This window comes from Apium graveolens, chromosome 2 (assembly GCF_009905375.1).
Source record: "Apium graveolens cultivar Ventura chromosome 2, ASM990537v1, whole genome shotgun sequence".
Lineage (NCBI taxonomy): Eukaryota > Viridiplantae > Streptophyta > Magnoliopsida > Apiales > Apiaceae > Apium > Apium graveolens.
In genome coordinates this window covers 209,343,412-209,487,590 of record NC_133648.1, presented here as the reverse complement: position 1 = coordinate 209,487,590, position 144,179 = coordinate 209,343,412, and the positions used below count along the sequence as shown (strand labels likewise).

Here is a 144,179-nt window from a genome sequence, read left to right as displayed (position 1 = left end):
AGGAATTAAAAAGGAATATACACTATAATACTGAAGACAAGAATAACACCATTGATCACCATCCACATTTCACTTGTATTCATTCATTCATTTTTTTTTCGAGCTTGTCCGATCATATTCCTATTGTTCCATATAACAACTTTAGAAAATACGTTGAAATGCCTTCGCAAATTAAGTTTATGGTAAATCCTTACTTGTCACGTCTTGCGTCTTTAATATCACACCTATCCATGTAATACTTTAGCAATTCAATCATGATGACGTCCCTACCAAATAACCTCGAGTTTCCTTTTCCCAATTTAGAATAATCACAAATCATTCAACATAACGATCCTTTTATTAATAATATTCTTCTTTTAGAAAAGTCTGGAAATCTTTCTAATCTTCTTCGATCATACCCAGGCTTCTGTTAATCAATGAATTCATTAAACTTTAATAGTCTCTGCAACTGGATGAATGATTACTCCATATGCAGATTATGCTATTACTCTTGTCAAACCATATTTGCACCTTACCGTTAGTAATAATCAGCTTCTTCATAATCACGGGTTACTTGGTTCTCTGAATTAACAATACTAAGTCTGAAATAAGTATCTTTCCGGGTAATCCGGGTCTTTTAACAAATGAGAAACTCAAGTAGTAACTTGACAACCAATGTTTAAAAATCATTTTATTCGAAAAGGCTTTTAGAAATTTGTAAAGAAAAATCATTTTCGAAAACTTGTTTAAAAAGTTTGGAAAATCACAAACCTGGTTGTCTTTACTATATGAGTTAGTTATTATCCTTCCGACCTATAACAAGGTACCAAATTAATGGAACGATCATATAAAGGTCCATTCCCTTCAATCTACCTTTTCTCCTTCATCATGTCCACTTACCTTCCTTAATCGACGAAACTTCAACTATTGTCGCACATTATCTTATTCGTAGCTTCACATCAAGGCTCCCATACTGGTAATACTCCCAAAATTATCGTTGCAGTAGTTAAGTAAAATAGGTTGTCCAATAGTCAACAAGTCTATTTCATAGAACAAAGTTTGCTCATATCACATCACATTACTACTTTACATATCGCATTTATCATAGCACCATCATTTAATTCTATAAATATTCCAGATTCATACTTTTCTCTCTAACCTTTTCAAAATTCATCTAATCCATCCCACAACTAATCATGGGTGGCCTATTTACTAGTAGCTCCATTTAATCTGGTAACAGCTATCCTCCGAGACACGTGAATCTTATTTCTAAACTCCTTCTCACTTTTACTTATATTTCATGTACTTACCATTTACTGTAGCTATCGAATCCATCCTCGTAAATACTGTTGTTTCATAAGACAGGCTTTAAACTGAAGTTATAGAACATGGTATATGGTAAACTGAAGAGAGACACTCACAGCCGAATGTCCAGTAAAACAGGAATAAACAAATGGAGGTTCTTAGATAGGTAGTCTCGTATCAAGAGGTGGTAGAATAACGTAGAATGGTTTGAAGAGGTGCAACTGCCATAACATAAGGTAGTACCATTAATATTGATGGAAGAACAAGGTGCAAATCAAATCTGATAGAAGATGACGATCCTCGAACGGAAAACTCCAAACGATCAGATGATAAAGGGAAGTCAGGATCTACCATTGCAATTGTCCGGAGATCACGTCGCAAGTTAAGAATCCCGAGTCGCAATACGAACTGTGCCGGAGACCTATTATACAATCGCACTCAACCTCACAATGTCTCATTTTTCTATTTCTTTTTCCTAATCCTAACCCTCTACCCAATCCCGACAATCTAGGCTTATTTCAGTGACTTATAACCTGTAGCTCTGATACCAACCTGTGGCGCCCTCTAAACCCGGGTCAGAAGTTTGGGGTCCACAACACAATATATCAACCTGTGTATGAAATATTAATTGCAATGACCCTGCTCTATGAAACCATGGATCGCAACAGGTTTAAGTATGAAAACAAGCCATGCACGACCTTAACTTTTATTACAACGTACCAAATCCCAACTAATTTAACTTACAACTCATAATAAAATTATTCTTACAATCTTACTATCTCACTACCGCCATAAACTCCTGCTAGCTCGATCCAACTCAATCTGGAGTCTTAGCTCGTACATTGAACTGGGAAAGCTCGCTATCAACCGTACCCCTTTTTAACTGTAGAATACATAAAAAGATTTGCAAGAGTGAGCTAACTAGCTCAGCAAGTCTTAATATCGATAACTGAGGTTAAACAATGATCAAGTGAGATGATTCAAATGAATCAAGTTTATTGCTAAACAATCATTAGAATTGGACATTCATTTTAAGTTCATAAAACCAAGGTTAGGTTGCTGATCAGTCACGCACTAACCCCGAGCAAAGCACACAACACTGCTCTAACTACTGGATCCAAGGCACACATTGGCCTAAATTGACCATAGATATGGTCTGACCACAAATCTGGTCAACATATAAAAAAAACTATCCAATTCTAAAGCAGTTCAATATGATAAACAATATAATTCGATAAACAAGATCATAATCAATGATGGTTAAACACTTGCATAAAAATATAAAGAAACTCATGCGTATCTCAAGGGTATATCAAGGTATGTATAAGAAACGGTTTTCAGTCTGTAAAATGATCAGGTATTGGATGAATACTGATTTTTCAAGGTATAGTTCTTTGATTTTATAAGGAATGGCTGGAGTATAAAAGTTTATCTGTTTTCAAACAAATTCTCTTCCAGTGTTTGGTGTTTGGTAGTTATACATTTGGGGAGTAGTATCATATTTGTATGGTTTGGTGTCTGAGGATCAACAAAGGACGGTTTATAAAGAATAAGGCTTATGGCTCAAGATCAAGAAAATCAGGGTTCAAGGTTAAATAGTTAAAGCACTTGCAATATAAAACAGGAGTTATTTTGAATAATAGCGACATGTTATGAAACAGTTCGAAAACATTGGTAATATATCTTGAAGAAAAGTTCAAAAATACTTTCCTTACAGGGCTTTACAACTATTACTGATCAATTCTGAGCCGACTCTGTCGCTCAGGCTTTAACGTCCGATCACTAGATCCCGTTGGATTCGACTTTGATACTCAAGTTTTTCTGTTGAAACTCTATTGAGCTCGTCGACTGACTACTAGGTCATCTCTAGTCCATCGTCCACTTTCAGGTTTCCGATTATAACCTACAGGTATGCTTGACATATCCTCGATACTAATTCTTACCCAACGATTTTTAAACCCGACTCGTAATTATGTATATTGTAATAACACACATAACAAGTAGGGTTCACAATCTCTAAAATTGGTTCGATGTTCATTTTTGAAAAATACATAAACTCTTTATTTTACGAAATTAGGGTTATCGATTTGGCAAAATATTTTATCATATAGTACAATCAAGTTTCGTACACACACATATATATATAGTCACTCGATGTCCCGATAATCACCGGATACGTTCCCATATTTACGTAGTTCAGTTTCCCAGAAATCGGGCAGTACCTCTTTTATTTATCGGACTAACCCGTCGAACAATTCGACGTCACTTCACCACAACAATTCACAACAACCAACATTCACAATCTCCCAAACGCCAATTCAATACTGTTATTATTTATTATTCGCATTTTACATTTATTTATTAAATTAGGACTCAGAATATAATCATCACGATCCACCGTCGGCTCACCGAGGCTCATCGCCGATGGCAATAAGATTTATTGGTGCCCGAAAATATTCGGGTGTCCTAATAAATTTCATCGATTAAATTAATCTCGTGATTAATTTATATGAGTTATGTAATAACCCCAATTTTTTGGAATCTTTGAAACACTGATGAATAGTGATTTTACTGATTATGCTGATTAAGAAAACTTTTCATGCCACACTATGTAGGAGTTCTTTTATTGATATTCTGAGATCTTATTAGTACTCCATATGGTATATAAGTGTATGTAAAGATCGTCAGAATCCAAATTCGAACACTTTGATTTTTCCCGAAAATCCACCAGATACCGAAAGAATTGAGTATAAGGTAACATGATTAAAAGGATTTAAATTCAAGGATTATAAGAGAGGACCATAAAAGGAATATGAAATATTGAGAAAGGTTTAGGGGAACCCAAGTAATGAGATCCCGGATATGATCCCTCAAACGATCAACGAGAATGAACAATAAACGAGTCGTAAAATAATTAAACGACTAAGTAATGCAAGAGGCAAGGAGGAGGGTCAATTAGTGCAAGATTAATGCACTTAGTTAACATCTTAATATAAGGATTAAGCTTAAAAAGATGCTTCCACCATAAGGATGAGACAAGTGGCAAGGATTATGTAAGCTTGATGACATCACCATGCTTATGTCACTTTCCACTAATTTAAACAAAACAACTAGTCAAGTAAATATCCTAAAATCATTTCATTTCCACCAGAAGTTCAAGTCAAGACAAGCTCTCATCTTCCTCCCCCATTTCCATTGCTCTCGGCCAAAAGAGAACCAGCACATTAAAACTGATGTATCTCCTTCATTTCTCACTCAAATGTTGTGTTCTATAGCTCGTTGGAAAGGGATTGAGATGGCCTACAACTCTTGTTCACAAGTCTCATCCAAATAATCATGTTAAGACCCTCATTTTTACAGTTCTTTCAATCGGACTTTTAGAAACTTCAAAGCCTAACTTTGTGTTCTTGATTTCTTTGGAAAGATCAAGCTTGTAGTAGGCTCCCTAAGGCTTCCTAGCAACTTAACACCTCCCAAGGAAGGTATAAACTTCAAACCCTATCATTTACTTTGATTATTAGTGATTTTGATGGTTGGTTTTCTAAATGAGAAGCATGACCTTTGATTATTAGTAGTTTGATATGGATTTGGAGTGATTTGGTGAATGAATCTTGTTATAGTTAATAAAACTTGATTGTGGTTGGTTGAGATGAAGAATATTAATAATAAGGACTGGTATAGTATTATTTAGTTGTGGTTTTGATGTGTTAATGGTTGTGGGTTGTTTGGTGAGATTTTGGTGTAGTGAGAAACTTGGAAAACTCGTAAATATAGCCGTCCTAATGCCCATTTTTATTCAAATGCTTTTTCTTAGTGTTTAGGACAGAAAACTCAATAAAAAATCTGTAAAATTTCCATGTTTAGCTATAGCGTGTCGTAAGCTTCGTTTTGATATGTGGATCACTTGGTTCCGATGTACGGTTTAGGAGAAACTACTGTTTTAAGTAACGTCATTTCGCGAACGAACCATTACCCCTCGCCTTACTTTGAAACCTTGATTAAGGCCCTTAAATGACTAATTGGAGTATGAAAGAATTATGTAAAGTGGATTAGGCAGTTGGTAGGGTACTCGCGAAAGAATCGCCTTAAAATTCTTAATGGTTAATTTATTAAAAATGGTGGAGCCAAGGGTACTCGAACGACTTATGTGATTCGTTAAGCGTAGAAGTGACCATAAGCAAACGTTAGGGTTCAATTGGTTAAAGTCTAGTTTCTTAAGAGACCGTGGTTTAATTCCGACTTATGTTGTTGTTCATAGGTTATCGGACCCACTCTAAGCTTAAGTCTAACCGGGAACACTCAGGCAAGTTTTCTACCCGTTATACTATTGTTGTGATGTATATATGTATATGCATTATCTTGTGATAAGTGCATGATTATTATTAGCAAAGTCTTGCGATATATTGGAGCATGTGATATGATATTTATATGCATGCCTGTTTTGTAATCTTGATATCTAATTGTTGATTCAAAAGCTTATAAGTTGCATAATACCTATGCTAGAGATAAGCAGTAGTTGCGTATACCCTTAGTATAGGGGACCCAAAGGTGAACATTTTCTAAACCGGGAGTCGATGTTCCCGAGTATATTATATATATATATATATATTTATATATATATATATATAGATATAGTTTTGAAAACTATTAATCGAATAAGGTTTATTCGATAACTTTATTTTAAATAATGAATATTAGTTGAATATCCATTCGAGGACTTATGACTCTGTTTATTTTATTTAATGAATATTATTGGTTGAATATTCATTCGAGGACTTATGACTCCGTTTATTTTATTTAATGAATATTAGTTGAATATTCATTCGAGGACTTATGACTCCATTTATTTTATTTAATGAATATTATTAGTTGAATATTCATTCGAGGACTTATGACTCCGTTTATTTTATTTAATGAATAATATTTTGAATATTCATTTATGGACTTATGAATCCGCTTATTTATTAAATAATATTCTTTATTTTATTAAAGAATAATGTTTCAATAATCAAACTTATTTTCGATTATTCAAATAAAGATCGTACTTTCGCATAAGTATATCTTTGGTTATTTATTATTCATTTCAAGTATGAGTTTTAAAACTTCTACTTCAATTATTTTTTTTATAAAGATTATCCTTATGGGAATATTATTTAAATAATAATATTCAGATATTTTCTAATATATCGGGACTGATTTATTTCATTAAATCAGCATTACACCAAACATTCTTAAAAATGTTTTCGAGTCTTCAAAATGATTTTTAAAAGTTAGGGCGGATCCCAAAACTCATTTTTATATTTAACATCCTCCTTTCGAAGGGGATTTAAATACTCGCTCAAAATCTGAGGGACCCGGCTCTGTGGTGTATTTTACATTCGCAACGAGGTTGATGTTTTGAGAAAACAATTTGATTACTTGCCCAATGTTCGGGAAGTAAGCCCATCTAATTGAGTCGGCATAAGCGACAGGCCGGGGTATGGTCTATCAAAGTGTAAGTGGCTGGGTGGCAGTCCATCAACGCGTAAGAGGCCGGGTGGCGGTCCAGCACAAGGTCCTAATGCGGACAGGGTGATGACCAGTGGGGGATTCATCCATCTACTAGTAGAAAAGGTTACTTATTGGTATCTTTGCCTGATCAGCAAGATATCGGGTTTATGCCAAAATTCTTTTCTTTCCAAATTCATTGGATATTGCAACTCTGTTCATACTTTACATGACAGAGGTTTTCAGGAAATGTATGAGAGATATATATGGATATATATACATATATATATATATATATATATCGGGACTTAATGAAGTATCTCGTAACTTCATTTCATTCAATAATATTTCAAAGATTGAATCTATTCAAGTATTATCTTGTAGTCTCATCTGTGTGATGAACTTTTGAAACTAATTATAACTTGAACGGTGGTAGTTCAAGTAGTATTCGGAAAAGATATAAGTATATGGGAGTATCTTATAACTTCATCTTTTCAACTTATATCTAGTAAATGATTATCTTGTGCATGACAAAGATTTTCAGAAAAATGTTGAGACAAGATTAGATATATGAGATCACCTTGTAACGATATTTTATACAGTTATAAACTGGAACTCTGTGTATATTATACATGTCAGAGGATTTCAAAGATTTGAGAAGTATATATGTATACTGAATATTTTGCGACTTCATCGCATTAAAATAACAAACTTGGTTCATTTCTTCTTGACCAAGAGTTTCATGAGTACTATGAGAATGCTCATAAATTGTTAATTATAATACATATTATTTCGGTGGGCTTGTTGCTCACCCTTGCTTTCTTCTTTTATCACACAACAACAGATAGACAAGATGAACAGGATCAAGCTCCCAATTCGCGAGCGAATAGGAAACAATCCGCAGTTTCTTGTAGGCGTTGATGTCGTTGTAGCTGAGGTAGGGTCTACCAATAGGCTAGGCTTTCAACTTTTGTTGTACCAGACTTATGTATATTTATGAATTGTAATAATGGCAAAGAATGTGTATATTTATTCAGAAACCCTTTTGAGGTGTAATGACTTATAATTGTGGAATAAAATGACTTGTGTTATAATTGGTATTCATCTCTGAGACTATAACTTGTGGTGTGTGTGTATATTGTGGGGTCACAGTACGCAGTAGTTGGTTGATTATTAAGATTAAGTATTATTAAGGGAAATGGAACTCGTGACAACCCGGATCCCCGACCCCGGATTTGGGGGTGTTACAGAAATGGTATCAGAGCTAAGCGTTATAAACCTCAGAGATGATGTGACATTAAAATAATAAGTTCACTAAGATAATAAGAACTCTTGCCAAGTTCATAATCGGACTACCTAACGTAGTACTGACAGTTAAAACCTTTATGGGAACCCTTATAAATATCATGATAGAATCGTAGTTCATTATCGTATATGGTAGCGGGACTCTGAACCCTGAGGTTGAGGAGCAACAACGTGATGATGTTTTATTAATTATTGGAGATCAGATTGTGGATTCGATAGAGCGTCCTAATACGAGACCGGATGATGTTCATATTGAGGATGTAGCGGTTAAGGATGTTATCCTAGAAGGGATTATTGCTGAGAAGGATCCCGTGGAGGATCCTGACAAGAATGAATAAAGGACCAGTGAGGAATTAATAACCATGGTTAGGGCGACTACCAGAGGTAGGATTAGCCGGTCACTACCAGAGGTTCGTTCAAGTTTGTAAAGATAGTAGCCCCTTTAACGCGGCTTACTCATAAGACTGAGAAGTTCGAATGGACAGAAAAATACGAGATCAGCTTTTAAGAACTAAAGCAAAGATTGGTGACGACCCCTATTTTGGCGTTGCCGGATGGAAAAGGAGATTTTGTGATGTGTAGTGACGCTTCAAACAAGGAATTAGGGTGCTTCTTATACAGCACAGCAAGGTAATCGCGTACGCATCGAGAAAATTAAGGGAATATAAAATTCGATGTCCCCACCCATGAGCTTGGGCTCGTGGCAATAGTTTTTCCTTAAAGATTGGAGGCACTACTTGTATGGAGAGAAGTGCGAGATTTACATAAGCCATAAGTGCTCTAGTGCATTTTCACGCAGAAAGAGCTCAACATGCGCCAGAAGAGGTGGTTAGAGCTAATCAAGGATTACGATTATGAGATTCTTTATCATCCAGGGAAAGCCAAAATGGTGGCTAAATGCCCTTAGTATAAAAGAGAGACTCAATATGAAAATGTCTTTGGGAGAGTTGATAAGAGATTTTGAGAAAATGGAAATAGAAGTGAAGGTAACCGGAGCTGGTACCGAAAAGCTGTTTGAGATTGTAATACAACCCGAATTATTGGAAAAGATCATATTGTGCCAAGAAAAAGTGATGAATGAAGGCAGAGAGCTAACAAATAGAGAAGAGATTAATACCGAGAAAGATGATAAAGGAATAATGAGGTATTCCTACAGAATTTGGGTTCCAAACGTTCAAGAGCTTAAGGACGAGATCTTAGATGAAAGCCATAGTTCGAGGAATAAGATTTAAGGCAAACCCTGAATGTGATAGTCAGGGAGGTCGCCATCAAGAAAGAAAGAACCCATAACATAATGAAATGGAAAACAAGGATTTCAACGTATAAGATAACCATGATTATGGGAGAAAGATGAAACATTTCATACTAAGAAAATAGAAGTTGAGCAAGATAGGGAAAACCGGGATGGTACTCCTATGGGGAAATTCATGGACCTGCCTAAACAAAAATTATACTTTTATTCCCAAACACCATCCTTAGGAAACAATGTGGTGGGAAATTCTTTCAGGACCTTTATGTAACGCCCCCCAGACCCGGGGTATAAGTTTGGAAGTTACTAGCTAATCACCAAACCTGTACAATCTGATTAATAATTAATAAAGAAATGAAATTAAACCTCTTTAACACTAACCGGGATCTTTTTAGGTTGAAGTATGAAAACAAGAACCACTAATTACTTTTATTACAAACCAACATTCAAAATCTCACAAACTCTCTTTACTACAAACCATTGTCTAATTCATTTTAAACTAAGTTCAACTTTTATTCAAACACACACACTATATATCAACACTCCACCTGCTCGGGCAACTCAAAGCTTTCTTCCTGGATTGGGATCAATACCTTGGGTATGAGAGGATCCCGAGGCTTGACCCGCTTCTTTACCACTCGAGTCCTGATGGGTTTCATATTCCTTCTTAACTGAAAATAATAAGGTGAATAACAACGAAAGGGGTGAGCCAAAAATTGGTCAACAAGTCCACAAAATATAAACAGAGTTAAAGTATTTTAAATGAATCCGTCATCCCAGGTATATCTGCAAAGATATAACCCCACGAGAAAAGAAAGAAGGCCATTACTGGCGAGTACAAATGAGCTAAACTGGACACAAGTTCGCATCTATATTCTGCTGATCAGTCAGAATATAATGCAGATCCATATCTCAATATATAGATCCAGTCGGGTACCCAGGCACTACGACCCATGTCGAGGCACCAGTCATCCCGGTCCTCAAGATTAAGACACACTCAATCCCAAAATATCATTATCCAGTCCATCGCTTAGCAACTGGAATAATCGGTATGCTTTGACATATTCTAATCACCAGAATATATCAATCTCAATGTATCATCAATGGAATATGAACCAAGTATCCAAAGAAATGGAGAAATCAAGAATCAAAATGAAATATGAACAAAGGAATAGCAAGTGTGTATCAGTGATTAAGAACAATAATCAAAAGAGTGCAAATGTGATAAGCATTGGAATCAATATCAATATTCCGAAAGTAGAATAGGGAAAAAACTTTCCTTCTGCGCGACTCACGGCAATTAGATCACTTTCGTCTATCACCTTGGACTAATACCGACTCAACTTGCCTGGCTGGCTTAGCTTCTATTGGCAAAACAGACTGGTTAAGTCACGTCGTACTTCATTTGTATGTTGAATCGACTTCACACCGTTCCTAACATTTACACATGCGCTTATGACTGACTCATCTATTACTTACTTGCAATTAAGACTTAATTAAACACGTAATACACATAAGCACATAGGCACATAATCATTTTTATAGTTAAAATAATTTTTGGAACCAAAATCGACTCGCTGATCGCTCAACTGATCGTTATCTGACTCATTTCCCATTTTTCTGGAATTTTTCAGACTCGTCTCGACACGCATTACGACTGATAATCAAACAAGTAACAAAATCAACTAATTTTTAGAAGAAATTAAGCTTTGATATTATTTTTAATGAAGAGAATTCATTTTTCTGAGTCAACAGGCTTTCGTTTCACTCGAATCGGACTAACGGTTGAATTATTATCAATTAAACACTGATAATTCCAATTATTATTCACTATAAATAATTATTACTAATTTTTAAAACTCAAAAATACTTTTTAAATAATTATTTAAGAAAAAAAGAATTTAAAATGATTTTTCCATAATTTTTGGAATTAAAAAGAATTTATTATGATTTATTGAAAATTATTTGATTAATTATCAAAATAATTAATCATTTTTAAATAATTAATAATTAATAAATAATTAAGAAAATAATGTAATCTGATTTTTAGAAAATAATTCAGAATTATTTATAATATAAATCAATTAATTAAACAACTAATTAATTAATTTATAAAATAAATAAAACTGATTTTATAATTAAAATAAAAATAAAAATAAAATAAATTACAGAAACATTTGTCAGAAACCAAAATCTGTCAGAAACGGATCAAAGGCGGGTTGAAATTGGGTCAGAAACCTGGTTGCCAAGAACAATCCGGGTCGGGATGAACACACCGGAAATTTTCCAGATTCCGGTGGGTTCCCCGGACTCCGGCAACCACGATTCAGGCCAAAATCAGTACTGTTTGTACTGATTTTTACAGGGTTTCAACTCAAAACAACTTCCCCAATCTGACTCAAGCCAAAACAAACCACAAACATCACGGAATCACCATCTCCGGTCAAAACCGACTTCAACTCCGGCCAAAATATGAAATCATTCATTTGTACATGAAACTTAACGTTTAATAATGCAAATTAAAGCTATGAATACATACAATCAAAGCCCTAAACTTTCAGGAACCAAAGATTCACAAAAATCATCGAGCTGTGTTTTGAAAATTCGGTATAAACCCTAGAAATCGTACTTTGCTATCTGAGTATCGTCTGATCAATTAAATACCATGAATCGACTGTAAATCATCTAACAAAGCTATATCAATCATCAAAACATCATAATAACCCCAAAATCAAAAAGTCCTAATTCGAGCATAAACCCTAGAAATCAAAAATAAAAAACGATGCATTAAAACATGAAATTGATGCTAAAAACAGAAAGAACATATCAAAACCTTCAATTTGGATACTCGAATCACACGATTTGATGCAGAAATCAGTTGGAAATCACAGTTTCATTCTTCGACCTGACTTGGTTCTTCCCGACCCGATTTCAGAGAATTTGGTAATTTTGCAGATTTTAATGATTAATTATAATTAATTAAATAAAAATTAGGCTATTTATAGTAGTAAAAATAATACTCCTAATTAAAAATAAGGGCATAATTCTACACTTTTTAAAATTAATAGGCCCCTAATTTTATAATTTTTTGAGTATTAAAATTTAATTTATAAATATTTTATACATACAATATATATGCCAAAATTTCCCAAAAATTGTGAATAATGCAAAAATGCAACGAAATAATATAAATGAAAGTCCTATAATTTTATAAAAATAAAAATGTGATTTTTGTGGGGTTTTTGACACCCAATGGGGCCCGGAAAAGTCATTTTTCGTAAAACGAGAAAATTTATAAAATATCTAGATGTTCAGAATAATGCGATTGTAAAAGCCATTTGATGAAAAATAAGGCCCATTATTTTATTTGAAATACTGGCTTTAAAATCATTGTTTGGGTCGTAAAATGTTTGAAATGAAAACGATGAATGCATAAGAAAATATCTGAAAAATACCTTAAAAATACAGAAATGACACGAAATACACGTAACACATAAGAAACAGGGTTTAACAGATAATCACACATAAATGACACATTAACACACCTTATTTATTATGATTCTGATATAATATAAACATAAATTTCCCAATCGTTACATCTTTCCCCCCTTAATAGGATTCTGTCCTCAGAATCTTCTATGAAAACAAATGAGGGTATTTTTCTAACATCTCGCTCTCAAGTTCATAGGTTGATTCTTCAACCATAGGATTTCTCCACAACACTCGCACTAAATATACAGACTTATTTCTCAACACTTTTTCTCGCCGATCTAAAATTCTTACCGGCTGCTCTACAAAAGACAAATCAGGTTGGATTTCTATCGGCTCATACTCTATTACATGCCTAGAATCAGGATTATATCACTTAAGCATTGACACGTGAAACACCTTATGAATATGTTGCATATGAGGCGGTAAAGCTAATTCGTACATAACTTTTCCCACTTTCTTCAAAATTTCAAATGGTCCGACGTATCGTGGTTTCAATTTACCCTTATTGCCAAATCTGGTCAATCCTTTCCATGGCGATATTTTAAGTAGTACATTTTCTCCTTCCTGATAGTCCATATCTTTCCTGGCTTGATCTGCATATTTGCGCTGCCTGTCTTGTGCTGCATTGAGTCGTTTCCGAATGAGTTCAATCTTTTCTTTCGTCTGTTGAATTAATTCTGGACCCAAAATTTTGCGTTCTCCAACTTCATCCCAATGTACTGGTGATCTGCATTTTCTCCCGTATAGTGCTTCATACGGTGGCATTCCAATACTGGCGTGATAGCTGTTATTATAAGAAAATTCCACCAGAGGTAGATGTTCATCCTAACTGCCTTCAAAATCGATCGCACAAACTCGTAGCATGTCTTCAATCATTTGGATAGTTCTTTCACTTTGCCCATCGGTTTGCGGCTGATAAGCGGTACTCATGTTCAATTTAGTTCCAAGACATTCTTGAAATTGTCTCCAAAATCTTGAGTTGAAACGAGGATCTCGATCAGATACGATAGATATTGGAACTCTATGTCGCATCACAATTTCCTTGAGATATAGATGCACTAGTTTGTCGAGTGAAAATATTTCGTTAATTGGTAGAAAATGTGCTGACTTTGTGAGTCTGTCAATGATTACCCATATCGCATCATGATTTGCCCTAGTCCTCGGTAGTCCTACTACAAAATCCATTGCTAGATGTTCCCATTTCCATTCTGAAATGTCTAATGGTTGTAATAATCCGCTCGGATGTTGATGTTCCGCTTTAACTCGCTGGCATGTGTAGCATTTACTCACCCATTCTGCTATTTCCTTCTTCATGTTCGGCCACCAGAAGTTTTCCTTCAGACCGCGATACATTTTTGTTCTTCCTGGATGAATGGAATACTTTGAACTGTGCGCATCTGGCATTATTTCTTCTTTTAATTCTGCCACATTAGGGATCCAGATTCTCGACGCAAAGCAAAAAATTCCTTCATTATCTTTCTGAGTGGTGATCTCTTCTCCCGTTTGGTCATCATCTTGACTCATTACTTCTTCCTGATAGCGGCGAATCTTCTCGAGCAACTCTGGTTGGAAAGTCATAGCGTAGATAGCTTTTACAGATTCATTAGGAATACGAATCTCGATTTCCAATTTGTCGAATTCCTTGGTTAAATCTTCACATGAAGTTAACCGATTCAATTTCTCTTTCCTGCTCAGCGCATCTGCTACAATATTTGCTTTCCCTGGATGATAACTGATCGTGACATCGTAATCCTTTATCAATTCCAGCAATCGACGTTGTCGCATGTTCAGCTCCTTTTGCGTAAAGATATACTTCAGACTTTTATGATCTATGTAGATTTCACATTTTTCACCGTAGAGATAATGTCTCCAAAGTTTCAACGCAAATACGACCGCTACTAATTCCAGGTCATGGGTAGGATATTTCTGTTCATTAGGTTTAAGTTATCTCGAAGCATATGCGATGACGTTACCGTGTTGCATCAATACACATCCTAACCCGCGATATGAAGCGTCGCTGTAAATGATGAAATTTCTATATTCGTCTAATAATACAAGTACCGGTGCGATTACTAACCGATTCTTCAGCTCTTGAAAACTTTCCTCACATTTATCATTCCATTCAAACTTTTCACTTTTTTGAGTTAACTTGGTCAGCGGCGTTGCTATTTTCGCAAAATCTTTGACAAACCTTCGATAGTATCCTGCCAATCCCAAGAAACTTCGAACTTCTGTCGGCGTCCTTGGTCTTTCCCAATTTAACACAGCCTCAATCTTTGCTGGATCAACTTGGATGCCTTCTCTACTGATGATATGCCCTAGAAATTGTACTTCCCTGAACCAGAATTCACATTTCAAAAATTTTGCGTATAGTTGCTCTTTCCTCAGAATTTCCAAAGCTAGCCTCAAGTGTTCCGCATGCTCTTCTTCCGTCTTGGAATAAATCAAGATGTCATCAATGAATACAATTACGAATTTGTCCAAGTATCTCTTGAATACTCTGTTCATTAGATCCATGAATGCTGCTGGCGCATTTTTCAAACCGAATGCCATTACCAAAAACTCGTAATGTCCATATCGCGTGCGAAACGTAGTCTTGGGAATATCTTCAGCTTTAATCTTCAATTGATGATAGCCTGATCACAAATCTATCTTAGAAAACCATGCTCCTCCCTTTAGCTGATCGAACAAATCGTCGATTCTCGGTAAAGGATACTTGTTCTTAATAGTGAGTTTATTCAATTCCCGATAGTCGATGTACAATCGCATGCTGCCATCCTTCTTCTTTACAAATAACACCGGTGCACCCCATGGGGATACAGTAGGTCGTATGATGCCTCATTCTAGAAGATCTTGCAATTGCGTTGACAATTCCTTCATTTCGACTGGAGCCATTCGATATGGAGGTTTCGAAACTAGTTCTGTGCCTGGTGCTAGATCAATCATGAACTCGATTTCTCGATCTAGCGGTAACCCTGGAAGCTCGTCTGGAAACTCGCATACCACTGGAATGTCTTATATTCTAGGACTTCCTTTTTCAGTATCTAACATGTAAGTTATGTATGCCTCACATCCTTGTCGAAGCAATCGTTTAGTCTACATCACAGTGAGAAATTTCTTCCGCTGTTTTTCACCTTTGAATATTACCGTTGCTTTTTCCGCAGTTCCCAATTTGACTTTCTTATTCGTGCAATCTATCTGAGCATTATGACAAGCTAACCAATCCATTCCCAAAATGACATCAAATTCTCCTAACTTGAAAGGAATTAAATCTACCGAAAAATGGTGTCCGGCTATTTCTATATCACACGCAGGACATACTCGATCCACTGGAACTTGGTCATCATTCGCTAATTTTATAATTAACGTCTCGCCCAACCATTCGATTCCACAATGTAACTTATCAAGAAATTCTTCAGAAATAAATGAACAAGTAGCTCCAGAATCAATTAATACTTTTGAACTTACGGAATTCACCAAAAGCGTACCTGCAATCACACTTGGACTCTGCACTGCTTCTTTCATTGTCATGTTAAAAGTCCTTGCTTTGGGTTGATTAGGCGGCGGTGGAGGTAATGCCAACTCTTGGAATACTGGATGCCATAGCTGGTCCTTTGCAATTTCTGGCGATGTGTCCTTTCTTTCCACACTGGAAACAAGTTATTTTCGCTGTTCTACCGGTTGAACATTCGTTAGAATAATGCCCTTTCTGTTTACACCGATAACACGTTACATCCCTTTTTATACATACACCAGTATGCTTTTGATTACATGTCTTGCAGTACGGCACTGGAATTCTGACCATTCTTTGCTGACTGGGGGTTTGGAAACGATTACCTGCTTTCTGTGGACCTTGTCCTATCCTTTTAAAATTCAAATTTTCCCGGGCTTGGAATCCCGGCTTTCTGCTGGAGCGATCTTGGAAACTTCCATGTCCTTTGTCTTGCTGAGATCTTTCACTTTCTCCTTCTATAATCAGAGCTTTCTGAACTACGGTGGTATATGTTGTCAATTCGAAAACTGCAACTTGGCCACGAATCCATGGTCGTAACCCTTCTTGAAACCTTTGAACTAGCTTCTCTTCAGTGTCAACCTGATCTGGAACAAACCTAGACAACTCAGTAAATTTGGCTTCATATTCTGCCACGGACATATTTCCCTACTTCAGTTCTAGAAACTTAATCTGCATTTGGTTCTTCACATAGCGAGGAAAATGCTTTTCTAAAAATAACTCTTTAAACCTATCCCACGCAATAACATCTTCACCCTCTAAAGCCTTTTTAGATTCCCACCAATAATCCGCCTCTCCTTTCAACAAGTAACTAGCAAAATCCGTCTTCTGGTCCTCACCTATCTTCACTAGTGCAAACGCTTTCTCTATCTCTTTTAACCAGGTGGTAGCTTTAATAGGATCAGTAGACCCTTCAAATTCTGGAGGTTTAACTGACTGAAACTGCTTAAAAGTAACAACAGGTAATGTTGGTGGTAATTGAGGCTCAGGACGAGGTGACTGCTGTAACATTTGTTGTTGTATTTGTTGTTGTTGATGCTGCATCTGCTGCTGCATCATGACCATCTGTTGTTGCATCAGATGGAACATTTGGTTCATGGTTTCATTAGTCTGACCTTTAGAATTGTTGTTAGAGGTCTCAGTCCTAGTCTTTCTTTTTGGTGCCATCTTCTTCTGATAATAAAACAGGTGATATTTCTTTAACAGTTTAATAAACAATTGACAGTAGGTAAGAAAACAATTTATCTTGTATTAATAACATGATAAAAAAAATAGTTGCTGAATATAAAAACTGGAAATGTAAGCAGTTATATAAAATGGTTGTTCTTTTTTTTTTAACAGGAATTATAATATGAGGAGTTGTAAAACAATAAAGTGAAAGTAAATGCTGTAAAACTCTAAAGACTGAAATTTAAATAAAAGAAATTTGAAAAAGTTCATCTTATATATATGTGACACCAACCTCAGGTGTAAATGCTTGATACAAAAAGTCTTGTGCTACTGGTAATCACTCCGGCTACAAGTTATACTACCAATACAGGTCAACTACTACTACAGGTTAAACTACTAGCACACACATACACACTACTCACTAGGTTATACTATGTTGCCTCTATATACATCTGTACTTTGAAGTCACTGTCTCAAACTATCACTGCATCAAAACCCAGGCGGAATACGCCTAAGCTCCTTTCTAAGTGCCTGGACCAAAGTCTGTGCCAATCGGAGTATCCTGTAAAACTCTGCGAAAGAAGGTGGTCCATCATGGGTCAAATCATCAAGCTCCCAAGTAGCGCTCATCAATACTGACTATAATCGCTGTCTCATATAGTAATCCGGCTGTAGGGCCGCTAACGGTCCTCTGTCCCTCTGATCAAACAGATGCATGATCTCTCGATACTGTGCCCGCCAATACTCCACATCATCCCTCATAACTGTATACTCATGGTATGGTACCATATACGGCTGAGCAACCTGACCTACTGACTCCTGTGAAGGAACCCTCAGTATACCTGCACCCTGCTGTGGTAAACCTAACTGTAGATTCACATTATGCTCTCCCATCCCCTCGACTGGAATCATCTGAACTATGTTTGGCTCTGAGGCATGCACTGGTATAGGAGGTAACAATGGTGGTGGTGGTAACTCCTGCTCAATACCCGGTATAAACTGATGCTCAACTGGTAAAGGAACCATCGGCTTAAGGAACTTAAATGGATCAAACATCTCTATGGGGTCATGAACTATCCCCTGTACTGGTGGTACCGGATCCTGTGGCAATGGTGGTGGAGGTGATAGAGGAGGAAACATATACTCAGATACTGGAGGTATAATTGGTGTTGTTGGCCCAGTGACTTTCCTCTCGGAAGACGCAGAATAACCAGAAGATGCCATCTGATAATGTACCAAAGAAAAGAAAAGGCCACTAACAATCCTAAGATTTTATACTTCCCTATTCTAATCTGACCTAAATCCTAACACTATTCTTCCTAATTTAACCATCCCTATCTTATGTGATCTCCCTATCCTATCTTAATCCTAATGTTCTTGTTTTCAGGGACCAAACCTACAGCTCTGATGCCAAACCTGTAACGCCCTCCAGACTCGGGTTATAAGTCTGGGGGTTACTAGCTAATCACCAAACCTGTACAATCTGATTAATAATTAATAAAGAAATGAAATTAAACTCCTTTAACACTAACCAGGATCTTTTTAGGTTGAAGTATGAAAACAAGAACCACTAACTATTTTTATTACAAACCAACATTTAAAATCTCACAAACTCTCTTTATTACAAACCATTGTCTAATTCATTTTAAACTAAGTTCAACTTTTATTCAAACACACACACTATCTATCAACACTCCACCTGCTCGGGCAACTCAAAGCTTTCTTCCTGGATTGGGATCAACACCTTGGGTATGAGAGGATCTCGAGGCTTGACCCGCTTCTTTACCACTCGAGTCCTGATGGATTTCATATTCCTTCTTAACTGAAAATAATAAGGTGAATAACAACAAAAGGGGTGAGCCAAAAATTGCTCAACAAGTCCACAAAATATAAACAGTGTTAAAGCATTTTAAATGAATCTGTCATCCCAGGTATATCTGCAAAGATATAACCCCACGAGAACAGAAAGAAGGCCATTACTGGCGAGTACAAATGAGCTAAACTGGACACAAGTTTGCATCTATAATCTGCTGATCAGTCAGAATATAATGCAGATCCATATCTCAATATATAGATCCAGTCGGGTACCCAGGCACTACGGCCCACGTCGAGGCACCAGTCATCCCGGTCCTCAGGATTAAGACACACTCAATCCCAAAATATCATTATCCAGTCCATCGCTTAGCAACCGGAACAATCGGTAAGCTTTGACATATTCTAATCACCAGAATATATCAATCTCAATGTATCATCAATGGAATATGAACCAAGTATCCAATGAAATGGAGAAATCAAGAATCGAAATGAAATATGAACAAAGGAATAGCAAGTGTGTATCAGTGATTAAGAACAATAATCAAAAGAGTGCAAATGTGATAAGCATTGGAATCAATATCACTATTCTGAAAGTAGAATAGGGGAAAAACTTGCCTTCTGCGTGACTCACGGCAATTAGATCACTTTCGTCTATCACCTTGGACTAATACCGACTCAACTTGCCTGGTTGCCTTAGCTTCTGTTGGCAAAACAGACTGGTTAAGTCACGTCGTACTTCATTTGTATCTTGAATTGACTTCACACCGTTCCTAACATCTACCCATGCGCTGATGACTGGCTCATATATTACTTACTAGCAATTAAGACTCAATTAACCACGTAATACACATAAGCACATAGGCACATAATCATTTTTATAGTTAAAATAATTTTTGGAACCAAAATCGACTCGCTGATTGCTCAACTGATCGTTATCTGACTCATTTCCCCTTTTTCCGGAATTTTTCGGACTCGTCTCGGCACGCATTACAACTGATAATCAAACAAGTAACGAAATCAACTAATTTTTAGAATAAATTAAGCTTTGATATTATTTTTAATGAAGAGAATTCATTTTTCTGAGTCAACAGGCTTTCGTTTCACTCGAATCGGACTAACGGTTGAATTATTATCAATTAAACATTGATAATTCCAATTATTATTCACTATAAATAATTATTACTAATTTTTAAAACTCAAAAATAATTTTTAAATAATTATTTAAGAAAATAAGAATTTAAAATAATTTTTCCATAATTTTTGGAATTAAAAAGAATTTATTATGATTTATTGAAAATTATTTGATTAATTATCAAAATAATTAATCATTTTTAAATAATTAATAAATAATAAATAAATAATAAATAATTAAGAAAATAATGTAATCTGATTTTTAGAAAATAATTCAAAATTATTTATAATATAAATCAATTAATTAAACAATTAATTAATTAATTTATAAAATAAATAAAACTGATTTTATAATTAAAATAAAAATAAAAATAAAATAAATTACAGAAACATTTGTCAGAAACCAGAATCTGTCAGAAACGGATCAAATGCGGGTTGAAATTTGGTCAGAAACCGGGTTGCCAAGAACAATCTGGGTCGGGATGAACACACCGGAAATTTTCCAGATTCCGGTGGGTTCCCCAGACTCCAGCAACCACGATTCAGGCCAAAATCAGTACTGTTTGTACTGATTTTTACAGGGTTTCAACTCAAAACAACTTCCCCAATCTGACTCAGGCCAAAACAAACCACAAACATCACGGAATCACCATCTCCGGTCAAAACCGACTTCAAGTCCGACCAAAATATGAAATCATTCATTTGTACATGAAACTTAACATTTAATAGTGCAAATTAAAGCTATGAATCAATACATACAATCAAAGCCCTAAACTTTCAGGAACCAAAGATTCACAAAAATCATGGAGTTGTATTTTGAAACTTCGGTATAAACCCTAGAAATCGTACTTTGCTATATGAGTATCGTCTGATCAATTAAATACCATGAATCGACTGTAAATCATCTAACAAAGCTATATCAATCATCAAAACATCATAATAACCCCATAATCAAAAAGTCCTAATTCGAGCATAAACCCTAGAAATCGAAAATCAAAAACGATGCATTAAAACATGAAATTGATGCTAAAAACAGAAAGAACAGATCAAAACCTTCAATTTGGATACTCGAATCACACGATTTGATGCAGAAATCAGCTGGAAATCATGGTTTGATTCTTCGACCCGACTTGGTTCTTCCCGACCAGATTTCAGAGAATTTTGTTAATTTTACAGATTTTAATGATTAATTATAATTAATTAAATAAAAATTAGGCTGTTTATAGTAGTAAAAATAATACTCCTAATTAAAATTAAGGCCCTAATTCTACACTTTTTAAAATTAATAGGCCCCTAATTTTATAATTTTTTGAGAATTAAAATTTAATTTATAAATATTTTATACATACAATATATATGCCAAAATTCCCCAAAAATTGTGAATAATGCAAAAATGCAAAGAAATAATATAAATGAAAGTCCTATAATTTTATAAAAATAAAAATGTGATTTTTGTGGGGTTTTTGACACCCAATGGGGCCCGGAAAAGTCATTTTTCGTAAAATGAGAAAATTTATAAAATATCTAGATGTTCAGAATAATGCGATTGTAAAAGCCATTTGATGAAAAATAAGGCCCATTATTTTATTTGAAATACTCGCTTTAAAATCATTGTTTGGGTCGTAAAACGTTTGAAATGAAAACGATGAATGCATAAGAAAATATCTGAAAAATACCTTAAAAATACAGAAATGACACGAAATGCACGTAACACATAACAAACAGGGTTTAACAGATAATCACACATAAATGACACATTAACACACCTTATTTATTATGATTCTGATATAATATAAACCTAAATTTACCAGTCATTACACTTTAAGTCACTAAGCTCTCAGAGTTCCAAGGAACAAGCTGACCTAGCTGATGCAAGAGCCTGGCCAAAGGAAATAGAGGACTGATTTTATATTCTAAATAATTGATGAAGCGCAAAAGACTGTTTTTGTCACTTACCTTCCTAAGAGAGAGGCCACCCGCTGGTGAAAGACCAAGAAAGGAACAGAGCCAGAGGTTAGAATTTACTGATTAAAGTTCAGTCAATTGTCTTCGGGAAAGTAATTCCCAAGGTTATGGAGATAGTGTAAAAGCTTTAGAGCCAGAACAAAGGCGGACGAGTATGATGAATTATGAAGCTAAGTTGTAAAAGTTGTCAAGATTCGTTCTGATGACAAGAATCCCAGAATGACGTGATATTTGAAGTCAATGATTAGTGGGTGCGTGAAATGATTATAATAGAAAAGAAAATAAAAAGAAACTGAAGTGGAAAGGAAAATAAAGACAATAGAGTATGAGGAATGATAAGGGAGTTGGGTATGAGGAAACCCTAAAGAATCGTAGCAATAGAAATAGAAAAGTATGTAATCGTCAGGATGAGGGTGATTCACCATGAGTTAAAGTTGATGGTTGAAGGCATAAGAGATACATATATTTTATCCCCTGTAAGTTGGGAGGATTCGAGGAAACCTTGAGATAGTTCGAAGGACAAATAATGAGACGCGGATAGACTGAGGAGAAGAGAAAGTAAAAAATTAGGAAAATTGGATGAAGGAAGTGACCTTCAAGAATGTGAAATGTAAGACCGGTGGCATGATACCCAGAAAGGGAGACGCCAGGTATGAAAGATATCCCAACATTGAGATGACTGTTAAGATAAACAACAAAAGTAAATGAGGAATTATTAAGAAGAAGTTCATGTTGAACACGACCAATATCTTCCAGAACATCCCTGTTGTCATTACCAAATTAGGAAAGAAAAGCGTGTAACCATTGTTATCTTTTGAAGGCCATATGGTTTGACCTCAGTTTGAATAAGGATGCTATTGTGAAATTGGTATAGACTATCGAGGTGGGAATGATTGAATAAGATAATCTATCAAGGATATATGACTTGATTTATCCATGGAAGGATGCAAGTACCTTTTTAAAGGTGGAATTAAGGATATAAATTTGATAACTTGAGATGAACCCTAGGGGAATGCATAAAGGTTGGCATTTCGCCCTTAATAGGGACATTATGAGTTTTGACAGTATGAATTGGAAAGGATTAAGGTAACAACAACCTTTAAGGATCAGTGGAGAAATTTTTCAGAAGTATATAAACAATGGTTCTAGTATTAGTAAATGGTATTTTGATATGCCCTCTATCTAGGGAATACAGGAGGAACGATTCAAGGATAACCTTAGAGGTCTTACAAGGAGAACGGTAATATTCAAAGTTCTCAAGAATAGAAATTTTGATAAAGGAAATATGACATAATTATAATAATGCCAGGTGGGCACGTGTTGAACCATAAGAAAGTATAGATCGACCCAATGAAGGTCGAGATTGGTGAAAACAAGTAGGACCCAAGATAAGAGACGTCTTAAGTATGATCGAGAGTCAGTCGTGACAATGTTAACCTCTAAAAGACAGAGGCAAGTAAAAAATGGTGATATATATATTTTTTTTCTCACCAAAGCTTAAGGAAGAGCATTTTCACACAAGCATTGATTTGAAATGAGGTAAAAAAATTATTTGGAGGTGGTTAAAATGACACTGATTGTAAGGAAATTTTACTATCAGGAAAGGCCAAAGAGGTGGCCAACACTTTAAGTGTAAGAGGACAATTATAGGCGCTCGTGCCAAAGGAATACAGTGATGATGGTTAAAGCCGTGAAGGTTATATTGCGGTATGGAAGATTGACATTCCTTCTGATGGTTGTGTGATACTTAACCATAATAGTAGTTTGGAAAAAAAATTTGAATTCATGTTAATCGCCGTGAGCGGGCTATCTATCTTAGAAGGTCCTACCTTGAGAATAGGCCAGGATCATGTTTTAAAAAGGAGTAAACAAACCTTTGAGTTGTCTTCTATTGAAGGCATATGATTAAGAATGGTATTAACCTGCTATCGTTGCTTTCATTGAAACTCTTCTGCAATTTTATCTGCTTCATGTCATATGTATGTCAAGTTCAGGAGTGTTCTCCATGAATCATGAACGGTGTTCATGTTACCTCCTTAGAAGAATTCGATATGATATGTACGGACTCCGTATGGTTAGCTATTAAGACTTCATGGAAAATGAATGACTACAGTAGGTCAACGGTGGACCATAGTAATGCAGGAATGATTCTACGAGTAATGAGCCGATTACTTACAACCGTGAGAGTTATATTGGAATGGATGTTGAGATTTACCACTAATCGGGTCGTGGTGGTGTATAAGTTATCATTGATAGACTAATTAAGTAGATTATCTACCTATTGAATACTTATTCCTTCTTATCAATAGAGAGTCGTATTACTATACGAGGAAGGTTGCGGTGCAAGCATAGAATTCTAGTAACGATGATGTCTAGAATGAAATCCCTTATTCGAGTTTCGATGTTGAGGGAGTTTCAAAAGTGATTGTTTATGAGCTCGAGCAAGAGCATGGATCCATGGAATGATGGACGGAATAGTAAATATTCTGGCACGTGAAATGCGATGCTATAATACTTGATGTTGTTATATATACAAATATGTTTTGTTCTCCTATGACAAACCTCTATAGTTCAGAGGTAGATTCCAAGCCAGATATTTGTGGCAGTATTTTTTTCATATACAATTCTCTTCAATTCGTTCTTTTCTCTCCTTTTTATTTTGTATAAGCTGAGAAGAACAACCCTTCCAGAAGGGGAGGTATTGCCGAATGACTATCTATCTGTGTGATAGAAGCCTAGTAGGATACCATATGTTGTTTAATTGCTTGTCAAGTACTAAAGGCTGGCCACCTTCTGTACTAACTATGCAATAGAACAAGTGTTCATGATCATAGTGATCTCTCAATAAAATCTTTTACTTCTATACGATAGATCAAGCTTTCGAAGATGGAAGCAGCTAAAGGAAGTAGTATCAGTGCGGTGGTATTCCGAATCTAACGCGTTCATGATATTAAGGTTGACGCGGTTATTAAAAGGTTATAGAATACTAACGAGCAAAGATGTAACCAGTATAGTAACGATTACGAACTGGAAAAGAATGAGTATTGAGAAACAAAAGATATAATGCTAGAAGCTATGATAAGAGTCTGTGCAATAGACTTGAAAGAATTTGGAATGGTCACTTAGCACGGATTGAGTTTTCTTATGATAATAGATCGTATGTCAGTATCGAGATATCATCTTATGAGATCCTTGAGGGAAGACAATGTCGATCTCCCTTATGTTAGGATGAAGTTGTAGAGCGCAAGATGCTCGGACCCGTAGTAGTCCAAAGGACCAAGGATATAATAGATCTAATCAGAGGACGGCCGGTAGTAGCCCAAGATGGACATAAGAAGTATGTTGATTTGACTCGAAAGGACAAAGAGTACTATGAAATAGGGGACCTAGTGATGTTAAAGGTATCCCTTGGAAAGGATTGATGAGGTTCGGAAAGAAAGGAAAGCTAAGTCTACAATTTGTTGGACCCTTGGATATATTAAGACGTATTGGAAAGTTAGCATATGAGCTAGCCCTACCCCCGAACATGTAGCAAGTTCATAACGTGTTCCACGTATCAATGTTAAGGAAGTGTAATTCGGATGCCAGACAAATAGGGGCGTATGAGCGCATAGACATGCAACCAGACATAACCTATATGGAGCAACCAGGAAGGGTTATAGATTGAAAAGGAACAAGTGCTTAGGAGAAGGGTTATCAAACTAGTCAGAGTTGGTGGTAGAACCACAATATGGGAAAATTGACTTGAGAGTTAGAAAGTGTAATGCTAAGAAAGTATCCTTATTCATTTTCTATCTGATTCCGGGATGGAATCCTTTTATGGAGGGGAGACTGTAATAACCCCAATTTTTTGGAATCTTTGAAACACTGATGAATAGTGATTTTGCTGATTATGCTGATTAAGAAAACTTTTCATGCCACACTATGTAGGAGTTCTTTTATTGATATTCTGAGATCTTATTAGTACTCCATATGGTATATAAGTTTATGTAAAGATCGTCAGAATCCAAATTCGAACACTTTAATTTTTCCCGAAAATCCACCAGATACCGAAAGAATTGAGTATAAGGTAACATGATTAAAAGGACTTAAATTCAAGGATTATAATAGAGGACCATAAAAGGAATATGAAATATTGAGAAAGGTTTAGGGGAACCCAAGTAATGAGATCCCGGATATGATCCCTCAAACGATCAACGAGAATGAACAATAAACGAGTCGTAAAATAATTAAACGACCAAGTAATGCAAGAGGCAAGGATGAGGGTCAATTAGTACAAGATTAATGCACTTAGTTAACATCTTAATATAAGAATTAAGCTTAAAAAGATGCTTCCACCATAAGGATGAGACAAGTGGCAAGGATTATGTAAGCTTGATGATATCACCATGCTTATGTCACTTTCCACTAATTCAAACAAAACAACTAGTCAAGTAAATATCCTAAAATCATTTCATTTCCACCACAAGTTCAAGTCAACAAAAGCTCTCATCTTCCTCCCCCATTTCCATTGCTCTCGGCCAAAACAGAACCATCACATTAAAACTACTGTATCTCCTTCATTTCTCACTCAAATGTTGTGTTCTATAGCTCGTTGGAAAGGTAATGAGATGGCCTACAACTCTTGTTTACAAGTCTCATACAAATAAGCATGTTATGACCCTCATTTTTACAGTTCTTTCAATCGGACTTTTAGAAACTTCAAAGCCTAACTTTGTGTTCTTGATTTCTTTGGAAAGATCAAGCTTGTAGGAGGCTCCCTAAGGCTTCCTAGCAACTTAACACCTCCCAAGGAAGGTATAAACTTCAAACCCTATCCTTTACTTTGATTATTAGTGATTTTGATGGTTGGTTTTCTAAATGAGAAGCATGACCTTTGATTATTAGTAGTTTTATTTGGATTTGGAGTGATTTGGTGAATGAATCTTGTTATATTTAATAAAACTTGATTGTGGTTGGTTGAGATGAAGAATCTGAAGAATAAGGACTGGTATAGTATTATTTAGTTGAGGTTTTGATGTGTTAATGATTGTGGGTTGTTTTGTGAGGTTTTGGTGTAGTGAGAAACTTGGAAAACTCGTAAATATAGCCGTCATAATGCCCATTTTTATTCAACTGCTTTTTCTTAGTGTTCAGGACAGAAAACTCAATAAACAATCTGTAACATTTCCATTTTTAGCTAGAGCGTATCGTAAGCTTCGTTTTGATATATGGATCACTTGGTTCCGATGTACGGTTTAGGAGAAACGACTGTTTTAAGTAACGTCATTTCGCGAACGAACCATTACCCCTCGCCTTACTTTGAAACCTTGGTTAAGCCCCTTAAATGACTAATTGGAGTATGAAACGATTATGTAAAGTGGATTAGGCAGTTGGTAGGGTACTCGCGAAAGAATCGCCTTAAAATTCTTAATGGTTAATTTATTAAAAATGGTGGAGCCAAGGGTACTCGAACGACTTCTGTGATTCGTTAAGCGTAGAAGTGACCATACGCAAACGTTAGGGTTCAATTGGTTAAAGTCTAGTTTCTTAAGCGACCGGAGTTTAATTCCGACTTATGTTATTGTTCATAGGTTATCGGACCCACTCTAAGCTTAAGTCTAACCGGGAACACTCAGGCAAGTTTTCTACCCGTTATACTGTTGTGATGTATATATGTATATGCATTATTTTGTGATAAATGCATGATTATTATTAGCAAAGTCTTGCGATATATTGGAGCATGTGATATGATATTTATATATATGCCTGTTTTGTAATCTTGATATCTAATTGTTGATTCAAAAGCTTATAAGTTGCATAATACCTATGCTAGAGATAAGCAGTAGTTGCGTATACCCTTAGTATAGGGGACCCAAAGGTGAATATTTTCTAAACCGGGAGTCAATGTTCTCGAGTATATTATATATATATATTTATACATATATAGATATAGTTTTGAAAACTATTAATCGAATAAGGTTTATTCGATAACTTTATTTTAAATAATGAATATTAGTTGAATATTCATTCGAGGACTTATGATTCTGTTTATTTTATTTAATGAATATTATTAGTTGAATATTCATTCGAGGACTTATGACTCCGTTTATTTTATTTAATAAATATTAGTTGAATATTCATTCGAGGACTTATGACTCCATTTATTTTATTTAATGAATATTATTAGTTGAATATTCATTCAAGGACTTATGACTCCGTTTATTTTATTTAATGAATATTATTTTGAATATTCATTCGTGGACTTATGACTCCGCTTATTTATTAAATAATATTCTTTATTTTATTAAAGAATAATATTTCGATAATTAAACTTATTTTCGATTAATCAAATAAAGATTGTACTTTCGCATAAGTATATCTTTGGTTATTTATTATTCATTTCAAGTATGAGTTTTAAAACTTCTACTTCAATTATTTTTTTATAAAGGTTATCCTTATGGGAATATTATTTAAATAATAATATTTAGATATTTTCTAATATATCAGGACTGATTTATTTCATTAAATCAGCATTACTCCAAACATTCTTAAAAATGTTTTCGAGTCTTTAAAATAATTTTTAAAAGTTAGGGCGGATCCCAAAACTCATTTTTATATTTAAGATCCTCCTTTCGAAGGGGATTTAAATACTCGCTCAAAATCTGAGGGATCCGGCTCTGTGGTGTATTTTACATTCGCAACGAGGTTGCTCTTTTGAGAAAACAATTTGATTACTTGCCCAATGTTCGGGAAGTAAGCCCATCTAATTGAGTCGGCATAAGCGACAGGCCGGGGTACGGTCTATCAAAGTGTAAGTGGCTGGGTGGCAGTCCATCAACGCGTAAGAGGCTGGGTGGCGGTCCAGCACAAGGTCCTAATACGGCCAGGGTGATGACCGGTGGGGGATTCATCCATCTACTAGTAGAAAATGTTACTTATTGGTATCTTTGCCTGATCAGCAAGATATCGGGTTTATGCCAAAATTCTTTTCTTTCCAAATTCATTGGATATTGTAACTCTGTTCATACTTTATATGATAGAGGTTTTCAGGAAATGTATGAGAGATATATATGGATATATATATATATATATTGGGACTTAATGAAGTATCTCGTAACTTCATTTCATTCAATAATATTTCAAACATTGAATCTATTCAAGTATTATCTTGTAGTCTCATCTGCGTGATGAACTTTTGAAACTAATTATAACTTGAACGGTGGTAGTTCAAGTAGTATTCGGAAAAGATATAAGTATATGAGAGTATCTTATAACTTCATCTTTTCAACTTATATCTAGTAAATAATTATCTTATGCATGACAAAGATTTTCAGAAAAACGTTGAGACAAGGTTATATATATGAGATCACCTTGCAACGATATTTTATACAGTTATAAATTAGAACTCTGTGTATATTATACATGTCAGAGGATTTCAAAGATTTGAGAAGTATATATGTATACTGAATATTTTGCGACTTCGTCGCATTAAAATAACAAACTTGGTTCATTTCTTCTTGACCAAGACTTTCATGAGTACTATGAGAATGCTCATATATTGTTAATTATAATACATATTATTTCGGTGGGCTTGTTGCTCACCCTTGCTTTCTTCTTTCATCACACAACAACAGATGGACAAGATGAACAGGATCAAGCTCCCAATTCGCTAGCGGATAGGAAATGTTCCGCAGTTTCCTGTAGGCGTTGATGTCGTTGTAGCTGAGGTAGGGTCTACCAATAGGCTAGGCTTTCAACTTTTGTTGTACCAGACTTATGTATATTTATGAATTGTAATAATGGCAAAGAATGTGTAAATTTATTCAGAAACCCTTTTGAGGTGTAATGACTTATAATTGTGGAATAAAATGACTTGTGTTATTTTTCGTATTCATCTCTGAGAATATAACTTGTGGTGCGTGTGTATATTGTGGAGTCACAGTACGCAGTAGTTGGTTGATTATTAAGATTAAGTATTATTAAGGGAAATGGAATTCGTGACAACCCGGATCCCCGACCCCAGATTTGGGGGTGTTACAATTTATTCTGCACATATCATTTTTATCTCACAAAATTTTAGTCAAAGAATCTGCAAAATAAAAAGTTAACTCAGTAAATGAAATAAACGATCAACGCGCCACGCGCTACGCCCAGGACTTGCATCCCGCCACCAAGCCGGAAAATAAACCGGCGGCGACTGGACCACCACAGATCTGGCAACAAAACCACCAGTGTCACACACATATATATAATACCCCTAAGTGCATATACATATACGTTAAACAATAGATCGGAATTGCAACCATAGAACATGGTCGGAACAACACAGAAGACCAGAAAAAGAGAAAGAAACTGGCAGCTTACCAAGCTCGGCGAGCGGACAGAGGGAAAGAGTGGGGAGAAAAGAGAGATTGGCAGCAAGAAAGAAAAGGGGAGGAGGAATTAGGAGGATATAGAGAAATAAATTGAGAAGACTACAGATTGATGAAGGCCGTGGTTACACAAGGTTATGTGTATCAGTTTTATTTTGTTTTATTATTATTATTAACTAATCTGCAGCCAACACGTGGCTCTCACAATATTATTTGACTGCCACGTATCTCTCAATTTGGGACATGTATCACTAAACATACTGCAATCCTTTTTTTGGTTCGCTATCTCGTATTTTATCGAGCCAAGTTGCTCATAAAATAAATTTATAAAATTACGAAAACAATCTTAAAATTTTCTAAAAACCCCGAAACTAATAGAATAAAATTTTCATAATTTTTAAAGCATTTCCGAAATGCAACTTTTACCCGTATTTTACAATTACCGAGCCGAGCTGCAGTTAAAAGAAATTCAGAAAATCACAAAAACAGTCTTAAAATGTTAGAAATAACCCGAAGTTTATAAAAACATAAATTTTTAAATTTTTAAATAATTGCTAAAACGCAACTTGTACCCGCTTTTATCAATTAAACGAATCGATGTGCGGGTGAAACTAACTTCAAAAATTCCCAAAATAATTTTAAAATTCTCAAAATAATACGAACTTAATAAAATATATGTTTCATGATTTTTGAAGATTTCCATAATTAAATATGGATTTTACCACTAAACACACTCAGAAAATCATTTATAAATATATAATTAATGAAATATTGATTTCTCAATTTTATAAAGTCCTAAAAATAATTATTGAAATTATAGAACCATAAAAACAATTTTAGAGACATTCCAAATATTTATGCAAATAATTTTGCACTAAATCCACTTTTGAAAGTGAAAATAATTCAACACGGCTTCAGAATTAATCACACGGACAATCCGGTACACCATAAATCACACATAGCTACTAATCAAACAACATATAGTGGTCAAAACCAATACACATATTTTATTTAATAATTTCCATAATAGTCACATATTTAAATAATTCAAAAATACACGAGTCGTTATAGAGCTGGCCCAAGTATTACTTTTGGAGATGACATCAAGAGTTATACTTTGGGATATGGATTGATTTCAAAGGGCAATGTCATCATTGAGGAGGTTGCCTTAGTGGATGGTCTCAAACACAATATGTTGAGTATCAGCCAGCTTTGTGACAAAGGCAATTCAGTAACCTTCAACTCATAAGCCTGTGTTGTAACTAATAAAAGAAGCAACAAAGTGGTTCTCACTGGTGTGAGAAGAGAAAATGTGTACCTAGCTGATTTCAACTCAACTAAAGAAGAATCTGTAACTTGTCTTCTCAGTAAAGCAAGTCAGGATGAAAGTTGGCTATGGCACAAGAAGCTACCCCATTTAAACTTCAAGACCATGAACGAGCTGGTAAAGAAAGAACTGGTAAGAGGTAATCCTCTAGTGGAGTTTTCAAAGGATGGACTGTGTGATGCCTGCCAAAAAGGTAAGCAGATCAAAGCATCATTTAGGAAGAAACTTGATTCAACAATTGAAGAGCCTTGGTAACTGCTTCACATGGATTTATTTGGACCAGTCAATGTATTGTCCATCTCAAGGAAAAGATTTTGCCTAGTAATTGTAGATGATTTCTCAAAGTTCTCTTGGACATATTTCCTAAAGTCTAAAGATGTGGCTAGTGAAATCTTCATCAATCACATAAGGCAAGTTAACAATCATCCTGACTTCAAAGTTAGAAGAATCAGGAGTGACAATGGAACTGAGTTCAAGAATTCTGTCATGAGAGCTTTTTGTGAGGAAAATGGGATTCTGCATGAGTTTTCAGCAGCAAGGACTCCACAACAGAATGGAGTAGTGGAAAGAAAGAACAGATCACTTATTGAAGCTGCAAGGACAATGCTTGAAGAATCTAAACCACCAACATATTTCTGGGCTGAAGCAGTAAATACTGCATGCTACACTCAGAATATTTCTCTTGTTAATCAAGTAAGATGCATGACTCCCTGTCAATTGTTCAAGAACAAGAAGCCAACTCTAAACTTTCTTCATGTCTTTGGCTGCAAATGCTATATCCTGAGAAATCAAACTGATGAAAATGGGAAGTTTGATGCTAAAGCAGATGAAGGAATTTTTGTTGGATATGCTGTTGGTAAAGCATATATAGTCTACAATCTAAGAACCAACATTGTTGTGGAATCCATACATGTTGTGTTTGATGATAAAAAGATTGAAGGACTGAAAGATGGAGATTACCATGAGAGCCTCAAATTCGACAATGTGGAGATGGTTAGTGATGACAGTGATGATGAAAGTGATCAAGAAACAGTGTCTAAGGATAATGCAGACAAATCTACTACCAATGAAGCACAAAATTCATCATCGGTCGAGTTGCATAATGCTTCATCCATCGGAAGGCAATCTGCGTTATCCGTCGAGAGACAACCTGCCTCATCCGTCGGTACTCAAAATTCACCATCCGTCGGGTTATCAAAAGGAGCAGGAGGTCAAGATAGATCACCTATAGAAAATTCCCCTTTCTCAAATCAAAGATCCACAAACTCAGGGGCTGTTTCTAGCAATCAAAACTCAATCACACATCAAGACAACCATGAGGTCTTTTCATCTAGAGCTAATCTACCTCAATAAAGGAAATGGACAAAAGATCACCCCTTTGAGCTTATCATTGGTGATGTTTCTTCTAGAGTTCAAACAAGAAGAGCAACTCAGGAAGAATGTCTATACAGCAGCTTTCTGTCAAAGGAAGAACCAAAGAAGGTAGAAGAAGCTTTGTTGGATCCTGATTGGATTTTATCTATGCAGGAGGAGCTAAACCAATTTGAAAGGAATAATGTATGGAAGCTGGTACCCAAACCTAAAGGAAAGAATCCAATAGACACCAAGTGGGTATTCAGAAACAAGATGGATGAAAATGGCATAGTAGTCAGGAACAAAGCTAGATTGGTTGCTAAGGGCTATTGTCAGCAAGAAGGAATAGATTTTGATGAAACATTTGCTCCTGTTGCAAGACTAGAAGCCATCAGAATCTTCTTAGCCTATGCAGCCCATGCCAATTTCAAGGTTGGTAGATATATTTGATAATATCATGGCTAATATGATTTATGTTTAGTTTTCAGATCTTACTTAAACAGGATAAATCAGTACTTACTGGAAGTCAGGACTTAAGGATATCAGTACTTATATTATCAAGAGATAATCATCAGAAGATGGATATCAGAACTTAAGTGCTGGAGTATGTTCAGATAATGACAGTAGCTGATTAAAGGAAAGAAGATCAAGATAAACATAAGAAGAGATATGCATGAAGAAGGAGTTCCTGAAGAATGGAATACTTGGAAGAAAAGATATCTGATTGATATATTTTAGGAAGCAGAATTATATTCCATATCAATTAGCGATTATCTTGTAACTGTGTAGTATATAAACATAGACATAGGGTTTACACTATAAGTGTTATCATATTCGAAGAGATTATTCATTGTAACCCTAGCAGCTCTCGTGATATTTGTTCATCACTGGGAGGTAACAGTTCCATACTGTAACAGAGTTTATTGTTTCAATAAAGTTTGTTTTCTGTTACTCGAAACATTAAAAGTTCGATTTGATTGTATTTTACACTGTATTCACCCCCTCTACAGTGTGTGTGACCTGACAAGTGGTATCAGAGCCTATCTGTTAACACACATACAGTTAAAGATCCAAACACAATCATGTCTGACACAGAAACTCCAACTAAGCCTACCAAAACTGAAGAACCTCCAAAGACACAAATTCAAAGTCGGTATGAAACCATCAGAGTTCCCATATTGAGACCATCTGAATATGCCATATGGAAGGTGAGGATGACCATGCTGGAAGCTACAGATCCAGAATATCTTGATAGAATCAAGGAAGGGCCTCACAAACCAACCAAGCTCGCAGTTGCAGTTGCAGGTGAAGCAGCAAAGACCATACCAAAGGAGAAGAGTGATTATACTGCTGAAGATATCGCATCAATTGCTAAGGATGCTAAGGTACGACACTTACTGCATAGTGCCATTGATAATGTAATGTCAAACAGGGTAATTAACTGCAAGACTGCTAAAGAGATATGGGATGCTCTGGAAATAAGGTGTCAGGAAACTGATACAATTAAAAAGAACAGGAAGACAATACTCACTCAAGAGTATGAACACTTTGACTCAAAGGCTAATGAGTCATTGACTGATTTATATAATAGATTTGTCAAACTCTTGAATGATCTGTCACTGGTTAATAAGGAGTATGATCTTGAAGATTCAAACCTTAAATTCCTGTTAGCTCTTCCTGAATGTTGGGATTTGAAGGCAACAACAATAAGAGACAACTACAGTCTTGATGAAACAACTCTTGATGAAATTTATGGAATGCTCAAGACTCATGAACTTGAGATGGAACAAAGAAGCAAGAGGAAAGGAGGAAAGTCAAGGACAGTTGCTCTTAAGGCTGAAGAAGAATCCCCCAAGGCAGCTACCTCAAGAAAAGACAAGGGTAAAGCTCTTTTCACAAAGTCTGATACTGAGTCATCAAGTTCTGAAAGTGATGATGACTCAGATTCTGAAAGCTTGCCTGAGACTGATGCTGATGAGGAGATGATGAAGTTCTGTGCTCTTATGGTGAAAGGGATCACAAAGATTGCATACAGGAAGTTCAGGAAGGGAAAGAAGTTTTCCAGGAAAGGCACAAGTTCTGATAAGAAGAATTTCAGAAGATCTGAAGGCAGAGGAGGAAAGTCTGATAGAGGAGATTATACCAATGTCAAATGCTATAACTGTGGTGAGAAAGGCCACATATCTCCTGATTGCAAGAAAGTAAAGGGTGACAAAGGCAAGGCTCTTGTCACAAAGCAGAAAAGCTGGATAGACACCTCAGACTCTGAAAGTGAGGAGAACTATGCGTTGATGGCAAATGCTGATAAAGAAAGTGCTGAGAGCAGTTCTGAAGCTGCTGAAATAAAGGTACCTCAGACTACTTATACTTTTCATACTGATGATATTAATGAGTTGAGAAGATATCTTAAAACCATATTTGTTAGTTATAGAGATCAAACTTTAACATGTGAAAGATTAACTTCTGAAAATCTTGCTTTTAAGAAAAGAAATGATTTCTTAGAAAAAGAGTTAGTTATGTTCCATCAAACTCAGAAGGATAGAGATGATGCTTTTTATGTTAGGGATGAAGTGCTAAAATTGAATGAATCTCTAAAAACTGAGTTAGAAAAGGAAAGAGAGATTATCAGGACTTGGACTAACTCTGGCAGAACAACTCCAAATTTGCTAAGTAGTGAAAATTGGAAAGAGGGCTTAGGTTATGGAGAGGATAAGAATGATAAAGGAACTGTAGAAATTAAGCCTGTTGTTAAGCAAAAGCCAAAATTAAAACCTGTTAAGTTTGTAACTGTAAACCTGTTCCTGATGCTCCTAGGAAAACATGTCATAACTGTGGAAGTTCTAACCATCTGGCCTCTTTTTGCAGGAAGAATAAGAACATAAACTCCTTACCTTCAAAATCAGGAGTTAAGAGTCAGTCTATTAGATATAAACCACAAAATCCTTGTTTTCATTGTGGTTGTTTATGGCATTCCATTTATACTTGTAAGGAATATCATAGTTTGTACTATGATTATTATCAATTAAAACCTTCTTTGAAGAAAGTTTCCATTGTTCCTTCTAGTGTAAATTCTGATTCAAAGTCTGATAGTGTAAGTTCTGATAAGAAAAATGTTAACATAAACTCTGATGCTAAATCTGCTGCAAACGTTAACAAACTTGATAAGGCCAAAGGATCCAAGCAAGTCTGGGTCCTTAAAACTAATCATTAGTGGTCTTTGTGATTGCAGGGCAACAGGAAAAATATTCTAGTTCTGGACAGTGGATGTTCAGGACATATGACTGGAAATAAAGCCCTGCTATCAGACTTTGTGGAGAAAGCTGGCCCAAGTGTTTCTTATGGAGATGGCAACATTGGAAAAACATTGGGATATGGCAATATCAATCTTGGGAATATCATCACTAAAGATGTAGCTCTAGTCTCAGAACTTAAACACAATCTGCTGAGTATAAGTCAAATATGTGACAGAGGTTATCATGTTGATTTCTTTGAAGAACACTGTGAAGTTGTGAGTAAATCCAAAGGCAAAGTTGTTCTAAAAGGATATAGGTGTGGTAACATTTATAAAGCTAAGCTTTCAACAAGTACTGATGGTTTTGTAATCTGTCAGATGAGTAGAGCATCAATTGAAGAAAGCTGGAATTGGCACAAGAAACTCTCTCATTTAAATTTCAACAATATAAATGAACTAGTCAAGAAAGATCTTGTGAGAGGACTGCCAAAGTCAGTATTTGCTCCTGATGGCCTTTGTGATTCTTGTCAGAAGGCCAAACAAAGAAAATCTTCATTTAAGAGCAAGACTGAATCATCAATTCTTGAGCCTTATCATCTACTACATGTTGATCTATTTGGTCCAGTGAATGTCATGTCTATTGCAAAGAAAAAATATGCGTTGGTCATAGTGGATGAGTTCACCAGATACACATGGGTGTATTTCTTGCACACAAAAAGTGAAACTGCATCTATCTTGATTGATCATGTCAAACATCTGGATAAATTGGTCAAAGATTCTGTGAAAACCATAAGGAGTGATAATGGCACTGAGTTCAAGAATTTGATAATGGAAGAGTTCTGCAAAAATCATGGAATTAAGCAGGAAATTTCTGCTCCTGGATCTCCACAGCAAAATGAAGTTGTTGAAAGGAAGAATAGAACTCTCATTGAAGCTGCACGTACAATGCTTGAAGAAGCAAAGCTTCCAACCTATTTCTGGGCTGAAGCTGTGCAGACTGCTTATTTTACTCAAAATGCAACACTCATTAACAAGCAAGGAAAATCACCATATGAGATGGTGAAGAAAAAAAGCCAAATCTGAAGTACTTTCATCTATTTGGATGCAAGTGTTTTGTTCTCAAGACTCATCCTGAACAGCTATCTAAATTTGATCTAAAAGCTGATGAAGGAATCTTTGTTGGATATCCACTTTCCACAAAAGCCTTCAGAGTCTATAATTTGAGAACAAGAGTGGTCATGGAATCTATCAATGTCTCTTTTGATGACAAGAATATTACAGGTCTTGAAGATTTTATTGATCATGATCAGCTGAGATTTGAAAATGAAGACTCAAGTACTGATACTGAAAATCCTGACAGTCTAAGTCCTGATACTGTAAACTCTAATGGATTAAACTCTGATGTTATTGAAACTGTGGTGACTACGCCAAAGGAAGATGCACCTATGCAGGGGGAGCATACTCAAGAACATACCACATCTCAAGAAGCATCAGAACACACATCTGGCTCTTCAAGTTCTGATTCGTCAAGTTCTGACAAGCCAAGTTCTGATAGTTCTGAAAATCTAAATTCTGAAGAATCCAACTCAGAGAGCATAGTTTCAGGGGGAGCATCAGAAAATGAAAATGAAGACAGCATGGATCATGAGGGGGCATCCAGTTCTAGAGAAAACCTTCCATCTGCAAGGAAGTGGACTAAATCACATACACCTGATTTGATAATTAGAAATCCTGATGCAGGTGTCAGAACTAGAACAGGTACTTCAAACGAATGTCTTTATAATTCTTTTCTCTCTCAGACTGAGCCAAAGAAAGTGGAAGAAGCTCTTCAAGATGCTGATTGGGTGCAAGCAATGCAGGAAGAGTTAAATGAATTTGAAAGAAACAAAGTCTGGACTCTAGTGCCAAGACCAAAGAATAGATCTGTTGTTGGTACAAAGTGGGTGTTTAGAAACAAAACTGACAGTGATGGCATAATTACAAGGAATAAGGCAAGGCTGGTTGCAAAAGGATATTCTCAACAAGAGGGAATTGATTATGATGAAACATTTGCACCAGTTGCTAGGTTAGAAGCCATAAGGATATTTTTGGCTTATGCTGCTCACAAAAAGTTTACTGTCTTTCAAATGGATGTGAAAAGTGCTTTTCTCAATGGAGAATTGGAGGAGGAAGTATATGTTGAACAACCTCCAGGCTTTGTAGATTCCAAACATCCAGATTATGTCTAGAGGCTTGATAAAGCACTTTATGGACTTAAGCAAGCTCCTAGAGCATGGTATGAGACTTTAGCTCAGTTTCTTCTGGAAAGTGGATTCAACAGAGGAATAATAGACAAAACACTGTTCTACCTCAACCATGGAAAGGACTTACTTCTAGTCCAGATTTATGTTGATGATATCATTTTTGGGTCTACAAATGACAGACTTTGCAAGAAGTTTGCCAAACTGATGCAGTCAAGGTATCAGATGAGTATGATGGGGGAACTTAGCTATTTTTTGGGCCTTCAAGTCAAGAAAAATGAATAAGGCACTTTTATTTGTCAAACTAAGTACACCAGAAACTTGCTGAAGAAATTTGGAATGCAAGATTGTTCAAGTGCATCCACTCCCATGGCCACTGCAACAAAACTGGATAAGGATACAAGTAAATCAGTAGATATTACTGATTACAGAGGTATGATTGGCTCTCTACTCTATCTAACTACTAGTAGACCTGATATCATGTATGCTATCTGTCTTTGTGCAAGATTTCAAGCGGATCCAAGAGAACCTCACTAAACAGCTGTGAAAAGAATTTTTAAATATCTTAAGGGAACAGCTGATCTGGGATTATGGTATCCCAGAGAATCAGATTTTAAACTAATAGGTTACTCAGATGCAGATTTTGCAGGTTGCAAAATTGACAGGAAAAGCACAAGTGGAAGCTACCAATTTCTTGGAGGCAGATTAGTTTCTTGGTTTAGCAAGAAACAAAAGTCAATTTCCACATCAACTGCAGAAGTAGAATATATTGCTGCAGGAAGCTGTTGTGCACAGATTCTTTGGATGAAGAATCAGTTACTGGATTATGGGTTAACATATTTCAAAATCCCTATTTACTGTGATAATCAAAGTGCTATTGCTATGACAGGTAATCCAGTTCAACACTCTATGAACAAAGCACATCAGCATCAGGTATCACTTCATCAGGGAACATGTAGATGAAGGTACAGTGGAATTGCATTTTGTTCCAACAGATCAACAACTAGCAGATATCTTTATAAAACCATTGTGTGAAGCTACTTTTACAAGATTGGTAAATGAACTTGGAATGGTTTCAGGTTCTTTCTCTAAATCTGCTTAGTTTTGTTCTGTTACATCAGATTTTATGATCAGTATTTACAGAATTCAATCTCTTTGTGTATTCTGTGCTTAAATGAAAAATATGTTTAAGTACCGACTGTTGTCTGATCAATGTTTCTAAACTCTGATAGTGATATGTCTGTTTAGGTAACTATTCAATCCTATGAGGATAACTGTGCTAGATGCTGACCTAGTAGTCTTCAATAAACAAGGGATCCCATGTAAGAAGTAATTATTTCTGTGGAAATCTATTGACACAAGCAAATTCTGATAATTGAGCTTAGTTGAGTTTACTTTGTCTATCTTATTACTAAGTCACAAACTAGAATAATGCTACTCATCTGTTAAGTTCTGATGCTAGTAAACTTGTTGAATGAACTAAGTGCTAATAAACCTCACTTATCAAAAGAAAAAAAAATGAAATAAGAATTAAAAATCAGGTACTCCTTTGAGATCTAGAGTAAAAATGTGGAAGGGAAGACCCAAGTGCATTTCTGGTATTAAGTAATATGCATCAGAAAAGCAAATAAAATATTTTCTTGGTGACTTTTCACACTCTATGATTACTGGAGAAATACTCTGATAATAGCATAAATTATGATAAGCAGTCGTGACTCACTTACACTGAGAAGCCACTGTAAAAAGGAATTTAAAAAGATGCACGAAATTAGCACACAATAGTTGAGGTGGACTCAAGCATGAACTCATTCACCAGTAGGTTTCAGGATAATAACAGCTCTTTAGCAAAGTTTTAGTTATGCCTTATTTCTAAGATGTACTGAAGTGAATCAGACTTTACTCTTTGTCTGATATTTAGCTTAATGCACACACTAACCACTCCATATGAATGATGAAAATCACTGTGGTGATCTATATTGTTTTAGATGAACAGTCATTGTGTCACATTGCACAAATTCTGAGGACAAGTTTTGATTGCATGTTCTGATGATTATGTTCTGAAGAATATAAATCAAAATTTGTGTGAGGATTTACTAAGATAGGCATTCATTTTTCGAGTTAAGAGATTATGTTCTGATGACTGTTAAGTTCTGATATAAGTCTAAGTTCTGATATTCACGTCTGATTCTTTACTTGACTTATTTGTGGATAAAATTTGACCTAACAGTCTCAGTTTAAACCTGAATATGTTGAAGTGGTAGATTAATAGTCACTATGGTTAGGGATAGTGGTACTCGTACTTGAACAGTCAACTTTTACTTGCTTCTTGTGCGCATTAAACCATGTTTTCTCTTTCCAATGAATGTTTTTCTTTTTCCAAATCTGGGGAGACGAGGTAGAATTAATTCCACCTGTAAGCATTAAATTTCTTTACGTCTCCTGGCATTCTCTTGCCTATATAAGCAACCACTTCACATCAGCCTTCCCATCAAATCTCTTCTCACAAACTCACCTTCATACTTTTTATATCAAAAACACCATGGTCAGATACAATATGTTTTTGAACTACGAAACTTTCAACATGGAGCTGAGCTGTGCTGATTGGCAGCAGGAATGTCACGTCACTGCCATTCCTAATGAGATATGGGACTCTGTTCCCCAGGAGGTACTCACCCACCTCCTGTTCTTCTATATGGATTACCATCGCCATCTGGAGCGATTGGAGGAGGAAAGGCTGGAAGCTCTCCGCCAGCAAGAGCGAATCATTCGACTCACTATTCTGTTTGTCGAGAGTAGAAAGAAGAAATGATTTATTTTCTTCTTCCTGTTTTTCTTCATCATCAGCCTTGCCCTGCTTCTTGAGCTAGGACAAAGGCTGTTGACATTAGGTTTAGCAGCTTAGGGAAATCTTGTACAAGTTCTGATGTAATTTAAATTTCATGAATGTATTCTCTTGATATATGAATGAAATTTGTTTTTGTTTCAAGATCTTGTCTCTGAGATATTTTGTAATGCATTGATAAATCCTGATATATATTCATATTCTGATGACCATATAAATTCTGTTTTCACTTAAGTTCTGATTTTATTTTATTAGTACTTGCTCATCTGATTTATTATGGTCCTTTTCACTTGATTTTTTTTTCAGAATATTGATGTTGCAGTGATAAATAATTAAATAAGTGGGAACGGTTTCAATTTTGAATTAAAATTGTTTCACCTTGATTAATGGAATAACTGGGTAAGTGGAACATTTTTTTTCCTTGAAAAACTGCAAGTGGGTAAGTAATGATTACTGTTTTCTCGAGCCCAATAACTATCCGTTATTACTGCATGTCTGACAGGTGTCCAACGGTTACATTTTTTTTAAGGTATAAGTAAGACAGAGAGAGGATTTTTTTTTAATCTTTTATTTCCTTTCACACTTTTTCTCTCTAATTGCTTTTACCCTCTTACTTCTTCTAACGTTGTTTTTTCATATAGACATTCTATCAAACACCTAACAGGCACTTACACATCTTAATTAATTTCATGGCACCAAAGGATTTAATCATTGATGGAGCTAAATTTGTTCCAAACAATTATGCTGCTATTCTTGATAATGCTGAAGCTCCATCTGAATTGCATTTTATGCAAGATCTTCTTGCACATAGTGAAATTGGGTATGCGTTGACCCAACCTTCCGTCTTCTCTAGTCAACAAGTTCTGACACTTTGGAGGACTGGAAACTTTGATAATGGTGGTCCAAATGGCACTCCTAGTATTGTTTTCGAAGTGGGTGATTCTTCATATGCAGTCACTCTTGGTACAATACGTAAGGCTCTACATCTCCCAGAAGGATGTACTTTTTCAATTCCAGAGGAATCAGCTCTTCAGGAGTTAATGGCCAGTTTGGGATACGAACAGAGTTTGGCAAAGCTTGGGCAGTTGAAACGGGCCCATATCAGGAGGGAATGGATCACTAAAGCTTTTGGGAACAAGTGTTCGAATTTTGATGCCATCCCCATAATGAGTCAGCACATTGGGTATGCCATTATAAACCAAACTCATTTTGATTTTGCAACGGCTATAATTGGTTTTATTGGGGATAGGATGACAGAGGATAGGAATGTTGTCTACTTTGCTAGATTCTGTCAACTTATATATACTTTTTGTACAGATGAACCTCAACTAATTAGTACCTCAACTCCACCTTTTAAAGTTGCAAAACGATACTTTAATGACCTGGTAAATGCTGACACTAAGAAACCAGTGGTTAGACCTTTACAGATTCCTCAGTCTGTAAAACAGATCTTAGTAAATGCTGATCCTGATACTTATATATCTATTTATCCTGATATCCAATCAACAACAACCTCCCAAATACCACAACAACCATCAGCACCTACCACCTATACTACTCAACCTACACTAAGGCAATATATTAGATCATATCTCTCAACTTCACACAGTTCAACCCTCATCCCCAGAACCTCCTGTGAACCCTTCATCTTCCAAACCTAAGAGGACAAAGATTGTTCCTCAAACACCTCAAAAGAGAAGGAGGATTTCTTTGAGAGATGAATCTGATACTGAGGAACAGGTTCCTTCTTCAGAACCTATTGTTAAAGAAGCTGAGAAAGTGACTTCTCAGAAGGATTCTGGAATTGGCGGATCTAGGCTTCTCAAGAGGCTTAGAAGAATGACTGTTCCTGAAACTCCCAAGGAATCCATATCTACAAAGAGATACAAAAAATAGAGGGCAAAAAGGCCAGTTTCAGATGATGAAGAAGCAGCAGCTAAGGAAGGGGATCAAGAATCTCTGATCTCACAAGAAAAGGAATCTGCTCCAGTCCCTACTTCTCCATCAACTCCATCTCAGGAAGCTGTTACTGAAAAGGCCAACACACCATCTGTGTCTCCTGTTCAAAAGTCTGTATCTCCTGTTGTTCCAGGCACAAGTGCTGAAATCGATATCCAGACCTTGGTTGTGCCTGAAGTACTTTACTTAGAAGCTCCAACATCAACTAATCCATCAACAACACCTGTTACTGATGCTGCTCACACTCCAGAATTATCTACTACACCTTCTCTGCATCTAGATGCTGATGATCAGAATATAGGTGAGCATCAGGATATGGCTGTTGATCAGAACTTGGAACCAGATCAGCAATTAGAGGATGCTGAAGCCTCCATTGCTACTCACACTGTTGTTCTCTCAGAAGATACTGATTTTGTAAGTTCTGATGCTGCAAATGCTGGAGATACTGGTGATGCTGCTTTACAAGCAGATACTGATGAAGCAGGTCCTTCAGGACATGCCCCTCAACAAACAGTTCTTAAATCTGAACTTGTTAAGAAGTTTGTTACCAGAGAAGCACCAGTGCCTTAGAGTGAAACTCCTACTGGTCAGGAGTGGACTAAGTAATGGAACTCAGTCTCCTATGTTCCATCTGCAAAGAATCTTGCTGAGCACTTGACAAAAGCTGATGAAATGTTAATTTCTGATGATTTCAAAACTCAGCTTAGAGTCACTGCATTGAGTACTAAACATCTACAAGGTCTCCATTCAACCTACTCATGCAGAGCTACACAAGATTCAAGAAGAATTCATCAAACAGGACCAAACTCAGAAAATTGATAAGAAAAAGTTCTTCCAACCTACCTTTGACAGGATTGCTTATATTGAGAAGACTCAAGAGAATCAACAAGCTCAGATTGATGATGTTCTGAAAAATCAAGCTTCTCAGCAATCTCAACTTACTGAAATCCAAGCCTCAGTGGAATTGCTTGTCTCTCTTCTACTACCTGCTGATGCCAAAAAGGGGGAGAAAGTAATTAAGTCCAAATGCAAGACTGCCAAGACACTGAAAGGGAAGGATGATGAAAAGGATGATCAAGGAAACTCTGGAATGGGTAGAGGTCATAGTCAAGGTAGAGGTTTCTCATCAAGAAAAGCTGAAATCACAAGTTACAGGACAAGTTGTGATACTGGAAAAAGAATTAGTTCTGCTACTGGTAAAAGGATAAGTTCTGATGAACTTTTAGATCTTGATGAAGAAATGTCAAGACAGTTATTTCTTCGGGAAAATCCAGGAATGGACTTGGAGAGTTTAATGGAAGAAGAAGCCAGACTTAAATCAGAGAAAGTTACATCTAAATCTGAAGCTTCTAGTAAAAAGACACTTCCAAAACTCAAAGGCATTGTGATAAAAAAAAGGACAAATACTGAAGCAACATTGGCTAAATCACGACCGCAGATAGATCCAAGATCCAAGGGTAAAGAAAAGGTTGGTGAACCTATCAAGGCTTATGTGCCTCCTGAGAATGAAGAAATCACTAATGAAAAGGATGATCTTGCTCTGACTTCAAGAAAAGTTCTTAAAACAACCTCTGACATGGCTCAACTTGTTCAGAGTCAAGAGACAGTAAGTTCTGATATTCCAAAGAAGCAAGTAACCTCTGACATAGCTCAAGTTAACTTGATATCAGAAGATAGACCAAAGAAACTCCTACCAGGATTCACTAAAGCAAAACAGACTCAACCTTTAAAGACTACTGCAAGTGGTTTTGAAGCAAGAGTAGTTACTGGAAAGGAAGCAAGAGATAAAACTGGATTGGGAAGTGCTGATGAAAGAAGAATACAGAACACTACCAATGATCCAACTTCCTTAAGTGAACCAGGTATTGGAGCAACTCCTGAGAGATTGAATCAACTGGATTCTGTACAAATGGTTTACCATACCTACTTGAAAGAACACATCTTATTGTACTTCATGACAGATGGTAGGGTTTATCATATAAGGCAAAATGCCATTCCATTGAAGTATTTTGAAGAATTGGAGCATGTACTATTCTTACTTCAAGTGGATGACAGATTGACAGGAAGTGCTGCAAACTATTTGAAGGATTAGATTCAGAGACAGAAAAGACTTTATTCTGTTAAGTCTGACATCACAAATGTTCCAAAGTACAGAGATCACAAGGGTGATATAGTTGAAATGAAGCCCAACACTGCTAAAATTATAACTACCTTTCTGGGTTACAGGGCTGTGGAATTCAATCTTGAGTCTGATAAAGCTTACTTGATCAGACTGGATCAGGATATAAGAAAAGCAAAGATTAATGATCTCAGGGCTGCAATCTTTCAAATTGGTGAAGATAATGCAGAGCTTAAAGATGCTAAAAGGAGGATGATTGATGAACTTAGATATGTTGAGAGATGTTTGTTGAAGAACTATCTCAGAACAACTCCTGACATCAGAGAGATTTGAAGATGAAGCCAAGTCAAGATCTACAACTGATAAATTCTGATATTTGTACAGACTGAAGCTGTTATCAGAAGTTAAATGTCGGTAAAGCTTTAAGGATTGTAAGTTGTAGTTATCTAGTCTAATTCTCATGCATTTGTACTTAATGTTTTTGACATCATCAAATATCTGTTAAACTTGTATATTATGCTAATTTACAAGTTGGGGGAGATTGTTAGATATATTTGATAATGTCATGGCTAATATGATTTATGTTTAGTTTTCAGATCTTACTTAAACAGGATAAATCAGTACTTACAGGAAGTCAGGACTTAAGGATATCAGTACTTATATTATCAGGAGATAATCAATAGAAGATGGATATCAGAACTTAAGTGCTGGAGATAAGGACAGTAGCTGATTAAAGGAAAGAAGATCAAGATAAACATAAGAAGAGATATGCATGAATAAGGAGTTCCGTGAAGAATGGAATACTTGGAAGAAAAGATATCTGATTGATATATTTTAGGAAGAAAAATTATATTCCATATCAATTAGCGATTATCTTGTAACTGTGTAGTATATAAACACAGACATAGGGTTTACACTATAAGTGTTATCATATTCGAAGAGATTATTCATTGTAACCCTAGCAGCTCTCGTGATATTTGTTCATCACTGAGAGGTAACAGTTCCATACTGTAACAGAGTTTATTGTTTCAATAAAGTTTGTTTTCTGTTACTCGAAACATTAAAAGTTCGATTTGATTGTATTTTACACTGTATTTACCCCCTCTACAGTGTGTGTGACCTGACAAAGGTCTATCAAATGGATGTCAAAAGTGCCTTTCTGAATGGAGATTTGGAGGAAGAAGTATATGTCAGTCAACCTCCTGGTTTTGAAGATCCAAATTTTCCAGAATATGTCTATTATCTTCTGAAAGCACTTTATGGACTGAAGCAAGCACCTAGAGCCTGGTATGACACTTTATCAAAGTTCCTTTTGGAAAATCACTTCACAAGAGGTACTATAGATAAAACTTTATTTTTCAGAAATGTTAATGGCTCTAGTGTACTTGTTCAAATTTATGTAGATGATATTATTTTTGGATCTACCGATGAGAAACTTTGCAAAAAGTTTGCCAAATTGATACAAAGTAAGTATGAAATGAGTATGATGGGAGAACTAACTTACTTTCTTGGTTTACAAGTTAAGCAAGTTAGTGATGGAATATTCATTAGTCAAACTAAATATATTTTTGATCTTTTAAAGAAGTTTGATCTTATGGATTGCACATCTGCAAAAACTCCCATGGGCACTGCAACTAAGCTTGAATTAAACACTACTGAAAAGAGTGTGGATATTTCAAGTTATAGAGGCATGGTTGGCTCACTTCTGTACTTAACAGCTAGTAGACCAGATATAATGTTTGCTACATGTTTATGTGCTAGATTTCAGGCTGATCCTAGAGAATCTCACTTGATAGCTATTAAGAGAATTTTCAGATATCTCAAAGGAACACCAAACCTTGGCATTTGGTACCCTAGAGATTCTGGTTTTGATCTAACTGGTTATTCAGATGCAGATTATGCAGGTTGTAGAATTGATAGAAAGAGCACAACAGGAACCTGTCAATTTCTAGGAAACAAGCTTGTGTCTTGGTTCAGTAAAAAGCAAAATTCAGTTTCTACTTCTACAATTGAAGCTGAATATATTGCTGCTGGCAGTTGCTGTGCACAGATTTTATGGATGAAAAATCAATTGCTAGACTATGGTTTGCAAGTTGAGAGAATTCCTATTTTCTGTGATAACACAAGTGCAACTGCCATCACTGAAAATCCAGTGCAACATTCAAGGACAAAGCACATAGATATCAAGTACCATTTCATAAGGGAAGATGTGATGAATGGTACTGTGGAACTACATTTTGTTCCAAGTGAGAAGCAACTTGCAGATATCTTTACCAAGCCACTGGATGAATCCACCTTTTCAAGGTTGGTAAGTGAGTTAGGTATGCTTAATTACTCTTAAATTTATCTGAGTTATTTTGCAAGTTGTCATGTAGCCAGAAATTTAATTGCTTTTTCAGTCTTGGATGAAATTTTCGCTAAGTCAAAATTTACATCTCGACGGATGACCCTTATCCATTGAGTTTAGTCATCCATCGATATACTATTTGCTAATGAAAATCAATCACTTTTCTGGAATCTTTTAAAACTCGACGGATAACAGTTTATCCTCATCTGTCGAATTGTCTTAATCTCAGCCATTAATTCCCTGTACATTATCCATCGAGTATACTTACAGTTTGTAAGCATTACACGACGGATAATGGGTGGAATTTTTACAGTTTATTTTTAAACGGCTATTTTAGGAAATTTCTATTGGTTAATTTACTTTACTTTATTATTTTCATCAATTATTTTTGAGATAGTATAAAAGCTTATTTCATTGCAATTGTTTTCTTTTATCATTCTCAAATTCAACTGCTCTTATTTCATTCTCTCTCAAGCAATTATTCTCCTTCTCTTCAAGCTTTCATTCTCTAACAATGGCACATGTAGTAAAAATTATGTCTCAAACTAGGTTCATTTATGAGAAGAACAATTTCACTGCATTGGTCAATAAGGGTATTCAGCAATAAGAGGACTACCATAAGATGATGGACTTTGTGAAGAACTGCAAGCTCAATTACGCTATGCTGGAATCACCCACAATCTTCTGTGAAGTTGTTGAAGAGATGTGGACCACTGTTATCTACAACTCTACTGACAAGACCATCACTCTAACCATCAAAGGTAATGAATTATGTATCAACAGTGATGTGATAAAAGCATGTTTCAAAATTCCTGATAATAATGTGACTTCACCACACAATGACACTGATATTATCAATATGCTAAATTCCATGCATTATGCACTTCCTACTTCTAAACTGAGTGATATTAGGAGAATGGGTCTTAGGAAGGAGTGGAGTTTCATGTGTGATGTAGTTACTAAGGTTTTCTCTGGAAAAGTCAGTAATTTTGATTCAGTGAATATTTCCATGCTTAACATGCTATACATGCTAGTTATAGATAAATTTTATAATTTCAGTGACCTTGTCTTGTTGAGTTAGGTTTTAAATTAGGTGAGTTAGCTAAAAGAGGTAAGAATGTGTATTATGCTAGATTTTTCATGTTATTGGCTAACCACCTCTGTGAAGAGATTGTCCTTGAGAACCCAAACAACAAACTGGTTTGTTGGGTTCAAGAGAGAAGACTCATTGCAGATTTGAACAGGGCCAATCATCACAAGGATGTGCCAATGTTCTACTTTCCTGTAATGTAGGCACCTCAGGTAAGTGCGGTAAGTTCATCCATCCCTACAACTATTCCAACCTCCACTATTTCTTTGAATTCAGGAGTAGCTATGGCAACTGTGTCAACGACCAAACAGTTGCCTACCAAAGCCTCCAAACCTACTACTATTTCCAAATCTAAATCAAAGAAAACCCCCTCTGGTATCTCTCAAAAGATGCCAGTTGAAAAACCCACCAAAGCCAAAGAGGGGAGTGTGAAGGAGGGTAAGTTAGGTGAGGGAAGGGGTGAACATCAAAGAAACCCCAAGAATAAGGTTGGAGAGTTAAGTGAATCTCAGCCTAGCCACACTGCAGTTTCCCAACAAACTGCAGTGCTTAAAAAGGACAAAAGCTCATTTCTAGCCGCATCCTCCCAAAAGGATGCAGTTATTGAACAAAGCTCTCAGCCAAGAGCACATGCCAAAAGGGTTAGAGACACAAGCTCACCCCAAACTTATACAAGAAAGAAGAAATATAAAACCTCTGGGGATGCACAGGGCACACACACAGTGCAAACTGGTGCTAAAAACACAGTCCTTGCACTCTCTCAAACTCAGTTTGATGTGGCTCGAATAAATGTGGAATCACAGCCAAAATCTCTAGTTATAGAAGCATCTCATACACCATACTCACCAAAAAACTCTCTAGAAGTGGATATGATAAACACTTCAATTCCTGATTCCCCTTCTTTAACTCTGTTGGGGAAACCAAAATCTAGTACAAGTGATCATCATCTTTTAGATGATTTGTTGGCTCACTTGCCAATTCTTTCAGAAACTATTGTGACATCTGTGCCCCAAATATCTTCATTCAGCAAAGAGTCAACAATAGTTTCTCTTCCTACCTCATTCATTTCTACTCTCTCGACGGATATTGCTCATCCTTCGAGTAGTGACTTTATCCCGACGGATAAGCCTAACAGCAGTTATCCGTCGGATAGCATTACCACTCACTCGATGGATATCACTCATCCATCGAGTATCTCTGCACAACTTCAAACTTCAATTATTTCAAGTGCAGAAGATTTAGTGGTTGTACAGTCACTCTTAGGACTGAGAGAGGAGAGTGTCTTAAGTGAGAGCCTGGGTTGCTCCCAGGCAAAAGGAGAGGAAATGAGTGAGAATCAGCAATCCATTGATTCAGGATTGGAAAAAGGGAGTGAGAGGAGTCCCACCTTAGTAGGTGAAGGTGAGGGTGTGAGGGTGGGGAGCCAGGGTGAGACCCTGATGCAACAAAATAGAGAACATGAGAGAAAAGCAGGTATAGAGGGTATAAGGGTGGATCCAGCCATTGCTCATGAGTTAATGATTGTGGATGATGCTGAAAAGGAAAGACAATTTCAGCAACATTACAAAGCTGTAATTGATAACAATTCCTTGGATGCTGACACTTTTACTCATCCTGTGTCAGCCTATCAATTGTTGGCTGCTCAGGGCAATGAGGAGGCAGAAAAGACTTTAAATCTGGTGCATACTTCAGAATCTCTACCAAGAGATAAAGCTGCTGTCAATTTAATGCCTTCTACAGCTGGTGAGCCATCTGAGGAATTTGGAGTAAATTCTAATGATGATGACTCTATTTCATTTGATGGAATCATGAACTTAGAGGGAGATGAAGGCCCAAGTTCTATTCCAGATTTACCTGAATGGGCCTTGACAAAGGAGTCCACACCAGGACAATTTAATGTATCCTTGGTCAAACAAATCATGTCTATCCAACAGGCCATTCAGAAGAGCTCAAATGTTGGTACCAAGGCTATTCTTCAAGCTCATCTAGATTCTCTACATCTAATGAAGCTACAGCAATTAAGACAGAATATGAGTTTAGATGAACTCAAAAAGGATATAGCTGACTTGAAGACCTACAATTCTGAGAAGCTGGATTCAGTCATGCCATATGGTACCATGCAGGATCTATTACTGAGACTGAGAAGAGAATCAGATGCTGAAAAGAAGCTGGCCAAGTTAGAAGACAGAGTTCAAGTTATTGAAAATTCTGTGGCCACCATTCTTCAAAATCAACAGTCTCAGACCAATCTTCTAATGCAACTGGCTAAAGCACAAGGCCTGACTCCTCAACTTGATGATAACAAAGAGGGGGAGAAAGGACCAAGTGAGGGGAAGAAGCTTCAGATACAAATCACTAAGGTAATTGTGCCATCAATTAGTGTCTCAAAGCCTCCAGTTGCAGATGGTATAGATCTGATTCAAGCAGCAGCAGCAAACTTGAAAGTTGCCGAGAAAGAAAAGTTGAGTTTGATCAACTGGGAGAAGATTGATGAGGAGATACAGAAGAAGTTCCAACTTGTTAAGGAGCCAGTTAAGTCAGCCATCCATCACTCTCAAGTCAAGCAAATCAGTGTGAATGAGATGAGCATGAACTATCTGGAAAGAGGACAATCTTCCTACATCAAGTCTCCAAAGGCTGAAATGATTCTTAAACCAAGGGTAAACTATTCAAAATCATCCTTGAAGAACCCCTTGGATACTGTGTATGAGACACCCAAGCCTGATGAGAAAAAGCTTCTGTCAAGATCAATTGTTTTCTATAAAGATCCAACTGATTCAGCTTCTAAAAAGAGGATTGCTAAGATATTCAGAAATGGGAAGGAAATTTGTGTGGTAGCTGGACATCCTCAATTTGCTCAAGCAAAGAGAGAAGAAAAAGCCAGATTGAAGCAGGAAAAGAAGCAAACTATTCTAGATGCAAAGAAGGCTAAAAAAAAGAAAGAGCAGATTGCTATCTTGGCCAAGCTACAGGCTGTGAGTTCATCTCAACAAATTCCCTATCAACCATCTGAAGCTACTGAATCAAGGGAGTAAGTTGAAGAACAGAAGAAATCTCCAAGAAAGAAAGAATTGGCTAAAAGAACAAAAAGGAAACTGGATATTGTAGACAAGGAATTGGGATATCAATTTCCTAAGGAATCCACACCAACTACAACTCAAGCATCAAAGCCCTCTGTGGTATTTAAAGATATAAGGGTGGTGGATCCCTACAGGAATATTCATGGTGAACCTATTGTGCCCAAGGATGAGCCAATAGAATGGGATAACATACCAATTCCTGACTTCAGTCTACCAATTCTTAGCAAGACAAAAAGGACAAAGTCAAGGGCAGTCAAGAAAGTGAAGCTGTCACCCCTCAAATCGAAATCTGTAGTCAAAGCTCAACCCAAAGTCAATAAGGGAGACTACTTGTACTTGTATGACATCAAAGAATTTTCTGATCTAAACCTCTATCTGGATGAACTAGATGAAGTGAGGGGAATTGATGCTTACAGAAACCTACCTGAAAGGTTAGTGTTCAAGTACAAAGGAGGAAAGGAGATTCAGTGGCCACTTCACAGGATTCTTCAAGAGAGCCAAGCTGTACTGATTAAAGTTTATTCATCCTTCAAAAAGAACTTTGGGTTCAATATCACTGCAAGAAGACTAGTATTGAAGAAGATTGAAGAACTAAGGAGTGTTAGAGCTAAAGATGCACTCCCAAAGACTCTAATCATCCCATACACAGGGAGAAGAGTGCATCTAAGGCCCTACTGGCTGATGGAGTTCATAGAAGACAAAGGGGTGAGAAGATTCTTCAGATTAGAAGACCAATTGAGCATCTCCAGCAATGAGACTCTCTTGGAAATGCAAGAAAAGCTAAATCTCTCAGAATCTGATGAACTGGAATTCCACAGGTAGCTCCAAAATCAGATTGATAAAAACAACAGAAAGCTTGGAAGAAGATCCAGACCTTCAAGAAACTAGAAAAATCTGCTCAGTCTAGAGGAGCATCTTGAAATGACTGTGAGCCAAACTTTGTACATTTTGATTAATTGAAGCACTTTCAGTATTATCTACTTTCTTTTAAAGATGTATGTTTAGGGTGTTTTGTTATCATCAAGTATCTCTTAATTTATGGCTACAATTCCAGTAGACATAAATTGGGGGAGATTGTTGTGCATATGTTGTATACTTGATGATGACATAAACAAAACACCTAAGTAGATTTTACTTAGTGAAATAATGTAGCACTCGACGGATAAGAATTATAGTCCCGACGGATAACTCATTAATAGTCCCGACGGATAATGATTTATTATCCATCGAGTGAGTAGCTTATGTAATAATGAGTCTGTAGCACATTTCTGCATATACCTTTGTATAGAGTCTGTAGTAGCATATAAGTCATGTGGACTTTAACTAGATATGCAGAATAGGTTGATTAATTGTACATAGATGATGTCTTGTAATTCTGCATAAGTGAAATGAAGTCAAGTGCCTGATTGCTACCCGACGGATAAACTACAAAGCACACGACGGATGATCAACAATCCGACGGATGATCATGAACCCAACGGATAAAGAATTCAAACATCAGTTGACAGTGACAACTGGTCACATGCGTCGGGATGTATGCAAATGGAATAAGGAAGCCTATTAACTGGGTAATAGAGAACAAAGTAGCAAAGCATAAAAACTGATAGTTTTTATGATGATTCTATATTTTGACTTTGTAATCTTGGTAATATATAAACCAAGAAAGTAGAAAATAGAAACAGAGATCTGAGATACAAAAAGTGAGAAACATTTGTAAGAAGAATTATTAGCATTTCTCTGTATTCTCAGTAGTTCAAATTTGTAAGCAGTTGTGAGCATTCTTGCATACAGAGTTCTCTCGATATAATATATATATCTCTGGTGGAATTGTTTAAATCCACTAGAAAGTTTTTAAAGACTCTTGTTTTTAATTACTTATGATTTGATTCACTTAAATTTTTATTCCGCATTGTGCTAATCAAAACACTTATATTTGTATTCGAGTTTGAACATTTTTATTTTAAGAAAAAGGTTCAAGAATTCCATTCAACCCCCCTTCTGTAATTCTTGCTATATTGTTAAGGGACTAACAGATCTCATAGTTTTAGTAAGCAGCAATCACAAGAAAATTCCGAATTGATTTTAACAGGGCTACAGGCGAAAAAGTTTCATCAAAGTCAATCCCTTGCCTTTGTCTGAATCCTTTTGCCACGAGCCTGGCCTTATAGGTCTCCACCTGGCCATCTGCTCCAATATTTCTCTTGTATACCCATTTGTACTTAATAAGCTTCACACCCTCAGGTGCTTCAACCAAAGTCATTACTTGGTTGGTATACATAGATTCCATTTTGGATTTCATGGCACTTTGCCATTTCTCTGAGTCAACACTACTCATAGCCTCATTATAGGTCATAGGGTCGTCATCATCAATGATTGACAACTCATTGTCATTCTCAATGACAAGGCCATAATACCTCTCAGGTTGGCGAGGCACTCTCCCTGACCTACGAATGGGTTGTTCCACAGAAGGTTGTTCAGTCTGAACAGGTGTTTCCACTTGAACCGTAGTAGTTTGTGCTTTTTGAACTTCATCAAGTTCAGTTTTGCTCCCACTGTTTCCTTCAAGGATAAACTGCTTTTCCAAGAAGGTAGCATGTCTGGAGACAAACACCATATGATCGGTGTAAAAGTAATACCCTAAGGTCTCTTTAGGATATCCCACAAAAATACATTTTATGGATCGAGATTCCAGCTTATCAGGGTCAACTTTCTTGACATAAGCTGGACATCCTCAAATCTTAACGTGTTTAAGACTTGGTTTCCTTTATTTCCATATCTCATATGGAGTTTGAGGAACAGATTTGGAAGGCACCTTATTCAGTAAATATGCTGAGGTCTCCAATGCATAACCCCACAGGAATACTGGAAGATCCGCATAGCTCATTGTTAGGGCGAAAACACGCACTAATATTCACGCAAGTATACGCGTTCGCAAGTAATATAGAATACTTTCTAGTTCGTTCCCTCAGAGACTCAGACTAAATTATTGTCTAATTAAACTCACTCACCAATGTATGATTACTTCTCAATGTTAAGATAATAACACTTAAAATTGTTGATTAAATATTAACTATAATTAACTACTTAATTAACCACTTAACTAACACTTCAATTTATCAATAATAAAACACTCATGAGATCACAACTTCATTATTACTTCCTTCTATAGCCATTGTTATTACCTTTAGCATGTGACAGTGATGATATTAATCGAATAACACAAAACTGATAAAAGCCAACTTTCATTGTACTAATACCATTCTACCAAGCATCCACAATTAAGATAGAAGTTGAATAGTCATCAATTATGTTGAGTTCCTATATGTCTACAGAAATTGACAACACAACGATTTAAGCTCAAGTTATTCATTTTGATTACATAGGGCAAATAAAACTGTTAGAGTTACCCACTAATCATGCACAACGTACATGAACCTATGCTAGCATGGCAAGTTCTAAATCTCAAGATCCACCGTCGCTTCACAAGAGATTAACACCCTATCTTATATGTTCGCGACGCACATAAGATGAATACGCACAACCAATACTAGATATCATGCAATCATCACACACTAAAGTATTAAACAATTAACTAAAGAATTCCATAATAAATCCGTTGCAACCCCATGATCACGATTAGCCCATAATAGAACTTATCACCATCATGGGTTCATATGAAATCATGATAAACAAACACAAGAAAATAATAACTAAACTAATTATATTAAAATAGAGTACGTCACAAGAGTAAATAAGTCAAAGCAAGAAAACTAGCATACAACGTTACAACGAAACAAGAATCACAAGAAAATATGCTTCCTCTTCGTTGCAGTGTGCTAAATCGGTCTTCTTCCTTATCTCCTTCGCTTCTTGCGTAAAACACAATCTAAAACATAATCCCCTTAATACTCTCTGTGAAAACGTTTCAAATCTACCTATATAATAGTCCCATAAAACTCAGATTACATAGAAGTTGGAAGCCAAACAGAAGTAGAAGTCTAAAATAATATATCTTTTTCCCCGACCCTGCGCGGCCGCTCAGCATAGCTGCGCGGGCGCGCAGGTTGCTGCGCGGCCGCTCAGCATTGCTGCGCGGGCGCGCAGGCCTCTACTGGAAAAAATCCAGGCTTGCTCCGTTTCTTCGCCGTAATCTGCCCATTCCTTTTCTCTCGCAATGGTGAACACATGCCAAGGCTTATTCTTGATGATTCCTCCCCCGAAATGCAACTAATACCCTGAAATGCATAAACACTAGAAAAACGCATCAAATACACAAAATACTTGATTTCAAGACACCAATTTAAGCCATTTTAAGATGTTCTAAGTGGTATAAAATGCCACTTATCACACCCCCAAACTTAAATCGATGCTTGTCCTCAAGCGTCACAGACTCAAAAACAAATAAAAATATGCATGAATGCAATCTATATGAAAATGCAACGATCCCCCTTACTACAATTAACCAACCAAATTGTCACATCTCAACGAATGCAGTTAGACAACTAAAGATCAATAAACTCATGCAAACGGACATACAGCCAGAAACGTGGTGTGTGCAAATGCTTAACAGATATGCTTCGGAACTAGACCAATTACTATGACTAAACTATCCTCAAGACAATCCTACGATTATACAAAGAATAAAAATTCTAGGCACAAAGTGATATACAACACTACAAGAACTCTGGAGCTTACTACGGAATCGTGCTTTTTATTTACAACTCAAATACTTATTTGACCGTGAAATGAGTGAGGTCCACAAAAGACTTATACAATGGTATCCATGTAACGAGCGTTAGGTTAGCGGATTCCAGACTCTAAAAGCCTTAGGTCACTAGGCACAAAGTCCCCTAAGAATTTAATAACTCGAATACCAAAGAGCCCACTCTTGATCAATTATGCAAATTTTTTTTTTTTAATAACTTCTGAGCAAGTGCGTTTCGCTCCATCTTGCTCAACCCTAGACTACTCGCAACATATGCGAGCCGGCTACTAGCCATTTGACGCCTAGCCACAACTAGCAACAACTTACATATTTTTTTCTCCAAATTTTTTTCTTTTTTTCATGTCTTTATCACTAAGAACCTATAATCGAATTCTAAGCATAATAAGTAGATTGACCTTGAAAACAACCAAATCATAACAACAATCCAGCCCTTACGCATTCTTTAAGACTTAGTGGACTTACAATTGTTTCTAGCATGCATATCAACCTACACAACTTAATATCACTTTAATGCTATCACTACACTCGCATCAATATCACAATTCAGTCGACAAATCATTGCAAAAGGGATCATGGTAAATGCATGAGCTACATGACATTCATAAAAAAAAACTAAATGGCATAAATTATGCAACTATATGAACTAAACTATCATGAATATGCAACTAAATGACACACACACAATATTCCTTAACTACCACCCCCAAACTAAAAATCTTCACTGTCCTCAGTGAAAGTAGTAGAAAGGAACACAGGGTATACCTACTCGGAGTCATCATCATCATCACCCTCAGTGGGTGGAGTATCAGGCGGTGGGTATGCAGAGTCCTCACCAAAAACTGGCCACTGGATATCAGCTCCAAGGCCTCGAAAAGCAGTCCCTAACGCAAGGGTGAGCTCCTGAGCAAACCTGCTCTGCGTCTCATACATGGCATCCATCCACCGTGAAAGCCTCCTATACTGGGCATCACCCATCCCAGCACCCTCTTGAGCTCTCAAAGAACCAGCCTCACCACGCCCTGGCCTAGCCATAGTAGCACCTCGTGCTGGACGCCCTCCTGGAAGATGATAACCCAGCCAATGCTCCTCAGGCTCACCACCGGTCCACTCCTGCATCCCATTCAGAGTGCCAGAATCAATCGGAGCTGCTGGCAACTGCAACTGCTCATGAGCCGGCCAGTTCACTCCCACTGCTTGATATAGCTTCTTAACCGTGGATGCATAAGGGATGTTCATATGCTTTGCTCCCCTCAAAAACTTCAGAATTCCTTGGTAGATAAACTCACCAAGGTCCACATAGTACTCATCATGCAGCACAACAACTGTGCTCTCTCAACTGAGACCTCGTGTGCATGTGAAGAAGGCAAAATATTAGCACATATAAATGCATTCCATGCACGGGCATACCTGTTCATGGCGATCGCCGGAAAGTGACGATACTCATTATTGCCTGGACTGCGGGTCCAAACTGTGCCCGGTCGACAGAGAGTCGCACAAATCAAATCCAAGTCAAAATCCTCAGCAGTCTTTTCATTCCAGTTCTCCTCCTCGGGCTTCCTCTCTCGCTGTCCAATCACACGGTGAATCGCCGCAGGATGATAATCAACCGTTAGCCCACGGACTACAGAAAACCCATTCTTTTCAGCCTTCGCGTTCGCGTAGAACTCGCGAACAACGCTCATCGGTACTGCTTCGGGTGACTCACAAAAAGCTATCCACCCCTTCTCTGCAATCATGGGCAACAACTCACCATCCCTCCCTGATGGTAAAAACCCCCTCTCCTTCAGAATCGGCTTCCCCAACAGCCTAGTGTACTCCTCCTCCGCAGCTCTGTCAGTTAACCGAGGCCTTGCAGCAGTACCCCTCGATGAATCAGCAGTAGGAACTGTGCTGCTGCTGTCAATAGTGCGTGCTCTCTTGGGTGCCATTGATTCGTGAATAAAAGTGTGTAAGAACTGATTTTTGATGTTTGTGAGAGGGTTTAAGTGTAGGAAGTTTTGTGGGAGATATGTAGGATAGGTGTATGTATATATAGGGTGTGGATTAGATTAGGGTTTGGGAATTAAGGGATAAAATGATGGGGTAGTGGGAACAATTCGTGGGTTTATGGGCTAAAACTGTTTTTGTGTTTTTGTTTGTTTTTTTTTTCTTTTTTTTTTCTGAACTGTAAAAAATTTTCTGGAACTCGACCCCTGCGCGGCCGCTCAGCATAGCTGCGCGGGCGCGCAGAGGGTCTCTGGAAAAAAAATTTTCAGCCCCTGTTTTCTGATTTTTTTTGTGTTTTTGGATAGGCTATTAACTTCTAAGGGTTCCTGTAACAACAATTTATGGGTTGCCTCCCACGCAGCGCTTCTTTTTCATCATTAGCTTGACGTTCCGTACCTTTCTCAAGTAGTCAACAAAATGGCACTAACCACCTCTCGGTTTGCCATGTCCCCATAGTAGTGCTTCAACCGCTGACCGTTAACCTTGAATGCTTGGTCCGAATCATTCTCAAAAATTTCCACCGCTCCATGTGGAAACACAGTTTTGACAATAAAAGGTCCAGACCACCTTGATTTCAACTTCCCAGGAAAAAGTCGGAGCCGAGAGTTGAATAAAAGAACTTGTTGCCCTGGCACAAATAACTTAGGATGTAGCTTCCTATCGTGCCACCTCTTCACCTTTTCCTTATACATTTTGTTATTCTCATACGCTTGAAGTCGAAATTCATCAAGTTCATTAAGCTGAAGCATTCTTTTCTTACCAGCTGCATCTAAATCCAGGTTCAATTTCTTCAATGCCCAGTAGGCCTTATGCTCAAGCTCCGCCGGTAGATGACATCCCTTACCGTACACCAACTGAAACGATGACATCCCAAGTGGAGTTTTGTATGCTGTTCTGTAAGCCCAAACAGCTTCATCGAGCTTTAAAGACCAATCCTTCCTTGACGGACAAACAACCTTCTCTAGAATACGCTTTATCTCTCTGTTAGACACTTCCGCTTGACCATTTGTTTGCGGATGATAGGCAGTAGCTACTCGATGATTCACATTATAACGCTGCATCATAGAAGTGAACTTACGGTTGCAAAAATGCGATCCTTCATCACTTATGATTACCCGAGGTGTTCCAAACCTTGTGAAAATTTGCTTATGAAGAAAATTTAGTACTGCCTTTGCATCATTTGTCGGTAAAGCTTTAACTTCGACCCATTTTGAGACATAATCGACTGCCAGCAAGATGTACTGATTATTGCAAGACGAGATAAAAGGCCCCATGAAATCGATTCCCCATACATCAAAGACCTCGACTTCAAGCATCACATTTAATGGCATTTCATCCTTCCTTGACAAATTTCCCACTCTTTGGCAACGATCACACCTTAAAACAAACTGATGAGCATCCTTGAACAAAGTAGGCCAGAAAAAACCTGCTTGCAGAATACGAGCTACCGTCTTCTCACCTCCATAGTGTCCCCCATAAACCGTGGAATGGCAGTCTCGTAATATCCCCTCCGTCTCACAGAACGAGATACATCTCCTGATGATCTGGTCAGCTCCCTGTCTAAACAAATATGGTTCATCCCACATATACCACTTCACCTCATGCAGAAACTTCTTCTTTTGAGCGGATGTCAAATTAGGAGGCATTATATTGCTGACGAGATAGTTTACAATATCTGCAAACCATGGTTCTTCCTCCTGAATTGCAAACAACTGCTCATCCGGAAAAGATTCATTGATTAACGTCCTATCTTGTGAAGTGGAATCGGGATTCTCCAACCTAGAGAGATGGTCAGCTACTTGATTCTCGGTACCTTTTCTATCTTTGATCTCTAACTCAAATTCCTGAAGTAAAAGCACCCAACGAATGAGTCTCGGCTTCGAATCCTTCTTAGAAACCAGATAGCGAATAGCTGCATGATCAGTGAATACTGTTACTTTCGTACCAAGCAGATAAGATCGAAATTTCTCAAAGCCAAAGACTATAGCCAAAAGCTCCTTTTCAGTAGTGGTGTAGTTCAATTGGGCACCATTTAAAGTCTTACTCGCATAGTAGACCACATGGAAGAGATTTTTCTTGCGCTGTCCCAGAACTGCACCTACCACATAATCACTCGCATCACACATCATCTCAAATGGTTCTGTCCAATCTGGTGCTGTAATGACTGGTGCCGTGATCAAACTCTCCTTGAGAGTCTCGAATGCTGCCAAACATTCATCATCAAATTTGAAAGGCACATCTTTCTCAAGCAAATTGCACAACGGCTTAGATATCTTTGAAAAGTCCTTGATGAATCGCCGATAAAAACCCGCATGACTAAGAAAACTACGGATTCCTTTCAAAGAATTAGGTGGGGGAAGATTTTCAATGACTCCCACCTTGGCCTTGTCCACCTCCAGACCCTTGCTAGAGACCTTATGCCCAAGGATAATGCCTTCACGCACCATAAAATGACATTTCTCCCAATTAAGCACCAAATTAGTTTCCACACATCTTTTGAGTACGGCGCGCAGATTATTTAAACATTCATCATATGAGTGTCCAAAGACGGAGAAGTCATCCATGAATACTTCGACGTTATTTCCAATCATGTCAGAGAATATAGCCATCATACATCTCTGAAAGGTGGCCGGGGCGCCACATAACCCAAACAAAACTCTGTGAAAAGCAAATGTGCCAAATGGACAAGTGAAGGTAGTCTTTTCCTGATCCTCTGGTGCAATACAAATCTGATTATACCCGGAATAACCATCCAAAAGACAAAAATACTCATGACCCGCCAATCTGTCAAGCATTTGATCAATAAATGGAAGGGGGAAGTGATCCTTCCTTGTGGCTTTGTTCAATTTTCTATAATCCATGCATACTCTCCATCCTGTAACTGTTCGAGTAGGGATGAGCTCATTCTTTTCATTTGCGACCACAGTGATACCTCCCTTCTTAGGTACACATTGTACGGGGCTCACCCACGAGCTGTCAGAAATAGGATAAATGATGCCTGCATCTAGCCATTTCAGAATTTCTTTCTTCACCACCTCCTTCATGATGGGATTCAGTCTTCGCTGCTGTTCCACAGTTGGCTTACTACCTTCCTCTAGCAGAATTTTATGCATACAATATGAAGGACTTATCCCCTTGATGTCTGCTATGGTCCATCCTATAGCCGATTTGAATTCTCTCAAAATCCTTAAGAGCTTGTCTTCCTCACTACCTGAAAGGTCAGATGAAATAATAACAGGTAACGTAGATGAATCACCTAAAAAAGCATACCTCAAGTGTTCAGGTAATGGTTTGAGCTCCAAGGTAGGTGCTTCCTCTATTGATGGTTTGAGCTTCCCTTCAGCATTCTTAAGGTCAGAAGTACCAAGAGATTCAAATGGTATGTCCAGCTTTCGCTTCCATGGAGAAGCGTTCAGATATTGTAATTGCTCGTTGCTATCTTCATCATCGCTGTCAAAATCCCCCACTAAGGCCTTTTCCAATGCATCAGACATTAGCATGTGATCGAGTTCCGAAGTAACCGCAGTATCAATCACATCCACTTTTAAGCACTCCTCATCTTCTGTAGGGAATTTCATTGCCTTGAATACATTGAAGGTCACATCCTGATCTTGGACCCGTATAGTAAGTTCACCTTTTTGCACATCTATCAAGGTACGACCAGTAGCCAAGAAAGGCCTTCCCAAGATTATGGGAATCTTCTTATCTTCCTCAAAATCCAGAATAACAAAATCTGCTGGAAAGAAGAGCTTATCCACCTTGACGAGCACATCCTCAACTATGCCCCTTGGGTAAGTAATGGAACGGTCAGCCAATTGTAGCGACATGTATGTGGGTTTTGGATCAGGCAGATCCAGCTTTTTAAAGATCAACAACGACATCAGATTAATGCTTGCTCCCAAATCACAAAGGCACTTGTCAAAAGTTAGATTGCCAATGGTGCAAGGAATGGTGAAGCTTCCTGGATCTTTCAGTTTTGGTGGTAACTTTTGCTGCAGAACAGCGCTGCATTCTTCCGTGAGAGCAACGGTTTCAAGGTCATCCAGTTTCACCTTCCTTGCAAGAATAGTCTTCATAAACTTCGCATAACTAGGCATTTGTTCCAGAGCCTCAGTGAAAGGTATATTGATGTGAAGTTTCTTGAACACCTCCAGAAACTTCCCGAACTGTCTATCCAGCTTTTGTTGCTGCAATCTCTTAGGAAAAGGTGGTGGAGGATAGAGCTGTTTCTCCCCTGTATTAGCCTCAGGCAGAGTGTGTTCAACAGTAGTCTTCCTTGGTTCCGCCGCTTTCTCCTTTTGCTTAGATTCTTCACCTCTAATTTCAGCTTCTACTTCTTTTGCCTTTTCAGCATCAGCTACCTTTCCAGACCTTAAGGTAATAGCCTTGACTTGCTCTTTAGCTTCCTTCCTGCCTGGTACTTCCATGTCACTGGGAAGAGTGCCAGGTTGACGATTGAGCACTGCATTGGCTAATTGACCAATTTGATTTTCCAAGGTCTTGATAAAAACCGCCTGACTCTTGCACAACAGCTTAAGTTCCTTAAACTCAGCACTAGTAGGTGCAGCTGCACTTCCTTGTTGAGGATATGATTGCCTTGCAGCATACTGCTGTGGTTGCTGGAATCCAGGTGGGTTAAACTGTTTACTCACTCCTTGCTGATATGGTGGCTGAATAGCATTCTGATTATTCCCCCAGCTGAAATTTGGATGATTTCTGTTGTTAGGATGATAGGTCGCTGGCACAGGCTGCTGTTGTCACTGATAATTATTCACATACTGAACAGATTCGTTGACAAGAGAACACTGATCCGTAGCATGAGAACCTGCACAAAGCTCACAAACCATAGCTATTTGATTAACTCCATACGTAGCCAGAGAATCAACCTTCATTGATAGCGCTTGGAGTTGGGCTGCAATAGCGGTGGCTGCATCAACTTCCAGAATACCTGCTACCTTGCCCGTCGTCATCCTCTGAGTTGGGTTTTGATGCTCATTTGCAGCCATCGTCTCGATAAGATTATACGCCTCAGTATAGCTTTTAGCCCATAAGGCGCCTCCAGCTGCTGCATCGAGCATGGGCCGAGATTGGGCCCCCAAACCATTATTGAAACCTGTGATTACCATCCAATCCGGCATTCCATGATGTGGACATTTTCTCAACATTTCCTTGTAGCGTTCCCAAGCCTCGCACATAGATTCTGTAGGTTGCTGCGCAAACTGAGTAAGAGCACTCCTCATAGCAGCAGTCTTTGCCATTGGATAAAACTTCACCAGAAACTTTTGCGCAAGATCTTGCCACGTAGTGATGGACCCAGCTGGTTCAGAATGTAACCAGTCTTTAGCCTTATCCCTCAGTGAGAATGGGAAAAGCCTCAACTTGATAGCCTCATCAGTCATGCCATTATACTTAAAAGTGCTGCAGATCTCGACAAAATTCCTTATGTGCATGTTGGGGTCTTCAGTTGCCGCTCCTCCAAAAGAAACATAATTCTGCACCATCTGAATAGTGCCCGGCTTGATTTCAAAGGTGTTAGCTTGAATAGCCGGATGAAGGATGCTTGACTGAATGTCATCAATTTTAGGCCGAGAAAAATCCATAAGAGCTGGATCAGCTTGAACAATACGATCTCCCATGTTTACTGGTTCTTTCTGCTCAGTTCCTGAATCCGAATCCTCAAAATCTAACTTCTCCGGAATATCAAGAACTTCGTCTGTCTCCTCAGCTGTATCTAAAGTCCTCTTGCGAGCACGAGAACGAGTTTGCATAAACGCTTGCTAAAGTACCTGAAACACAACCGAAAAGAGTAAGTAACTACTACGTCCTAATCACTGAGTCCTAATGACCAATGATGGTAAGTACATAAACTAAACAAATACGCCGAGTCCCCGGCAGCGGCGCCAAAAACTTGTTAGGGCGAAAACACGCACTAATATTCACGCAAGTATACGCGTTCGCAAGTAATATAGAATACTTTCTAGTTCGTTCCCTCAGAGACTCAGACTAAATTATGGTCTAATTAAACTCACTCACCAATGTATGATTACTTCTCAATGTTAAGATAATAACACTTAAAATTGTTGATTAAATATTAACTATAATTAACTACTTAATTAACCACTTAACTAACACTTCAATTTATCAATAATAAAACACTCATGAGATCACAACTTCATTATTACTTCCTTCTATAGCCATTGTTATTACCTTTAGCATGTGACAGTGATGATATTAATCGAATAACACGAAACTGATAAAAGCCAACTTTCATTGTACTAATACCATTCTACCAAGCATCCACAATTAAGATAGAAGTTGAATAGTCATCAATTATGTTGAGTTCCTATATGTCTACAGAAATTGACAACACAACGATTTAAGCTCAAGTTATTCCTTTTGATTATATAGGGCAAATAAAACTGTTAGAGTTACCCACTAATCATGCACAACGTACATGAACCTATGCTAGCATGGCAAGTTCTAAATCTCAAGATCCACCGTCGCTTCACAAGAGATTAACACCCTATCTTATAGTTCGCGACGCACATAAGACGAATACGCACAACCAATACTAGATATCATGCAATCATCACACACTAAACTATTAAACAATTAACTAAAGAATTCCATAATAAATCCGTTGCAACCCCATGATCACGATTAGCCCATAATAGAACTTATAGCCATCATGGGTTCATATGAAATCATGATAAACAAACACAAGAAAATAATAACTAAACTAATTATATTAAAACAGAGTACGTCACAAGAGTAAATAAGTCAAAGCAAGAAAACTAGCATCCAACGTTACAACGAAACAAGAATCACAAGAAAATATGCTTTCTCTTCGTTGCAGTGTGCTAAATCGGTCTTCTTCCTTATCTCCTTCGCTTCTTGCGTAAAACACAATCTAAAACATAATCCCCTTAATACTCTCTGTGAAAACGTCTCAAATCTACCTATATAATAGTCCCATAAAACTCAGATTACATAGAAGTTGGAAGCCAAACAGAAGTAGAAGTCTAAAATAATTTATCTTTTTCCCCGACCCTGCAGGTTGCTGCGCGGCCGCTCAGCATTGCTGCGCGGCCGCTCAGCATTGCTGCGCGGGCGCGCAGGCCTCTACTGGAAAAAATCCAGGCTTGCTCCGTTTCTTTGCCGTAATCTGCCCATTCCTTTCCTCCCGCAATGGTGAACACATGCCAAGGCTTATTCTTGATGATTCCTCCCCCGAAATGCAACTAATACCCTGAAATGCATAAACACTAGAAAAACGCATCAAATACACAAAATACTTGATTTCAAGACACCAATTTAAGCCATTTTAAGACGTTCTAAGTGGTATAAAATGCTACTTATCACACATCATGGACCGAACCATGTCTAACAAAGTTCGATTTCTCCTTTCAGATACCCCCTTCAACTGTGGAGTATATGGAGGAATCCATTAGGAGACTATACCATTTTCTTTGAGATAATCTAGAAACTCTCCATTCAAGTATTCATCACCTCGATCTGATCGAAGAGTTATAATACTATGTTTGGTTTGTTTCTCCACTTCATGCTTATATTCTTTGAACTTTTTAAAGGCTTCAGACTTGTGTTTCATTAAATACACATATCCAAATCTAGATCGATCATCTATGAAAGTAATGAAGTATGAAAATCCACCCATGGCTTGCGTAGACATTGGTCCACATACATCTGTGTGTACCAATGCTAGCAAATCTGTAGCCCTCTCTCCATGTCCATTAAATGGAGATTTGGTCATTTTACCCAATAGACAAGAGTCGCATGTAGGATATGATTCAAAATCAAAGGGGTCAAGTAACCTTTCCTTATGTAATGTCTGCAGTCTATTTTTACTAATATGACCAAGTCTGCAGTGCCACGAAAAGGTGAGATTTTCATCATCCCTTTTCCTTTTATTAATATGTTTAATTTGTAGTAAATTATGCTCTACGTCACATACATATAGACCATTATTTAAAATACCACTTCCATAAAGAACGTTATCTCTAAAAATTGAACATTTATTATTCTGAATAACAAATGAAAATCCAGCCAGGACTAACATGGGAATAGAAATAATATTCCTCACAATTGAGGGAACAAAATAACAATTATTAAAAACAACAGTCTTGCCCGTAGGCATATGTAAATGAAATGATCCTACAGCTTCAGCAGCAACTCTTGCTCCATTTCCCATCCGTAGAATCATATCCTCTTCCTCATGAGTCCTACTTCTCCTTAGTCCCTGCAACAAATTGCAAATATGAGAACCACAGGCGGTATCTAATACCCAAGTAGAAATTTGATTTAATGACATATTCACTTCAATCATGAACATACCTGAAACAGAAGCGGTAGTCTCACTACCCTTCTTCTTCCTCTTCAATTCTGCAAAGTAAACCTTGCAGTTCCTCTTCCAGTGCCCCCATCTTATTACAGTGGAAGCAAACAGTCTTGTCTCAGCTCCCCATCCATGGCAAAACCAAGTTGTCCAAGACGTTCAATCAAATTGATCATCTTAAGTACATGGTCATTAACAGATGATCCCTCAGACATCCTACAACTGAACAGCTCCTTCGATATCTCATATCGAGCTGTCTTCCCTACCACATCATAAAACTCTTGTAGATGCATAAGGATAGTGTGAGCATCCATATGCTCATGCTTCTTCTGTAGCTCAATGTTCATGGAAGCTAGCATGATGTATTGAGCAACATTTGCATCATCTATCCACTTATGATACACAACATGTTCATCATTATGTGCATCGTTAGAATGTTCAGTAGCCTTAGGTGAGTCAAGCACATATTCCAGCTTCTCAACCCTGAGAACCATTCTCAAGTTTCGAAGCCGGTCAGCAAAATTAGGACTAGTCAACTTGTGAGCATCTAGTATACTCCGGAGTGATAGTGCAGAAGACATAACGTATATAGTAAATCTGTAAATGATGAACACATAATAACACTTAGAAAATATTCAATTTCATTTCAAAACACTATATGAATCGGTTCTTTATTCATAAGTGGTTCCCACTAGTTTATCTAATTTATACAACCCCCATAAGTGAAAAATTAAGCATTCATAATGCTAGTGGGAATAGGGATCCTACATTCCATCACACAACCTCGGCTGTAGCACGAAACGTCATGTGATGCTCAATAGGCAGACAACTCTTGTCAATTACATCTTATGTTATTTCTTATTTCGAAATCAAATCCCTCGGCTGTAGCACGAATCGATAATGATTGAAAAATAAGAACTTCTTTCTACCATGTTGGAAGGCTTTGACCGACACAAGCTCGTTGTGTCATTGGCCAATTACTACTTGATATTATTTAATTTTAGAGGGATTATATTATGTTACAATCATAATCATATTATAAAGAGATTCTTCCTTTTAAATTAAATATTTCAAATCAATAATCGATAATCAGATGATTCCCAGATCGGGGGGAGCATTGTCAAGAGGCATCACTTAATACCCCTTTCTTACAAATCAAAATCTGCTTTTGACAGACTCATCCTTTCTCTCAAAATTGAAAATTTATATTTAATTACGTGTTTCATAAACACAAGAATCTCATGATTGTATTCATAATATTATTGTTAAGGCAAGAAACGATTCATATTCTAGATTTTCTAGAGCACGCCTTATTTTGATTTAAGTTCACCTAAATCTATCATCGCATGGTAAACATAGGCATATATCGCATATATAAAAATAAATAAACAAGCATGCAAGTAATATCATGTCACACATTGATATAATGATGTATGGATTTATTATAGCATTTAAAAGCAATTAAAACAATTAAAACATGCTTTAAAACACTTTAGGGAATATAAACAGATCAAAACTTTTATATATTAAAATATTTGACCACTCCATTAGATCCGTCTCGGAAAAACGAATCCAACGATATATTGCACGCCCAAAACGGAGTTACGAAACTCCCAAAAAATCAAATTTAATGTGGACACACGGGCTGTAACGCATTGCAGGAACGCGTTACAAGGTCTGTAACGCATTCCCGTAATGCGTTACAACAATGTTGAGCCATTTACATGTGTAATGCATTCCGTAAATGCGCAATAGTGTGTAACGCATTCACGGAATGCGCAATACCCCCCCCCCCCCCCGTGTGCGCTACACGTGCCTGGCACCTGACCGTTGCAAAAAAAAAATTGTTTCTTCTTGCCGTTTGCTTTCCTGCTGTTACAAAAAAGAGGAGTAAGCTATTATTAATAAATTAATTAATAATTAATTAATAAATTAATAAAAATCAAAAGAATATAATTTCTTAAATCAGGCAGTAGCAGAAAATTAACAGATCAGCCAGGGGTCCTTGTGCAAATTTTAATCATAATTATTCACATGCATAATTATTTCATGAATTTTAATTAAAACAATTTTAAAAAATTCATAACAAATAATCTACATATCACAAAATTATGAAAAAAAATACCTAGATGATCTACAACCTAGAAAAAATTCTTTTACGGTGTGACCCTACAGGTTCAATATTATGCCGGTAGTAGAAATAAATAATAATAAACTTTTATTAATTATTTACATGAATACTAAAATTCACTAAATATAATTAACTGATTAATTATATTTAATCTACATCGTGAGTGATGCTTCTCAACATATCGCGACTATCCGGATAATATGAATTCACTGCTTAGAATACCAAGAACCTGTCAGTGACTAGTTACCGTACAATGAATTCCTTCTACCCTTACAATATCCCGATTAAATACAAGGCATGGATCTCGTGTCAGGCCTATCAAATTTAATCATATGATTTCTTATTCATAATGCAAAGTTCATATTAATACAAATTAGAAGCTCCTTTCTAATTTCATACACTCTGGCCAGAGATTCCAGAACTCGCATACTAAGAATAACATAGGATATTCTCTTCCTATACTGGAAGGGGTAGATCCTCTATTGACATTAACTATCTCTATACACAAATCCCTATGCCCAGAATAGACCTAATGGATGTCCTTGAGACTAAGGACTAAACCAAAGCACAGTTCATTATATATAAGATAACTTTAACGATCTCAAGTCTAAGGACACTTGTACAACTATCACTCAGTGAATAACTAGTGACACGTGAGTAATCTCCATTAGTTGTTCAACTTATCGAGTCATGTTCAGTGAACTTATTCCCTAATAAGCACCTACATACTAGCTATAGTGTCACCACATAAATGCCTATGAGAACAGACATCCTCCTGAAGGGAGCAAGCATAGTATGTACCAATCTTTGCGGATCCACTAACATCCGATTAGTTATCCTATGATCAGGAACTGTTTAAGTCTAGAGTCATCATCTTCTAGATCTCGCTATTATAATCTCATTATAATTCTAGAAGCTTTACTCTAAACTATGGAGCATCTTATTTAAAACACTTTAAATAGATAAAGCCCATAATAAAAACATAACAAGTCTTTTATAATTTTAATGAAATTAAATAGGAATACAAGAAAGTTCTTCCTAACTCATCATACATGATTGGATTTAGGACAAACACTTTCAATAAAGTTGTTACAAACGGCTGTTAACAACAAAATCCAAGATCGCAAAGGTTCAGTGTTTGAACAGTCCAACACTACAATTATTACAAATTGTATATAACTACCGGTCCTCACACAGACGCCTACTATACTACCTGAGCTCTCACATAAGCCTCAGTATCTCCACCGATAGACTTACGAGTAGTCTGCTTGAATCCAACCATACTTGCTAGCTGAAATAACATGAATAAATAGCAAGAAGTGAACCAAACGCTCAACAAGGTATATCATAAGACATAAATTAACATCATAGAAATTTGTAAATTGAAATTGGGGTGTATGGCATCATTATTCAAATCAAAACATTTTTAACCAAATCATTTTATGACGCTACGGATTACAGCCGGTGATCAGCCACGAAGTAATCTCAAACCTCACTGGGTTCTAAACAATTTGATTGGGATCCCTATGCATCTTTTAAGCCTAATATAATAAGTGTGAAAGGGACTTGTGTCTTAGTCCAATCCACCAATTCTCAAGAAAACATTCTTTTATTTGAAGAGCAATTATCTTTTATGAAACTGATGCCAGGGAGAAATAACAAGGATTTTAAATAATAGAGTTTAAATTATCATTCAAGGATTGGAGTTATTGAACTCTTATCAGAAATGAATTAACTTCTCACTTGCAGGGTCATCAAAGATGAACATCAATGGTTAATCTGCCAAGGAAGAAATTATTGAAATAGAATCATAACAATAATCAATAAGATAGAGATCTCAAATTTTGAGGGTAATATATGTTACGACAGACATTTTTTGTAATATTATTTGCAAACTCTGTATAATATTAGAGCCAATTATAAATATACTTAATGATTGTACGTTTGTGTGAATGGAATTTGCTGCCTTATAAAATGCTTTATATAGTATATAAATTTTTCAAAGCAAGAGTTTTATTAATTGCCCTTATTTTTTATTTATAAAGAATATTCTATACCTTGGAAAATTATCTTTTTAGAATTATTTCACTCACAAATTTCAAAAGTGATCTTATAAAATTTCTAAAAATCCAAGTTATTTTATGGTACAATTTTTATAATTTTTGAACTTTTATTTTATTTTATAAAAATAAATCTTTGAAAATTAGTTGCTTAGTAATTAGAAAATTACATGGAAATCCTTGCATGCAAATACTCTTCCATTCAACTAAAGGGCAAAGAAGACATTTCCAACCACACTAACTCACATTTTGTTAGCCAAATTACCTCCTTCACCTTGCATGCAAAATGACCTAACTATGTTGGAAGGTTACTCTTGTAAATTCTCATTTCCACTCACTTCTTTTAGTCAATCAAAAGCATAAAACCAAGCACAAAATGAGAGGATCATTTCATTCACTCCATACTCCACCCTCACCTCACCTCCCTCCCCTCCCTCTCGGCTCCTTCCTCTCGGCTTTTTGGCCGAAGCCCTACCCCCTCCCTTTTCTTCATTCTTCATTCAAGCACCTAACTTCCATTCAAGTAAATGTTACTTCCTATATCTTGATCATATATAATCCAAAGAATTTTGAGTAAAAAGTTTAAGTTTTGATCTTGCATGGCATAGTTTTAGTTGGAACTCAAAGTACAATCTTGATTCTCATGGATTTAAGGTTGTATTATTGAGGGAACTACAAGGAATGGTGAAATGCCAAGCCATGAGAATGAGGCTCTTGATTTTAATGATCATTAATCTTCCATTTCATGCGACCATGACCTTGAGGGAGCCGAATGAATGGTTCTTAGTGGTGTTTTGTTGCCTTGTTTCATTTTTGTGTGTTTTTGTGATGATAACATGAATTTTTTAGAAAAAACTTGATAAAACCCTTTGCATGCTAAGTGATCATTTAGTTATAGTTTATGCTAAGCTTGAATGTTGATTTTATGATAAAAAAATATTTTGGAAATCATGTTGTTTTGGCTTGAATATTCGAAGGCATGCATGCATAGAAATCAACTCTTGATTTTCGAAAGTTCTTGATCATTTGGATTGATTTTGTTAGTAAGCTTTAATTTCAGTAGGGTTAAGATATTGATCTTGATTTGTGCTCCTTGGTATGTGATGTTAATTCGAATATATATGAAGAAGATATAAATTGTTGTTTTTGAAAACTTGATGACTTGTAATTTGTGTAATGTGTTAACTTTTATTTTGCTATGCTGGACCTTAGGTAAGGATGATCTCCACTAAGCCTATATTGAGTTTAAGAGAGTTAGCTCAGTAGATAACCCTTGTTGAAGTTTGGTTAGGGTTTTGGTTGTTGTTAGTTTGGTTTGTCAAGTAAGAATCATGATAAAAAGGAGAGTATTAGATTCTGCAGAAAATCAGTTTGGTACCATGAGGTTTAGAGTGAGTTTCGACCTTGTCATTGTTGTGCACTTTGAGGCCCAAGCCACCAGAAGCTAACACTACGAGTATAAAATAGGTTTTAGGTGTTTGTTAGAGATTTATAAGACGTTTGGTTAGGTGCACGAGTGGAAACACAAAATCTGTCCAGCAGGGGACAGTTTTGTTGCAACTTAGAATTAGGAAGTTTTGACCATGTCATAGGTAGGCCCTCATTAGGCCCTGTTGGGCCTTAGTTATAGGGAGTGTCAGAGGAGTTTTTACTGCCATAGATCATAGGATTTGGGTTAGAATCATGTGTCACAAGTTAGTTCAAGTCCGGACCTTTTCTGCCCAGAAAAACAGGGGAATCATGGACTTTGAGCTTAGGCCTAGGGAGGCCCAAGCTAGGCCCTTGAGCCACATCAATTTTAGGAGTTGTCTTATGATCCGAAGAGTTTATTGTAGAAGTTTTGGGGGTAAACTTGAAGTATAAGAGTGTCAAATACACCCAAGAAACCATAGATGTCATTCTGAAATTTACTATAATGAGCACATTCACTTATCACATAGTTTTAGAGCACTTATGAGTGAAGAATTGGTTGACCACCATGGCTGAAATATAGCATATAGTCAGTATAGTGAAAGGCCCAAGTCAGGGTCAATAGGAATTGGATGGTTTAGTAAAGGCTCTTCGGGTTAGGAGGTCAAAATTTGGGGATTTGTCACACCCCCAACTTAACCAGCAAAATTAAATATAACTATTACATTATTTAAAAATAAATAAACATAACCAAATCCAAGATCTTAAAGTTTAGGATTTGGAACAGCCCAACACTACCTTCTATTACAGCTGATTTTTAAATATCGAGTCCTCACACAAAACTACTATCTCTTATTCTACCTGAGCTCGAACATAAGTATCAGCATCACAGGTCTTACGGGAGGTCTGCTTGAATCTAACCATAGCTGCTAGCTGTAATATCAGGGTAAAGTAAGGAGTGAGCCAAATGCTCAACAAGTGCAAAACAGTACGATGCAAAACATAAATCCAGATATACATTAAAGAATGACAATGGAAAGACATAACCAATGATAACGAGAGATAAAACTTTGGGTGATGGCATCATTTTGCTTGTATCAAAACAATTTCAAAACCATATCTTAATCAAAATCATTTTATGACTCTACGGATTACAGCCGGTGATCAGCCGCGAAGTAATCCCGAACCTCGTTGGGTTCTAGAACATTAATGGGAATCCCTAGGCAACTTTTAAGCCTAATATAAGTGTGGAAAGGACTCGCATCTCAGTCCAGATCCACTATTCAAAGGAAACATTTATTCCCCTTTGGGACTGAAAACCAACATTTTATTTATTTCAAAAACTGATGCCGAATTATAACAAAATCTCTTTTAACAGTAAGCATTTTATCAAGGGATTATAAACCAACTCGAAACACGGGAATTATGGTACTAAATCTCAGGGCCATGATCCACTAAACTTTACTCCATTAGGGTAACGGAAAGGTTTTCATATATAAAACTTGGACAAGAAAATTTAGTGAGGCTATTGGATATTATGTAGGGGTAATGCCAAACTGGGCTTAAAGCAATGGTTTCTTGTCAAGGCACAAGTGCTGGATCACCAAGAAGATAAGATTCATGAATACTAAGGGTGTTAAGGTATGAAGAAATGATCTTTATCTCGGGTTATATCAGAATTGTCAAGCTTTAAGATAAGAAAGAGGGGTATCAATCAATGAGGAATTACTTTGATAAATATCTGGCTTTCAGGGTTCAAGGTAAGGTTCTATAGGGGTTCAAGTATCAGGATGAGATATCAATACTTAGGAATCATCAGCATGTTAATCAAGAGAATCAACCAAGAGTTATAACTACCCTTTCTTTTATCATGGCATTCAAAATTACTTTAATATACTATCATGATAAGACTTTTGAACTACTTTCAAAATGTACTCGAGGGTTCATGGCATTGTTATATGATTCAAAGATAAACATAAGATACGCTTGATTTAAATATATCAAAATGACTCAGGATAGTTGCATCGATATATATGAACTATTTACAGTGAATACGAAAGACAAGTTGAATCACTTGCCTTGAGAAAGGCTGGTCTGGTCTGACTGGTAGGAGCAACTGAAAGCTTCACTCGACCTTTATGGCAAGTTTTCCCTTGACTCGAGATCCTGCATAAATAATAATAATCCTCGTTATAATATATTCTCACCAACTTAACCTATTCACATCCCGTAATTAAACACAAATGGCACTTAGGCCTATATGCACTTAATTTGTATTCACCTTCAAAATATATTGCACACAAAGCCACATATACTCACATATCATATTTTAATACCAAATATTACCATATACACCATAATGCAATACTAGGCTTGGATGATCTCGACTCACAACTTAAGTCACTTGGTCGCTAAACTAGACAAAGTCTTCAAATTTTGGCTTTCTAACTCGGTGTGCCTTTACTAAACTATCCTAGACCTATTGACCCTCACTTGGGCCTTTTGCTCTACTGACCTTATACTATCTTGCAACTATGGTGGTCAACCTAAATCTCACTCCTAAGTGTTCTAAAACTATGTGATAAGTGAAAGTGCTTACTGGTGCAAATTTCAGAATGACATCTATGGTTTCTTGAGTGCATTAGACACCCTTAAACTATAGGTTTTCCTTCAAAACTTTTACACAAGACTCTCCTGACCTTAGGGCATCTCCCAAACTTGATGTGGCTCAAAGGCCTGGCTTGGGCCTTCTTGGGCCTAAGCTTAAAGTCCATGGTTCCCCTGTTTTTCTGGGCAGAAAACGCCCTGACTTGAATCAACTTGTGACACATGGTTCTAACTCATATCCTATCAAATACGGTTGGAAAAACTTCTCTGACAGTCCCTCTAACTAAGGCCCAACAGGATCTAATGAGGGCCTACCCATGACATGGTCAAATCTCCCTATTTCTAAGTTGCAACAAAACTGTCCCCTGTTGGACAGATTTTGTTATTCTACTTGTGCACCTAACCAAATGACATGCAAACCTCCAACCAACACCTAAAACCTTTTATATACTCCCAATACTAACTTATGGTGGCTTGGGCCTCAAAGTGAACATCAATGACATGGTCAAAACTCACTCTAAACCTCAGGATACTAAACTGATTTTCTGCAGAACTATAACTTTCCTTTCTCCAAGGGTTTTGACTTGACAAACTCAGCCACCAACAACCCAATACCCAAACCAAGACTTAAACATGGTGATTTAATGAACTAACTCCCTTATACTCAAAATAATCTTGGTGGAGATTATCCTTACCTATGGTGCAATCATGGCAAAACAAAAGAAACCACATTTCACAACTCACAAATCATCAAGTTTTTGAAAATAACAAGTTATGTTTTTTTTATAAAATATACCCGAATTATTACCATGCATCAAGGAACACTAATCAATATTAACACCTTATTCCTACTTAAATTAAAGTTTACTAACACAATCTTTCCAAATGATCAAAATCTTATAACATTCTAAGAGAAATCCACATGCATGCATGTCTTCGAGTTTTACCAACCTAAGCAACATGTTTTCTAAATATATTTCACCATGAAATTGACATGTAAGCCTAGCATAAGCTATATCTATATGATCACTAGCATGCAAAGAGTTTCATCAAATTTTCACTACAAGATTTATGCCATTATCACATAAACATACAAAGATTGAACAAAGCAACAAGAATGATCTCAAGGACCATTCATTCGGCTCCGTTAAGGTCATGGCCGAATGAAGTGGAAGGGAAATGGCCATTCAACATCAAGAGTTTCCTTCTCAAGACTTGGCACTTCACCATTCCTTGTATTCCTCTCAAAAACAACCTTAAATCCATAAGAATCAAGGTTGTACTTTGAGTTTCAACTAAAACCTTGACATGCAACCTTAAAACTTAAACTTTTTACTCAAAACTCCTTGAAATATATGTGATCATGATATGGGAAGTAGTATTTACTTTTATAGAAGGTGGGAGCTTGGTTGAGGAATGAAGAAAATGGGGAGGGGTTGGTCTCGGCTAAAAACCCGAGAGTGAGGGGGAGGAGGGCCGAGAGTGAGAGAGGGAGGAGGGAGGGAGGAGAAAGTGTGGTGTGAGTGGAGTGAATGATCATGCCATTTACTTGTTTTATGGTTTTTGATTTGACAAAATGTGAGTGGGAATGAGAATTGACAAGACTAACCTTCCAATTATACTTGGATCATTTTGCATGCAGGGGCAAAGAAGGAATTTGGCTAGTAAAATAAGAGTTAGTGGGGTTGGAATTGTCTCTTTAGCCCTTTAAATTGAATAGAAAAGGATTTGCATGCAAATGCAACCATGTAATTTGCTAATTATGACAACTAAAATTTATAAAGATTTATTTTTATAAAATAAAATATAAGTTCAAAAATTATAAAATTTATACCATAAAATAACTTGGATTTTTAGAAATTTTATAAAACCACTTTTGAAATTTGTGAACAAAATAACTTTTTTAAAAAGAAATTTATTCAAGGTTTAAAATATTCCTTATAAATCAAAAATAGAAGAAATAAATAAACTTTTGCTTTGAAAAATCATATACCACATAACGCAAATTTAAGACGCAGAAATTCTTATTCACATGAGCATACAATAGTTGAATATATTGGTATTCGGTTTTAAAATTGCACCAAATTTACAGATAGTATTACACGAAAATGCCGGTTGTAACATGATTTGTCTAGTATAGCGACTAAGTGACTTAAGTAAGTGGAGTGAGATCATCCAAGCCTAGTGATGCAATATAGTGGGTGTTATATTATTATTTTGAACTAAAATGTGGTATGTGAGCATATGTGGCTATTTGTACTAATATACTATAACGATTCGTGTGTTTTTGAATTATTTAAATATGTGATTATTACGGAAATTATTAAATAAAATATGTGTATTAGTTTTGATCGCTATGTGTTGGTTGATTATTATATAGGTGTAATTTATAATATACCGGGTTGTTCGTGTGATTAATTATGGAGTCGTATTGGATTGTTTTCATTTTCAAAAGTGGATTTGGTGCAAATTTATTTGCAAAAATATTAGGAATGTTTCAAAAATTATTTTTATGATTTTATAATTACAATAATTATTTTTAGGATTTTATAAAATTGAGAAATCAATATTTTATTAATTATTTTTCTTTAAATGATTTTCTGAATGCTTCTATTTGTAAAATCCATATTTAATTCTAGAATTCTTCAAAAACTTTGAAACTCATATTTATTTAAGTTTGAAATATTTCGAGAATTTTAAAATTATTTCGGAAATTTTCGGGATTAATTTCACGCGCTTGTTGTTTCGCTTCATTGATAAAAGCGGATATAAAGTGCATTTTAAAAATCGTTTTAAAATTCCAAAATTCATGTTTTTATAAACTTCGGGATTTTTAGAAAATTTTAAGACTATTTTAATAATTTTCTGAATTTATTTTATGAGCGGCTTGGCTCGATAAATGGTAAATTGTGAGTCAAAACCGGGCTTGCAAGTAGGAAACTGGACACGTGTCAAATTATTATAACATTACTATACATTTGCTGCACACAGATTGGCTGGGTTGTTGCAATTAAAAAAATAATAATAATAAAAATAAAAACAACTCAACACACACGGCTGTGTGTCACCACCGCCTTCACCACTCTCTTTTTCTCTATCTCAGTCTCCCCTCTCGATTTTCTATTCGTCTCTCTGCATATCAGTATTAATCTCTTCCTTTTTCTTTGTTTACTTCTTCCTCCCCCTCTTTTCTTCCATTTCCTGTCGGCTCTCAGCGATTTTGCCCGCCCTTGTTCTTTTTCCGGTGACTTTCCAGTACCATGGTTTCCCTGTTCGATTTTGTCCAGCATATATGTATATATATGTTCCTGTTTGTGTGTATATGTGCGTGAGGTGCATGTGTGTGCCTCTGTGTGTGTAGGACTACTGTGTGTGCTTTGTTGCCTGAATTACAACCTGTGTCGCCGGTTGCTTTTTCCGACTGTGTGCTCGTTTGTATTTGTGGTGCGCGTGATGGCACGCGTGTGCCTTGAGTGTTTTTTTTAATTATTTTATTTAATTTCTGCAGGTGATTAATTGACTGGTTTCGTGATAATAACATATATTTTTGTGCGAGAAAGTATGAATATAATCGGTGGGATTCGTGTAGGATGTTCGTTATAAACGAAAACCCGCGAAACTTACCGCCGTCGGCGATGAGCCTCGGCGAGCCGACGGTGGACTGTGATGGTTATTCTGAGTCCTAATATTTTAAAATAAATAAATTAGTTTGTGAAATTATCGTTGAAACGAGAATTTGGTTTTACATTAAAGTCTAGTATGTAAAGTAGTTGACGAATTGTGATTAGATTGATTGTTAAATTGAACTGATGGCTGGAATTGTAGTTGTGAATTTGATTATTGTTGGTTTGACGTCGATTGATGTTTCGACGGGTAGTCCGATAAACAAAGGGGACGCTTCCCGATTTCCGGGAAAATCAAATTACGGACATACGGGAGCGTATTCGAGGATTATCGGGACGTCGAGCGAATATATGTAAATACATATACGCATGTCTTATACATAACCTGATTGTATGTCGTGTTGTATGTTTTAACCAAAACACATTAACCCTAATTTTGTAAAATGATAAGTGTACGTATTTTCTGAAAATAAACACTAGATCAATTTCGAGAATGTGAACCCTAATTATTTCCTGTGTTATTCTAATATGAATAATTACGAGTCGGGTTTGAATATCGCTGGGTAAGAATTAGTATCAAGGATATGTCAAGCATACCTAGACGTCTAACATAGGGTATTTCGACCCTGTAGGTTATAGTCGGGAACCTGAAAGTGGACGATGGACTAAAGATAACCTAGTGATCAGTCGACGAGCTCAGTAGAGTTTCAACAGGAAGACCTGAGTGTCGAGGTCGAATCCAGAATGATATAGTGGTTGGACGTAAAAGTCTAAGCGGCAGAGTTGACCCAGAATTGATCAGTAATGGTTATAAAGCCTTGTAAGGCAAGTATTTCTGAACTTTGCTTCAAGATATATATTACCAATGTTTTCGAACTGTTTCATAACATATCGCTATTATTCAAAATAACTCATGTTTTATATTGCAAGTGCTTTAAACTATTAAACCTTGAACCCTGATTTTCTTGATCTTGAGCCATAAGCCTTATTCCTTGTAAACCATCCTTTGTTGATCCTCAAGATACCAAACACTACCAAACACCAAACACTGGAAGAAAATTTGTTTGAAAACACATGAATTTTTATACTCCAAACATTTTTAATAACATCAAAGAACCATACCCTAAAACACCAAACACCAAATCACACAAATACGATACTACTTCCCAAATGTATAACTACCAAACACCAAACACTGGAAGAAAATTTGTTCGAAAACACATGAATTTTTATACTCCAAACATTTTTAATAACATCAAAGAACCATACCCTGAAACATCATTACTGGTCTGATACCTGACCCTTATACAAACTAAAAGCCGTTTCTTTTACATACCCTGATATACCCTTGTGATATCCATGAGTTTCCTTTTTATTCAAATATTTAATCTTCATTGAGTATGATCTTGTGTTATCGAATTATATTGTTTATCGTATTGAACTGCTTTAGAATTGGATAGTTTTTATATATGTGTGGACCAGATTCGTGGTCAGACCATACCAATGGTCAAGTTAGGCCAATGTGTGCCTTCGATCCAGTAATTAGAGCAGTGTTGTGTGCTTGCTCGGGGTTAATGCGTGACTGATCAGCAGCCTAACCTTGGTTTTTAAAACTTAAAATGAATATCCAATTCTAATGATTAGTTAAAAAGAAACTTGACTCATCTGAATCATTTCACTTGATCATTGTTTAACCTCGGTTATCACTATTATGATTTACTGATCTAGTTAGCTCACCCTTGCGATTCTTTTATATATTTTACAGTTGAAAAGAATGTGGATGATAGTGAAGTTCCTCAGTCCAAAGTGCAGGCTAAGGTTCCAGTGCGTTGAATCAAGCTAGTAGAAGCTTCATGCGGTATAGAGATAGTCAGATTGTAAGAATGATTTTATTATCAATTGTAAGTTAAATTAGTTGGGATTTGATACGTTGTAATAAAGTTAAGGTTGTGGCTTATTTTTATACTTTAACCTGTTGCGATCCGTGGTTATGTAAAGCAGGGTCATTGCAAATAATATTTCTTATTCAGGTTTATATATTGTATATGTGTTATGGACCCCAAATTTCTGACCCGGGTTTGGAGGGTGCCACAGGTTGGTATCAGAGCTACATGTTATAAGTCACTGAAACAAGCCTAGATTGTCAGGATTGGGTAGAGGTTTAGGATTAGGAATAGGAAATAGAAAGATAAGACGTTGTGAGGTTGAGTGCGATGGTATAGTAGGTCCCCAGCACAATTCTTATTGCGATTCGGGATTCTCAGCTTGCGACGTGATTTCCAGACAACGGCAATGGGAGATCCTGATTTCCCGATGTCGTTTGATCGTTTGGAGCTTTCCGTTCGAGGGATCGTCATCTTCTTTCAGATTGGATTTGCCCCTTGTTCCTCCACCAGTATTAATGGCACTACCTTCTGTTATGACGATTGTATTTCTTCAAGCTACTCTATATTACTTTTCCACCTTTTGATATGAGATTACCTATTCAGGAACCTCCATCTGAGTATTCTTCTTTCACTGGACATTCGACTGTGAGCGTATCTCTTTAGTTTACCCTACATCATGTTCTATACCCCCAGTTTAGAACCTGTCCTATGAAGCGATTGTACCTACGAGGATGGATTTGAGAGCTACAGTAAATGGTGAGCATTTGAGATATAAGTAAAGGTGAGAAGAAGTTTAGAAAGGAGATTTAAGTGTTTCAGAGGATAGCTGTTATCGGGTTAAAAGAAGCCATTAGTGACTAAACCACCCGTGAATAATTAAGGGATGAATTAGGTGAATCTTGAAAGAGTTAGAGAGAAAGGTATAAATCTGGAATTTTGGTAGAATTAAATGATGGTGCTATGATAAATGCGATATATAAAGTATTGTTATGATGTGATACGAGCTAACTTTGTTCTATGAAATAGACTTATTGACTATTGGATAGCCTGTTTTACTTAACTGCTACAATGAAAATGTCGGGAGTATAACCAGTATGGAAGTTTTGACGTGAAGCTACGAATAAGATATTATGCAACGATAACTGAAGTTTTTGTCGATTAAGGAAGGCAAATGGACCCGATAAAGGAGAAAAGGTAGATTGGAGTGAATGAATTTTTATGTAACTATTTCTTTAATATGGTATTTTGTTATAGATCGGAAGGACAACAACCAACTCATATAGTAAGAACAACCAGGTTTGTGATTTTCCAAACTTTTTAAACAAGTTTTCGAAAAAGATTTTCCTTTACGAATTTCTAAAAGCCTTTTCGAATAAAATGATTTTTAAACATTGGTTGTCAAGTTACTACTTGAGTTTCTTGTTTGCTGGAAAACCCGGATTATTTAGAAGGATGTTGTTTCAGACTTAGTATTGCTAATTTCGAGAACGAAGTAACCTAAGATTATGAAGAAGTTGATTATTCCTAACAGTAAGTGTAAGTATTGTTTGATAAAATTTACAACCTAATCAGCATACGGAGTAACTATACATTCAATTACTAGGATTATCAGAGTTCGAAGAATTCGTTGATTTAACAGAAGCCGGAGCGTGATCAAAGAAGATTGGAAAGATTTCCAGACCTCTCTAAAAGCAAAATATTATTAACAAAAGGATTGTTATGTCGAATGGTATGTGGTTATTCTAAATTAAAAGAGGAATCTCGAAGTTATCAGGTAGGAACGCCATTATAATCAAATTATTAAGATATTATATGTATAAATGACACACATTCTTTGAATGAAATTCCTATCTCCAATCATCGGCGTTTCACTTCATTCTCATATCAGTTCTGGCCTGGATTATTTTATAAAATTTCTTTATCATCCTTTTGATTCCACTTCTTTTCTTAATTAGTTCTCCATTCTCATCATTCATTATCTCTTTTAAACATAAGGAATTTCTTTTTTTTCTTGATAATACTAAACTGTTCATTATTATATAAGCCAATTCTGGAGTTAACACTGAAATGAAGGCTTTTATTTATAAAATTTAAATTCTTACTAACAGAATTATCAAAATTCATCGGTAGCTATTTTCTTAGCCTCGCTTAAATCATCACTAATCGCATATTTGGATTTCCCCAATTAATCAACATTTTTTTTCCTGAGTTCACATGCGAACTTCGTCAGTCTCTGTCTTACATCAGATACTTATATTTGCGGGTTTTCCACTATTTTACAGTAACTTCTATTAAATCGTCATTCGATATGGGTATACATCCAAGTCCTTCCTGGAATGCTATTACAGATGATAAAATCTCTTTACACTGTCTTAAACCTTCAGTTCTGGAAAATGTTCTTTTCAGTAGCATGTGTCAATAACTTCTGTTCTTCTTGTTAATTGCAAAAGGGCATATTCATCTAGATAAAATATCGCATAAACTTGCAGTAACACCACGCTAATTCTACTGAACTTCCGATTTCTGCTAATGTCTTTACTTCCTCCAAATTCCTAATTGCTTTGATTTCGGATCTGAAAATCTTATCAGAATTTGACTTAATCTAATTGGAACCAATTTCTATTTAACTGACCATTAGTTGGTAAAGTTAATCAATTAACTCTTTTAACTGATCAATTAAACCAAGTGCTGACTAGCTAACTAGAATCAAAGACCAATTATATAAAGTCGGTTTGGTCATAACAATCTTTCTTAAGAACCGAGATCGCAATCATTTGGAGTACCAATGGGAAGCTCAATAACATATGAAATTTTACATTTTATCCTTAAAAGTAGGGTGATTTCTGAAAATTTGGGCAGCACCTCCCCTATATTATCGACTACCAGTCGGACTCAAACCGACATCATCAACCAACCAAACCATCCACAAGCATATCAATCCACTTTCATCCACCAAACTCATCAATTCACTATAATTCAAAATATATCATATTGATCACCATATGTACTATTAACGGGCATAGCATATATCTTTTAAATTGGGCTAAGGTCTTAAACCAACAATGATTAATATAACCATACCCTTTTCTCAGTTCTTTCAGAATATTACTAAATGTCACTGATGAACTTAAAATTATCTTGTTGTTTCTCAAAAACTTTATTTCGCGATTATTTTAACTTATTTCTTGCCATTACTAATTGTGTATAGTTACTTTTAAGAATTATACTGCATCCTTCATCTAATCACACCAATCCTCTATCTTTGACGATACACACTCTATTTCATTAATTAATCTGTTTATCTTTTAATAACCACGCATGGTCTCCATTATCATCGTCACAATCTGGTGAAAACTTAATCGTTAGATCATTATTTCTTAAAAAATTTCACAATCGAATCACCATCCCTTCATCGTCACTTATGTTCCCGTATCGAACTTTCGTCACTGGCCCGGTTATGGGTATTAAATTTACCATAACTTATTTACTCAATTTAGAGAACCTCATAATTACTTGAAGAACACGTTCAAAATTTATTTGCAATTAGGATTTCTTCGATCTTGAATCTTCACGACAAATATCTTCCCGCGACGAAGGGATGCTTCTCGTATTAATTGCTTGTCTGTTTTTAATTGTTCAGAATTCCTTGATCTTCGGTTGTCCTCCCGACACTCGTTCGCTTTGTCTGATGTACACAGCTTATTTCCTTATTTTATAATTAATTTATTTATTACGTTTCACTAACTATTCATTCTACGCGAAAATCTTCTGATTTGAAGTGCATCGCATTAAGGTAATCTACCGTACTTATGAGATTCTCGTAACAAGAACAACTGTCTAACTTGATGTCTTTGCCACGACCACGTTGTTGGTTTATCCATTCTTCCTTGCTCGTAGATGTCCACCATTTATCGGCTTGCAATTATATCTATATTTGACATGTAATTCTACCTGCTACACGAGACTATTCCATTTTTTTAAAATCTTCAAAGAATAGACTTTACGAAAGAGGAGAGTTCGTGTATATGATTCTGATTGAAAAACTGGATAAGGAATAATAATGCAACAAAACAATTAGGATAATCTGTTAAGTCAATAAATTGAAGGAAGAAGAATGAGTGAAGATTTAAATATGAGTAAGACAACCATATTCGTACTCAAGATGGCCAGTCTTTCATACTATATGGCATACAGCACATGACTAGGTGGCGTCCCACCAGACTCTTCGTCATTCCGACAAAGCGTCACATCACAACACTGTTTGTCTCAACCATGAAGCAATATTTTGAGAAGAGGAATAATTTGGAAGGAGTACAATAAATTTTCTTTCATTTTCACCTCATATAATTTATCGATAAAAGAAGCTCATACATATTCAAGAATCAAGAAGAATATATGCTAGCGTATTAAGGAAAAGAATGACACTGTTGGTCTCCGTCCACGCTTCACTAAAATATACCTTCAAGGATCATTAGAATAACAGATTCACAATTTCGGTCACATCATAACTTCAGACTATCGTCTGGAAATGTCTTCACATTAAATACTTTCATGATTCGATCATAAGCGCGTCCTTACGAAATTTATAATCACCGCTTCCGTTTTCATCTATACTGCATATAATAACCATCGATCACGCAACCTCCCAACTTCGTCGATAGGAATATTATTCTTCGCCAATCATTTGGAAGAGTCTTCCATTTCCTTCAATTATCCTCTTTCTTTGAATCACGAATCTTGTTAAATTTTAGTAATTTCATGAATTGGGTAAATAATGTTTTAACATGTTGATTCAATTATTAATGTTATTAAACAAAGTTTACTTTCATCTTTCACGGAAAAACTTTAAACTTTCTTCCTGCTTGTGGGTCTACTTGGTCCTCCGAACTAACAACACTGAATCTAGATTCATTATTCTTTTAGGTCATTCTCCACTTATAATAACAAGAACTTAAGTAGTAATTCGACAACCAAATTATAAAACTCATTTTATGCAATGATCTTCTAAAAGTTTATTAAGAAAATCTTTTTCGAAAATTTATTTTAAAAATTTGAAAATCAAACATTTGGTCGTCATTACTATATAAGTTACTCGATATTCTTATAATCTGCTAATGAGATATCTAATTAAATGAATGCCCATGTGCGGGTCTCTTTACTTCGGTATATTCTCTATTTCTACTTGGATTCCGTTCGTATTTATTAGTCGACGAAACTTCATTTGCCGTTGTATACCATTTTTTTCGTAATTCCAACCCAATGCTGACGTCTGATACTTCTTTAACGTTCTCGTCGTCGTCCTTGATGTTATACTTATAATTACTAATGCAATTCGACGTTCTGTTTGTGGATAAGGTCGCACCTTCTTGTTAGTCTTACATCTACCTAATAAGGTAGATATCATTCCTTGCGCAGCGCCCGATAGGTGATAAGAATCTTCTCGCAACGGTGGTGCCTTTAAACTTGCAACTTTGGCTCTTCTTCAGCTTCAATCGACTCGTTACCTCCAGCATGGAGCTTGTCCTACTACCTAATTCTAAGTTAAATCATACTAAAACTCACCTAGCTTTCCTTATACGAAGTCCTCACAAGAATCAATCGCATCTTTCTTTAAAACTACATGAAAAGTAGGGTAACATACTCAGTCTCCGTCGAGCTGTCGACTCCTCATTACTATAGGGTTTTAGAACTCAATATATCTATAGCGTTGCTATATTCGCCTTTAACCTTTCTAAGAAATACCCTATCTTACTAAGTCCAAATCTGATCCGCTAATCCTAATTCACACACAATTCAAACTTAAATTAAGTATGCCTAGGTATTTCCTATCTTATAAGGCCTATCACTCCTAACTTACTCTCACCTATTCTTATTTCAGGGACCAATAACCTGTTACTCTGATACCAACTTGTAACAACCCAAATCCGGGGTCAAGATTTGGTGTCACTAAAACAATCTTTATAAAATATAAAATAATATACAATGACCCCTTAGTTCCAGATCGTTTACAGGTTATGGTATGAAACAAGAATCTAACCTTCTACAATTCACAACAACTAAAAATACAAGATTAAATACCTTTGTATGAATTCCCTTGTCTTATTTTTCTAACATCTTCGTCCTCTTGCAGCGGCGATCTTTCTAATTTCTTCTGTCTATTAAAAGCTATTCAATTTTAACCTCATTTATTTATGAAAGAGATAAGAATTTACAAAGCATGAGTGAGCCAAAAATGCCCAGCAAGTATATAACTGATTTCCAAGTATTAATATCAAAAGAACTTTTTCGGACAAAATCTTTAATTAATTTGTAACATTTCTATCTCTTTGAAGTAGTTAAGCGAATAAGCATTGGCTGTTACCAGCCCTGAATTATAAAAAAAAGTGACGAGCAATCCCCAGATTCATCTCTTGAATCAGGGTTTTGTCCGGTTTTGGAATCATAAAACTTTTCGTGAGAGAATGCTGTTAATGGCGATCAACAATAAATTAGACTGGACACTAGAAACCAATATATGCACTATAACCTGCTGATCAGTCAGGATATAATGCGGATCTATACCCAACTATATAGACCCAACCAACATATGGGGTACCCAGGCAACTATGGCCTAATAATCAAGGGTTCGGGTCATCCCCGTCCCGTATCGTAACCATCCAGTCCATAGAGTATTTTGATGTCAAATCACTTTGATTTTAAAACATCCCTATTCAGGGTTCGCAAATAACCCGGAACAATAGGTATTTGCTTAAGAGATCAATTAATAATAAAGGAACAATAATGAAGGGTACTTGCATAATTAAGAGTAATTGCAGTGAAATATAAAACAGTTAACTATTCTGAACTTAGAATATGAATAAAGTAATTACAGTATTTTACGAGAAAAGTAAGGAATACTTGCCTTGTTATGCTTTAACCACTAGTACTGGTTGACTTTAACTTGAATTGAACGTTCGGCTTTATCGTCAAACCACTACCCTATTCTGGATATGATCCCAACACTCAGGTCCTTCAATTGGAACCTTGCTGAGCTCATCAACTAATATCATTATCACTTCTACCCATACGATTTCATATCCCGACTCATATATATATGTATTATTGAAATACACATAGTAATTATGGTTCACATCTTCGAAACTCGGTTCGGTATTTGTTTTCGGAAAGTACGTATACTCGTTATTTTGATAAAATAGGATAATCGATTATTTATATAATATTTTGTCATGACTCGTAATTTGGTTTCGTATAATATAATTATATATATATATATCCTCATTCGACATTTCCGATAATTCTGGGTTACATTCCCGTATTTTTGGAATTAATTTCCTGAAAATCGGACAGCGTCTCCTTTGTTTATCGGCCTACCCGTCGAAACAATTCGATGTCAACCCAATCAAATCACAACAACCAACAATCCAAACATTCATAAATCCCAACCACCGATACAATTTTCAAAATAAAAAAAAATTATTTTCGCCTCGATCCTAACTTTCCAACTAATTCATTTAATTTATAAACGTAGGACTCAGATTAAAATCATCATTGTCCACCGCCGGCTCGCCAAGGCTCATCGCCGACAGCGGTAAAATTCGTCGGTGCCCGATTATTTTCTGGTTTCCTCACGAATTTCCCCGATTAAATATGATAATATTTCCCGCACGAAATAATTTCTTTCACAAATATTTCTCAATTATTTTTCCTCCAGAAAATAAGGTAATTAAAATTGAACTAAAATCAATCGAACCAAAAGAATAGGACACACGCGCATACAGGCGCAACATACAAACGCGTGCGTACACAAAGATGGTGACCAAGAAACCAAGACAACAGACCATGACACAAAGAAAAGGGGAAATTACCGGAAAAAGACAACCAAAGAAAAGGAGAGGGGGAAGAAAGTAATCGGGGAAAAGAGAATGGAAAGCGAGAGAAAGGAGCAGCACGGAACAACCCACGCCGCCTCCCACCGGAACACGCGGCGGCGGCAACGACCGGAAAAGAAGCAAGGGCGGCAGTACGCAATTACTGGGGTGAAAAGAACAGCAGATGGAGAGGTAATAACAGGAACAAAAAAAAAGAGAGATGAAAGATTAACAGAGAGGAAGAGAGTGACAGAGGGTAAAGATTAAGACGAGAGAGATTGAATAACCCCAATTGTAGTTATCTGTGTGTTTTTTTTTGTTTCCACTATTAGAAATTGAGGACACGTAGTTACTCTGTATATTAAACATGAGTATTGCTTCGCTTGCAAGACTGATTTTCTTTTGTCCCGAATTTGCCATTTTTAACGAACTGAGATGGGTGTAAATAAAATTCGAATAATTGCCGAAATAATTCCAAAATTTCTCAGAATAATTAAAGATTAAATTTTTTTAAAAAAAATTTCAATCCATTTTTGACTCACAAATTTTATACCCATATTTAGGCAATTAACGAACAAATGTACGGTTAAATAAAAGCCTGAAAGTTTCTGAAATAATTTTAAAATTTTTGAAATATTCCAAACTTAATAAAATATGAATTTCATAATTTTTGAAAAATTCTGGAATTAAATACTGAGTGTACAATTAACTGAAATCATAAAATCATTTAAAGATAGATAATCAATAAAATATTGATTTCTAAATTTTATAAACTTCTAAAAATAATAAATAAATAAAATTATAAAACAATAAAAATAATTTTAGAAATAATTTTAACATTTATGAGAATAAATATTCAATAAAATCATTTTAAAAGCAAAATGAATTCATACAGCTCAATAATTAATTGTACAATTAATCTTCGTACTCAACCAATCAAACACAATTTAATAATATAGCAACACATAGCTGACATAACCATCACATATTTTATTTATTTAATAATTTGATGATTACATTTACATATCGGATCCGAAAATAGATTACTTGGCTGATAAGTAACTATATAACGATACGATTTTATACAAGATTTGGATAATTATCAAAACAGAGTCGCTTATAAAACACTCTATACAAAAACAGGGTAATAATATCTCGCCTTACGAGAATACGGGTTTTATCGATTTATAAAATGATTAGCGCATCGAAAATTTTACGCCGGGACTCGTACAGGTCAAACTGTACACCGGATCGAAAAAGTCAAAACACGAAAAGTTTTCAGAATAATCAGATTAGGTTAGGAAGGAGTTTACGGAAGAGTTTCGGGTTGTAAAAACGTAAAAACGGTTGAAGTGGGATGATTTCCAATTCTAAAAAGTAATTTTATAATTACATAAAAATAATCATTATTAATTCTATAAATCCTTATAAAATCATATAATAATCCAAAAATTACCAGAAAAATGCCAAAATTATCTATATTTGATTCCAGATAATTAAAAATTAACATGTCCTAGTTTTATCATATATAAACACCCAAATATTAATATCAATTATTAGATAATTCACCAAAATTCACATAATAATCACATAATAATTATTTATTAATTAAAATAATTACACGATATTTTCCGGATGTTACAAATAACGCCTTCAGATTTGAGTTTGATTACGAAGAACGAAATATAAATATAGTATTTTTCTGTTTTATAAAGTTTTAACTGGTTCGCAAATGATTTTCTGTACGGAAATAATTACGGTTAGGGCTATTTATATTTACGGAAAATAGCATCCCGTTGGATCATTGCGGATATAAAATAATACGTTTATTTATAAAAATAGATCCAAAACGGTACTGGTTTCGGGATAATTATCCAAATCTGTACAATTTGTATTGCGGTCTTGGTCTCAGCACCTGGTTACACGTATTACGAGGTGATAATTATAATAGTTTAATAAAAAAATCCCGTTTATCGAAAATACGAGTTTTATTGATTACCGAAATGAATTTTATATCTAAAATATTATGCCGGGACACGCACATGACAAATCGTACGCCGGATCGAAAAAGTCAAAACATGGAAAATGCTCGGAATATTGCAATTAGGTTAGGAAGGAGTTCTCGGAAGAGTTTCGGGTTATAAAAATGTAAAAACGGGTGAAGTCGGCTGGTTCCCGATTATTTAAAATAGTTTATAGATACTCAAAAATAAGAATTTATTAAATTCATAAATTTCTTATAAAATCACAAATCAACTTAAAAATAATTAGGAAGATATGACAATTATCTATATTTTATTTTGGACATATAAAAATTAAAATACTCTAATTATATCAATTTTAAATATTCAAACACATATACCACTTAACAATTAATTCACAGAATAAATACTGAATATGCATAATATTTATTTATTAACCAAAATAATTACACGATATATCCCATATATTACATCCTTCCCCCCTTAAAAGGATTATGTCATTAGAATCTCCTAAGAAAACAAATGAGGGTACTTTTCTTTCATATCACTTTCTAACTCCCAGATTGATTCTTCAACCTTTGGGTTTCTCCACAGTACTCTTACCAAATTTACCAATTTATTTCTTAACACTTTCTCTCTTTCTTCTAGAATCTCTATCAGACTCTCTAATACGACAAATCTGCTTGAAGTTCTATTGGCTCGTATTCGATTACATGCCTGGAGTCTGGATTATACTTCCTAAGTATCGATCCGTGAAAAAGATTGTGAATGTGTTCCATGTGCGGGGGTAACGCCAACTCATAAGCTACTTTGCCAACACGCTTTAGAATCTCAAAAGGTCCGACATATCTAGGGCTCAGTTTTTCTTTCTTCCCAATTCTTGTCAATCCCTTCCCCGACGACACTTTCAGCAATACTAAATTTCCTTCTTCGAATTCCATATCTTTCCTTAATTGATCTGCATACTTCCTTTGATGGTCTTGTACTGCTATCAATCTCTTCTGGATAACTTCAACAACTTCCTTCATCTGTTGCACCAATTCAGGTCCAAGTATTTTGCATTCTCCTACTTCATCCCAATATACAGGAGATCGACATTTGCATCCATAAAGAGCTTCATAGGGTGGCATCCCAATAGTGGCATGATAACTGTTGTTGTAAGCAAATTTTATCAAAGGTAAATGCTCGTCCTAATTTCATTTGAAATCAATAGCACAAATGCATAACATGTCTTCAATTGTCTGAATCATTCGTTCACTTTGGTCGTCTGTCTGCGGATGGTAAGTCGTACTCATATTCAGTCTCGTTCCTAAACATTCTTGAAAACTGTTCCAAAATCTTGAATTAAATCTCAGATCTCGATCGGATACAATAGACACAAGAACTCCGTGACAAACTACGATTTCTTTCAGGTACATATGGACTAACTTGTCTAGTGAAAAATCTTTCATTTATAAGCAAGAAATGAGCTGATTTGGTAAGTTTATCCACTATAACCCAAATGGCATCGTGATTGGCTTTTGTCCTTGGTAATCCGACTATGAAATCCATGGAAATGTGCTCCCACTTCCACTCTGGAATCTCTAATGGCTGCAACAATCCACTTGGTCTCTGATGCTCTGCTTTAACTCTCTAACATGTATAACATCTGCTAACCCATTATGCAATCTCCCTCTTCATATCTGGCCACCAATAATTTTCCTTTAAATCTCTGTACATCTTGGTACTCTCTGGGTGGATTGAATACCTTGAATTATGAGTTTCCTGTAAAATTTCATTCTTCAACTCCGTTACTGGTGGAATCCAAATTCTAGAAGAAAACCTAAGAAAACCTTGATCGTCTTTTTGTGTGCATAACTCTTCACCTACCAAACGATTAATGTTCTCTTCTTGACATTTCCTTATCTCTAACAACTCTGGCCGGAAAGTCATACTATACACTTTTGCTTCATCAGGCTTATAAACTCTAATCTCCAATTCCAATTTCTGAAATTCCTTGTATATCTCATCGGGTACTGATAACACATTCAACTTCTCTTTTCGACTCAACGCATTCGCCACAACATTTGCTTTACCGGGATGGTAGTTAATCGTGCATTCGTAATCCTTAATTAGTTCTAACCATCTTCTCTGTCTCATATTAATCTCCTTTTGTGTGAATATGTACTTCAAACTTTTGTGGTCGGTATAAATCTCGCATTTTTGTCCATATAGATAATGTCTCCAAATCTTCAAAGTGAATACTATGGCTGCTAGCTCCAAATCATGAGTAGGATACTTTTGTTCGTGTGGTTTCAGTTGCCTTGACGCATACGCAATAACTTATCGTGCTGCATCAGAACACATCCTAGTCTTTTATGAGAAGCATCACTATAGATTGCGAAATTTCCTTGGTCATCTGGTAGTGAAAAAATAGGTGATGTAATTAATCTTCGCTTCAATTCCTGAAAACTTTCTTCATATTTTTCGTTCCATATAAACTTTTCATTCTTCTGTGTAAGTTTTTCAATGGTGTTGCAATCCTTGAGAAATTTTGAACAAATCAGCGATAATATCCCGCTAATCCCAAAAAACTTCTTACCACTGTCGGTGTTTTCGGCCTTTCCCAATTTTGTAATTTCTTTAATCTTTGTTGGGTCCACTTTGATCCCTTCATTGCTGATTATGTGTCCTAAGAACTGAACTTCCTGTAGCCAAAACTGACACTTCGAGAATTTAGCATATAAATTTTTCTTCCTCAAAATCTCCAAAGTTGTCCTCAAATGTTCTACATGATCCTCTTCTATCTTTGAATAGATCAAAATATCATCTATAAACACAATAACGAACTTGTCCAACTTTTCCTTCAAAATTCTGTTCATCAGGTCCATGAATGTTGTCGGGGCATTGGTTAATCCAAAAGACATCACTAAAAAATCATAATATCTGTACCTTGTTCTGAAAGCTGTCTTTGGTATATCCTCTGGCTTGATCTTTAGTTGGTGAAATCCCGATCTCAAATCAATCTTGGAGAAGTACTTGGCTCCTTTCAATTGGTCAAATAAATCATCAATTCTAGGCAACGGATACTTATTCTTGATTGTAAGCTTGTTGAGCTCTCGATAGTCGATGCACAGTCTCATGCTCTCATCCTTCTTCTTGAAAAGCAGTACTGGTGCACCCCACGGGGATACACTGGGTCTGATTACTCCATTCTCTAACAACTCTTGTAATTGCTTTGCTAGTTCCTTCATCTCGACGGGCGCCATTCTGTACGGGGCATTGGATACTGGTTCCGTTACAGGTGCTAAGTCGATCGCAAACTCAATTTCTCTATCTGGAGGAAGTCCTGGTAACTCATCGGGAAATACGTCTGGAAATTCATTGACTACCAGAATATCTTCAAGTTTTGCTGGCTCTTGACTTCTATCAACCACATATGCAATGAAATGCTCGCATCCTTGTCTTAGTAACTTTTTAGCTTGAATTATCGTTAATAATTTATTTGCTTGCTTGTGGCCTTTAAACGTTACTATTCTTTCGTCTGGCGTCTTCAGCATTACCTTCTTATTTCGACAATCTATATGGGCATCATACTTAGATAACCAATCCATTCTTAAGATAACATCAAACTCTCCTAGCTTAAATGGTATCAAATCCACCACAGAACTTATTACCAGAAATCTCAATTTCATAATTTTCACAAACTTGATTAACAGATATACGTTCTTGATTTGCTAATTCCACAGTCATTATTTCATTCAAATACTCAACTGGACAATTTAACTTACTAACAAAATCGTGAGAAATAAACGATCGAGTTACTCCCAAATCTATTAACACTTTGGCACATAAAGAATTCACATTAAGCGTACCTTCCACCACATCAGTAACCTGGATAGCATCCTTCCCAGACATATCAAAAACTCTAGCCCTTGGAGTCTCATTCACTGCTGGAGTAGATCCCATAATTCTCAATGCATTACTGACTGGGGCTGCTGTCTTGCAATCCCTGGCTATGTGTCCGGGCTTTCCACATTTAAAGCATGTAAATCCAATAGCTGGAACCTTAATTGCTGGATTCCGGGTAGGCTAATCCTTGCTCACTTGTTCTCTTGCTGGCTGGTTGCGGCACTCTCTCGAATAGTGCCCTTTCTGATTACACTTAAAACAAACCACATTCAACTTATTACAAATTCCTCCGTGCTTTTTCCCATATACTTGACAATCTGGAAAGGTTAGCCACAACTGATTCGGTTGATTCATATTGGCTGGACGGTTGCCCTGACCTCCGTCTCCTGCATTCTGTTTCTTGACATTAAAATTTCTTCCTGGCTGAAATTTGCCTTTCTTAAAACTTGGAAACTTCCCTGGTTGTGACTTTCCTTCATTCCCTTCAAACTTCCTCTTTTTACTTTCCTTTTCTTTCTGTGATATCTCGCTCTCAGTTTCTGTAATCATGGCCTTCTGTACAACTCCTGCATAGGTATCCAATTCAAATATGGCTACCTTCCCTCTGATCCATGGCTTCAGACCTTACTGGAATCTCTTGGCCTTTTTCCTGTTAGTATCCACATATGATGGCACATACCTTGACAACTCTTCAAACTTACTCTCATAATCAGCTACTGACATACTTCCCTGCTTTAGCTCCAAAAACTTCAACTCCATCTGATCCTGAACAAACTGAGGAAAATATTTTTCTAAAAACAATTTTTGAACCTCTCGCAAGTAATAGCATCTGTACCTTCCAATGTCTTCACAGTTTCCCACCAATAGGTGGCCTCATTCTTCAAATAATAACTTGCAAACTCAACCTTTTGTTCTTTCTTTACCTTAACTAAAGCAAACAATTTCTCTATTTCCTTTAGCCAAACATTCGCTTCAATTGGATCTAAGGAACCCTTGAATTCTGGTGGGTTCACCGCCTGGAAAGTTTTGAAAGTTACCTGGGGTTGGTCTGTCTTTGTTGTTGTTGAGTCAGGTGAACTGTTTGTTGATCCAAGATTTGAAGAATCTGGGCTACTGCTGGGTCTATGGGTCATGGGTTTATATTCTGGTTGGTATTATCTTGGTTGTTGTTGTTGTTGGTTTCTTCATTCTGGGTGTTGGTGCGAGTATTTCTTCTGGGAGGCATTTTCTGTAAAGAACCAAACAACTTATTTAGCCTTTAAATCAAATTCTTTGCATAAAAGAAAAGTTTTGTAAAATAGAAATATCTCTCTTTTTGAAAACAGTTATAACAGTTGAAAAAAGTAAATTGCATGCTTCTTTACAGAATGTAAACAGTTAAGGGGATAGGGTACATGGTATCACAGGTGGTATAACTGGTGCAATAAGTAGAGTAACGTAAAATAGGTGCAGTAATGTAAATGACAATGCTGGAAAGGAAAAGGTACTGATATATATAGATGAAAAGTTTTAGGTAGTACAAGCGTAAAGATGCTTCAAAAGTGAAAGCAAAAGGGTACAACAAACCTTACTCACTAGTCATCAAATCTAGTCTATAAATACAACCCAAAAGTCTACTGATACACACTACACACTACTATAATAAACAACCACAATACACTGATCAGCATCTCCATCTCTGTATCTCTGCCTCTAACTCCAAGGAAACTCTAGTATGCCTAGCCTCTCGAGCTCCTCCATCACCTCACTAGCCCATCCCATAATTGCATCAGGGCCAGCTAATGTAGCTCCATACAATCTAGCCTCAAGAACCCTCTGTGTCACATGAATCTCCTCTCGAAGCTCCCTCACACCATGATCAACATCTGTAGTCCTGATGTTATGTTGCAGCTCTCAGATCTGTGCCAACAAGGAATCATGCTCCAGTAGAAGAGCCTCATAACGGTAATAAGAAATAGGATGCAATGTAGACTAGAATGGGGTACCCACAACTGAATACCCAATGGAATCTGAATTAGCAGGTGGGGGTCCTCTGATAGGCGGCCTCATGCCTGGGGGTGGAATAGACTGCAGTGGTACGGGCTGCAACACATGTAGAGGTAAAATAGCCAACACTGGTGAAATAACAGGATGTGGATCCGAAGATGGTCCTCCAACCGAGGGCTCTGAATGATCAGCTGGTGCTGGAATGAAAGAGTCGACCATCGCTGCTATCTGAAATCATATCGCAAAAATAAGAATCTCAAACCACGACGCGAATCATACTAATACCTGTTATACCTTTGCATTCCACCTCTCGACATTCTATCTTTCTACTCCCTACTTCTAATCCTAACCCTCTACCCATTCCCGTCAATCTAGGCTTATGTCAGTGACTTATAACCTGTAGCTTTGATACCAAACCTGTGGTACCCTCCGAACCCGGGTCAGAAGTTTAGGGTCCAGACACACACCTTATTGATAACCTGCTTATAACAATAATAAAGATATTAGTAATATGTAGTGGCCCTACTTACCAATTACCACGGATCGCAACAAGTTAAAGTATGCACACAAGCCACACACACTCACACTTATATTACAAATGCCCATATCCCAACTATTCAAACTTACAACTGAATATTAAACATTCTTACAAACTTTACAAATTAAACTATCTCAAAAGCTGCCTGCTAGCTTAACTCGATCAACCTGAACCCCTAGCTCTCGCACTTGATTCGGGATCCTCGCTACCAACAGGTTCCTTCTTAACTGGAAAAGAATATAAACAAAATTGCACGAATGAGCTAACTAGATCAGCAAGTCACATTGACAATACTGAGAACAAATAATGATCAAGTGAAATGATTTAAGGTATAAAGTTAATAATGAATAGTGAACTAGAATTGGATTTCATATTTTCATTTTAAAAACCAAGGTTAGGCTGCTGATTAGTCACGCACTAACCCCGAGCAAGGCACACAACTCTGGTCTAATTAATGGATCCAAGGCACACATTGGCCTAACTTGACCACCAATCTGGTCTGACCACGAATCTGGTCCACAATTTTATAAAACAATCCAATTCTATCATAATAATAGAATAAACAATGTAAAACAATAAACAGAATCATAAGCAATGTTGTATTTCCAATCATGAGATGGTTTCAATCTTCACAAAAGAAATACGACTATCAAGTGGTGAAAGAACTGGATAATAAAAGAATCAAATTTTAAAGGTTGCAAGGATTTGATCTTTTAATGCATGCAGTATAATGGTTTGAGTATATAAGCAATCTTGGTTTAGTGGTCGATATTTAGTTTGTATGTATTTGTGGAGTAGTATCGTATCTCAGTGGCTTGTATTCGGGTATTCAACAATCAATGGTTCAGAAAGAATAAGGTTTACGGCTCAAAGATCAATAACTAGAATCAAAGTTTAGGGTTCAGTGATTTAAAGCACTTGTAATATAAAATACAGCTATCAATAATCCACAATATATTTCGAGAAAGTTTAGAACACTTGCCTGGTACTAGCTCGCTATACTTCACAAATTTCCAATCACAATCTCCTACTTCTCGATTACTTGTTTCCCTTTCCTACACCTTACTTCTTCTGCTCACATAACATAAGTATCTATCAATACTCAACTTATGTGATTCTATTCGGTATACACTTCTATCTACCCCTCATTTTACCCAAATCCGATTAACGGATTGAAAGTTATGCTAAAAATAAATAAACACCGAACATATAGACCAATAGTCTAACAAACAAGTCACATATAACATATAGCACGTCAAACAACTAATGAAATTTCGGGTCATAAACACTCTTTCAAGTATTTAATATGATTTTTAAAACATTTTTCGGACTTAAAACGGGTCGTTGGATCAATTTCGGGTAATAAACAGAGTCTGATTACTCAAATCTGGCTCTAAAATAATTTTATAATAATTATCGAGCCTTGAAAACAATTTATAATAATATTTTAAAGCTCGAAACTATTTTTCAAGATTTTTAAATTATTTTAAAGTAATTATATCCAATTAAATAATCAAATAAAATCAATTAATAAATAATTAAACTAATTATTCAATTAATAGTTAAATTAGTTGATCAATTAATTAATTATTAATTAAAATTAATTAATTAAGTAATTTAGATTTATTTTTGAATTAAAAATGAATTTTGGAATTAAAATAAATGATTTTTGGATTTTAAAATAATTAAAACTATTTTTAAAATCATTTTATAAAAAGAAATCCTATTTTTGAAAAGTTTATAAACATAAATCCTAAATTCGAAAATTTTGTTAATATAAACCTTTTTTTTATAAGATTTTAAAACGAAAGTATAAATTTTATAAGTTTTGAAAAACAAGGGACTGAACTATAAGGATAATCAAACTACATGGGTCAAACTGTGGTTTGACCACCTTCTCTACCACGTCGTCGGCGTCGCCATTGCCGGCAACGTCAAGCTTTCATATATAAACCCTGAATTAATTCGAATTTAATTAAACAAATAGGAAATTACCCTTGAAATCTGCAGTGAAACAGATGAGAGATTTGGATTCTAGATTTTAATAGCTTCGGTTTGAGTATATGCACGCCAAAATCCGATATAGATAACGCCTCCGGATTTGAGTTTGATAACGAAGAACGAAATATAAATATAATATTTTTTCTGTTTTATAAAGATTTAACTGGTTTGCAAATAATTTTCTGTACGGAAATAATTACGGTAAGGGCTATTTATATTTACGGAAAATAGTATCCCGTTGGATCATTTCGGATATAAAATAGTACATTTATTTGTAAAAACAGATCCAAAACGGTACTGGTTTCGGGATAATTATCCAAATCTGTACAATTTGTACTACGGTCTTGGTCTCAGCGCCTGGTTACACGTATTACGAGGTGATAATTATAATAGTTTAATAAAAAGATCCCGTTCATAAAAATACGAGTTTTATTGATTACCGAAACGAATTGTGTATCGAAAATATTGCGTCGGGACCCGCACAGGACAAACCGTACGCCGGATCGAAAAAGTCAAAACATGGAAAATGCTCGGAATATTGTAATTATGTTGGGAAGGAGTTCTCGGAAGAGTTTTGGGTTATAAAAACGTAAAAACGGGTGAAGTCAGATGGTTCCCGATTATTTAAAATAGTTTATAGATATTCGGAAAAAGAATTTATTAAATCCATAAATTTCCTATAAAATCACAAATCAACATAAAAATAATTAGGAAGATATGACAATTATCTATATTTTATTTTGGACATATAAAAATTAAAATACTCTAATTATATCAATTTTAAACATCCAAACACATATACCACTTAACAATTAATTCACAAAATAAATACTGAATATGCATAATATTTATTTATTAACCAATATTACATGATATATCCCAGATATTACACTTGTGGATTGATTATTGGTTGTTTGATGGATTGTGGGTGTGAGCTTGAGTCTGATTGCTAGTCAATAATATAAAGGAGATGCTACCCAAATTTTCGGAAAATATTCTACTAGGAAAGATAGAAAGTGTACTTCCGTGTGTTATTGATATTCCTGTTGATACTCCAAATAATTGGGATCTCGGTTCTTGAAAGAGGTTGTTACAGCCAATCCGACTATATATAATTGGTCTTTGATTTCATTTAGCTAGTCATCACTTGGTGCAATTGATCAATTAGGGAGTTAATTGGTTAATTTTACCAATTAATGGTCAGTATAACACCCTCCAAATTCGGGGTATAGATTTGGGGCATTATTAATAACAACTATAAACTAAACCTGCACAAGCGGAATATAAATATAATAATTACCCTGAACTACTGCTATTCAGGATCTTGTAAGGTTAAGAGTTGAAAACAAGAACGACACACTAACTTTATTACAAACCCAAATAAAAACAATTTGTCTCAAAAACTCTCTTTATTACAAAACTTTATTCTATCTACATTCTCACCACACAGCTTTTATTCAAACCAACACTACTACTTATCCTGTTACACCTGATCTGGTAGTTCAAAGCTCTCTTCGGGGATAGGGATGAACATTCTTGGTATAAGAGGGTCCCGCTGCTTGACTCGCTTCTTGACTATGCGGGTTCTGATGGGTTTCATTAACTACCTTAACTGTAAAACAATAGGAATAACAATAAAAGGGAATGAGCCAAAATTGCTCAACAAGCCTGCAACAATATATATAGTATAAAGAGAGAAGAATAAATGAACCAATAAGCTGCTGGTTTGAACAACCATTTGTATCTGGATAGGATAATAATTTTCCAATACTGGCGAGTGCCAAATGAACAAGACTGGAAAGAAGAACCAACATATGCACTACAACCTGCTGATCAGTCAGGATACAGTGCGGAGCTATACCCAACTGCATAGACCCAACCAACAAAAGGAGTACTCAGGCAACTATGGCCTATTAATTAAAGGTTTGAGTAAACCCCAGCCCGTATCGTAACCATCCAGTCCAATATTTAGCATCCGGCACAATCATAGTGCTTTTGATGTATCCCAACATCAGGATATATCCGAGTATATGTAACAAGGGTAAAAGTACATGAACATGAATAAAGAATTCAATAAATTAGGAGAAATCAAGAATCGAAATAATATAGAAACGAGATTCAATAATTGTGTAACAGTGTATATGAACAAGAATTATCAAAGTGTAACTGATATGGAAAATGGGGTATAATTCACTATTCTGAATTTAGAATAGGGGAAAAACTTTCCTTGCGCGTACTTAACCTGGTTTAACTCACCGCCTTCGGTCCCTAGTTTGATTTGCCTTGCTGACTCTGAACCAATCATAGAAAAATAGTCGTTTAGATAACTTACTATATACGTGTATCTCGAATTGATACTACGCAGCCCTATCAATCTACCCATGCGTTTCTATCTGACTCGTATATATACATATAATTATATAGCACGTAAGGTTCATATAACTACGTAAATCACATAACACATAAAGCACATAATTGATTTTTGGACTCATAAATATTTTTGGAATCGATTCTAGGCTCATACCTGTATTAACTAACCCTATCTGATTTTTTACAATTTTTCGGAATTTATTTGACTCGATTCTACCCCTATTAGGGCCTATAAACCATTAACTATTACAAGACCACTCTCTTTCGGAAGAAATTGTGATTTACAATTATTTTTATTAGATTTGTTTCATTTTTCTGAGTCTAGGGGTCTTCGTTTCACTCAAATCGGACTAACGATTTAATTATTATAAATTAAACAAGATTTAATTAATTAATAATCAATTATAAATAATTAATTATAATTAAATAATCCTTAATTATATTTTTAAATATTTAATTAATACATATTGTATTTTAAAATAATTAATCCCTAATTATTAGGATTAATTACAATTTATTACAATTATTTATAAATAAATATCACTTACTCGATTAGATCGAATATTTATAAATAACTAATCGATACAATTAACTGATACGCTATTTATCGAATAAATAAATATTAATCAAATCATAATCTAAGTCAACGAGCAAATACTCGTATAAATACGAGCTACTCGTGATCTTCGCATAACTATCGAACTATTATTATTACAATCATAGCTTATACGATTTATTAATCAATTAACTATCAGTATTTAATTATTTGGTACGAATAATCAATACGACATTCTTCGAATAATTATCGCTTGAATAATATTTCTAACTTAACGAATCACGACTCGAATAGGTACGAGTTACTCGGAATAGGTACGAGTTACTCAGAATATTTAACTAATTATCGAATTATTATCCATATTATCCGATTACTTTTAATCCTAATTTATTAATTAATTACGTAATTATTAATTAATTACCTAATTATTAACTAATTAGATAACTAATAAATAATTAGATAAATAATTAAATAATTAATTAAATAATTAAATTCGAATTTCTAAATTAATGAAATAATTTAGGAATTAATTATAAAAATGTTCAGAATTTAAATCTAATTTTTATTAGATTTTTAGAATTATTAAAATCTGATTTTGATTTACCAAAATATAAATAAATAACTAATAAATCAAAAACACGAATAGGGAATTGAATTTAGGTTCTGGAAGATCAAACCCGGGTCAACAATTATAGAAAAACGGGTCGAAACTCGGGTTTTCGGGTGGGGACGAACAGCCCCACCGACAACGACGCCGGTGGGTTTTCCGGCGACTTAATTCGACTAAAACGGCGATGGAATGACAAAATTAATTGGGGGTTTTTATTCCTCAGCCTTCCAGGAACGTGGCTCCACCATCCTCCTCCATCCCCGACACCCAGGTCTCCTTCTCCGGCTAGAACCACCACGAACTCCGACGAGCTTGAAACCCAGGTCCGGCGAGCTCAATCCATAGTCAAAACATAATCGTTCGAATTGATTCTAACACGGTTTTTACTCAGGAACTCACCAGAAACAGAACTACACTATTATCACATCCAACTAATCCCTAGAACCAATTCTCGGATCAAAAACACAAAACTTCCGGCCAAAAATTAAACCAACGATTTCGTACATGAAAAATCACGAATAATATCTCAAAATAAAGCTTATCACTTGTATAATCTAACCCCTATCATTATATTAACCTCAGATTCATAGAAAATTAAGAACGAACTAAAATAAAATTGTATAAACTTGAAACTAAGAACTAACACTTAGAACAATCGTTTGTTCAAATAAATAGCATAAATCGACTGTAAACAAGTACATGAACTATAACAAGCATCAAAATCAAAACAGAATCCCACAATCAAAAATCCCCAAATTCAGTTCATGAACCCTAAAATACAAATTGAAAATCGAAGCAACAAAACATGAAATTGATGGTATGAACATAAAGTAGAGATCGAGAGGATCATTTTGGTTAATCACATGAAATATTTGAGCAACAGAATCATTATGAAATTTGATGTTTAATTCTCTGCTTGAACTTCACCAACACTACTTGTTCTTGAATTTCTGATTTTTTAATTATAATTAACTAATTAATTAACCGTAATTTAGCTATTTATATTTATGAAAATAATACCCCTAAATAAAATTAAGGGTCTAATTACACATCTAATAAAATATTTTGCCCCAGTTTTTAAACTTTTTGGGTATTAATAATGAATTTTTAAATATCCAATAAATATAAAATAAATGCCAAAAATTCCCAAAAATTATGAATATTACAAAAATGCAAAGAAAAATGATGTATGATAATTTTATGATCATATAAAAAAATGTGATTTTTGTTGGGTTTTTGGTACCCGAAGGGGTCCAGAAAAGTCATTTTTCGCGAAAAAAGTAAATTTATAAAACAGCTAGGGGCTCAAAATAGCGATATGGTATAGGTTGTTTTTGGCAAAATAGGGCCAATGATTTTTTTTGAAATACGGGCTTTTAAAACATGGTTTGAGCTATACGGGTTTTGATATAAAATATATAACTTGCGATAAAACACTCAATAAATATCCAAAACACGTTCGAATCAAAACAGTCAACTCGTAACACATAGCAATTAGGGTTTAATGGCTCAACACATTTAATCACATAATAATACACATAATTCATCTTTATTATAATATAATACAAGCGTAATTCTCGGTCATTACAATCTCCCCCCCTTAACATGATTTTGTCCTCAGAATCACACTATGTAAATAACTGAGGATACTTTTCTAACATTTCACTCTCGAGCTCCCAGGTTGAATCTTCAACCACTGGGTTTCTCCACAAAACTCTCACTAATGACACAGACTTATTTCTTAATACCCTCTCTTTCCCATCTAGAATTTTTATCGGCTGCTCTACATATGACAAATCTGCCTCAAGTTTTAGGGGTTCATATTCTATTACATGCCTTGTATCAGGATTGTACTTCTTAAGCATAGATACATGAAATACGTTATGAATATGCTGCATATGGGGTGGTAAAGCTAAATCGTACGCAAACTTTCCGACTTTCTTCAAAATTTCAAATGGTCCAACGTAGCGAGGTTTTAATTTGCCTTTGTTGCCAAACCTAGTTAATCCCTTCCATGGTGATACCTTTAGCAGTACATGTTCCCCTTCCTGATAGTCCATATCTTTTCTGGATTGATCTGCATATTTACGCTGTCGATTATGCGCTGCTTCAAGTTGCTTGCGGATAAGTTCTACTTTTTCTTTGGTTTGCTGAATCAGTTCTGGATCTAGAATCTTGCGTTCTCCAACTTCATCCCAACATGTAGGTGATCTGCATTTTCTCCCATATAAAGCTTCATATGGTGGCATCCCGATACTTGCTTGATAGCTGTTATTGTAAGAAAATTCCACTAGCAGTAAGTGCTCGTCCCAACTGCTTTCAAAGTCTATTGCGCATACACGTAGCATATCTTCGATTATTGGGATTATCCTTTCACTTTTCCCGTATGTTTGTGGATGATAAGCAGTACTCATGTTTAACTTGGTTCCTCAACATTCTTGGAATTGTCTCCAAAATCTCGAATTGAAACGGGGATCTCGATCCGATATAATCGATACGGGTACTCCATGACGCATTACGATTTCCTTGAGATATAAGTGCACTAACTTGTCCAGTGAAAATCTTTCGTTGATCGAAAGAAAATGTGCTGACTTCGTTAATCGATCAATGATAACCCAAATTGCATCATGATTTGCTTTCGTCCTTGGAAGTCCCACTACAAAATCCATGGCTAAGTGCTCCCATTTCCATTCTGGAATATCTAGTGGTTGTAGTAGTCTGCTCGGGCATTGATGTTCAGCTTTCACTCTTTGGCACGTATAACACTTGCTGACCCATTCCGCTATCTCTTTCTTCATATTTGGCCACCAAAAGTTTTCCTTCAGGTCTCTGTACATTTTTGTGCTTCCGGGATGAATCGAATATCTTGAACTACGAGCGTCTTGCAAAATTTCTGCTTTTAATTCCGGTACGTTAGGTATCCAGATCCTCGAACCAACTCAAAAAATTCCTTTAGTATCCTTCTGACTGGTAATCTCTTCTCCTGTAAAATTGTCGATTTCCTGGTCCATTACTTCTTCCTGACACCTTCTTATTTTCTCCAATAGTTCCGGCTGAAAAGTCATGGCGTAAAATCATTTCAGTAGAACTTTCTGGAACACGAACTTCAATCTCCATTTTATCGAATTCCTTGATTAAGTCTTATGAAGATATTAACATATTTAATCATTCCTTTTGACTTAACGCATCTGCTACTACATTGGCCTTGCCTGAATGATAACTGATTGAGACGTCGTAATCCTTGATTAACTCTAGCCAATGTCGTTGTTGCATGTTAAGTTCCTTCTGTGTGAAAATATACTTCAAACTTTTATGATCCGTATAAATCTCATATTTTTCGTCGTATAGATAGTGTCTCTAAAGCTTCAGTGCGTACACAATTGCTGCTAGTTCGAGATCGTGCGTCGGATATTTTTGTTCATGCGACTTTAACTGTCTAGAAGCATATGCGATCACGTTGCCATATTGCATCAAAACACATCCAAGTCCTCGATAAGAAGCGTCGCTGTATATGACAAAGTCTCCTTGATCATCAGGTAAAACAAGTACAGGTGTGGTTACTAGTCGATTCTTCAATTCTTGGAAACTTGCTTCACATTTCTCGTTCCATTCGAACTTTTCATTCTTTCGCGTCAACTTCGTCAATGGTGTGGCTATCTTTGCAAAATCTTTAACGAATCTTCTGTAATAACCGGCTAATCCCAAGAAACTTCTGACTTCCGTTGGTGTCTTTGGTCTTTCCCAATTTAAAATAGCTTCAATATTAGCTGGATCCACTTGAATTCCTTCAATACTGATGATGTGTCCTAATAATTGCACTTCCTTCAACCAAAATTCACATTTCGAAAATTTTGCATAGAGCTGCTCCTTTTGTAACGTCTCCAATATCGTTCTTAAGTGTGCTGCATATTCTTCTTCCGTCTTCGAATAAACCAAGATGTCATCAATAAATACAATGATAAACTTATCCAGGTACTTCTTGAATACTCGATTCATCAAATCCAATAATGTTGCAGGTGCATTCGTCAGTCCAAAAGCCATCACGAGAAATTCATAATGTCCATACCTCATTCTGAATGCAGTCTTTGGAATATCTTCTGCCTTGATCTTTAAATGATGATAACCTGATCGTAAGTCGATTTTCGAAAACCATGCTGCTCCTTTCAATTGATCAAATAAGTCATCGATGCGAGGAAAGGATATTTATTCTTGATAGTTAACTTGTTCAGCTCACGATAATCAATACACAGTCGCATGCTACCGTCCTTCTTTTTTACAAACAATACTGGTGCGCCCTATGGGGATACACTTGGCCTTATAATTCCTTTGTCGAGAAGTTCGTGCAACTGCTTTGCTAATTCCTTCATTTTAACAGGTGCCATTCGATATGGAGCTTTCAAAATTGGTTCAGTCCATGGCGCCAAATCAATAGTGAACTCGATTTCTCGATCCGGTGGAAGTCCTGGGAGTTCGTCAGGAAAGACATCGGGAAACTCACAAACTACAGGAATATCTTCAATCTTCGGACTTTCTTTGTTGGTATCCAACACGTAGGCTAAATAGGCTTGACATCCTTGGCGTAGCAATTATTTTGTCTGCATTATTGTTAAGAATCTCTGCTGGTGTTTTTCTCCTTTAAATATTACCGTTGTATTTTCTTCAGTCTGCAATTTCACTTTCTTATTTGCGCAGTCAATCTGAGCATTATTACTAGCTAGCCAATCCATTCCTAAAATAACATCAAATTCTCCTAACCTGAAAGGTACCAAGTCAACTGAGAAATGACATCTCCCTATCTCAATATCACAACCTGGACGTACTCGATCTACCATAACCTGATCATCATTTGCTAATTTTATGACTAGCACTTCATCTAACCATTGAATCTCACAGTCTATCTTAGAGATAAAATCTTCAGAAATAAAGATCTAGTAGCTCCTGAATCAATCAATACTAGAGCATTTACGAAATTCACAAGGAGCGTACCTGCAACCACATTCAGACTCTGTACTGCTTCCTTCATTGACATGTTAAAAGTCCTTGCCCTGGGCTGATTTTGTGGTGGTAGTGGAGGTGGAGGTAATACTAAAACCCTTGGAATACTAGCAACCATCACAACACCTCTGTAGTCTTTGGCAATATGTCCTTTTCTTCCGCACTGGAAATAAGTGACTTCTGCCTTTCCCATCGGACATTCTCCAGAGTAGTGTCCCCTTTGCTTGCACTAGAAACATGTGACATTTGGCTTGTTGCAAATCCCCGTATGCTTTTTACCACATGTTCTGCAATCAGGTATAGGCGGTAGGATAAGTCTTTGCTGAGTTGGGGCGGGAAGTCGATTACCCGTCCTCTAGTTGTTTTGTTCTGGTTTCCTGAAGTTTTCCTTTCCCCGGGCTTGAAATCCCGGCCTTCTGTTTAAACGGTTCTGGGAATTTCCTGGTCCCTTCTCTTTCTGACCTGCTTCACTTTCACCTTCAATGATCATGGCCTTCTGAACAACAGCCGTATAAGTCGTCAGCTCAAATACAACTACCCTGCTACGAATCCATGGTTTCAGTTCCTGCTGGAATCTCTTGGCCCGTTTTTCATCCGTATCCACTTGCTCAGGAACAAATCTGGCCAACTCAGTGAACTTGGTCTCATAATCCGCGACCGATAAGTTGTCTTGCTTCAGCTCCAGGAACTTGATCTCCATCTGGTTCTTCATGAAGCGAGGAAAATTTTTCTCCAGGAAAAGATCAGTGAATCTATCCCAGGTCACCACACCTTCCCCTTCCAAAGCTTTCTTCGATTCCCACCAGTAGTTGGCTTCGCCTTTCAGAAAGTAGCTGGCAAAATCTGTCTTCTGTTCTTCCTCAACTTTAACCAACGTAAAAGCCTTTTCTATCTCCTTCAGCCAAGCTCTCGCTTTTGTAGGATCTATGGAACTGGAAAATTCTGGAGGCTTTACCGATTGAAATTGCTTGAAAGTAACTATAGGTGCTGCTGGAAGTACTTGATGTCCTGGATGAGCGGCTTGCTGTAGCATTTGTTGTTGAAACTGCTGTTGTTGCTGCTGCATCTGTTGTTGCATCATCAGCATCTACTGTTGCTTGAGATGGAACATCTGATCCATCTAGTTATTATCATTTTGGCCCTCCGTATTTCCATTAGACGAGTCGGGTCGTGCCTTTCTTTTAGGTGCCATCTTTCTGATAATAAAACAATGGGTTCTCTTAATAACAATATACTAAATAGGTGTTATGGAATGGAAACAGTCTTTATAATATTAATACAACGTTAAAACAGTTGATATGGGAAAATAAAACAATTTATTAAATATCTAGATAAATGAGTAAAAACAGTGCGATGTTTAAATAAATCCTTTTTAATATAATTTTAAAATTTTGAAAACGTAAAGGGTACAACATGATCGTAAATAAATCAACATTTTTAAAGATAAACGGTAAAACAGTAAAATAAATGTAAATGCTTAAATGACTGGGAAAAATAAATAAAGAAAACGTGAAAAGGTTCATCTTATATATATAGGTAGGACACCAGCTGCAGGTGTCAATGCTTGATACAAAAAGTCTATGATATGTTAGTCATACTGCTACTACTATCAGTCAAAACTAGTAGCTACACTCATACAAACTAGTCATACAATACTACGCTGCCTCTATCTATAGATATATACAAAATACAACACTTCTCCGTCTGCTATCAGAATCCTGGTGGCACACGGCTCAGCTCCTCCTGCAAAGCCTCTAACATTGCCTCTGTAAGTCTCATCGCCCTGCGGTATGCTGCCTCTGCACTAATGTCCTGCTGCCTCAAGTCAGTAAGCTCCTGAGAACCAACCTTGTGGATCTGGCGTAGCCTTTCCTTCAAGATGTAGTCTGGGTGAAGTGCTCGAACTAGACCATCCTCATGTGTCTCAAACAACCCAATGATCTCTCTACACTGATCCTACCATCTGACCCTCTCCTCTCTCTCTGACTGGAAACGCTGATATGTAACTGTATGATGCTCATGGAGATCCATGAGGGAACCTCGAGAAGGCAATGGTAATGGCTCATCTACTACTACCTCGCCCATAAACTCTGGCTGCGGGAACTGGAATACTCCAGGCACAGGGGCATAAATAGCTAGCGGTGCAGGAAACAAAATAGGCTGCTCCATGGGTGCATATACTGGTGGCTCTAACTCAGGCTCCATCTGTGGAATCTCTGGAATCTCAACTGGTGGCACAGGAACCTGGGGCTCTAAATCCTCCCACTATGGAATGTCAACCATATCAGGCACATCAAACATCGGAAACTCCAAAGATGGAAAATCAGGTATCTCCGGCTCAAAATATGGGAAATAAACAACAAAATCTGGTACCTCTGGTGGAGGGGGTATCTCTGGTGCTGGTCCAGGTGGCAATGGTGGAGGTGGTGGTAAAGGAGGAAAAATCTGCACTGATACTGGTGCTACCACTGGGTTTGTCTCAGTCCGCTCCGTAGAGGATGACGAAGAAGCCATCTAACATACATAATAATAACACAAGAATAATCAAATCACAATCCTAAAACTCATAACTTCTAATCACATAAACAAACAACCCTAACATTCTTACTTCTATCCTATATGACCTTCCTATCTTATCTTAACCCTAATGTTCTTGTTTTCAAGGGTCAAAACCTAAGCTCTGATGCCAACTATAACACCCTCCAAATCCGGGGTATAGATTTGGGGCATTATTAATAACAACTACAAACTAAACCTGCACAAGCGGAATATAAATATAATAATTACCCCGAACTACTGCTATTCAGGATCTTTTAAGGTTAAGAGTTGAAAACAAGAATGACACACTAACTTTATTACAAACCCAAATAAAAACAATCTGTCTCAAAAACTCTCTTTATTACAAAACTTCATTCTATCTACATTCTCACCACACAACTTTTATTCAAACCAACACTACTACTTATCCTGTTACACCTGATCTGGTAGTTCAAAGCTCTCTTCGGGGATAGGGATGTACACTCTTGGTATAAGAGGGTCCCGCTGCTTGACTCATTTCTTGACTATGCGGGTTCTGATGAGTTTCATTCTCTACCTTAACTGTAAAACAATAGGAATGACAATAAAAGGGAAAGAGCCAAAATTGCTCAACAAGCCTGGAACAATATATATAGCATAAAGATAGAAGAATAAATGAACCAATAAGCTGTTGGTTTGAACAACCATTTGTATCTGGAAAGGATAATAATTTTCCAATACTGGCGAGTGCCAAATGAACAAGACTGGAAACAAGAACCAACATATGCACTATAACCTATTGATCAGTTAAGATACAGTGCGGATCTATACCCAACTGCATAGACCCAACCAATATAAGGCGTACTCAGGCAACTATGACCTATTAATTAAAGGTCTGAGTAAAACCCAGCCCGTATCGTAACCATCCAGTCCAAGGTTTAGCATCCGGAACAATCAGAGCGTTTTTTATGTATACCAACATTAGGATATATCCGAGTATATGTAACAAGGGTAAAAGTACAGGAATATGAATAAAGAATTCAATAAATTGGGAGAAATCAAGAATCGAAATAATATAGAAATGAGATTCAATAATTGTGTAACAGTGTATATGAACAAGAATTATCAAAGTGTAACTAATATGAAAAATGGGGTATAATTCACTATTCTGAATTTAGAATAGGGAAAAACTTGCCTTGCGTGTACTTAACCTGGTTCAACTCACCGCCTTCGGTCTCTAGTTTGATTTGCCTTGCTGACTCTGAACCAATCATAAAAAGATAGTCATTTAGATAACTTACTACATACGTGTATCTCGAATTGATGTTACGTAACCCTATCAATCTACCCATGCATTTCTATCTGACTCGCATATACACATATAATTATATAGCACATAAGGTTCACATAACCACTTAAATCACATAATTGATTTTTGGATTTATAAATATTTTTGGAATCGATACTAGACTCATACCTGTATTAACTAACCCTATATGATTTTATTACAATTTTTCAGAATTTATTTGACTCGATTCTACCCCTATTAGGGCCTATAAACCATTAACTATTACAAGACTACTCTCTTTCGTAAGAAATTGTGATTTACAATTATTTTTATTGGATTCGTTTCATTTTTCTGAGTCTAGGGGTCTTCGTTTCACTCAAATCGGACTAACGGTTTAATTATTATGAATTAAACAAGATTTAATTAATTAATAATCAATTATAAATAATTAATTATAATTAAATAATCCTTAAATATATTTTTAAATAATTAATTAATACCTATTATATTTTAAAATAATTAATCCCTAATTATTAGGATTAATTACAATTTATTACAATTATTTATAAATTATCATCACTTACTCGATTTGATCGATTATTTATAAATAACTAATTGATACAATTAACTGATACGCTATTTATCGAATAAATAAATATTACTCGAATCATAATCTAACTCAACGAGCAACTACTCGTATAAATACGACCTACTCGCGATCTTCGCATAACTACCGAACTATTATTATTACGATCATAGCTTATACGATTTATTAATCAATTAACTATCAGTATTTAATTATTCGGTACGAATAATCAGTACTACATTCTTTGAATAATTATCGCTTGAATAATAATTCTAACTTAACGAATCACGACTCGAATAGGTACGAGTTACTCGGAATATTTAACTAATTATCGAATTATTATCCATATTATCTGATTACTTTTAATCCTTATTTATTAATTAATTACCTAATAATTAATTAATTACCTAATTATTAACTAATTAGATAACTAATAAATAATTAGATAAATAATTAAATAATTAATTAAATAATTAAATTCAAATTTCTAAATTAATAAAATAATTTAGGAATTAATTATAAAAATGTTCAGAATTTAAATCTAATTTTTATTAGATTTTAAGAATTATTAAAATCTTATTTTGATTTACTAAAATATAAATAAATAATTAATAAATCAAAAACACAAACAAGGAATTGAATTTAGGTACTGGGGGATCAAACCCGGGTCAACAATTACAGAAATATGGGTCGAAACTCGGGTTTTCGGGTCGGGACGAACAGCCCCACCGGCAACGACGCCGGTGGGTTTTTCGGTGACTTAATTCGGCTAAAACGGCGATGGAATGACAAAATTAATTGGGGGTTTTTATTCCTTAGTCTTCCAGGAACGTGGCTCCACCATCCTCCTCTATCCCCGACACCCAGGTCTCCTTCTCCGGCTAGAACCGCCACGAACTCCGACGAGCTTGAAACCCAGGTCCGGCTAGCTCAATCCAGGGTCAAAACACAACCGTTCGAATCGATTCTAACACAGTTTTCACTTAGGAACTCACCGGAAACACAACTACACCATTATCACAGCCAATTAATCCCTAGAACCAATTCTCCGATCAAAAACACAAAACTTCCGGCCAAAACTCAAACCAACGATTTCGTACATGAAAAATCACGAATAATATCTCAAAATAAAGCTTATCACTTGTATAATCTAACCCCTATACAAAATTAAGAACGAACTAAAATAAAATTGTATAAACTTGAAACTAAGAACTAACACTTAGAACAATCGTTTGTTCAAATAAATAGCATAAATCGACTGTAAACAAGTACATGAAACTATAATAAGCATCAAAATCAACCCAGAATCCCACAATCAAAAATCCCCAAATTCAGTTCATGAACCCTAAAATACAAATTGAAAATCGAAGCAACAAAACATGAAATTGATGGTATGAACAGAAAGTAGAGATCGAGAGGATCATTTTGGTTACTCACATGAAAGATTTGAGCAACAGAATCACTATGAAATATGATGTTTAATTTTCTGCTTGAACTTCACCAACACTACTTGTTCTTCAATTTCTGATTTTTTAATTATAATTAACTAATTAATTAACCTTAATTCAACTATTTGTAGTTATGAAAATAATACTCCTAAATAAAATTAAGGCTCTAATTACACATCTAATAAAAATACTTGGCCCCAATTTTTATAATCTTTGGGTATTAATAATGAATTTTTAAATATCCAATAAATACAAAATAAATGCCAAAAATTCCCAAAAATTATGAATATTATGAAAATGCAAAGAAAAATGATGTATGATAATTTTATGATCATATAAAAATAAAAATGTGATTTTTATGGGGTTTTTGGTACCCGAAGGGGTCCGGAAAAGTCATTTTTCGCGAAAAAGGTAAATTTGTAAAACATCTAGGGGTTCAAAATAGCGATATGGTATAGGTTGTTTTTTTGCAAAATAGGGTCAATGATTTTGTTTGAAATACGGGCTTTTAAAACATGGTTTGAGCTCTACGGGTTTTGATATAAAATATATAACTTGCGATAAAACACTCAATAAATATCCAAACACGTTCGGATCAAAACAGTCAACTCGTAACACATAGCAATTAGGGTTTAATGGCTCAACACATTTAATCACATAATAATACACATAATTCATCTTTATTATAATATAATACAAGCGTAATTTCTCGGTCGTTACAGTCAGTTAGATGGAAATCGATTTCAATTAAATTAAGTCAGATTATGATTTGATTTTCAAACCCGAAATTTAAGCAATGAGGAAGTTGGAAGAAGTAAGGACAATAGTAGGATTCAGAAGTTGATGCAAGCATGTGAGGCTTTACTTGGATGAATATGTCCTTTGTAATAGACAAGAGAAATATAAAGTTATTTGTATAGACAAGGGAGACGAATGTTTTCAAGAACTAAAAATTCAAGATAGAGCAAAGAGAAGGAAGGGAGGAAAGGAAGAAGTGAGGTGGAATAAAGAAGAGATTAGTAACTACACCAATATGGATTTTGTTAGACAATCAAAAATTTTATCATCTGCAATAAGGTTTTATTAAGGGACTTGAAGGTATATCAATATAGAATGATGATTTAACGAGAATTACTCCAAAATACCGGAAAACTCGCGAATACAAGTGTCCGACTTATGGTAGAAATTAATAATGATAGTAACGTATATGAATTGAGAGATTTCGATCCAGAGCTAGCCACGAGAATGATTTATTTGATGAAGAACCGAACAGTACTATTGAAAGACTCACTTATGTTATGAAGAAATAATGAACTATGAGAATGAAGAATTTAAATAGGAAAGAAAGTGGAATCAAAAGGATGATAAAGAAACATTATAAGATGCCATGATGTAGGTAAGATATGGGTATTATGAGGGACAGAAGTAAAGTGAAGAATTGATGAAACATGTGTAAATTGAGATAGGGAATACATCACAGGAATACGATTAAGTACTGAGGGCTAAAAGAAAATATCTAGTGACCAGACATGAAGAGAAAATAGGGTACCTAAGAATTAAGGCATAACATCAAAGACTAGATGGATTATTATAACCGTGGACTTTCTAAAATAAAGATAGATGCATTTTGCCAAAAGATGTAGTAGTGGAATTACCTGAGAACCAAAGGTGAGGAAATCGTTAATTGAATCATTATTAATAGGTTATCCAGACCTAGTCATTCTTTTTATTAATAAGTAGTTTATCCAATAAGTGGGTTAGTTGATGCTTGAAGAAATTGCGGCTCGTCATCAGATCCAGGAATTGATTATAAATGATCAATACTATTTGATTGGAGATTTGACAAAAATATTTAAAATACGATGAATTATGTCAAACCAGAATAGTATATACCACTCCTAGATGAACGGGCATTAAGTAAAGCAAAACTAAAGATAGGAATTTGGCTCAACATCTTTTACTCAAGGGATTCAAGTTGCTCCAAGAATATGATACAAGACATAGATGTCAAAGAAGACTTTATGATAATATGACATAAAGAAAGAATAAATATTTTATGTGATTAGACGTCAAGGAAGAGCGTTGCAGTCAGTTTCTTAGGAGAACTCCCTAGAACCCCAAAATAAATGATAATATGGGTTAGACTATGCGGGTGATGTCTCCAGGTTAGTATATTTTCTTCTAAATAGTAAGAAATTTTCGCTCGGCATATATACTCGATTGTGATTCAAGGAGATTAAGGTATGATGAAAGTTCATGCGTCAATTATATCCAGTCGAGATTTTCTCGTTAATTCTTAATCTTGGAGTAATTTCGAGAACACTAGAAATCGAATATGCCATGGTTTCAGTATATCATTCGCAGATGGAAAAGAACAGTAAGGGAACAATTAAAGAGCCTCGAATGTGATTGAAAACGATTATAAACTAGGTTAATTGAACAAAGAAACATGTGGGAATGAGGTTCAACAACTAGTAACTACTGGAAACGTTCATAAGCACGAATTATGAGAATTAAAATGAAAAGAGAATTAATATGCATTATGCTAGTCCTTTTGAGACAATAAAATAGGCAGGATAAGTGTAAGTGAGTTGGATTCACCGCCACGCGTATAGCAGGTTTATAGAGTATTTAAATGTATATACTCATGAAGAGTAGTTTAGCTCCATTATATATATAGAATGGAGACTTAAGTTGAGTTATATGAGCAACTAATAGAATATGATTTCAGCATGAGGTTGTTAAGTAATGATTGATGTTGCAAGTTAAAGTTTATGAAAAGTAGTAAGGTTGAAGGATCAACCTGAGAAAATGAAAGTGAGATACTTGAATGTATCATTATCTGATCCTTAGTGTGATTCTGAGGACAGAAGTGTGATTCTGAGGACAGAAGTGTGATTCTGAGGACATAATCCTTTTAAGGGAGGAAGGATGTAATACCCGGGACATAGCGTGTATCTATTTTTATCAATAAATAATTATTATGTGATTATTATATGATTTTTGGTGAATTATCTGATGATCAGTGTTGATACGTCGATGTTTATATGTGATAAAGTATAGGTATGTTAATTTTATTATGTCCAGAATAAAATATAGATAATTATAGTATTTTTCAGGTAATTTTTGGAGTGTTATATGATTTTATAATAATTTATGAATTATTAATTATTTTCTGAATAATTATAAAACTATTTTATAAAGTCGGGAATCGTCCAAATTCAACCATTTTTGCGTTTTTACAACCCGAAACTTTTCGGAAAACTCCTTTCTAACCGAATCTGATTATTCCGGACATTTCAGTGTTTTGACTTTTCCGATCCGGATTACGGTTTGACCCGTGTGCATCCCGGTTCAAAATTTTCGATATGATAATCATTTTGATAGATCGATAAAACCCGTATTCTCAAAAGATGGGATATTATTACATTATTTTTGTATAAAGTGTTTTATAAGAAGCCCAGTTTTGATAATTATCCAATACGGGTATCAAATCAGATCGTTTTTGCAGTTACTTAGCGGTAAAGTAACTTATTTTTCGATCTAATACGATCCAACAGGTATTAATATTCCAGAAAATATAAATAGCCTATTTCTTATTTCATTTTACTCGTATAATCACAATCATACAATAAACACAGAGAATTTACAGAGAAAACACCCTAAAATCATTGTGTTATTGAGCATCGAACCTAAAAACAATAGCGTTATCGAACTCGGAATCAAGAGTGCCATATACCGAATCAAAGCTCTTGAAAAGTTCTATCAAAATAAATCCTCCATTTCAGTGCAGAAATCAAGGTTATTTTCTTTTTTATTTATTTTAATTTGAATTAATTAAGGATTAAATTATGAAATTCTGATGTTGATGTTGTGTATGTGATTTGATGGCTTAATCTTGTAGATAATTTTGTCCTGGTCATTTTGGTATATTATATGATGAATTTGGAGTTCAATAACATATAGAAAATTGAGTTTGATTCTCGAAATATTAAAATTAGGGTTTATGTGTTTGAATGTTCTTAATTGGAAATTATGTGTTTCTTTGTTCGGGGTTATTAGATGGAATTGATGTTACCAATGTCTAGATCGTGAAAAGACAATTCAAATGGTATATATAAGCCTAACAAACGATAAACAGAGGAGCCTTGCTGGAAAATAAATCGAACAGTGGCATAAAAGTTCGTCGAGATTTTCCCGGCTATTGGCTAGTTTTCAGAGCATTTGGAGAACAAGGATCGATTCAGGACGTCGTGCATGAATGACATATCTACACCGTTTCACGCTATTTTTGGCAAGATAAGGGTTGTCGAAAAGCTCGGCGGTCGCCGTTAATGGCGATCGGCCGGCAGTAGAAGGTAAAGGGGGGGGCGATGGTTTATTACCATTTGATCCCCTACTTTTGTAGAAATTTTCATTTTCTTAAAAAACTTTCAAAAACTTACGAAAATTGGATTGCTATTTAAAAATATTTTAAAAATGATATTTCTGTTGTTTTAAAAATCAGAAAAATGTTTATTTAATTATTTTAAATTTAGAAAATTGTTTTTAATTAATTATTTATTTATTTAAAAAAATCTGATTTATTTTATTAATTAATCTTAATTAATTTTTAATTATTTTAATTAATCGTTAATTTAATATTAATTGGTTAATTAATTTAATTAATTACTAATTAATTGTAATTGATTTAATAATTAGATTTAATAATTTATTTTGATTTAAAATTCTGAAAAATAGTTTCGAGCTTTAAAATATTATTTTAAATTATTTTCAAGGTTCGATAATTATTATTAAATGATCCTAAAATCAGATTCGGGTGTTTAGACTCTGTTATTTAATTATAAAATGATTCGGAGACCCGTGTTAATTCTGAAAAATGTTCAAAAATTCGTATTAAATACCTGGAAGATCATTTTAACCCCGAATCTTCTTTGAAAAATTATTTTGATCGAGTATCTTGCGTGTTATGTGATATGTGCTATCTGATTGATGTGTTATATGCCTATGTGGTTATTGTTTATCGGTTTTTGCTATAACTTTCAATCCGTAAATCGAATTTGGGTAAAACGAAGGGTAGATAAAAGATTATGGCGTCAGTGTGATGATTAGAATAATATGAGATTGAATATTGGTAGATACTTGTGATGCCTAGAAGAGTAAGCGAGGCATAGAATAGAAAGCCAATGATCAGTAAATAGAACTGAAGCTAGAAAAAGAAAGCAAGTGATCGATGAATAGAAGCAAGGCATAGAAAAAGAAGGAAAGTGATGGATGAGTAGAACTGTTAGATGAGTACAAGTAAGGTTGAAAATTATTTGTGATAAGGCAAGTACTTCTAAATTTTTTCGAGATATATTGTAAATATTTCTGAACTTTCTCATAACATGTTGCGAGTATTCCAAATAAGTCATGTTTTATATTGTAAGCGCTTTAAACTATTCAACCTTGAACCCTGATCATATCATTGAACTTGAGCTGTAAGCTTTATTTCTTGTAAACCACCGACGGTTGATTTCCCAGATATTGAACCATACAAATACAATACTACTCCACAAGTATATACAAACCATAAACCAAATACTGAAACAGAATTACTTGAGCATACAGAAACTTATATACCCTGTAATACCCTATAACATCAAAGATCTGTACCATGTTTTATCATTGACTCATTGTTCATCAGACACCTGATTCTTCAACAAACTTGAAGTCGTTCTTCATATATATACCTTGATATACCCTGGTGATACTTATGAAATGTCTTATGCTCCGAGATAAATATGTTAGCAATGTTAATTATGATTCTGTTTTATTGAATTATAATGGTTATTATATTAAATCATTTTAGAATTGGATAGTTTTATAAATATGGACCAGATTCGTGGTTGGACCAAATTCATGGTCATATTAGGCCCATGAGTGCCTTGGATCCAGTATAGAGAGCAGAGTTGTGTGCCTTGCTCGGGGTTAGTGCATGACTGATCAGCAGCCTAACCTTGGTTTTTAAAATGAAAAGTGAATATCAAATTCTAATCATTGCTTATCCAGAAACTTGATTCTTCTGAATCATTTCAATTGATCATTGTTTAACCTCAGTTATTTCCATTATGAATTGCTGAGCTAGTTAGCTCACTCTTGCAAATCTGTTTATGTCATCCCACAGTCAAAAAGGAAATGGTTGGTAACGAGGATTCCCAGTCCAGGGTATGAGCTAGGATTCCAGGTTAAGTTGGATCAAGCTAGCAGGAGCTTTATATTATAGATGAGTTATGTAAGATTGTAAGAATGATATCATTATCAGTTGTAAGTTGAACTAGTTGGGATCTGGTACGATGTAATAAAAGTTTAGGTTGTAGCTTGTTTTCATACTTAAACCTATTGCGATCCGTGGTTGTGTAAAGATGGGTCAATGTATTTAATATTGTGTATACAGGTTTATATATTTTGTGTATGTGTGTTATGGACCCCAAACTTCTGACCCGGGTTTGGAGGGTGCCACAATACTAGATATTCGACACTTTTAAAATAACGATACAATTCACAGCTCGAATCCAACAATCATAGATACACGAAAATAATTAATATTTTCATATCTTAACACACCCCACATATTATCTCATTCTTAATCATTTTCATTAAATTCATCTTTTGTATAACGGGTCCCTTTCTACCTGACGTCCCAACAACAACTGACTCAATTATGCTTTTTAAAACATAGCTTATGCCTTTTATTGACTCGTCAAACTAAAATGAGACATTTTACGTTCTCTTTTACTATTTCACATAAATTACACATAAGCCACAAAATTATATAATTAATATTTTTATCCGCATAATTCACAATAGACCTCAGAATTATATTATATTCATATAATTACATTGCGAATATCCCAATCGTCACAATCTACCCCCTTAGAAGGATTGTCCTTAGAATCTAACTTAAACGAATAAATGGGGATATTTCTCATGCATTTCTCTTTCTAATTCCCAAGTTGATTCTTTGATCTTAGGATTTCTCCACAAAACTTTAACTAATGGTACGACCTTACTTCAAAGCATTTTCTCTTTACGATCTTGAATTTGAACCGGTTGTTTCACATAAGTTATGTGACGACTGAGAATTTTGTGACGCAATTAAGTCAATAAAGTATGCTTTATGTGATATGATTATAATTATGTGTGATTAAGTATTGATTAAATTATCTTTACTGTATATTAGAATATAGGAGCGTAAGTAAAAGCGTTCCAATTTAAAGAGTCAGCTTAGGAGTTAAGCTCTGTTGTCGGGCCGTCAGGTAGAACGGAACCCGTCCTAATTAGGATTTAAAGAATATAAAATGTGGAATACGTGTGATTGAGTGAAATAAATGTTTAAATAAAGTATTTCGTCCTAAGTGACGTGTCGGTCGATAATGTTAATGAGAAGCGTAATCGAAACGCTGAGCGTCGGGCCGTCAAGTTGAACGTGACCCGGTACGCGTAGAAAAGGATAAAGATTAAAGAAGGACATATTCCCTGATCAGACCTGAGTTGTTATATATTCGTATATGTGTGATTACTGGTCTGTGTGCATGACTATGTGCCCTGTGACATTTTTTAGGAATTATTTGATTTAAATAAAGGTTTACCTTCACGCATTTTTATAAAATTATCTGAGTAAGATAAAAACGTGGGATTTATTCTTTTATTATCATAATAGTCCTAGAGACTTTTTAAAAATGGTGGACAAATTTATTTATTGGTCGTTGCATTTTAAATTGATTTTTATCTGCTAAAATGCTATTACTAGAACGAACTTGCGAAAATCATATAAAATCAACCGTTCGTCCAAAAGTTTATTATGAGTATTGGTTGGAAAGCTAATTTCGAGATATACGTATTAAAATTGTCATTTGCAATAATTTTTGACTTTCCGAGAGAGATATATTTTATATTTGATTTATATTGTATTTGAGTAAAAAGAAAGGATCAAATAAGCATAAAAGGGAATTAGTAAAGTACTAAATTGCCCTTGTCCCTGATTGTTTATAAACTCCCCCCCTTTTTTCTTTTCTTTTTCCCGTGCACCCCATTCTCTCTTCTCTCTTTCTTCTTTTTTTTCACTCTCTCTCGGCTACTCTCTCTCTCTCTCTCGGCTCTCCTTTTTTTCTCTTGATTCGGAGCATGAGGGCATTCAGGGTAGGAAAGGAAAGGGTATACTAGGTGGCAGTAGTTCAACTTTCAGGAAAGCAAATTCAGGAAAGTAACTCTCATTACTTGTGAAAATAGTTATAGAGAGGTTATTGTTCATACCATGTAGAGTATGGAACTGTTAATGATTTGAGATATCCCATTTTGATCTTGATAAACTGTTATTTATAAGCTTACTGATTCAACCCGTTGGTAACCTGTCTTTTCTGTTCAAGTTATTTGTTAAGCCATAAACTGTTATAAACCCTATAACTACCTTTGCTAACCTCTTTGTAATGATACATTATTTCTTTATCACTATATTTCCTACTGATCCCTGAAACATATATTGATCCTTCTAATTTAAGTACCCTGTTATCCTTGATTCAAAATCCTTAAGAGTTGTTCCTTGCTGATCCTTGAATCACTCCATAAGCTTTGTTTTCTTGAAATTTTGACTTAAGAATGAGTTTCAACTCGAAAGAGTTCGAATGATTTCATATTCTTGGTAATGATAAAATGAATTTAGAAAATCTACTTTTCAACTCAAGGTTTTCCAAACGAATTCCAGATGGATTGGATTGGGACGTAAGAGGCTAATGGGACTAGTCCAGTCATGGTAAGAGGCTAGCGGGGCTAGTCCAACTTAAGGCTGAAATTATGCCGATTGGTACCTTAAAGACCGGATGGAGGTCGGTACGGGCTGATCACCCGTATTACAATGAAATGGAAAGATAAAGTGATCCAATCAAGGGTTCTAATTCATTATTTAAAAGGAAACTGAAACTTTATGTTCTGTAAATTAATTCTTGAAAATGAAAATGGTTTATATTGTTTTGAAAAGAGTTGATTATGTTAATGTGAAGCTTAAAGTTCGAGGACCCTGATTTTAATCTGTTGATCTTATAATTGATTCTATATAGTGAAATATTGTTGCTTTCCTCTTTCTAAAAGATCTGTTCTGATCTTTTAATGATTTGTGATGAATGTCGGCTTTCATCCTGCGTTGAGCCTTGTTCTTTGAAAGCCCCACATTTTTATTCATAACCTTTCCTTAACCCTAAAAGCTGGAAATCTGCCACCTAGAACAAATTAAGTAGAATGCCCTGAGATCGGTAAAGTATATTGTGGATTTGATATCGTAGAACTGCTTTACAGTTACTTGCTGAGTTTTATACTCATATGTTTTGTTTTAATCTAACCATGGTAGTTAAGCAAGAAGATGGCCAGGCTTAGGCGCACTGCTCGAAAGAGCATACCTGGTGGTTCCTATCGTGTTGAGGGCATCCGGTTGCCAGAGCAGGTAGTGGTATTTTTGAGTGAGCAAGCGCTTAGAAGGAAATCTGTAAAGATACAATGGGTTATATGTCGGTTCCCAGCCGGAATCGATTATGTTTATTTAATAATATTTTGGGGCTGTAATTTATATTTTATGATTGGTAGTTGTAATCTTGTCTCATACTTTATCTTGTTTGATCCTGTTAGTAGTTAATCGGAGTTTATGTATATTCAATTATTAGAATAAATGTGTTTGGGTCCTCATTTCCTAACCCCGAGATTGAGGGCGTCACAAGTTAAATCTTGCTAAATTTCCACGGGTTCTAACTCAATTAGGTGATTGGCATCTGTATTATACTTCTTTAAAAGAGATACGTGGAACACATTATGGAGATTTTGCATCTATGGAGGTAACGCTATCTCGTACGCCACTTTTGCGACTTCTTCAATACTTCGAATGGTCCAATATATCTAGGACTCGGCTTTCCTTTCTTCCCAAATCTAGATAAGCCTTTCCATGGAGATATCTTTATCAACAATTTTTCTCCGGGTTTGAACTCCATATCTGCATACTTCCTTTGTCGATCTTGAGCAGCTATCAGCCTTTTACGAATCAATTCCACTTTTTCCTTCATTTGCTAAACTAATTCTGGTCCCAATAATTTGTGTTCACCAACTTCATCCCAATACGTAGGAGATTTACATTTTCTTCCACACAATGCTTCATAAGGCGGAATGCCAATACTTGCGTGGTAATTGTTCTTATATGAAAATTCTATCAACGGAAAGTGGTCATCCCAATTTCCTTTGAAAACCAATGTATAGGTTCTCAACATATCTTCGATCATTTGAAAAGTCTTTTCGCTCTGTCCTTCTGTCTGCGGATGATACGTTGTACTAATTTTCAACTTCATATCCAAATGATCATGAAATTGTCGCCAAAATCTTGAATTAAATCTTAGATCTCTAACAGACATGATAGATACTGGTACTCCATGACGCATTGTGATTTCGTCCAGATATAACTTGACTAACTTTTCCAATAAGAATCTTTCGTTGATTGGTAAGAAATGCGCAGACTTTGTCAGTCAATCAATGATCACCCAAATTGCATCATATGTTAGCCTTTATCTTTGGTAATCCTACCACAAAATCCGTCGCGATATGTTCCCACAAATTGCATATAGTGGCTGAAGCAATCCTCTTGGTCGTTGATGTTCTACCTTTACTATCTGACAAGTATAACACTTACTTATCCATTCAGCGATTTTCTTTTTTTATTTTTGGCCACCAATAGCTCTTTTTCAAGTCTTTGTACATTTTCGTACTTCCAGGATGAATCAAAAACCACGAATTATGTGCTTCATGTAGAATCTCGTGCTTTAGATCTGCAACATTAGAAATCCAAATACGCGAACAAACTCTGTGTATTCCTTTATCATCCTTTTGAGCCTTAATCTCTCCTCCAGAGAGTTTATCATTGTCATGATCCATTACTTATTCCTGACAATGTCGAATTTTTTCCAGAATCTCTAGCTGAAATGCCACTATATAAATCACTTCATTTTGCCAACTCAGGAATTTATATCTCTATTTATAATTTCTCAAATTCTTTGATCAAATCTGCGGATGAAGTTAACATATTTAACCTTTTTTTGAGGCTTAACGCATTTGCTACAATATTCCCCTTTCCGGGATGATATCTTATTGTGCATTCGTAGTCCTTGATCAATTCCAACCATCTCCTATGTCTCATATTTAATTATTTACATGCAAAGATGTACTTCAAGCTCTTGTGGTCTATATAAAATTTCACACTTTTTTCCGTACATATAGTGTCTCTAAATTTTAAGGGCAAACACAATCGCTGGCAATTCCAAATCATCTGTAAGATATTTTTGTTTATGAGGCTCTAACTGACGGGAAGCATATCCTTTCACCTTTCCGTGCTACATCAATACGCAACGTAATCCATTATACGAAGCATCACTATAAATTACAAACTCTCCCTCCTTATCAGGTAGAACCAATACTGGTGCAGAGACTAGCCTTTTCTTTAACCCCTGAAAACTTTCTTCACATTTATCCGGCCATATAAACTTCTCGTTCTTCCTTGTCAATTTAGTCAATGGAATTACTATTTTAGAAAAACCTTGAACAAATAGCCTGTAAGCCAATCCCAAAAAGCTTTTTACTTCCGTTGGAGTCTTTGATCTTTCCCAATTCGTGAGAGCTTTAATCCTTGCAGGATCTACTTTAATGCCTTCACTATTAACTACGTGTCCAAGAAACTGAACTTCCTTTAACCAAAACTCACATTTCAAAAATTTTATGTACAAATTTTCTTTCCTCAAGATTTCCAAAGCAATCCTCAAATGTTCCATATGTTCCGCTTCCGACTTGGAGTAAAACACAATATCATCGATGAATACTATCATGAACTTATCCAAGTATTTCAGAAATACTCGATTCATAAGATCCATAAAATTAGTTGGCACATTCGTCAATCCAAACGCCATTACCAGAAATTCATAAACCCTATATCTCGTTTGAAACGCCATTTTTGGGTATAGCCTTAATCTTCAATTGATGATATCCCAATCTTAAATGGATCTTCGAGAAACAAGTAGCTCCTTTCAACTGATCAAACAAATCATCGATTCACGGTAGAGGGTACTTATTATTGATAGTCAACTTTGTTAGGAATATGTCATAGGCTTGATGATAATTTTACCAAAACACCTTAGTAGATTTAATTTAGTGTGTTTGTAGCTCTCAACGGATGACTTTCTTTAACATCCGATGAGAGAGTAGCTTATATCTTAATAAGTTTGTAACACATTCCTGCATACTACACATTAGAGATCTAGAAATTGTAGGATATTCAAAATCATGTTGACTACTAGATTGATATGAAAAATAAGTTGGCCACTTGTATATATTAGATGCCTTGTAATTTTGCATAAGTGATATGGAGTTAACTGTTATGGAAAACTTTCAACGAATGATTCTATAAGGTTTCAATGGATGATCCAAGTCACATTCAATGAATGATCTAATGAAGTTTCAACGGATGATCCAACACAATTTCAACAGATGATGCAATGAAGTTTCAACGGATGTTCTGATTCAAATTACAAATGATAGTGACTTGACAGTCACATGGGTTGATTAGACAAAGAAACATTTTGTTTTATTAGTGTTATGGACAAAAAACTAAGGTTATTATTTGCTGTATTTATTACTAAGATTCGGGAGCTCAAGGCCTTTAATGGCTGCTCTCGTGTTTCATAGCTTAATTCTGCCTTTACGAGATGCCTACGTATCTCTGTGAATTAGAGAATCAAGCCAAAAAAACGTAGTTCTGATTTGTGGGGTGAGGCCCCTTATATAGATGTTGGGAGTCCTTGAATTGGACTTGGTATAGGAGACTTGGTGGGCAAGTCTCATAATTAGAATGGACTTTGGAGTCCTAGATAGTAGGAAACTGATTCCTTATCCTTTTAGGTCCCCTTGAGGCTAATCTATAAGGATTTATATCCTTATCGGGACTCTTCTCAATAGCTGATTTTTCCCTTATTAATTAATTACGAAATTAATTAATAATCAGGGCTTTTGGGCCTTCTTTATTCCATCAGGCCTGATTTGGTCCATCAGGCTTAACCTTTCTGGTCTGAGTATCATATATCTTTCTATTGGGCCTAGCAGCCCACACCTTGCAGTATTTAATTATACTATCATAATTTATTTATCCCTATCATTTGCCCCCCAACTTTTGGGAAACAGTGATTAGGTTTCGCAGAAGTTAAGTCTGTTTATTCCCTTACAGGGTTTCATTTTTGCGTAAAGTGTGGAGCGACCTACACATTTACAATGAATTTTGCCTTTTATTCAGGAATTATCTTAATTTCCAGGAATTTTTCCCTTATTTCCGGGATTTTTCCCTAATTTTCTGGATTTTTCCCTTAATTTTCCGGATTTTCCCTAATTTTCTAGGATTTTTCCTTAATTTCTGGATTTTCCCCTAATTTTCTGGGATTTTTCCTTTAATTTCTGGATTTTTCCCTAATTTTTTGGGATTTTTCCTTAATTTCTAGATTTTTCCCTTAATTTTCTGGATTTTTCCCTAATTTTCTGGGATTTTTCCTTCAATTTTCTGGATTTTTCCCTAATTTTCTGGGATTTTCCTTAATTTCTGAATTTTTCATATTTCCAGCCCTTTTTCGACCAGGATCCCAGTCGAAATTTCGACTTGGATCCTAGTCGAAATAGGGGTCAGCCTTGCCATCCTGGTCGAAGGAATTCGACTAGGATCCACGACCTGGAATTCGACCAGGATCCTAGTCGAATTTTCGACCTGGATCTAGGACCTGGAATTCGACCAGGATCCTAGTCGAAAATTCGACCTGGATCTAGGTCGAAAATTCTTTTTTTTTTTTCAGCTTCTGGTCTTGAGCCTATCGACTAGAATTTCGACCAGGATTCTAGTCGATATTTCGACCTGAATCCTGTTCGAAAATTCTCTGGTTTTCTTGCTTCCTGGTCGAAGGATTTCGACTATGATCCACGACCTGGAATTCGACCAGGATCCTAGTCGAACTTTGACCTGGGTTTTTAATCCCCATTTTTGAAAGATGCTTGGTTTATTCGACCTCAATCCTGGTCGAAGTTTCGACCTCAATTCAGTCTCGTTATTCCAGCTATTTGCGGATGTCTGCTCTAAAGATTTCGGGTAGGATTCACGACCTGGATTTCGACCTGGATTCTGGTCTTTATTACCCGTTATTTTCGGGTGTCTGCTCGAAAGATTTCGGGCAGGATTCACGACCTGGATTTCGACCTGGATTCTGGTCTTTTTCTACCCTTCTCCATGGGGCCTTACATCTTTTAGGGCTAAAATTGAATTTTCCAAATCCTAATTGGATTTGGGCCTGGCCTTTTTTATTAGGCCTTATTAAATTTTACTGAGCCTTTGTTATTGGGCTTTTCCAAATCTTATTGGGCCACTTTTATTGGGCTTTACCAAATATTACTGGGCCTCTTTTATTGGGCTTTACCAAAAATTACTGGGCCTCTTTATTGATCTGGGCTTAATACACCCTGTTTAGAATGCTCTAGAATTCCTAGGAATATTCTGGAATATTCCTTTTTCTAGGCTTTTTCCTATGGGCCTTTGTCCTTAATGGGCTTTCGTCCCTTCAACTTCTTTTTCCTCTTATATAAAGGAATGAGGAAAGGCTACTACTCCTCACCTTCTCATTTCTAAGTTTTCTTCTTTCTCCTCCTGCTAAGATTCTCAGAGCAATAACAGCAAGTCGGAGCTCAAAGCCTTTTTCAGGAGTGCTTCTTCAGGTAAAATTCCTCCCTTTGCTTTTTGTGTCTATTTTTCCATTGTGTGCCATTTTAAGATTGCCTGTTTACGTGCCCCTTTCTCTTTTCAGATGGCTGACAAAAAAATGACCCGCTTGGCCAAGATGAACGTGGCTAGAAAGTCCAACGAATTTCCCATTCGATCGAGGTATACTTCCTTAATCGACATGATCAACACTCGAGGGGACGAGTACCCGTCTGATGTGCATCTGGACGCACACGATTATATTAGTGCTTTACGGGATCCCAAGGAGCTGGAAAAGTTGAGCAGCTGCTTCAAAATCAAGGAGCCTTTTAAGCTGGTTCTTGCGGGTCCGGCCGACAGGGCCTGCCAATGGAAAAAGGACGCACTATGCGTCTACAGGGATACTCTAAGGGCAGGTATCAGAATCCCTTTTCATCTGTTTATTCCCTTGTTACTGGCTGATGTGGGCATCAGCCCTTGCCAACTTCCCCCTAATTCTTGGAGGCTGATTATGTGCTATCTATCGCAATGCGCCAAGCACAATGTCCCCACATCTGTTGCTGTCTTCAGAAAGATTTTTCAGTTCAAGAACAGCCCTGATAAAAGTCCGAGTTGGGTTTCTATAAATCAGCGCCCCACTATCCCCCATATCGTGAATGAGAAGTCCATCCCTAACAACAACTTGGGGTGGAAGAAAGATTTTTTGTTCATTGTTTGGGTAGGTGGAGATTGGGGCTCCCTGTTTCGATCATCCTTTGGGCTGGCCGTGGACGGGAGCCCAAATGATATAACTTTTTCTGAGGAGGAGGCTAGAGCTTTCAACCTCCTTACGCAAGACAACGGTACTTCCCATTCTTGGGACCTTATCCGGGAGACCGTCCTGGTAGAACGCGGCCTCTAGCTCGTTCATAAGAAAAGTAAGTTCCCTTTCTTACCCCCTTTATTTCCTTCATTTTTTATTCTTTTGATTTTCAACTGACTTCGTTTGTTGCAGTGGCTGAGAAGATTGAGGAGGCTACCAAGCCTAAGGACCTGGAGACAACCAGGATGAAGAGGGCTGGGAAGGTCATTAAAGACCCTCGACTTGGTGACCGCTTCCCTGAGTTCCTCCTTCAGGCAACGGAGCCAAGCGAGGAAGGCCCCAGCCAAGTTTTGCGCACCAAGCAGAGGCCAGGGGCCTATTTTCAACCTGCTTGGGGAATCTGGGGCAAGGACTCAATCGTGGCAGCACGGCGCTGTCCAAGGAATGGTCTAAGCATTCCATCTCCCTGGTGGACTATCAAGATTTTGTCCTTCAACAGGATTTAGAGGGGAATGAGCTATTTGGAGCCCAGGCTCTGGCGACGGTACATCCTTTACCTACGCCCTACATACTTATCTTTCCATGTTTCTTTTCTAAACTTTTGCTGTTTTTCTTGCAGGCTAACGCCCATTCCCAAGGGGCAATTCACCAAGCTAAGGCTTGGAAGGTTGGCCTGGAAGATGCCAACAAGAAGTTGGAGGAGGCCAACCAAAAAATAGAGGCCCTTGAAGCTCAACTGGCCTCTTCCACTTCTGACCTGGAAACAGCCCGGGCCGAAAATGTTATTCTGAAGGCGCAGAAGGACAAAGCTTTTGATGGCTGGATGGACACCCAGGAATTCAAAGACTTGATGGTGGAGCATGATGCCCTTCTTCACCCGGTTAGCTACAAAGAGGGCTGGGATGCTGCTGTGGAGGCCATCCAGGATGATTTTCCAAAGGTCCTCGAGCAGTCCTCCTTTCCTTGCCCTGTGCGAGTTCCAGAGCTTGGAGGTGTTACTGACAAGCTTGCTGATATGATCAAGGACGGAGAGGAGGAAGATTCTTCCGAAGAGGAGTTTGAGCCTGTCACTAAGAAGGCCAGGGAGGAAGAGCCTCCAAGAGCAGTGCCTCAACAGCCAGCATCTCCCGCAGAGGGAACCTCTACAGGGACTTCGGAGGGGACGACCGAGACGTCCGAAGGAACGACTGAGACATCCGAGGAGACTCCGGATAGTGGTTCTGAGGAATCTCATCCTTCCAAGGCCTAAGTTTTTTTGTATATCTTCTTTTTGAACTTCATTCATATCAGAACTTGTTACCCTTCGGGGTTATATTTCATATGTTGCTTTTCTTGCCTCTTTCTATTTTAACTTTACAATCTTAATATGCATTTGAACTTTAAACATCCTAAGATTGAAATAATTTCAAACTCTTTAATATAAAGTCTGGTTTTCCAAAACCTTACACAGCATGGGTTCGACCCTAATCAACAATAACTAGACAATGTAAATTCTACTGAAATATAAAATCCTACGCAAGCAAAGCTTCAAGGTGCTTTTAAACCTACTTGTCACAATGACAAGTGAGAATCGTACTTCGCCTATTTTACACGTTGTAAACCTTCAGGTTTTGTGCGTGCCAGGTTCTCGGGACTTCAAAACCATCCATAGTCTCCAGCTTGTAGGTTCCTCTACCCTGAACGCTCTTGACTCTGTGCGGCCCTTCCCAATTCGGGGCAAGCTTTCCTTTCTGTCCGACACCAGAAGCCTCTATTTTTCTCAAGACTAGGTCACCTTGTTTGAAAAACCTCTCTTTAACCCTTAGGTTGTAGTAGAATGAAGCCTTTTTCTGATATTCTACTATCTTTGCATGTGCTTTATCTCGCACTTCATCGATTAAATCCAGGGCTACCCTCTGCCCTTCCTCATTTTCTTCTACATTGAAAGCCTGAATCCTTGGAGAGGAATGTGATATCTCTACTAGAACTACTGCTTCTGCCCCATATGCCAACATGAAGGGAGTTGCTCTTGTCGTGACTCTACAGGTAGTCCTGTAGGCCCATAATATTGGAAGTATCTCATCCACCCAATTATTTCTTGACTTCTCGATCCTCTTCTTTAGTCCATCCAGGATTATCCGATTTGCTACCTCTGCTTGCCCATTGGCTTGCGGGTGAGCCACAGAGGTGAATCGTAACTCAATTTCATTTTCTTCACAATACTTCTTGAATTCCTCATTGTTGAATTGTGTTCCATTGTCGGTGAAGAGGATACGGGGAATTCCATATCAGCACATAATGTTTTCCCACAGGAATTGTGCAACCTACTTAGTTGTGATTTTGGCCAAGGGTTTGGCTTCGATCCACTTGGTGAAATAATCAATGGCTACAATCAGATACTTCCTTTGTGCCGTGGCCATAGGAAAAGGCCCTAGAATATCCATCCCCCACATAGCAAAGGGAATAGACGAGTTGATAGAGGTCAGCATCTCGGGGGGTTGTCTAACAACTGGTGCATGCTTCTGACAGCGATCACACTTCTTCACATATTCTTTGGCATCAGCCATCATTTCTGGCCAATAGAAGCCTAAACGGGTTATCTTATGAGCCAAGGCCCTGCCCCCCATGTGTTGCCCACAAATACCTTCATGCACTTCCTCAAGAGCCAAGCGTGCCTCGTCGGGCCTGAGACACCTCAAGTAAGGAACCACGAAAGATCTCTTATACAGAATTCCATCTATCAAGGAGTACCTTAATGCTCGAATAGTTAACTTCCGTGCTTCAGTTGTATCGCTTGGCAACCAACCGGTCTGAATGTGAGCCTTGATGGGATCAATCCATGACGTCCCCAAGCCTATGGGAGCCACAAGCTTAACATCTATGTTTCGTGTCTTCAAAACACGGAAGTATACACTTCCTGAACTTTCTTCAATCTCAGATGAAGCAAACTTTGATAGCGCATCTGCCTTAGCGTTTTCTTCCCTTGAAATGTGTTCAACATGGCACTCATTAAATTGGGTCATCACAGCCCTTACTAGGCGAACATACTTAGCCATCGTATCATCCCTTGCCTCAAATTCTCCCTTTACCTGGGATATGATCAGCTTTGAGTCTCCGCGGACCTTTAAGTTTTTGACTCTAAGTGTCCCAGCTAGACCAAGGCCAGCTATCAGGGCTTCATATTCTGCCTCATTATTTGTTGTTGGGAAGTCTAGCTTCATAGCATACTCAATTAAGAACCCATCAGGGCTTTGCAAAACCAATCCTGCTCCATTGGAGTTTGTTTTTGATTCTCCATCAAAATAGAGAACCCAATATTCTTTCTCATCCTTCTCTTTTCCCCCATTATCGACTACCTTGTCTTGAGGTATGGCATCTTCCTGCCCCCGACTTCTTGGTTGGGTATGGTACATTCCACCACGAAGTCAGCTAGTGCCTGGGCTTTTATTTCCGTACGTGGCTTATACTTGAGATCGAACTCTCCCAGCTCTATTGCCCACTTAATCAGTCTCCCACTTGCCTTGGGACTGTGAATGATATTTCTCAGGGGCTGATTTGTTAGCACTTCAATCTGGTGAGCTTGAAAATAAGGACGCAGCTTCCTTGAAGCCATTACCAAGGCTAAAGCGAATTTCTCAATAGTTGAATAATTCAACTCAGCACCATGCAAAATTTTGCTGACATAGTATACGGGTTTCTGGACTTTCAGTTCCTCTTTAACCAACACCGCGCTCAAGGCGCTCTCTGAAACAGCCAAGTACAAGAATAAAATTTCACTCAGAACTGGCTTGCCCAACAACGGGGCCTGGGCCATATACTTTTTTAACTCTTCAAATGCCTTCTGGTTTTCCTCACTCCATACAAAGTCTTTGATGTTCTTTAGTGACTTGAAGAATGACAAGCACTTGTCTCCTGACTTGGAGATGAATCGTCCTAGCGCAGCAACCCTTCATGTAAGCTTCTGAACATCCTTAACAGTTTTTGGTGGTTCCATGTCCAGGATCGCCTTTATTTTATCCGGGTTAGCTTCAATTCCCCTCTTTGAGACCATCAGTCCCAAGAATTTTCCAGATCCTACTCCGAAAGCACACTTCGTAGGATTCAACATCATCTTGTGGTACCTCAGGACCTCAAAAGCTTCCCTTAAATGGGCTATATGATCAGTCTTTACTAGACTCTTGACTAACATGTCATCAACATAGACTTCCATAGTCTTACCAATAAGATCCTTAAAAATTCTATTCACCAACCTTTGATAGGTGGCTCCTGCATTCTTGAGACCAAACGCCATAACAAGATAACAATAAACACCAAAGTCAGTGATAAATGATACCTTTGGAATGTCATCCTTATGCATTTTGATCTGGTTGTATTCGCTAAATCCATCCATGAAACTCAGCATCTCATGTCCAGCAGTGGCATCAATCAAAGTATCAATTCTAGGCAGCAGAAAACAGTCTTTGGGGCATGCATCATTCAGATCAGTGAAGTCTATACACATCCTCCACTTTCTATTAGCCTTCTTCACCATTACAGGGTTCGCTAACCACTCCGGAAATTGAATCTCCTCAATGAAACCAGCCTCTAAGAGCTTTTCTACTTCCTTTTTTATAGCCTCTTATCTTTCCGGGGTAAAATTTCTTTTCTTTTATTTCACTGTCTTCCGGATTGGATCCACATTTAGCTTGTGAGTAATTAACTCCGGGTCTATGCCTGGCATATCAGCTGCTGACCAGGCAAACACATCACTATTTTCTTGCAAAAATTTCACTAACTTCCCTCTAAGGGGCTCCTCTAATGTGGCTCCAATGAAAGTCATCCTTTCAGGATTCTCGGGGTCCAAAGGAACCGAAACCAATTCTTCTGCTGGCCTTCCTCTATTCTCATCATTTTCTCGAACATCCATATCTTCAATAGGAAGAACCTGCCCCCCGACTCAATCTTCCCTCAAAGAGGCCACATAACAGCTTCTAGCCATTTTTTGATCTCCTCTCTCTTCTCCAATCCCGTTTCGGGTGGGAAACTTCATGACTGAATGGTAGGAAGAGGGGACTGCCTTGAAGGCATGTATCCCTGTTCTCCCCATGATAGCATTATAAGTTGAACTAGCCTTTACCACCACGAAATCCAGCATCTGCGTTGCTTGCCTTGGTTCCGTACCTATGGTGGTCGGCAATTTGATTATCCCTTCCACAGGACATTCTACTCCAGCAAATCCATATATCGGCATGTCGGTTGGTGTCAATTGGGAGTCGTTATACCCCATCCTTAGAAAGGTGTCATGGAGCAAGATATCCACAGAAGCACCATTATCCACAAGGACCCTCTTAACCGGGCTATTTCCTATTATCGGTGTTATGACTAGCGGGTCGTCATGGGGAAACTTCACACCCTCTAGGTCGGAATCATCAAAAGCCAATGTTACTTCTGTCCTGGCCCTCTTCGGGGCTTCTCCAACAATATGCATAACCTCCCTAGTATATGCCTTTCTGGAATTTTTGGATAATCCAGCAGTAGTTGGACCTCCAAAGATCGTGTTTATCACAGGTCCTCGAGGGCGTCGCGGTCCTCTAAAAATCGCATTTATAACCGGCCCTCTAGGTTGGGGATTTCGCCCCTGATCGTCTTGGTCCCTCCTACGATCTTCAAAGTTCTTCCTTCCATTATTATTTCTGTCCCCTCCATCTCCAGTATACTTGTTCAATCTTCCTTTTCGAATCAAAAACTCAATTTCATCTTTTAATTGCCTACACTCATCGGTGTCATGGCCAACATCTTTGTGAAACCTGCAATACTTGCTCTTATCTAGCTTGGCGGGATCAGCCTTCAAGGGCTTAGGCCAGCGAATATCTCTGTCTTTCTCAATCTCCATCAAAATCTGACTTCTAGGAGCATTCAGCTTAGCGTATTCAGTGAACTTTTGCCCAGGTCCTCCCTTCTTGGGGGTTGAATCAGGGTTTTGTTCGGTTCTAGGATATTTGTCCTTTGCAATATATTCTAAATCAGTTTTCCGCTTCTTGCCTCCAGTGGGCTCATTACTTACTACGGTCTTCCTCATACTTTCTACAACCTTGATATACTTCCCTGCCCTCTCTTGGAGCTGCAACATGCTTTCAGGGGGACGTTTGGCCAAGGACATCTTATCATCAAGGTCCGGGACATTTAAAGCCTCCTTTGTGAAACGATTCAGGTAATCTCTCAAGGATTCCTTAGCTCCCTGCACAAGACTCATAAGAGATACTGAACTTTTCTCATGGACTCTTCCACTGATGAATTGCTTAATAAAAGCCTGACTTAATTCTCTGAACGATCCAATAGAATTTGGGGGCAGGCGACTGTACCATCTTTGAGCCATACCCGACAGGGTTTGAGGGAAGGCCCGACACTTTATAGCATCATTCACGGGGTGCAGCAGCAGTGCATTAGAGAATGTCCTAACATGATTAACGGGGTCTTCCGTGCCATCATAGGCTTTGATAGTGGGCATCTTGAATTTCCTTGAGATATGGGCATTCATTATCTCTTCTGTGAAGGGTGGAGTTGGATCATCAGGATCTCCAAGGGGAAGGAGATTACTTGGATCAGTTCTTGGGACAGCAGCCCTTCTTCATACCGGACCATCCAGGTCTATGACAGGAGGAGGATTTCTCCCCCTAGGAGGTATCTGGGGTCCGGTGGCCTGGTGAGCCTCCAAATCACGCCTCAGCCTTTGGATTTCAGCCTCATGAGCCCTGATCCTTTCTTGCACTTCTTGGGGATTCGCCCCTGGGGTGCTTTGGGGGCGTTGCCTTCCATCGGCCATTGGCTCTTTTCCAGGACGCCTCCTTCTCGGGGCCACTTCATCATCCGAAGATTCGGAGTCTCTCTCAGTGTAAGGACCAGAAAATTCCCGATCCTCAGGGATAGGACCCAAACCTCGTATATAGGGGGGGCAACTGCCCTCGTGCTTCGCTTCGCCCAGCATATCCGCTTCCTCCAACCTCAGGGTGAAGGGGCATCCCATAAGGGGGGTTAGTAGCAACAATAGTTGAATATTCATACCCGACGGGTCGAGAATTCACAGGTATATATACTTGTTGAACTTGAGGATTCGTACCTTGAATAGTCGGGGGAGTTGTCCCTTATGGCTGAGGTTGAGTTGCCCCTATCTGGGCTTCCCCCTGAGTAGATGCATAAGTTGAATGAGGAGGAACCTCCACGGTTGACAAAATCACCTAGGTTATCTCTGAAGGTGTTCCTTCCTCTAGAGCTCTAATTGTTCTCCGTGTTCTCGCCATGGTTGTTGTTGTGTCTTCCCACAGATGGCGCCAAATGTTATGGACAAAAAACTAAGGTTATTATTTGCTGTATTTATTACTAAGATTCGGGAGCTCAAGGCCTTTAATGGCTGCTCTCGTGTTTCGTAGCTTAATTCTGCCTTTACGAGATGCCTACGTATCTCTGTGAATTAGAGAATCAAGCCAAAAAAACGTAGTTCTGATTTGTGGGGTGAGGCCCCTTATATAGATGTTGGGAGTCCTTGAATTGGACTTGGTATAGGAGACTTGGTGGGCAAGTCTCATAATTAGAATGGACTTTAGAGTCCTAGATAGTAGGAAACTGATTCCTTATCCTTTTAGGTCCCCTTGAGGCTAATCTATAAGGATTTATATCCTTATCGGGACTCTTCTCAATAGCTGATTTTTCCCTTATTAATTAATTACGAAATTAATTAATAATCAGGGCTTTTGGGCCTTCTTTATTCCATCAGGCCTGATCTGGTCCATCAGGCTTAACCTTTCTGGTCTGAGTATCATATATCTTTCTATTGGGCCTAGCAGCCCACACCTTGCAGTATTTAATTATACTATCATAATTTATTTATCCCTATCAATTAGTATGTCTTATTCACTTGTATCTTGGTAACATATAATCTAATAGTATCTAGGAGGAAATTAAGCAATCAACAAGAGAAATAGAAAAAGTTGTATCTGTGAAGAATTTTTCTATTCCTTGTCATTCTACTTGTAAGCAGCTCTCTGCAAACCTTGCATTATAGAGTTCTCAATCTTATATTTATCTCTGGTGGAAATTTTCAATCCACCAGAAAGTTTTTAAATACTTGTTTTTAATTACTCTATGTTTGATTACTTCAATATTTTCATTCTGCACTTTTGCTTAATGAAACACTGTTATATATTTGAGATAGAGTATTTCTTGAAATCAAAAAAGGAACCAAAATTACATTCAACCCCCCTTCTATAATTCTTTGTTAGATTTTTTGGGAATAACAATTGGTATCAGAACAATACTTGAAGTACACAGAGTTTAAAGATCACAACAACTAACAAGATGAGCAGAAAAGATGTTGGAGGAAAAATTCATTTTTGGACAAAGACAACTATCATCACTAGAAGGTGAAAATGCACCTACATCTCCTCTATCCAGATGAAGCATATGTGGATTATATTGAGAAAGACCCTCATGTTCTTATGAGAGCCGCTACAGGAAATGAGCAGTCTATCCGAAAGCCTAGAGCAGAATGGTCTAATCCAGATATTGATAAAGTTCATAAGGACAAGAAGGCCATGAACATTTTGTTTAATGGTGTTGATGGTGACATGTTTGACAACATCAATTGCAAAACTACTAAGAATGTCTGGGATACAATTCAAGTCATATGTGATAGAACTGAGCAAGTAAGGGAAAACAAGATACAACTCTTGATTCAGCAGTATGAGCACTTTCATTGTGAAGATAGTGAAACTTTAACTGACATTTTTAGTAGATTTCAAAAAATGCTAAATGCTCCAAAGCTGCATGGAAGAATCTACCAGACAAAGGATTCTAATCTCAAATTCTTTAGATCTCTACCAAAGGTGTAACGTATGGGAAATTTACGTTTGTATTATACCATATTTATAATAAATTATATGTGTTAATGTGTCATTTATGTGAAATTAATTGTCAAATCCTAATTGCTATGTGTTACGTGCATTCTATGTCATTCCAGTATTTTTAAGATATTTTTCAGATATTTTGTTTTTCATTTATTGCTTTCATTTCAAACGTTTTACAACCCGAACCATGATTTCAAAGCAGATATTTCAAATAAAATAATGGGCCTTATTTTTCATCAAACGGCTTTTACCATTGCATTATTTTGAAAATCTAGGCATTTTATAAATTTTCTCGTTTTGCGAAAATTGACTTTTCCGGGCCCCATTGGGTGTTAAATACCCCACAAAAATCACATTTTTATTTTTATAAATTATAGGACTTTTATTTATACCATTTCTTTGTATTTTTGCATTATTTACAATTTTTGGGAAATTTTGGCATATATATTGTATATATAAAATATTTATAAATTAAATTTTAATACTAAAAAATTATAAAATTTAGGGCAAAATATTTTTATTAGGAGTGTAATTGGCCCCTTAATTTTATTTAGGGGTATTATTTTTCAGCACTATAAATACCTGATTATTAATTAATTAATTAATTAATCATAAAAATTCAGAAAATCCCCAAATTGCAGAATTAGGGTTCTTGTGATCTTGATTTCAATCGGAGATTTCAACGTGATTCCGACCTCCAAATCGAACGTGTAAGTAGTCGTTGCAAAGCTCTCGATCTCTACTTTCTATTGGTATAATCAATTTCATGTTTCAGTGTGTGATTCTCAATTCGATTTTTTAGGGTTTATATGCGAATTAGGCGTTTTTGATTCTTGAATCGTTTGTTTGTTTTGATGATTCCAATAGTTTTATATCAAGTTAAGGAGTGATTTTGAGTATTTAATTGATCGGTATAACCTCATGAGGGTATGGTTCGAGTTCGTGGGTTTTAGCAAAATTTTAGATTCGTTTTTAATGATTTTGGTGATGTTTTGATTGTTGTTGATGGCTGGGTTTGATTGTAGAATTTAACAGCTTTATTTTCGTATATAAAACATCAAGTTTGGTTAACGTTTTCAATGGGAGAAGTTTTCCGATGAGGCTCGCCAGATTAGCTTCGGGAATTCGCCGGAAAAGGTGAGGGAAAGGTCGACGGTGGCAAAGAACGGGATGGCCGGGCTGGAGGAGCAGATTGGAACGTGTTTGCAGCAAGAGCGGGATTGAAATCATGGGTTTTGGCCGTCTTTTTGCTCGCCGGAAACAGACCGTCGGTGCCAGATTCTGGGCAGCCGGACGGCTGTTCTTGGCGACCCGTGGTCGACCTGGTTTCAACGCGGTGTATGACCCGGGTTTGATCTTCAATACCCGAATTCAATAACTTGATTTCTGTTTCTGGATTTTTAATTATTTAATTATATATTATAAAATCCAAAATCAGATTTTAGTAATTTTAAAAATTAATTAAAAATCAGTTTTAAAATCTGATAATTATTATAAATAATAATCTCTAAATTATTTTATTATTTTAGAAAATCAAAAATATATATTTATTCATTATTTAATTATTATCTAATTAATTAGTTATTTATTTATTATTTATTAATTAAGTAATTAATTAAGGATTAAGGATTAAAATTTATCGAATATTATGATTAAAGATTCGATAATTAAATAATTACGAGTAACTCGTATCTATACGAGTAATTGAACGATGAGTTAGATTATTATTATTATTATTATTCGAGCGATAGTTAATTATTCGCAGAATATCATAATAATTATTCGTAGCGAGTAATTAAATACAGGTAATCGATTAATCGTATAAGTTGTAATAATGACCGTAATAGTTCAATAATTATACGAGGAATGTGAGTAGCTCGTATTTATACGAGTAGTTGATCGTTGAGTTGGATTATGATTCGAATAATAATTAATTATCCAATAAATAGTGTAACAGTCTGTAACACCCCCAAATCCGGGGTCGGAGATTCGGGTTGTCACGAGTTCCATTTCCCTTATCAATACTTAATCTTGACAGTCAACCAACTACTGCGTACTGTGACCCCACAATATACACACACACACCACAAGTTATAGTCTCAGAGATGAATACCAAAAAATAACACAAGTCATTTTATTCCACAATTATAAACCATTTCACCATAAAAAGGGTTTCTGAATAAATTTACATTTCCTTGCCATTATTACAATTCATAAATATACATAAGTCTGGTACAACAAAAGTTGAAAGCCTAGCCTATTGGTAATTTCTACCTCAGCTATAGCGGCATCAACGCCTACAGGAAACTGCGGAACGTTTCCTATCCGCTCGCAAATTGGGAGCTTAGTCATGTTCATCTTGTCTATCTGTTATTGTGTGATGAAAGAAGAAAGCAAGGGTGAGCAACAAGCCTACCAAAATAATAGGTATAATGATTAACAATATATGAGCCTACTCATAGTACTCATGAAAGTCTTGGTCAAGAAGAAATGAACCAAGTTGATATCGTAACGCAACCAAGTCGCAAAATATTCAGTATATATATACATATATACTTTTCAAAATCTTTGAAATCCTCTGCCATGCATAATATACACAGAGTTCCAGTTTATAACTGTATAAAAATATCGTTGCAAGGTGATCTCATATATCTAACCTTGTCTCAACGTTTTTCTGAAAATCTTTGTCATGCATAAGATAATCATTAACTAGATATAAGTTTAAAAGATGAAGTTACAAGATACTCCAATATACTTATATCTTTTCCAAATACTACTTGAACTACCATCGTTCAAGTTATAATCAGTTTCAAAAGTTCATCACATAGATGAGACTACAAGAAAAGGTTTGAATAGATTCAATCTTTGAAATATCATTCAAAAGAAATGAAGTTACGAGATACTTCATTAAGTCCCGATATATATATACACCTATATATATATATACATTTCATACACTCCTTGAAAACCTCTGTTATGAAAATTATAAACAGAGTTGCAATATCCAATGAATTTGGAAAGGAGAAAACCTTGGCATAAACCTGATATCTTGCTGATCAGGCAATTATACCAATAAGTAACCTTTTCTACTAGTAGATGGACGAATTCCCCACTGGTCATCACCCTGGCCGCAATAGGACCTTATGTTGGACTGCCACTCAGCCACTTATGCATTTGATGGACTCCCACTGAGCCACTTACACTTTCATGGTCGCCCACTGAGCCCATGTTACTTATGCCGACTCAAATAGATGAACTTACTTCCCGAACGATGGGCAAGTAATCAAGATGTTTTCTCAAAACAGCAACCTTGTTGCGAATGTAAAATACACCACTGAGCCGGATCCCCCCAGGTTTTGAGCGAGTATTTAAATCCCCTTCGAAAGGAAGATCTTAAATATAAAAATGAGTTTTGAGATCCGCTCTAATCTTTTAAAAATCATTTTGAAGACTCGAAAACATTTTTAAGAATATTTGGAGTAATGCTGATTTAATGAAATAAATCAGTCCCGATATATTAGAAAATATCTGAATATTATTATTTAAATAATATTCCCATAAGGATAATCTTTATAAAAATAATTGAAGTAGAAGTTTTAAAACTCATACTTGAAATGAATAATAAATCACCAAAGATATACTTATACACAAGTACGGTCTTTATTTGAATAATTGAAAATAAGTTTGATTATCGAAATATTATTCTTTAATAAAATAAAGAATATTATTTAATAATTAAGCAGAGTCATAAGTCCTCGAATGAATATTCAAGATAATATTCATTAAATAAAATAAACTGAGTCATAAGTCCTCGAATGAATATTCAAAGTAATATTCATTAATAAAAATAAAGTTATCGAATAAACCTTATTCGATTAATAGTTTTGAAAACTATATCTATATATATATATATATATATAAATATATATAATATACTCGGGAACATCGACTCCTGGTTTAGAAAATGTTCACCTTTGTGTCCTCTATACTAAGGGTATACGCAACTACTGCTTATCTCTAGCATAGGTATTATGCAACTTATAAGCAATTAAATCAACAATTAGATATCAAGATTACGAAACAGACATGCATATATACCATATCAGCATGCTCCAATATATCGCAAGATTTGGTAATAACATCATGCACTTATCACAAGATAATGCATATACATATATTTACATCACAACAACAGTATAACGGGTAGAAACTTTCCTGAGTGTTCCGGGGTAGACTTAAGCTTAGAGTGGGTCCGATAACCTATGGACAACAACATAAGTCGTAATTAAACCCCGGTCGCTTAAGAAACTAGACTTTAACCAATTGAACTCTAACATTCACTTATGGTAACTTATACGCTTAACGAATCACATAATTCATTCGAGTACCCTCGGCTTCACCATTTTTAATAAATTAACCATTAAGAGTTTTAAGGCGATTCTTTCACGAACACCTTACCAACTGCCTAATCAACTTTACATAAATGTTTCATACTCTAATTAGTCATTTAAAGTCCTTAACCAAGGTTTCAAAGTAAGGTGAGGGGTAATGGTTCGTTCACGAAACGCCGTTACTTAAAACGGTCGTTTCTCCTAAACCGTACATCGGATTCAAACGAACCACATATCAAAACGAAGCTCGTAACATGAACTATCTAATCATGGCAGTGGTCAAAACCTAACAGTGAGTTCTCGGGTCCTGATGTTAAGAACAAAACAGTCTAAAGTAAATCGGACATTACGACGGCTATGTTTACGTGATTACCAATTTTTATCCTACTCCAAATCAACCACCAATCAACCACAATTCAACCATACAACCAAACTTCATACATACAATGCTACAACAGCCCCCAACAACTCAATATTTCTAATTTACACTACTTCCCAATCATGAACTAAAAGCTTACCTAAGTTCTTTAACTAATCAACAAGATTTACAACTCCAAACATATCACAAAACCAACACATCTCTAAATACACAATAATCAAGCTTCTCATGAACCATTCCAAACACAAAAACTCTAAATATATAAAAGTAGGGCTAGGGTATGAGATTATACCTTCCTTGGTGAGTAAAAGTAACTAAGGAGCTTGGAATCACCCTTGAAAGTCCTTACCAAAGCTTAATCTAAACAAAAACTCAAGAACAAAATTTCAAGTTCTTGAAAAACACTATTCACCAAGAACTTTGATGAATTGATTAGCTATGATAAACATGGAATCTTGGGCTTAAACTTATGGCTCATCTAAGTTATGAATTATGGAAGCTAAAGAAACAAACCTCTTGAATTATGAAGGTGTGCAGCTTGATTTTTGAAATTTTTCCTTTGCTTTTCATGGAAAAGCCGAGAGCAATAGATGGGGGAAGAAGAGAAATGAGTTTGCTTTGGTTGCTTTTGATTTTGGTGTTTGTGAAATGAATACTTGGTGGAGATTGCTTTGATAAAGTGATGACATCACTTGGATGACCTCACCTCCAAGCCACATGTCTTTCCCTTAAGGTTTGATGATGTCACCTTCTCTTTTAACCACTTGTTTTAGCTTTTCTTGGAAGCTTCCTTCCCATTCTACTTGTATGTGCTTGTCCCTTGGTCGTTTATTTGTTTTACGGTTCGCTTAACTCTGTTCTCTTTCGTTGTTTGAGGGATCACATCTGGGATCTTATTACTTGGGTTCCCCTAAATCTTTCTCAATATCTTATAATCCTTTAATGATCCTCTCTTATAATCCTTGAATTTAAATCCCTTTAACCATGTTACCTTATACTCAATTCCTTCGGTATCTGGTGGATATTCGGGAAAAATCAAAGTGTTCGGATTTGGATTCTGACGATCTTTACATACACTTATATACCACATAGAGTACTAATAATATCTCAGAAGATCAAATAAAGAACCCCTACATAGTGTGGTATGAAAAGTTTTCTTATTCAGCATAATCGGAAAAATCACTATTCATAAGG

General features: G+C 36.2%; 1 non-coding gene across 1 annotated transcript; it reads left to right on the top strand.

The window, feature by feature from the left end:
- Positions 1 to 64,200: 64,200 nt before the first annotated feature.
- On the top strand, positions 64,201 to 64,307 carry LOC141709550 (small nucleolar RNA R71). The gene has a single exon (XR_012570119.1). It is a non-coding gene; the product is annotated as a small nucleolar RNA R71 (small nucleolar RNA).
- Positions 64,308 to 144,179: the final 79,872 nt, after the last annotated feature.